Raw genomic sequence first — 144,179 nt, 5'->3', positions numbered from 1 at the left:
CCTATAAATGAATGATAGATACAATGTTTCCTATTGTCATTAACACTTGGAAATGTTAAAATGAATTAAATAGCATTAAAAAGGAAAGTTTAAAATAATTCTAAATGAAAAAGTCTCATTGAACTGCAGTTCAGATACATTGTTAAAGTAATTCTCTCCAATCCCCACCTATCTCAGCAAGGCCTCTTTTTCAAATAGCCACTGCAGAACACTTCAAGTGTCCATATAGTAGCAGGATTTTTATTTATTTAGTTGGAAAAAGTTAATGAGCTCAAGTCCTATAGTGCACCTATAGGATCTGATAGCATCTGACTTTCACAAATCAGTCATGAGTTGACACCATTCTTAAGCTTACAAACCTGCTCATACCAGGGATTATGGAGAAACAATGGAACCAAATTCTTCACTGACAAGACAGGAGGAGTTAACATGGGAAATTTCTCAATGTTAAGCCTTTCTGGATGGCAAGTAGCACATACTGGACGAGGATAATTTTGTAAAGTCTCACTTTTGGTTCACATTCTGTGCCCAGACACCTGAGGCACTGCATGAAATTGACTTTTGTTTGCTCAGCCCTGACATTAGTCGCTCCGTTAGTTCCACGTTTGTGCATTCATTTGATATTCTTGGCTGTTGCAACATAGTTAAGAGCAAGGCTGAAGTGAGATAGCCAGCTTCAATCCACCAGCCTCAATCTGCCTTCTTTTCACAAAAATCAAACATTGGAGCTTTACTGCAACAGAGGAGGGAGATTTTGCCAAATTAGAGATCTGGAGATAGTCCCAGAGAGAAAGACAGTCAAAGGCTTTTCTTCAGTCACAGAGTTCTCGATTAGTGGTGCTGGAAAAGCACAGCAGTTCGGGCAGCATCTGAGGAGCAGTAAAATCGACATTTCGGGCAAAAGCCCTTCATCAGAAATATTCCAGCACCACTAATCCAGAATCTGGTTTCCAGCATCTGCAGTCATTGTTTTTACCTTCAGTCATAGAGTTGTACACCACGGAAACGGACCCTTTGGTCCAATTCCTCCATGCCAACCAGATATCCTAAATTAATCTAGTTCCATTTACCAGCATTTGAGCCACATCCCTCTAAACCCTTCCTATTCATGTACCCATCCAGATGCCTTTTAAATGAATAATTATACCATGTCCCACCATTTCCTCTGGCAGTTCATTCCAAAATCCCACCACCCTCTGCATGAAAAGGTTGCCCCTTAGGTCCCTTTCACATCTTTCCCCTTTTATCTTAAATCCATGCCCACTAGTTTTGGACTGCCCTACCCAGGGGAAAAGACCTTGTCTATTCAGCTTATTCATGTCCCTCATGTCTGACCTCTGATCCATAATCTCCTTGTTTACCTACCCCTGCCATGTCTCTCTCTCTCTCTCTCTCTCTCTCTCTTTCTCTCTCTCTCTCTCTCTCCTCCCACTCGCCCTCTGGAAATCTCCACATATCCACTCACCTCTACTTTTTTCCATAGCCCTCCTCCAAATTTGTCTTCAGCATAAATACCACTTTTTCCTAACTGCTAACAGCTCTGTTGGTGAATCACCAGACGTAAAACATTAACTCTGCTTTCTTCTCACAGATGCTGCCAGACCTGTTGAGCATTTCCAGCAGTTTCTGTTTTCATGGGCTGTACCTAATTGCTATTAGGCAATAAATTATTTCAGGGTCTAGATTAGAGTGGTGCTGGAAAAACACAGCAGGTCAGGCCACATCTGAGGAGCAGGAAAATCGACTTTTCGCGCAAACACCCTTCAAAAGTCCTGATGTAGGGCTTTTGCCCGAAACGTCGACTTTCCTGCTCCTCGAATGCTGCCTGAACTGCTGTGCTTTTCCAGCACCACTCTAATCTAGAATCTGGTTTCCAGCCTCTGCAGTCATTGTTTTTACCTGGTGGCAGCATTTCAACGTCCACAAATAATGCAGACTTGGTGTGAGTTTGGATATCAGCAGCAGATTTTGGAAGAGTTCATCATTCTGGAGGGTGCAGTGTAGAGTGTCTAGCTAGGAAAGCATTCAAACGTATATATTTATGAAATAGTGCAGTACTCCCTGAGGTTTGATTTTCACATAGATGCCATCAGTATTTTGACAAATTGCACAATATTTTGTGTCTGCCCATTATGCTCCCAAGTTTTCATGGGTAGTCTGATGGACGAGATGCTGCAGTCAGTCGAGACTGGCTCAGACTTACGGCCATACTGCAGTTTGACTGTTGTCATGGTCCAAGGTTTGCACCAAAGATTCCAAGACTCCCCACCCCCGTCCTCCTCTCATTTATCTCTCTATTCCTGATGAAGGGCTTTTGCCCAAAACATCAATATTCCTGCTTTTCGGATGCTGCCTGAACTGCTGTGCTTTTCCAGCACCACTCTAATCTAGAATCTGGTTTACAGCCTCTGCAGTCATTGTTTTTACCTGGTAGCAGCATTTCAAGGTCCACAAATAATGCAGACTTGGTGTGCGTTTGGATATCAGCAGCAGATTTTGGAAGAGTTCATCATTCTGGAGGGTGCAGTGTAGAGTGTCTAGCTAGGAAAGCATTCAAACGTATATAGTTATGAAATAGTGCAGTACTCCCTGAGGTTTGATTTTCGCTTAGATGCCATCAGTATTTTGACAAATTGCACGATATTTTGTGTCTGCCCATTATGCTCCCAGGTTTTCATGGGTAGTCTGATGGACGAGATGCTGTAGTCAGTCGAGACTGGCTCAGACTTACGACCATACTGCAGTTTGACTGTTGTCATGGTCCAAGGTTTGCACCAAAGGTTCCAAGAGCACAAACACTCTGGATTGTGGCAACCTTCCCAACCAGTAGCTGATCAATAAGAACCAGAAATGAGAGATATCACAACAAAATCTACACCAAAAGGTCAGAATCTGCAGGAATTTCTAAAGCCATTTTGCTCAGCCTAAAACGGATTTCTGAAAATTGTCAGCTTGTTTCCTTCAGGTAAATCTATTTTCATTGACATCTTTATTAAAGCTTTCGGAAATTTTTCACAGGCCCCTCGAGGGTAGATTAAAACTCCAATTTATTTGCTCTCACATCCTTCATCATGAGGACAATCTCATACACTTAGCAGTAAATTTACCCTCTAAAATCTACTTTGGCTGCAAATTATGACATACTTCATAAGCAAGTAAGCATTTGCTTATAAATTCTTAAGATTTACTTGGCACTTTGAGAAATAGAACATCTGATTCTGAGTTTGTGAGCCCACAATTTAACATCCAGTTTATGGAAAACCGAAGGCTGCTGAGCGAAAGTCCAATATATTCCACCCAAGAGTTCAGCAAAAGCATGCTCCCATGGGGCAGTGCTACATTGGAAATCTGTATTAGAAACCGAGAGCAGTTTTTGTTGTGTGACGGGCTGCTGTGAAATATCAGTGTAATATCGAGAATCCTTATAGCAGTAAATAATTCATACCAAGGATGAATGACTAATTTTCTCCTCTCGACAGTGAGCACTCCGATAATATTCCCATTGATCTCTCATTTGTTGTTTTATTCATCACTTCAAGGACCCATCTTTTCAATAATGTCATGTTGTTGTTGAATTGGTTCTAAGGGTTTTTTTTTGCATGAGGATGATTAATATTAATGCAAAATAAATTGTTAGGCATCTTGAGGACTAAATTAAAAGTTAGGTCATATGATCATGAAGTACATCACAACCTCCATAGAATCCCTACAGTGTAGAAACAGGCCATTTGGCCCAAGTCCACACCAACTGTCTGGAGAGCATCCCACCAAGACCCATCCCCCTACTCTATCCCTGTAGCCCTGCATTTCCCATGGATGATCCACCTGACAATGCACCCCTGGGCACCATGGGCAATTTAGCATGGCCAATCCACATAAATTATACATCTTTGGTCTGTGGAAGGAAACCCACACAGACACACAGGGGAGAATGTGCAAACTCCACAAAGAGGCTGGAATTGAATCCGTGCCCTGTCACTGTGAGGCAGCAGTGCTAACCACTGAGCCACTCTGCTGTCCTTTAGGGGGACAACACAGAAATAAGATTGGCAAAGAACACACAAAAGGATTCACGGATCGAGATCGAGGAATTCTCTAAAACCGAGCACAGGATGCTTTGGTCTGCCATGGAGCATGAAATCAGTGGAAAGGTAACTCAACACTGCTGTGTAAGCGGAGTCATGCCAATCTGACATCTGATTTGCCTTGGCACCATACCTAATGGAAATGGTATCATAACGGCTGGCAAACAAGCCTCTGAGCCATTTTTTCTGGCTTCTCATCCCAACAATCCATTGAAAGTTGCTGCCAGACAATTTGATAGACCATTTGTTTTGACATGCATTACCATTCAAGCTTCAAGTATGAAGTAAGTGTGTACATTTGGCTCTGGGACTGTTAGCATTCAGCAATAAAATCCAAGATGCTTGGGGATGAGGTCTAGCTGCCAGTAATATTATGGGCTGTATTTCCAACATGTATGTCCCTGTTGCCTGTTAGCTTCATGCTCTGTGGAAAGCTTCAACTTTTGCTGAACATTTTTTCTATCAATCGAATTTTATTGACCAGAAGTAAAATAGCACCTCTGAGTTGTTGGTTTCAGTCTCCAATGGCAAAAGGAAAAGTTGCTTTATTTGGTGTCATTGCTGATGTATTCCCAATCCCATTTAGATGCAATTGATCCCATACTGAGATCAGTTCAGAGAGGACAATAGGATAGAAAATGAAGCATGCAGATTCTTGAAGGATCTGATCTTATTAATGCGCTGTTCATCAGAACCCAGTGTGTAATAGCTTTACTTAATAAATTCAGCAACCATTGTCCATCTTCTCAGTAGCTGTAGGCTCCTGGCTAACTAGAGTCAACAAACAGAATTCATTCTAATCTATAGGTGACTTAAGTATTTTATAAGGAGTTGCACACCTGTTTGAAGTGACCAAATAAATATACTCACCATGGCCCCACTCTCTCATTAAAGAGAGACAACTGGTGGTGAGTTTGACTTGAGGGTCACCACACTTCAGGCAAGGGGTGAGGTTGAGAAAGTAGAATCTTCATGATGACATCAGCCAGTACATGATATGGAGATGCAGTTGTTGGATTGGGATGTACAAAGTTACAAATCACACAACACCAGGTTTAATTGGAAGCACTAACTTTTGGAGCACTGCTCCTTCATCAGGTGGTTGTGGAGGATAAAACTGTAAGACACAGAATTTATACCACAAGTTTACAGTGTGATTGCACCCTCTCACAGACTTAGACCACTTTACACACACACACATATACACTCTCTCTCACAAACCCCCACTCCAGACAGACACACACACACACACACACGTTTTGTGGGGTGAATTTGCACTTGCAGAGCTACATTGTATTTTGCTCAAGAACTGCATGAATCCATGTAAGACTCTGTTAATTCACTTTTTAGATTAGAATCAGTCTAAACATTATGGCACAGATAGGGAACACAGGGGGCTAACACCTTTAACATCTCAACATCTTATCTGCGCTGACACCAATTGGTACAGTTAATCCATGAATGTAACTTTTAAAAAAATGTTTTGTGATTTGCATATGAAAGAAGTGAAATGGTATTCTTACAGATGAGAGACTTAACAAACAATCAAAGTATTTTCAATGTATAATTTCAGTGATGTCTCACCGTAAACTTTTGCTATAAATTCTGTGTTGTGCAATCCACAACCACCTAATGAAGGAGCAGAGCTCCGAAAGCTAGTGCGTCCAATTAAACCTGTTGGACTATAACCTGGTGTTGTGTGATTTGTAACTCAGCCAGTACAGGAATTGAACTCACTCTACTGGCTTTGCTTTGCATTACAGATCAGCTGTCCAGCAAGTGAGCTAACTAGCTTCCAGAATAGGCAGCTAACATAATAACCACTGGTATAAAAGTAGCCACAAAATAATCACAAAAGATTAAAAGTTGATAGTCACAGAAAATCACGAATATGCATTTGATTTTGTATCATCTCTTAAACATATAAGGCCAAAATAAAATTCTGAGTACCTCATCCTTATCTATGTCCTTTTTTATGGACACATGTTCCAGAAGAGGCAAGACAAAAGACAGATAAGAGAAAAGCTAGCTTAATGTGTATAATGTAAACACTTCCCCACATACCGAGGTGACTATGTACAAGATGACACTGTTCGTAATGAGTAAGAACAATAGGTTACCCAGCTCTGTTTACATAGTAAAAATTCCCAAGCCACTACACAGAACCATGATCAAACAAAATTTTTCATGTGCTACTTAGAGAGAGAGCATATCAAAGCAGCATGCTTTAGAGCGTATCATAAAGGAGGAGAGAGAATAAAGTAGTTTGATTGGCAGAGAAGTTTCTTATGCACATATGGGGCTTGCAATTATGATGTTCTGCTTCAAGTATTTCATTATGCATTTATAAGGTGTGGGCATCTCGGCCTAAGCCAGAATTTGTTACTCATTCCCTAATACCATTGATCTGTCTCCTTGAACCACTGCAACGTATGTGGTGTAGGTACACCCATAACACTGTTGAGGAAGCACTTCTAGGATTTTGACCCAACAACAGTGAAGCATCAGTGCTTTGGTTGCAAGTCAGGATGATGTGTGGCTTGGAATGGAACTTGCAGCTGGTGGTGTTCCTATGTATCTGCTGCTTTTGTCCTTCTGGGTGGTAGAGGTTTGGAGGTGTTGAATGAGGCTGAGTGAGTAGCTGCAAAGTCCAATTACACACAGAAAGATCAGAAGTAAAGCTATGAAGCCTCAACTTTGTGAAACACACTTACTACTAGTGTAGGGCAAACATGAATGTGAGTTTACTTTTACACCATTTTTCCTGCATTTCTGTGGCACTACTGCTGAAGTTACAGTGGAGGGGAATAGAATTGTTGTAAAAGTTCCCACCAATATGTTTAGTCTCAGATCTAGAATAGCCTCAGGAAAGGGCTCCATTTACCACATATTCTATGTTCCAGATTGCCTTTCTCAGTCATCTCATGGAACTACTGTCAAATGTCTTATATGTAATACTCTGCATATAGATTTTATGTAGGCATTGTGTATTTTCTTTTGGTTATTATTACACATTCTTCGAAATGATAAGGGCATTAGGATTGTTGTAGTGTCTATGGCCTTCCTAAACATGATTGGCAAAATGATAAACCTGGAATTTGAACAGCAATATTATAAGTATAGATTAACAGGGACAGTGGTGCTATGGTCAGAAGATTACAAGAAATAAAAGCAGAATTAGGCTATTCAGCCTTTCAACTTTGCTCCTCACTTTGATCCTGGCTGATATATTTCTAACGCCAATCTCCTGCCTTCTCCACATAACCCGTGATCACCTTACTCATCAAGTTCCAATTTATCTCTGTCTTAAATACACTCATGACTTGGCCTCCACAGCCTTCTGCGTTTATGAGTTCCAAGGATTCACCACCCTCTGGCTGAAGCAGTTCCTCCTTGTCTCAGTTCTAAAGGGTTTGTCCCTTCACTCTGAGGCTGTGCCCTTGGATCCTTGTTTCTCCTAATAATAGAAACATCTTCTCCACGTTCACTCAATCCAGGCCCCTCAATGAGATTTCCACTCCCAATCCCCCATCCTGCCCTATCAAATACAGACCCACAGTCCTTAACTGCTCCCCATATTTCAAGCCCTTCATCCCTGAGGTCATTCTCTTCTGGACCCCATCCAACACATCCTTCCTTAAACGAAGGCCCAAAACTGCTCACAATATTCCAAAAAGCAGAATGACCAGAGCTTTATATGGCCTCAGCTGTACAACAGCCTCTGCTCTTGTATTTTAGCCCTCTTAAAATGAATGCTAACAGTACATTTGCCCTCCTAACGGCCAAATAAACCTGCATGCTAACCCGAGGAGATCCCTGGTCTAGGACTCTGAAGTCCCTTTGTGGTTGATTTCTGAAGCTTTTGCCCATTTGCCCACCCCTATTCTTCCTACCAAAGTGCGTAACTTACACTTTTCCACATCGTATTACATCTGTCACTTGTTTGTCCATTCTTCTAGCCTGTCCAAGTCCTTCTGCAGCCTCCTCACTTCCTCAGCACAATCTGTCCCTCCACCTGCGATGGCAAAGTGGCTCAGTGGTTAGCACTGCTACCTCACAGAGCCAGGAATCTGGGTTTGATTCCAGCCTCGGGTGACTGTTTGTGTGGAGTTTGCACATTCTCCCTTTGTCTGTGTGTTGCATTTTCCTCCCACAATCCAAAGGTATGCAGATTAGGTAAGTTGAGTGTGCTAAATTGCCCCATAGTGTTCAGGAATGTGTTAGTTAGGGGTAAGTGTAGGGATTTGGGTGGGATGCTATTCAGAAGGGTTGGTGTGGACTTGTTGGGCTGAAGGACCTGTTCCCACACTGTAGGGATTCTATAAGACCATAAGACATAGAAGTGGAAGTAAGGCCATTCGGCCCATGAAGTCCACTCCGCCATTCAATCATGGCTGATGGACATTTCAACTCCACTTACCAGCATTCTTCCCGTAGCCCTTAATTCCTTTTGCCATCAAGAATCTATCAATCTCTGCCTTGAAGACATTTAGCGTCCCGGCCTCCACCGCACTCTGTGGCAATGAATTCCACAGGCCCACCACTCTCTGGCTGAAGAAATGTCTCCGCATTTCTGTTCTGAATTGACCCCCTCTAATTCTAGGGCTGTGTCCACGGGTCCTTGTTTCCTTGCCTAACGGAAACAATTTCCTAGTGTCCACCCTTTCCAAGCCATGTATTATCTTGTAAGTTTCTATTAAGTCTCCTTTCATTCTTCTAAACCCCAATGAATACAATCCCAGGATCCTCAGCTGTTCCTCGTAGGTTATGATTCCATCTTGATGTCAGCTGCAAACTAAACAACAATACCCTCAGTTTGTTTGTCCAGATTATTAATGTATAACGTTGATGCCAACACTGATGCCTGCAGAACTCCACTAGTCACTGGTGGCTATCCTAAAAAAGACCTCTTTATTGCCACTCTCTGCCTCTGCCAGTCAGACAATTCTCGAGTCATGACAGTACCTTGTCCCTAACACCATGGGTTCATATCTTATTTAGCAGCCTCCTGTAGCGCACCTTTTCAAAGACCATCTAGAAATTCAAATAGGTTACATCCTCTGGCTCACCGTTGTCTAACTTGTTTATTAGTTCCTGAAAGAAGTCTAACAGATCAGTCAGGCATAACCTCCCCTGGACGAAGCCATGCTGACTCAGCCCTATTATACCATTCACTTTCATTTACTCTGCTATCTCATCTTCAATAATGGACTCTAAAACCTTACCAATGGTCAAAGTTGGTTGAACAACAAGAAGCAGAGGTTATTGGTGAATGGCTTTTTTTTTTCAGATTGGAGGAAGATATACTGTATTGCTCATTAGACATTAGACTTCAGAACATTGTTGTTCTTGTGCACAAATCATTGAAGGCAGTAAGGCAGATTGAGAAAGTTGTTGAAAAAATATATAGGAATCTGAGCTTTATAAATGAAGTTATAAAGTGCAGAAGCAAGGAGATTTTAGAATCACCACAGAGTCCCATTTGACCCAAATAATCCACACCGTCCCTCTGAAGAGTATCCTACCCAGAGCCATTCCCCTATTCTATTACTATATATTTCCTCTGACTAATGCACTTAATCTGCACATCCCTGAACAACATGGGCAATTTAGCATGGCCAATTCACCTAACCTACACATCTTTAGGCTGTGGGAGGAAACCCACACAGACACTGGCAGAACGTGCAAACTCCACACAGACTGTCACCCGAGGCTGGAATCAAACCTGGGTCCCTGGTGCTGGAAGACAGCAGTGCCAACCACTGAGCCACTGTGCTGCCCATAAATTTGATGAACTTTTACACAGGAGTATTTCACCTCAAATGGAGTACTCTGTCCAATTTTGGGCATTGTACTTTACTGCAAGATTGTGAAGCCTTCAGAGATGCTGCAGCAAAAATTTATGAGTATGTTTCCTGAGACAGTCTTCAATTCCATGGATGGATTGGAGCAGCTCTGGTTGTTCTCTTTCGAGAATCCTCAAAAGAGATTTGGTAGAGCTGTTCAAAATTTACATGGACTAGATAAGAAGGAACTGTCCCAACTGACCGAAGAATCAAGGACAAGAGAATACTGATAGCCAAAAGGAAAAACGTTTTTAATTAGGACTTGGAATACATTGTTTCAGAGATTGTGCTGGAGGCACTTAGTTCTGTTTGTTTTTTGAAGGGAATTGAATTGTTATCTGAAGAGAAAAGATGTTCAGAGTTAAAGAAAGAGATGTGAGAGTGGGACGAGCTGAATTCCTTTCAAGGAAGCCAAGGTGTCCAATCAGTCCTGAAGGCAACTACGAGACTAACTGAGATTCAGCCATTGGCTGTTGTGGAAATTTTATCATATTATTATCAGTGCAAAAAATGTCTCAGCATCAAAATGAATCAGTGCACTGAAGGAGTTTATGGGCTCAGATTTAAATCTAGGTAATACCCTGAAAATCCGTGACTTCCCTGCCCGAGCAAATCCTTCTGATAATGGTAATCCGATGTCTGTACTGCTTACACAATCACATTATCTCTCAAAGCAAACACAGCTTGCCGTTACTGACATGATGGGCGTTGAAGGAAAAGGATAATTATGTAATTTGTATGCAAACACCCGAAACAGTTTGTTTTTACTACAAATTAGCGAAACGTCAAGCTGGTTAATATTTCACGACCGATGTAAATACATGTGATGCACGAAGCTGCTTGGTGCAGTTTTATCTTCAGTGTCCCTGGCATGGAACATTGTGCACAAAAGCATATGCTGGGAATTTGCACAGAATCCCCTGTTGGTTAGTTTCATGAATGTCTGATACGTATTGTCCAACAGCAAAGCTCTCTGCTGGGAACATTAAAGCTAAAGTTTGTCTCAGGATTATTTTATGCCACAGATTGTAGCACCAGTATAGTTCTTAAATTCAGTTTTCCAGAAATTAGTTTCCAACAAAACTTATTGTCGTGGCCCATGGGACTCACACTGTTTTAGCCCTAAAGTAGCAATACTGAAAGGGGACCTGAGCCCCAATATCTAACAACCTTTCAGCTTGACCGTCAGGCAATAATTGGAGTGGGAAGGGGGTTATGGTGATTTGATTTGCAAAATGCCCCTTTGCAGACCTATAAACTGTTCCTGCCCAATTTGTCAGGCTGCCAGTCAGCAACACGGAAGTGTGGAAATGTTACCAGGAACGCAAATCGGAAGGACTCGGTTAGAATGTGTTTTCCTTCTTTTCCTATCTGACAGCTGGCCAGCTTGTGCATACAGCAGGATACTGGGAGGGAAAGTCTTCAGTGGGAAGCCACAGTCAAAGAGGATGTCAGGCAATATTGGGAGGCAGCAGAGTGAGTACAGACCAGGGAGGCGGAATGGAGAAGTTGGGAAAGGAATTTGGAAATATCAGAAGATGGTCAATGTAGGAGAAATTGAGGACCAGTCAGAAAGTGATTGCAGAAAGCAATTGTGGGGCCAGTTGAAGATAACATGGAGGAAAGTAGACCACTGCAGTATTGCATATGGGGCCAGGCCCAAACACCCTGCTTCTCCTGGCCCACAAACATTGTGAGAAAAGCACTTGCCTGTTGGATCTGACAGCTGCCCCCTTCTTTTTAGCTTCCATATTTCCTGAGCATAGGAGAGCGTGCAGAAATTACTTACAAGAATGGTTCCAGGAATGAGAAACATCAGTTATGAGGATTGTTTGAAGGAATTGAGACTGTTCTCCTTGGAGAGAAGGCGGCTGAGAGGAGATTTGATAGAGGTTTTCAAAATCATGAGGGGCCTGGACAAAGTTGATGGGGAAAAGTTATTCCCACTCGTGAAAGGCACAAGGGACGGATTTAATGTAATCTGCATTCGAAGCAAGGATGATATGAGAGACTAATTTTCACACAGGAAGTGGTAAAGCGATGGAATGTACAGTCTGGAAATGTGATTAAGGCAGGATCAATTGCCTTCAAGAGGGCATCAGATTATTATTACGATAAATATCGTGTGCAAGGGTGTGGGGAAAGACAGAAGAGTGGCATCAGGTAATGATGTTCGCCTGAAGAGCTTGTGCAAACACAATGGACCAAATGATCTCCTACTGCTCCATTACATTTCTGTAATTCTGTGAAATAGTTGCTGGGTGTTGTCTGGTTCTGAGGTTGAGATTGCGTCCTTTGCTCCCTCCTCAATGAGGGCAGGTTTCTGGAAAGTTCTCTGTTACAGGCTAAATGATGGAACAGCAAAGCACCCTGCACAAGCAAAAGGAACTGCACCAAGTTTTAAAATCAGCAAGGAAAGAAATATCGATGGCAATGAATAGACCGCACTGACTGCTGCAGTTAAGTGCCTAATTGATCTGCCCTCTCATCATTTAAAGCTTACCAAGGAACGGATCATTAACATGTATACACCAGACCATAACACCGGGGTTATAACTTGCTGGGCTTTTATGAAAAAAAAGGCAAACCAGTCCTGAAAGCTCCAATTATCCCAGCACCTGGTTGAGGGGTAGCTTAGGTGAGATTTTCTCTTCCATCTGGTTTCGCTCCAAGTTCTGATTTGAAGATTGTGTGCTATTCTTTTGAAGTCCACAATTTGTTCGTGGGATGTGGGAGTTCCTCACTAAGTCAAGACTTATAGTACATCCATAATTTACTACAGGATAATCAGAATTAATCACAGTGGATCTGGTATCGCATGCAGACCAGACCAGTCTAGATGGTAGATTTTATTTCCTAAAGGACATCAGTGAATCAAAATGGGTTTTATGACAATTGAAACCCATTCGTCTAACATTTGATTCAAGATTTTGTTTTAGATTGAAATCTAGTTTTGGCCACCCACCATGGCATGATTTGAACCAATTTTCCCAGAATATTAGCCTGTGACATTCTGGTTACATCGCCAACTCCCCATTGAATCACATAGAAAGAGGACATTTGCTGAATTGGGTCTGTGCTTTCTCCTATTTTCCAATTTGCCCCTGTCCACTTATCCTTTCACCAAATTGTCATGTGACTGCAGATCTTTGGAGACAATGGGCTTTATTTTATTCTACTCTGCCGATGAGTTTGAAGATAGTGCTGGTGGTTGAGGTGGACAGGCAGATGGCATGCTCAATTAACTCAATAGACAGTCAGCCTGCCAGTGTAGCAACCTGTGAAACCCCAAAACCATACCTACCTGACCCAGAAAGTGTGGCAGAATGCTCTGGGTGTGGTTATTTGGCAGGGCCTCTAAGGCAGGACTTCACATCTCAGAGGAATGGAGCTGCCACCTCTAATCTGCTCATGGTAACTAGCAACCTTCTAGGTCGCCAATGCTCCCACATTCCCCACCCCCAGCTGACTCTGATCCACGACCCCCAATATTCTAGTTGAGGTTAGGGTGCAGGTCCCTACAGGTGTCAACCAGAAGAGCACGAAACACAAATTAATGCCTAGTGGACTTGGTATTAGTGGTTACGCAGAAAACGTCTCATGTGGTGTATTGTTAGAGTCTCTCGCTCTGAACAAGAAAGCTTAGCTTCCATTCCCATCTTCTCCAACATTGTTTAAGAACATCACTGAACTAGTGAAAATATATATGTGCATGCATACATACATATTATACATATATGTAAATTTCCTGACCTTCAGCTCCTTTTCAATTTAGTCCTCTTCCTCTCAATCTACCTTTCCCTCACTTCGAGTTACCCTGACCGGCTGTGATTGTAATTAATCTTCTAATGAGAAATACGTGTGGTTTGGCATTAGACAAAACTAGTCAGGGGTGGGTAGTAGCATCTCTGGCAAGAAAAAGAAAAGTAATAACTTCCTAAGCCTCTTGTGGTAGTGTCCCTACATCTGGACCAGAGACCTGCGTTTGAGTCTCACTTGCTCCACCCACAGGTTATATTATGCCTAACTGGGTTAATTAAAAATGTCAAGAGCTGACTTCCTCAGGAAAGGGAATAAATGGAGCTGCCCCTGGTCCAGGAAAAGTGAAAACTACTGCTGGGCCTAAGATGTAGATTCACAATAAAACCTTTCTAAATCTTTCACAGCCTTTTGTTGCGTAATTCAGTATATGAATATTAGTCTAGAATTATAGAATCCTCCAGTGTGGAAGCAGGCCATTCTGCCCGTCAAGTCCACACCGACCCTCCAAAAAGCATCCCACCCAGACCCAGCCCCCTACCTTTAACATTCCCCATGGTTTATCCACCTAGCCTACACATCCCTGGATACTATGAGCAATTTAGCATAGTGAGTCCACCCTAACCTGCACATCTTTGGACAGTGGGAGGAAACATCCAGAGCAAACCCAGGCAGACACAGAGAGAATGTGCAAACTCCACGCAGATAGTCGCCTAAAGGTGGAATCAAACCCTAATACTGGCACTGTGAGGCAGCAGTGCTAACCACTGATTCACTGTGCTGTTAAACATGGAGTTGGGGTGTGGAGCTAACGAGGGAAGGGAATCTGACATCTTGAATGGTTCACTTGAGTTACCTCATCTCGTGCTTACTGTCCTGCATTTACATTTCCTAGTTGTTTCAGTGAAAGGAGAACATAATTGGATCTGTCAGAATTAAATATTGCAAATCAAAAGCACAGTGGAGATAAGTCATTTCTTTCTCTTGGGGTCTGAGATGTTTTACACAAGCAGTTGAAATTAATTTCAGGTTATCTTTCACCTCAAACCCCCACCCTCACTTCCAAGAAATTAAATATTTAATTCCTCCGACACCCAGTAGAAACCTGAAAAATAACAGGCTTTCTTTCCCTTTTTGCCGCTAATTAGCTCAGCCAGTTAGTGCTACAAGGTAATTGATCTATTTTGCGAAAATAAACTAATTTAGGAGTTACAGGTTGTAGTGGTGAATTTGATGGTGCTATTTGGGGTGCATTATTACTGAGGATTGGCTGTCACTTGCAACTGTCAAATATTTCCTCGTGGGATGTTGTCATATTTTGTAATACTCCTAAGGATTGTTTTATTGCATTAAAGATGCTGCATTAATATAAATTGTTGTTGTTGGACAGGGTCAGGTGATATGGTAGCACGTGATGTGCAGAATAAACACTGGCATAGACCTGAATGGCACGTTCCTCTGAAATAAATTCTACTTAATTCTATGTGATTTTATTTCATCTGCATTTTTCACTGCATTCATGCGGTTATGCTCAACATATGTGTGTATGCGCGTGTGTACACATGTGTGTATACGTGTGTGTGTGTGTGTGTGTGTACACATGTCTGTGGACTCGTGTGTGTGTACTTGTGTGTGTACACACGTGTGTCTACACATGTATGTGTGTGTTCTTGTGTGTGTGTGACTGCATGTCTGTGTGTGTGTGAGAGAGAGACATTGAGATTCCCTTTGCTGCTCTGCACTACCTGCCATAGAATGCTGATAGCTCTGTCCAAGCACATAGAATTCCCAGTCCTTCCTTGTGGGTACCTCTTCTTCCCCAAACTGAAAATTGAAAGGTAATGGGGCATGTTGAGACCCATTAGACTGTTCTTAGCTACTGCACGCTGAGAGATGCTGTTTCTCTGATGACCATCTCCAGGCCTGAGGTCTCTTTTCACAGATGTGACTGATACTGTGAGCTTTTCGCTGATAATCCCGAGTGTAGCCGACCATCATTCCTCAAAGGTAAATAATTGAGAGGCACTTGCCATAAAATAGTGATAGCTGTGTTCAAGTTTAGACCAAACAAAATGGAAATGTAAAGCTAAAGTAGAAAACGTTTTGGACACAGAGCAGGCCAGACACCTCTGTAAAGAGAGAAACAGTTAGTCTGCACCACCAAATCAAGAACAGCTCTGGCCACAGTTCAGTTGCTCTCTAATCTGCTGAGATTTTCTTGCATTTTTCTGCATTTACTATACATTTTTGGTTACTGCATATCTGCATAAAGTTTTATGGTAGAGTGCAGTTCGCAAGATAAGAGATTAAATTTTGGAAGGTGTAGCAAATGGACGAGAAGAGTCAAAAACAAAGAGAAAGAAATTGATATGGAAATATTGAACAGACGAGGACAGGAATGGATAGAGAGCTTGAATCTAAGAGTGGAACAACAGATAAAACTCAAATTTACGAAGAGAGTGAAAGCAAAGAAGGCTCTCGATCTGCATGCACTTAACATTTGAAACAAGCAGATAAACTAAGAGTACACATAAAAATGAATTACCATGGTCTCTGGCCATTGTAGAGACATGACTGCAGAATAACATGGATGGGACATGCATATTTAAAGATACAGGACATTTCAGAATACAGAAAAGTGGAAAGAGGTGAAGGGATGGCCTTGTTGGTTAATGATAGTAATAGCATAATCCCCTCCCTACTGGCACTGTGAGTCTACCTACATCACATGTATTGCAGTGGCTCAAGAGGCAGCTCACTACCACCTTTTTGAGGGCAACTAGGGATAGCGAATAAACTCTGGCTCAGCCAGCCAATCCCACATTGCACAAGTAAATAAATAAAGCGTGCTTGCCTGAGTTCAAGAAACCAAGATATGGAAATAGTTCAGGAGCGATCCACAGGCTCCCTGAGTGTAACCACATGGTAGGGCAGAATATAAAGGAATAAGTAATGAGAGCTTGTCAGAAGGTATGAAGATAATCATGGGACATTTTAACTTACACATGGACTGGAAAAGTCAGCTGGGAAAATATAATCACCATGAAGAGTTCAAGAACGTTTTTAGTGTATGTTCTGAAGGTGAGCCAAGAATCAGACCGGATATTGTGCAATGATATAGAACTAATTAATTAATGATTGCATAGTCAAGGAGCTCCTATATAGCAGTGACCATAAGGGAGCCAAGGAGTTGAGGTAAGTGCAGTGGCCATCCGCAAAGAAAAGTTGCTGAGGAAGCTGAAAGGTCTGAATATGGAAGTATCTAAATCCCCAGGAGCTGATCAGGTGTACTCAAGAAATTTGTGGGAAGCTTTGGAAGTGACTTCTAGGCTTGTTGCTGAGATATTTGTATCATTGATAGCCACAGGTGTGATGCCAGAAGACTGGCGGTTAGTCAACATGGTGCCACTATTTTGGAAAAGTGGTAAGGAAATGCCAGGGAGCGATAGACCAGTGAGCCTGATATCAGTGGTGGGAAAGTTGTTAGATGGAATCCTGAGGGACAGGATATACATGTATTTGGAAAGGCAAGGACTGATTAGGGATAGTCAACATAGCTTTGTGCATGGAAAATCATGTCTCTCCATCTTGATTGAGTTTTTTTGAAGAATTAACAAAGAGGATTGATGAGGGCAGAGTGATGGACATGATCTACATGGACTTCAGTGAGGTGTTCACCAAGGTCCCTCATGATAGACCGGATAGCAAGGTTAGATCATATGGAATACAGGGAGAACTAGCTAATTGGATACAGGACTGGCTCAAAGGTAGAAGACATAGGGTGGAGGTGAAGGTTTGCTTTTCAGGCTAGAAGACTGTGACCAGTGGAGTGCCACAAGGATCATTGCTGGAGCCACTATTTTTCATCATTTATATAAATGATTTTGATATGAACGTAGGAGGTATGGTTAGAGAGTTTGCAGATGAAACCAAAATTGGAGGTGTAGTGGACAGCAAAGAAGGTTACCTCAGTGTACAATGTGATCTTGATCAGATGGACCAATGGGCCAAGGAGTGGCAGCTGGAGTTTAATTTAGATAAACATGAGGAGTTGCATTTTGGAAAAGCAGATCAGGCAGGACTTATTCACTTAATGGTAAGGTCCTGGGGAATGTTGCTGAACAAAGAGATTAGATTAGATTAGATTACTTACTCTTGGAATGTAGGTTCAGAGTTCCTTGAAAGTGGAGTCGCAGCTAGACAGGATAGTGAAGAAGGCTTTTGATATGCTTTCCACTATTTGTTAGGGTATTGAGTATAGGAGTTGGGAGGTCATGTTGTAGCTGTACGGGACATTGGTTAGGTTTTGGAATACTGCGTGCAATTCTCGTCTTCCTCCTGCTGGACAAATGTTGTGAAACTTGAAAGGATTCAGAAAAGAATTACAAGGATATTGATAGGGTTAGAGCGTTAGAACTTTAGGGAGAGGCTGAATAGGCTGGCGCTATTTTTCCTGGATGTCGGAAGTTGAGGGGCAACCTTATAAAGGTTTATAAAATAATGAAGAGTGTGGATAGGGTGAATAGACAAGGTCTTTTCCCCGGGGTGGGAGTCCAAAACTATAGGACATAGGTTTAAGGTGAGAGGGGAAAGTGTAAAAGTGACCTAAGGGGCAACCTTTTCACGCAGACAGTGATGCATGTATGGAATGAGCTCCCAGAGGAAGTGGTGGAGGCTGGTACAATTATAACATTTGAAAAGCATCTAGATGGGTATATGAGTAGGAAGGGTTTAGAGGGATATGGACCAAATGCTGGCAAATGGGAATAGATTAATTTAGGATATTCAGTTGGCTTTGATGAGTTGGGTCTGTTTCCTTGCTGTGCATCTCTACAACTCTATGACTGCACCCCAAAGTTCGGAAGGAGATTGTGGAGGTTTGGGTGATGATCATGAAGGAATTCCTGGAGTCAGAGAGGATTTCAGAGAACTGAACCATTGCTAATATAACACCCTTATTTAAGAAGTGAAAGAGGCAGAAGACAGAAAGCTATAGGCCTGTTAGCCTGATCTTTGTTGGTAAGACTTTAGAGTTCATTATAAGAATGAAATTGTTGATAACTTGGAAGTGCACGATTAAAGAGGGCTGAGTCAGTGTGGCTTCACCAAGGGGAAGACATGCCTGACAAATTGGTTAGAATTCTTTGAGGAATTAATGAGCAAGTCAAACAAAGGAAAGCCAGTAGTTATAATCTATTTGGATTTCCAGAAGGCCTTTGATTAGGTGTAATGCAGTTGGCTACTAAATAACTTAAGAACCTATGGTGTTATGGGGAAGGTACTGGAATGGATGGCAATTGGCTCGCTGGCAGAAGACAGACTGTGAAGATAAAGGGATCTTTTTCAGAATGGCAGTCAGTAACCCATAAAGTTCCGCAGGCGTCAGTATTGGGACTACAACGTTTTGCGTTATACTTTAACAAAGTGGACAAAGGAACTGAGGATCTTGTTGCTAAGTTTACAGGTGACTCAAAGATAGGTGGAGGCACAGGTGGCATTGAGGAAGAGGAGACGCTGCTGAAGGATTTGGACAGGCTAGGAGAGTAGGCAAAGAAGCGACAGATGGAATACTGGGAAAGTGTGAAGTTGCAATAATAGAGGTGTGGGATATTTTCTAAATGGGTAAAGGCTTCAGAAATCTGAAGTGCAAAGGGACTCAGTGTCCTTGTTCAGTACTGTCTTATGATTCACGTGCAGGTTTAATTGGCAGTTAGGAAGGCAAATGCAATATTCACATTCAGTTTGAGAGGGCTAGAGTATAAGAAATGTACTGTTAAGGCTGTATAAGGCTCTGACCAGACTGCATTTGAAATATTATGAGCAGTTTTGGGTCCTGTATCAAAGGAAGGATGTGATGGCATTGGAGGAGGTCCAGAGGAACTACTTTACAAAAATTATCAAGGGGATGAAGAGCTTGTCATATGAGGAGCGATTCAGGACTCTGGATCAGTACTCAATGAAGTTTAGAAGGATGAGGGGAAATCTCATTGAAACTTACAGAATACCAAGGGGGCCTGGATAGAGTGGACATGGAGAAGTTGTTTTCAACTAGTAGGAGAGACAAGGGCCCTAGGGCACAGCTTGAGATTGAAGGGAATGACCATTTAGAACTGAGATGTGGAAGAATTTCTTCAGCCAGAGGGTGGGCAAATCTATGGAATTAATTGCTGCAAAGGGCTGTGGAGATCAAGTCATCCAGTGTCTTGAACGCAGTGATAGATAGATAGATTATTGATTAATTAGAGGAATAATGGTTATGGGGAGGAGGCAGGTGAATGGGGTTGAGAAACATACCAGACATAATCGAAGTGTGGAGCAGACTCAATGGGTCAAATGGCATAATTCTGCTCCTATATCTTATGGTCAAATATGACTGAATTTTACATTCCATTTAATGGAGTAAGCACGAGGTCAGAGGTTATCTTTTTGTTAATTTAGGTAAGGCCAATTATGGGGATATCAAAGCAGAGCTGGCTAAAGTAAATTATCAATATAGATAAAGGATTGGTCAGTAGAGATGTAGTGGCAGACATTTAAAGGTATATTTCCCGATACATGGAATAGACACATTCTAATGTGAAAAATAAGTTCCAAGCATTTTAGTTAACCACCCACGATCTGTGGTCAACTAAAAACACTAAAGATACTATCAAAGAAAAGACAAACAACTATGGAAAAGTTCAAAAGATTAGAGGGATTATAAAACAGCAAGGCTAAACAAAAACAAGAAAAGTTCGTGTAGGAGAGAAAGCTAGCCAGAAATGTAAAAACAAATCATAATAGTTTGTCCAAATATATAAAGAAAAGAGTTAGTGTATATATAGTGAACACATGACAAGGCTACAGTAATCTCCTCAGATCTAGGTACCAGGCAGAATAAAAATCAAGAAAACTGCGGATGCTGTAAATCAGAAACAAAAACAGAAATTGCTGGAAAAGCTCAGCAGGTCTGGTAGCATCTGTGGAGAGAAATCAGAGTTAATGTTTCAGGTCGAACAACCCTTCCTCAGGACTGGACCAGATATAATACCAGTCTTCAACATTGCTCCAATTGAAAGTCTTTCGTTTTCTCCAAATGACAATACTCAAGAAGAGAATTAACAACATACGCATTTTCCTGAGAGATAAGTAAATGGCTGATGATTTAGACAGGTACTTTGCATCAATCTTTGCTATAGATGATGCAAGTAAGATCCCAGGCATAACTGTAAATCAGGGAACAGAAGGGAGAGAAAGCACAGAAAAATCACAATCGCTGCAGAAGTGGAACGGAGTAAATTGTTGGAGCTACAAGCTGATAAGTGCCTGGGTCCTGATGGATTCCATGCTTGAGTCTTTAAAAAAAGCTGGCGGGATTATAAGTGCCTTGGTTTCAATTTTTCAGTGTGAAGATGAGATAAGGAGGCACTAAAAAGATATAGTCAGGTTAAGTGAGTGTGCAAAGGTATAGTAAAAGGCATATTATGTCGAAAAATATCCATTTTGGCAGGAAGAACAAAAAAGAAGCACATTGTCTAAATGGTGAGAAATTGCAGAGCTCTGAAAGGCAGAGATATAGATTTCATTATGCACCAATTGCAAAAGGTTATATGTAGGTATAGCAAGTAATTAGGAAGCTAATAGAGTTATCATTTATAGCATGGGAGACTGAATACTAAAGTGGTAAGGTTCTGCTTCAGTTCTACAGGCACCGTTGAGACTACATCTGGAGCATTTTACACAGTATTTGTCACTTTATGTAAGAAAGAATCTAAATGTGTAAGGAAAAATTTAGAGGAGGCTTACTAGACTAATACCTGGAATGGGGCTGTTGGCTTATGAGGAAAGTTCGAACATGCTCGGCTTGTACCCATTGGAGTTCAAAGATGAGAAGCATTTGGATGAAATGTATATGATCCCAAGAGGTTTTGACAGAGTACGTGTGGAGAGTGTAAAGAAGAATTAGTTACAGAACTGAGGGACACTAAAATGTAAGGGTCATCCTTAAAACAGCTAAGGTGAATTTCTTCTTTCATTCAGTGGGCCATGGGTCTGTGGCACTCCTTTTCTGAAAAAGGTAGTGGAAGCAGAATATTTGCATGCTTTGAAGACAGTGGTAGATTATTGCAAAGCAAGAAGGTCAAAGGTTACCAGAGATAACCTGGAATATAGATTCGGGATTGCTGTTAGACCAGCCATAGAAATCAGAGCAGGCTCAAGGCAGTGGATGGCTCATTGCTAGTCCTGATTCATGTATTTGGATGTAATAACAGTTTGTATTTATTTTCCTGGCATGGCAGGGCTATCCTATAAAGAGTGATTGGGCAAAGTGGACCTGTCTTCGCGAGCATTTTAAAGAATTTTGAAGGTGATCCCATTGAAACTGAAAAAAACCTAAAGTGATAGACAGGGTAGATGCAGCTAAGATGTTTCCCTCATTAGAGAATGTAGAACTAGGGCACAATTTATAACTAAGGGGGATGCCACTTAAGACCGAGATGAAAAGAATCTTTGTTTACTCAGAGGGTTGTGGCCCCCAGGAATTCTCGACCACAGAAGACTGTGGAGGCTCATTCTTTGAGTATCTTTAGGAGAGAAACTGATAGATTTCTGATTACCAGTGGCATACAGGGTTATGGGGTGGGGTGGGTGAAAGGCATTGATGTGTTTGATTAGCCATGATCATATTGAATGATGAGATAGGATTGATGGACTGAGTGGTCCATTCCTGTTCTTATGTTCTATTTAGCACCTTTTAATGTAGTTGAAATGTCCCAAAGTGATTTCAAAAATTCATTAACAGAGAAAATCTGGCACCAAGGCTCATAAGAAAATATTGGCAAAGCAAAGAGAGGAATTATCCATGTGTTGAAGGATAATAAAGATCCTAAGAAGTTTGAGAAGGTAATACTTGAAGAGCAGCTTAAGGGACTGAAATATCTGAAAGCACAGATGTCAATGGGTATACAAAAGACATCTGAATTTGAGCAGTGCATCAAGTTCAGCAGGCTGCAGGGATGGTGGAAGTTACCCGGGTAAAGCATAGATTTTATTATAGAATCCTGACAGCGTGGAAGCAGGTCATCAAGATCACATTGAAGAGCAGCCCACCCAGACGCACTCTCTCCAGCCTATGACCCTATATTTCTCAGGGCTAATCCATTTGGCCTGCACATCCCTGGACACTATGGGCAGTTTAGCACTGTCAATCCACCCAACCTGCACATTTTTTGACTGTGGGAGGAAACCGCAACACCTGGAGGAAACACACACAGACAGGGAGAATGTGCAAACTCCACACAGACAGTCGCCCGCAGGTGAAATCGAGCCCCAGTCCCTGCACCATGTGGCAGCAGTGCTAATCGCTGAGCCACCACACCTCTTTGGACCCTGCTAAAAACAATATTTGTTGTCACAATTAATATACACATAGTTAATGCATGATTCAGAGCTATAGAGATCTCCTCAGATCTAGGCACAACACACAATACCTGTTTTCAGATGATTACTCCAATTGAAAGCCATTTCTTTTTTTCCAAAAAAGAACAATACTCATTGAATAAATATATGTAATGCAGTGCGATTCAGGCTCTCAACCAGAGTTAAGTTTAATTTGATACGCAACATTGTCATTTGCAGTAGATTGAGTGGAATGTATTTGATTTGTGAAAGGATCTGACATTGTTGGTCATTGGCCATTTTTTGTATTCTATCTCATTCTTAAATCTTTAACATGAATAATTATTTAGGGACATAAAATTCAGGAGAATCATAGCTGGAATGTTTTGCAAGGAAGGGCAACTGAATTTCCTCAAAGCTGGCCGTACTACTGAATTCCCAGTCTCATATTATATAAATAATTAATGTCATTTATACAGATGATTTGGATGAGTATATAGGAGGCATAATTAGTCAGTTTGCGGATGACACCAAAATGAATGGTATAGTGGAGTGAAGAAGGTTGTTGAAGAGTACAATGGTATCTTGATCAACTGGGCCAGTGGGCCGAGGAATGGCAGATGAAGTTTAATTTAGATAAATGCAAGGAGTTACATTTTGGTAAGACAAACCATGGCAGAACTTCCACAGGTAATCGTAGAGCCCTGGCGCGTGTTGTCGAACAGAGTAACCTAGGGGTCCTTGAAAATGGCGTCTCAGGTAGACAGGGTGGTGAAGGAGGCATTTGGTATGCTTGCCTCCATCGGTCAGATCACTGAGTACAGGAGTTGGGAAATCATGTTACAGCTGTATGAGACATTAGTAAGGTCACATTTGGAGTACTGTGTACAATTCTAGTATTGGGAGGAAGTTATTAAACTGGAAAGGGTGCAAAAAAGATTTACAAGGATGTTACCAAAACGGGAGTTGTAAGGAGAGGCTGGATAGGCCGAATAGGGACACTTCTTCCAAATGGAACATAGGAGGTTTATAAAGTTATGAAACACATAGTGAAGGTGAAAAGCCAGGTCTTTTTCCCAGCATAGGGGCATTCAAAACTAGAGGGCATAGGCTTAAGGTGAGAGAGGAAGGATTTAAAAGGACTTGAAGGGCAACCTTTTCACACAGGGGTTGGTGCGTGAGTGGAATGAGCTGCCAGAGGAAGCTGGGCGGGCACACTTATAACATTTAAAAGACATTTAGACAGGTACATGAATAGGAAAGACTTCGAAGGGTATGGGCCAAAAGCAGGCAAATGGGATTTATTCAGTTGAGGAAACCTGGTCAGCAAGGACAAGTTGGACTGAAGGGCCCGTTTCTGTGCATATCCCTCTATTACTCTATAACTCCATATTATAAGTGCAGTCTGATGTGTGTTTTAAAATGACTTCCTTTTGTCACTGTCTCCAGCTCCTGACAAGACTGTGCTTCATTGCTAACAAGGTGTAGCATGTTTGATTGAAGCTACAGTGAAAGCATCCAAAAAGAATTATCCCAATATTGTTTTTGGTTCCATACTTTCCAGCCAGATCACTGAATCGTTACACTGATTTATATCCCAGAGTCTGTGCAGATTCTCATATATCCACATGTTCACTCCACTAAGTGCTTGCTCAGAAGGATTTTATATGGTTCATTTACTCTCATTCCATTTGTGTACAGTATCTAAAGCATGAAAGAATTCCTCAGTGAAACACTGCTGATAGCTTTTCTGTCACTTCTCTTACAGGATTACACGATAACAATGTATTTCCAACAATACTGGAGGGACAAGAGGCTTGCTTATTCAGGGATACCTCTCAACCTGACTCTAGACAATCGAGTGGCAGATCAGCTCTGGGTGCCTGACACATACTTCCTGAACGACAAGAAATCATTTGTGCACGGTGTCACGGTGAAGAACAGAATGATCCGGCTTCACCCGGATGGAACAGTGCTCTACGGACTGAGGTTTGTGTTAGACCCTTCTTTATTGACCTGGCAATGTACCAAGGCTTGCGTGTTGGGAAGGCAGTTCGGATCCCGGCAGGCTGTAACGCTGACCTCAGGCAAGCCCGGGAGAATAAAACCTGTAGTAAGCATGCAACCCAGTCGGTGCTCATTTCCTTTCACCACCCCGGTGCCGTCATCAGTCAGCTTTTGTCTGGTCAGGTTTGGTTTCTGCATCCGGAAAGCCCCGCAGTGAGTGCAAATTGAAAACAGGGTAGAAATATGCAAATGCATCTCATGTAACAAGGCAGAGAGAAATTTCCCTTGCAAATTAATTAACCACTCATACTTAGATTCATATATAATTTGTAGCATTTTTGAATTCTGATTTAATTTTCTCCTGCCTTAGAAGCATCAAGATTTTTTTTTTCTCTACAGTCCCAGAATATTGTAGATTCTCCCTCTAGTGTGTACCAGAGATACCAGATGATTTGGGCACAACATATATCAGAACAGGGCATAGCACAGGTCAGCAAAGGAATCTTCTGTTGAAACGGAAGGAAACTTTTCATCTCGCACATTAAATACCTCAGTGCTACTCCCAACATAATAATTTCCATTTTGTAAATAAGAGGGAAAAAAAGTGTCCCAGTCCCAAAATGGGCACTTACAGTAATAATAAAGATGTAGTCAGACTGCCAATGGTGGAAAGCTGAAACATCTGTATAATTAGTTTGAAGAATTATAAAGAGAAAAAAAATCTGAAATTTGCAGCTAACTAGTGGCTTCAGGGAATCGTTTTGATGGCTGTTTGCAGATTCTTCTGAGGGCAAGGGAGTTAAAGCAGTAATTACCACCAGATATGGGCTATAATTGATTTTTTTTAATAACCAAAGACAGCTTTAGCCCTGCATGGATTTTTGCAGTTGTGTTACAGAGAGGCACTTTAAGGATGCTGGATTTGGCAAGAATTCTTCAAAGTCCATAATTGACAAAATTCTAACCAATGTTGTGGTTCTGTTCGCCGAGCTGGGAATTTGTGTTGCAGACGTTTCGTCCCCTGTCTAGGTGACATCCTCAGTATTTGGGAGCCTCCTGTGAAGCACTTCTGTGATGTTTCCTCTGGCATTTGTAGTGATTTGTATCTGCCGCTTCCGGTTGTCAGTTCCAGCTGTCCGCTGCAGTGGCCGGTATATTGGGTCCAGGTGACCCAATAACAAGGAAAAGACAAACACATAACCTCAACACCAAGGAGCGGGAAGCACTAAAAGCACGAAGAAACGATAAGAACATAATCATACTACCAGCAGACAAAGGTAGAATGACGGTCATCCTGGACAAAGCAGAGTACATCCAAAAAGCACAACAACTACTTGCAGATACCAACACCTACCAAAAGAAAGAGTTTGACCCCACCCCACAGCTCACCAATAGGATAAACAACACACTGAGGAACTTACAAAAAAAGGACAAATAACCAGCTTTGACCTACAGAGAATGAAACCTGAAAGCAACAACACCCCCAGATTCTATGGACTACCTAAAGTGCACAAACCAAACATCCCACTCAGATCTATAGTATCACTACCAGGGATACCATCACACAAACTGACTAAAGAACCACAGCAGAAACTGAAACACCTGATCAGCGGATCCAGACACTCTATACAGTCAACACAGGAATTCTTGGACATCATCAGAAATATACACATAGACAAGGAAGAAACTATGGTCTCATTCGATGTAATGGCACTGTTCACCTTATCAACAAAACCCTAGCCAGAGAAACAATAGCCAACCTGCTGGACATACAGAACAGACAACAAGACGGAGAACCTATCAACAAAGACTGCATACTCAAACTACTGGACCTGTGCCTCACAACACACTTCACATTCAACAACCAAATATATGAACAAATCAACGGCACACCCATGGGCTCACCCACCTCTGGACTCATAGCAGAAGTGGTAAAGCAAAGGTTAGAACAAACAGTCTTACTACAAATTCAACCCAAACACTGGGTCAGAAATGTAGATGATACCTTTGTAATCATTAAAAACACAGAAATAGAGAACACACACCGGATCATCAACGCCACACTCACAGGAATCCGATTCACTAGAGAGGAAGAAAAGGACAACCAACTCCCATTCCTAGACGTGATGGTACAGAGAACACCGAATGGAGAATTCACCACAAAGGTATACAGGAAAGCCACACAAACAGACCAAGTCCTGAAGTACGAAAGCAACCACCCCAACACACACAAAAGAAGTTGCATCAAGACACTATTCAAAAGGGCCACAACACACTGCAGTACACCAGAACTGCAAAAAGAGGAAGAAGAACACCTCTACAATGTATTCGCCAAAAACGGATACCCCCACAATTTCATCAACAGATGCCTAAGGGAAAGACAACGGAATGAGGACATGCCACAACCCAAAGGACTAGCCACGCTGCCATACATCAAGAACATTTGTGAACTGACAGCCAGACTACTGCGACCACTAGGACTCATAACAGCACACAAACCAACAGCCACTCTCAGACAACAACTCACCAGGATGAAGGACCCGATACCCAGCATGAGCAAAACCAATGTAGTGTACAAAATCCCATGCAAGGACTGCACAAAACACTACATAGGACAAACAGGAATGCTGCTAATGGTCCTCATCCATGAAAACCAACTAGCCATGAAACGACATGACCAGCTATCCTTAGTAGCCACACACTCAGATGACAAGCAACATGAGTTTGACTGGGGCAACACTATTATTATAGGACAAGCCAAACAGAGAACAGCCAGGGAATTCCTAGAGGCATGGCACTCATCCACAAATTCAATCAATAAGCACATAGACCTGGACCCAATATACCGGCCACTGCAGCGGACAGCTGGAACTGACAACCGGAAGCGGCAGATACAAATCACTACAAATGCCAGAGGAAACATCACAGAAGTGCTTCACAGGAGGCTCCCAAATACTGAGGATGTCACCTAGACAGGGGATGAAACGTCTGCAACACAAATTCCCAGCTCAGCGAACAGAACCACAACAACGAACACCCGAGCTACAAATCTTCTCCCAAACTTTGAATTCTAACCAATCCCCAGAATTGTATGATCACAGATCTGACAGAATCACTGCTACCTGCACAAAAGCTACATTTTAGTAAAATGAGCTCATTCCCTTTTTGTGTCTAGTTGGAAACTATGTGAAATGATGATTACAGATTTGATTCCTAGAGCACACTGATTTTGACAGTCTTAACAAAGATGGTGATTGAAATTATACAATTGACTACAATTTCCATAGGCTAGGGAGAGGGGAAATAATTTGTGCACCTTGTGAATTCATTTTACTTTGATTGAATTAAAATAAGCAAATTAGCATGAATTTACCATACAAGTGAGGAAAATATGAACGTTTAAAATGGATGAGAAAAAAGACATCCTCAATTCCAAATGGTAGTAGGTCCTAAGCATGGAGCACCTGGAAGATACAAGAACCAACCATATAACTAAACAACAAACCAAATGGGAACATAGTGTGCAGTTGAAGCTAGGAACATTCCATCACACCTCATAAAGGGGAGGTGGTGGTCACTGCAGTAGTAATAAAAGACCCTTGATTAAGGTTCTGTGAATCGTAGTCCCATCATAACAAATTTGAATTCAGTGAAAGAACATGTGGAATTACTAAAAAAAAGATTAGCCCAATAGTGACCATGTAAATATTGTTGCCTGCTGTAAAAAGCCATCTGGCTACCTATTATCCTTTAGGGAATGAAAGATACTTACAACACCTGTGAATATCTGAGAACAAATGTCTACAATTTACCCTTTGTAACTTGGGATGCCTTTATCATTTGGGTGGTTTTCAAATTCCTTTTGATTAGACTAGATTCCCTACAGTGTGGAAACAGGCCATTTGGCCCAACAAGTCCACACCAACTTTTAATGGATGAGCAGTCAGTTCATACCCACCTTGTGTTTTTCTAATCTGTTTCTGATTGTGATGGCTGACTGTGAGAATTATTTCAGAGCAGAAGTTGAAAATTCCCCATCCTGTGAATAAATTACCAACATAAATCTCCAAGCAGTCCAAGCAGGTTGCTGCATTTTTGAAAAGTCTCGTACAACATCTGGAGTCAAATCAGTTTTTGTAGTGGAAATTCACAGCCCATGGGAGTTGGCTGAAGACAGGATTCAGGCAGTCTTAAAGATTAGAAAGGTACATCCACCTAATACTGAGCTGACTTTGCTGTCAAATCTATCACTGAAGCAGTAGTGAAGAGAAATTTAATCAAATTTCTTCTTTCCAGTGAGGTCAAAAGTAGCCTATCAGAACAAAGACAACATTAATGCTTGTCAACAGCAACAGTTACTCGTATTTAGAATCCCTACAGTGTGGAAGCAGGCCATTCAGCCCATTGAGTCCACGCCAATCCTCTGAAGAGTATCTCATCCAGACCCACCCGCCCTACCTTATAACTCTGCATTTCTCATGGCTAATCCACCTAGGCTGCACATCGCTGGACCATTTAGTATGGCCAATCCATCTAACTTGCACACGTTCGGACTGTGGGTGGAAATCGGAGCACCCAGAGGGTACCCATGCAGACACAGGGAGAATGTGCAAACTCCACACAGACAATCGTCCAAGGCTGGAATCGAAACTGGGTCCCTGGCGTTGAAGCAGCAATGCTAACCACTGAGCCACTGTGCTGACCCTTTTGCACAGCACCTATACCAAAGTAAAAAAATCCCAAGCACTTTACTGGCGCGTTTTCAAATAAAACATAACACCAAACCACAGGTCCAGGTAAATGACAGAGAATGAGGGCTATAAAGGCCGAGAGACTCAGAGAGGGAGTTTCAGAAGCCAGGGCCTCGGAGGCTAAAGGCACTGCTGCTATTGAGGTATGGATTAAAATCACGGCTGCACCAGAGGCCCGAATTGGAGAGGTGCACAGACTTGCAACATGTGGATCTGGAGGAGCTACGGAAACCAGGACAGAAGTTTTAAAACTAAGACATCACTGAACCGCAGGATGGTACATGTCAGCATGCATGGAACTTTGTAAGAGATTGAATATCAGAAGCATAGTTTCGGATGTCCAAACAAAAGTCATGGAAGGTGTAAGCTGGGAGACAAAAAGATTGCCAGAATTCAATCCAGATACTTGGGGCTTTGAAGAAAAAAGATTCTGAAGAAGAGTCATGAAATTTTACAATGTTTCTGTCTCCACTGATTGAGATGGTTTGTGTATGGAATGAACTACCAGAGGCAGTGATAGATGCAGATAACATTTAACTGACATTTGGATGCAAACATGGAAAGGAAACATTTAGAGGGATATGAGCCAAATGTGGGCAAGTGGGACTAGTTTAGTTTGAGAAACTTACTCAGCATAGTTAAGTTGGAGCACAAGGTCTATTTCCGTGTTATATGACTCTACACTGTCTGAACTGCTGTGTTTCTTCAGCATATTTTCTTTTTGCTTGAGGCTTTACTGCTTGATTTACAAGTTCTATAAATGGTATGCTTATTGAAATGGAGATTTCATAATGAAACGAGTATTAGAGGAGGGACGATCAGTTCTGTCCTGGATTAAACTATTGCTGAAAAAACTTTGTGGATCAGCAAATTTTTCTATCTGTCAGCACGTTAAGCAAGAAGTTGAGACTGATGAGGAACTCACTGGGTATAAGTCAAACAGTCTAAATTAAACTCCAAATATAGTAAAGGAGCGATATGAAGAGAATGGTATCCCCATGGTCACCTGCATAGCACCTTTCAGAGAACCAACATGGATGAAGGTGAGGTGCTGTGGCCTTGATGATGAAAGGGAAACCAGTCAATCATGACAAGGATGCTTTGTTTTTCACACCAATACAAGGTCATCAGGAAGATAGTTAGAAGATATATATCTGAGAACAATATATTCAATAATGAAGCCAAAGGTGTTGCCTCAGGATATATAGAAAAGCTTAGTTCCAAGCCTGCACATTTGTCCAATAGCATGGCCCAGTGTTGATTTTGTTTCAATATTCTCATTAGAAAGTTGTTCTGTGGAACTTGTTACAGGTTGTGCATATGGTAATAATGCAGACAGGTACTTAAATAGCAGATTTATGTGCCAGTATTTGCTATTGCAACATAACCAGGAAATCCAGAATAGGCAGATGAAGATCCAGAAAAGAAAAATGACGTTAAAGGCACTTGGTATCTCCAAGGAATGTTGGAGAACATTAATTCTCAATAATCTTATGTCTAAAGAATGACATGAGTACAATACTGAGAGACTATCTTATTTCTCAAATCCAAGATGTAGAATCAGTTTGGGTAGAGATAAGAAATAATAGGGATAACACTCACTTGTGGGAGTAGTTAATAGAGCGTTTAAAAGTACTACCTGTCCACAGTACATACAGGGCATACAAGTAAGTGAGATTTGAGAATTAATAATAGAAAATAAGGAAATGGCAGATGAATTGAACAGGTGTTTTCCATCAGTCTTCACTATAGAGAGTACAAGTGACATCCCAGAAGCAATAATAAAGTTGGAAATAGAAGGAAGAGAGTAACTCAGGAAAATTACAAACACCAGGGAGGTGATGCTGGGTAAAGTGTTGGGACTGACCAGGTCTCGTGGATTCAGTTTGAGAGGGAGAAGCGGGAATCAGATGTAGTGGTATTACAATTGAGCAAAAGTAATAACAAAGACATGAGGGAAGAGCTGGCCAGAGTTGATTGGAAGGAGAGCCTCGTGGGGGAAACAGTGGAGCAGCAGTGGCAGGAGTTTCTGGGAGCCACAGAAAAAAATCATCCCAAAGAAAGAAGAAACATACTAAGTGGAAGATGAGACAACCGTGGCTGATAAGGAAAGTCAGAGACAGCAAAAAAGTAAAAAAAAAATCCAATGTGATGATGGTTAGTGGAAAGCAAGAAGATTGGGAAGCCTTTAAAAATCAACTGAGGATAACTAAAAAAAGCAATAATGCAGGAGAAGATGAGATATGAGAGTAAGCCAACTAGTAATATAAAAGAAGATTGCAAGAGATGTTACAGATATCTTAAAGGTAGTTGGAGAGAGGCAAGAGTGGACATCTGACTACTTGAAAATGAGACTGGAGAAGTAGTAACGGGGAACAAAGAAATAACCTAGGAATTGAATAAGTCCTTTCCATCACTTTTCACAGTGGAAGATAACAGCAACATAAATTTCAAGAGAGTCAAGTGACAGAAGTGAATATAGTGACCATCATTAAGGAGGAGATGCTGGAAAAGTTAAAAGGACTGAAGGTGGATAAATTACACAAAAACTAGATGGACTGTACCCTGGAGTTCTGAAGGAGCTAGCTGAGGAGATTGCAGAGGCATTGGTGGTAATCTTTCAGGAATCACTGGAGTCAAGGAAGGTGCTAGAGGACTGGAAAAGGGCAAATATAAAGCCTCTGATTAAGAAGTCAGGGATGTAGAAGAGAGGAAGCTGTAGGCTGATTAGCCTGACCTTGGTCATTAATAAGATTTTAGAGTCCATTATGGAGGATGAGATTGTGGAATACTTGGAAATGCATGGTAAACTACGGCTGAGTCAGCACGGCTTCATCAAGGGAAAGTTATGCCTGAGAAATATGTTACAACTCTGTGAGGGATTAATAAGCAAGTTAGTCGAAGCAGAGCCAATGGACACGATCGATTGAGATTTCCAGAAGGCCTTTGACAAAGTGCAGCACAGGAGGCTGCTCAATAAGATAAAGGTCCATGGTGTTAGGGTCAAGATACTGGAGTGGTAAAATAGGGCTGAGCTAGCAAGGCTTCATCAAGGGGAGGTCATGCCTGACAAAACTGTTAGAATTCTTTAAGGAGGTAACGAGCAAGTTAGACAAAGGAAAGCCAATGCAGAAGATCTCTTTGGATTTCCAGAAGGCCTTTGGCAAGGTGCCACACAGGAGGCTGCTCAATAAGATAAGAGCTTCACAGTGTGAGGAGCAAGGTACTGCATGAATAGAGGATTGACTGACTGGCAGAAGGTAGTGATGGGAATGAAAGGTCTTTTCCAAGATGGCAGCTGGAGAGTAGAGAAGTTTTGTAGGGGTCAATTATTCATGTTATGCATTAACGATTTAGATGAAGGAACTGAGGACACTGTTACTAGGTTTGCAGATGACACAAAGATAAGTGGAGAGGCAGATAGTGTTGATGAAGCGGGAAGGCAGAAGGATTTAGACAGGCTGGGAGAGGGCACAAAGAAGTGACAGATGGAATACAATGTGGGAAATTTTGAGGTTATACACTTTGGTAGGAAGAATAAAGGCATAAATTATTTTCTAAATGGGAAAACACTTTGGAAATCTGAAGCACAAAGAAACTCAGGAGTCTTAGTTCAGGATTCTCTTAAGATTAACATGCAAGTTCAGTTGGCATTTAGGAAGTCAAATGCAATATTAGCATTCATTTCAAGAGAGCTTGGATATAAGAGCAAGGATGCATAAGGTGCTGGTCAGACCTCATTTGGAATGTAGTGAGCAGTTTTGGGCCCCCCGTATCTATGGAAAGGTATACTAGCATTAGAGGGGACCGAGAGGAGGTTCACAAGACTGCTCCCAGGGATAAAATGCTTGTAATATGAGGAGCAGTTGAGGACTCTGAGTCTGTACTCGCTTGAGATTAGAAGGATGAGGGGAGATCTCATTGAAGCTTATAAAACACAGATAGGTCAGGATAGTGTGGACATGGAAAAGATGTTTCCACTAGTAGGAGAGAATAGGACCCAAGGGCACAGCCTCAGAATGAAGGAAAAACCCTTTAGAACTGAGATGAGGAGGAATTTCTTCAGCCTGAGAGTGATTAATCTGTGCAATTCATTGCCACAAAAGGTTGTGGAAGCTAAGTTATTGAACGTCTTTAAGACAGAGGTTCTTGATTCCTAAGGGGATCAAGGAAGAAGGCACAAGAACAAGGTTGAGGTACATATCAGCCATGATTGAATAGCAGAGCAGACAGATTGGACTGAACAGGCTAATTCTGCTCCTATATCTTTTGGACTTAACAGTCGTCATCATAGATCCTTAAAAGAAGTGACGAGTGGGGCATAATTGATGTGTTGCTTTTAATTTTCCAAAATTCATCTGATTCAGAGCACATAACATTAGAATGCAGGTGTAGCCAGTAAGAATGCAAGTTGATAGAATGATATATATTTTATCACAAGGAGAACTGAATACAAAGTAATGACCTTATGGTTCAGTTGTACAGAATACTGATGGCGCTGCATCCAAAAGACTGTGCACAACATTGATCACCTCATTGTTATGGTGCCAGCTGATGTTATTACTGGGAGAAAGTGAAGGCTGCAGATGCTGGAGATCAGAGTCGAGAGTGTGGTGCTGGAAAAGCACAGCAGGTCAGGCAGCATCCGAGGTGCAGGAGAATTGACGGCTCATTCCTGATGAAGGGCTTTTGCACGAAATGCCGGTTCTCCTGCTCCTCGGATGCTGCCTGACCTGCTGTGCTTTTCCAACACCATACTCTCGACTCTGATGTTTTTACTGGCCAAATCAGATCCCAGACTGAAACCTAACTTGATAGGTAATGTTTTGATTTGTTTAGTCTTACTGAAGTGGTTTCCCACTGAAATGTAAGCATGCAATGCTGTATGTTTTGTTTAAAAATAAAGCAGTAGTTTGTGAGCAAAATAAATTAAGATAAAATAAAATAAATAAAACCATTTACTTATAGTACAAATTCAAAGATTTTTAATGCAGTAAATGTATAATGTCATTAATCTCATAAAACTTCTTCCACAAATGAAAAGATTAAAAAAAGACTTTTATATAGTCCCCAAAAGATATGCCTAGTACAGTGTACAAAAACACCACTCACACAATGGATTTGATGCTTCTTTAGATTATTGTAATCACCAAGTTGCAAACATCTCTAAAAAGGCTATAACTGTCGTAAATGCAAGTGAACATGATATTCATAAGCAATAAAATCAGCTGAAAAATGTCAGTGTGTCATGAAATTGTTTGCCCCATTGAAGTATTCCTAAAAACGGTGAAACATTGCTATAAAGTAATATAGTTCACTATTGATTCCATCCCATCTCAATACAGCCAGTTTACACTGACAAACTATTTCAAGGAATTCATAAGACATCTCAAAACTCAAAGTAATATTGAAAGTCTCTCTCTGCTTTAGGCATTTCCCTTAAGCTTAAAAAAATCACAGAATGAAAGAAGTGTCACAGCACAGAATGAAGCAATTCAGTAACCTGCACCTATACGTTAAATGAGCATCATACCTCATGCCAATTTCCTGCTATTTCTTCATCCATTTGCATATTATTTTTATCCAAATAATCATCCAATACCCTCTTGTATACTTCAATTGAACTTGTTTTCACCACACTTCCAGGCAATGCATTCCATACCCATCTACTTTCTCACTTCCTTCTTCTGCGTATCCTTGGAATTGAAGTTCCTCACCCCAGAACCATTCTTGTAAACTGCTTCTGCACACTCTGCATTGTGTTTAGATTAGATTAGATTAGATTACTTACAGTGTGGAAACAGGCCCTTCGGCCCAACAAGTCCACACCGACCCGCCGAAGCGCAACCCACCCATACCCCTACATTTACCCCTTACCTAACACTACGGGCAATTTAGCATGGCCAATTCGCCTGACCCACACATCTTTGGACTGTGGGAGGAAACCGGAGCACCTGGAGGAAACCCACGCAGACACGGGGCGAACGTGCAAACTCCACACAGTCTGTCGCCTGAGTCAGGAATTGAACCCGGGTCTCAGGCGCTGTGAGGCAGCAATGCTAACCACTGTGCCACCGTGCCACCCCGTGTTGTTGGAGGGAATCCTGAGGGACAGGATATACATGTATTTGAAAAGGCAAGGACTGATTAGGGATAGTCAACAGGGCTTTGTGCATGGGAAATCACATCTCACAAACTTGATTGAGTTTTTTGAAGAAGTAACAAAGAGGATTGATGAGGGCAGAGCAGTGGACGTGATCTATATGGACTTCATTAAGGTGTTCGGCAAGGTTCCCCATCGCAGTCTGGTCAGCAAGGTTAGATCTCATGGAATACAGGGAGAACTAGCCGTTTGGATACAGAACTGGTTCGAAGGTAGAAGACAGAGTGGTGGTGGAGGGTTATTTTTTAGACTGGAGGCCTGTGACCAGTGGAGTGCCACAAGGATTTGTGTTGGGTCCACTACTTTTTATCATTTATATAAATGATTTGGATGTGAGCATAAGAGGTATAGTTAGTAAGTGTGCAGATTACACCAGAATTCAAAGTGTAGTGGACAGAGAAGAAGAATACCTCAGATTAAAACGGGATCTTGATCAGATGAGCCAATGGGCTGAGGAGTAGCAGCTGGAGTTTAATTTAGATAAATGCAAAGTGCTGCATTTTCGAAAAGCAAATCAGAGCAGGAGTTATACACTTAATGGTAAGGTCTTAGGTAGTGTTGCTGAACAAAGAGATCTTGGGGTACAAATTCAAAGCTCCTTGAAAGTAGAGTCACAGGTAGATAGGATAGTGAAGAAGGTGTTTGGTATGCTTTCCTTTATTGTACTCAATACTCAGAGTATTGAATACAGGAGTTGGGAGGTCATGTTGCGGCTACACAGGACATTGGTTAAGTCACTTTTGGAATACTGTGTGCAATTCTGGTCTCCTTCCTATCAGAAGGATATTGTGAAACTTGAAAGAGTTCAGAAAAGATTTAGAAGGATGTTGCCAGGGTTGGAGGATTTGAGTTGCAGGGAGAGATTGAATAGGCTGGGGCTGTTCTCCCTGGAGCATCAGAGGCTGAGGGGTGATGTTAATAGATGTTTATAAAATCATGAGGGGTATAGATAGCATAAATAGACAAGGTCATTTTCCTGGGGTGGGGGAGTCCAGAACTAGAGTGCATAGGTTTAGGGTGAGAGGGGAGAGATATAAAAGAGACCTAACGGGCAACGTTTTCACGTAGAGGGTGGTACGTGTATGGAATGAGCTGCCAGAGGAAATAGTGGAGGCTAGTGCAATTGCAACATTTACAAGGCATCTGGATGGGTATATGAATAGGAAGGGTTTGGAGGTTTATAGGTCGGGTGCTGGCAAGTGGAATTATATTAGGTTGGGATATCTGGTCAACATGGACAAGTTGGACCGAAGGGTCTGTTTCCGTGCTGTACATCTCTATGACTCTATGTTCAAAACCTTCCTATAATGTGGTGCTCGAACTGCATACATTACTCTTGTTAAAGTCTAATAGTTGTGCCATAATTAATATTCAATGGGTCAAAGCAAAGAAAGTTTACCATCACCTTCTTGCTATGCCGCTATTAAAAAAGCTGAGGATATTAAATGATTTACTTACTTCCCTTCTTAGCTTTCCTGCCACTTCCAATGATCTTTGCACATATCCACCCAAACCCCTCTGCCCCTGCATCCCTCTTAGAATTGTAACCCCTATTGTCTGTCAAAGTTCTTCCTATCTAAGTGTCACAATTCTCTGCATTGAATTTCATCTGCCAAACATCCACCCACTCTACCAACTTGTTGTTGACTGGGGTGCTACACTGGCATCCTCACAGTTTACAATTTTTTTTCAAAGTTTTGTCAAATTTGATGTTTCCCCCTGCAGACCAAGATCTAGGTCAAGTTCCAGAAGTCTCAAACAAACCTTCAGGCCTGATTATTGAGCTGGTTGAGTTGCAAAACAATCTGAGATGTACAAAAAAGTCAATTTGTAGTGCACTAAAACCAATTCACTCTAAAGCCAGTCCTCAAAGACTGTATAAAATAAATTACCATGGCTATAGAAATACTTACTTATTAACTTCAGCCACACAGAAAACCAACAGGTTACTAACTCAAAAACCAGCAACCAAACTTCTAATAAATTATATTAAATATGCATACATGTATTTTGCCCAGTTTGCTTCACATCATATTCAAGAAGCATGAAAGCATGTCAGAGACAGTTCAGCGAAAGTTTACTAGGTTACTACCTACTGGCAGGGTTGTTGTATTTTGGAGAAATGTTGGACAGACTAGACTTTTATTCACTACAGCTTAAAAGAGTAAGATATGATAATGAAACCTCATAAGATCCCAAAAAAGCTTGGTGCTTCCTTTCTGGAGAATCTTAAATTCGGCACTAAGGTCTAAAATTCAGGGATATCCCTTTTAAAACAGAGATGAGCAACATATCTTCCAAGTTGAGTGGCCTGCAGCCAGTCAAAGGTTCTCTGCATGCCAATTGGCATGCCAACATATTAGTTTCTGCTTCAGAAACATCTGCCAAGCTTGGTCTTTGGCGGTCCATTCTGCAGAAAAATGAATTAGGAAAACACACTGAGGATGAGGTGAATTACTTTCTTGTACAAGGCTATGAGTCATTGGAATTCTTTGTCAAGCAAGTGGTTGAATGGTTAATGAGGGGAGGTGAGAATGCAGAGTTGAGGTTCCAATAAAATTAACCATTATCCTATTGAAAGGTAGAACAGTCTCAAGGGGCTGAATGGCCTAATTTGTATGTTTGTACATATGTATGCACAGGAAGGAATAATGGGGAAAATGAGAGAAAAGTACAGTGATTGTCTGAAGTGATTTTAAATTTGCATATAGATTGGATCTATCAGATTGGCAATAGTAACCTGGAAGTTGAGTTCATAGAACGACAGTTTCTCAGGCAGCATGTTCTTGAATAAAAATTTTGCAGATGGCGCATAATTGAACAAATGTGAACTTGTCCACTTTAGCAGCAAGCATAGGAAAAACAATAAATTGTTTAAATGGACAGGGAGCACAGAACCTCTGTGTTATGGAGGGATTTGGGTATCCTGATACATGGACCCAAAAATATTACGATAGAACTTTTGCAAATAATCAAGAAAACAAATGCAATGTTGTTGTTCATTGCAAGGGAAACAAAATGTAAATGCAGGATAGTTTTGCTACAGTTGTAGAATGCATTGGTGCGACCACATGTGGAGTACTGTGTACAGTCTTAGTCGCCTTGTTTAAGAAAAGATTTGAAACAGTGCAGAGAAAAAGGAACAGAAATAGACCATTCCACCTCTTGAGCCTGGTGTACAGCTATTTAATTCATGCCTCATCATTTTATGTTTTGAATTCCACATTCATGTCTACCCTGATGATCCTTGATGCCACTGCCCAGCAAGAATCTGTATATTTCTATCATAAAATATTCAATGACACTGCCTCAAGTATCTTCTGAGCTAGAGAATTCCAAAGTCTCCTAGAGAAAGAAGTTCTTTCATCCCTGTCCAGAAAGGGAAACACCTAATGTTAAAACAGTGTCCCCAAATTCTGGATTGACCCACAGGAGGAAACATCCCTTCCATGGCAACCTTGTCAAGACCTTTCAATATATTCAACACTTCAAGCAAGTCACCTCACACTCTTCTAAACTCCAGTGGAAATGAGCGCAGCCTGTCCGACCGATCCTCATAAGACAACTCACTCATTCCAGGTTTCAATCTATTAAGCTTCCTCTGAAACGACTCCAATATATTTTGATCCTTGTCTAAATAAGAAGACTGAAATCTTCTACAACTGAAGTATAAGATCCTCACTTGTATGTTTGATTCATCTCACAATAAAGGATAGCTCCCAATAACTTGTTGTACCTTCATGATAACACTTTGTGACTCGTACCCCAAATACCTAAATCCCTCTGTACCTCGGAATTCTGCATACTGTGCTTCTGCACTCTTCCTGCGAAAGTGAATAACTTACATTTTTCCAGATGTTTACGAGATGAAGGATTAGATTGCCCAGATGAAGGATATTCTTATGAAGAAAGATTGAACAGTTCGGTCCTGTTTCTAATGAGGTTAGAAGATTGAGAAGCAATCGCAGCAACAAATAACTTAAGAGCAGGAGTCGGTCATTCAGTCAATCAATCTGCCCATGGATGATTCTTCATCTCAGTGCCATATTTCCTCACACTTTCCCCATAGTCTTGATGCTTTTTTATGTTTAGAAATCTGTTTCTTTCATTCTCAAAGATCTTCAGTGGTTTGTCCTCCCCAACATTCCACAGGTACACTACCCTCTGAGTGAAGAAATTTCTCCTCATCTCAGTCCTAAATCACCGATCCTGTATCCTCGGTTTGTGACCCCTTATTTGAGATGCCCTCGACAGGAAACCCATGATCCCTACACGCTGTTAATTTTCTTGAACCACATAAGATCCTGAAGGAACTTGACAGGATGGATATGAAAGCAGGTTACCCTGCATGGAAAAGTCTAGAACTCCTGGACTAGGATGCAGAAATGTTTGGGGTGTTTAACAGACTTTTAGAAAGCACTTGAATATGCAAGGAATGGAGGGTATAGACCAAGGGCAAGAAGAAGGGATTGGTTGAAATTTGTGTCATGTTTGGCACAATATCTTGGGCAGAGGGGCCTTTTCCTGTGTTGTACTGTTCTATGTTCTCTGTTCAATGACACAACTTAAAAATAAGAGGTATTTCATTTAAGATAGTATTGAGGATTTTTCTTTCTCACAGAGGGTTGTTAGTCTCTAGAAATCTCTTCCTCAGAGAGCAGTGGACGCTGGGCAATTGAACATTCTTTAAGGCTGGGTGCAATTCTTAACTGAGAAGAAGCCAAAGGGTATTAGAATAGACAGAAAAGTAGAGACCAATGTCAGATCGATCATCATCATAACCTAATGGAAGAGCAGGCTCAATGGGCCTACTCTGTGCCAAATGTTTATCATTGACTAAGTTGAAAATTCACTCATTACTGAACCAAGAATACAGGCTATTTTGATCAGCAAGAAGTGCCCCAATCTGTGGATTTGCATTTAGTACACTCATTGTTCAAAAGCAATCTGGCATCTGCCAAATGAAATGCAGTTTGTGGCACACTCTGGAGATAGCAATACGTTTTGCAGAAAATCTTTACTCTTCAGCATCTACCATTCCAATTGCTGCAGCTGTGAGCTTGCAAAATGAGTGGAAAATAGTCATTGACAGTGACCTTTGGACTAATCCCTGAATTAGTTAGGTCACCTGTCCATCATGGAAAAGCACAGCAGGTCAAACAGCATTTGAGGAGCAGGAGAATCGCGTTTCGGGCATAAGCCTTCATCAGGCTTATGCCTGAAGTACTGCTTTTTTCTGCTCTTTGGATGCTGCCTGACCTGCTGTGCTTTTCCAGCACCACACTCTTGATTCTGATCTCCAGCATCTGCAGTTCTTACTTTCTCACACCTGCCCATCATGTTTTCCTGAACGCAATTAAGCCTGATATTTAAGGGAGTGTTAAAGAAGGATTGTACTAGTCTCAAAATATTAATTCTGTTTCTTTCTCCAGCTGCCAGACCTGCTGAGTTTACATAGCAGCCTCAGTGTTTGTTGGAAAGGGAGGCCCAGACATTTCCAACATTAACCTTGAATTACTCTTTCTCTGCCTTTCAAACAACACCTGTTGCGATTTTGTTAAACCTCCTCTTTCAAGAGGGAGGGAACTGCCCAACAGAAATTACACCTTAGAGCATTTCCCAAGTTGAGACAGCTCTTATAGATGTACTTTTCCGGAAGACAAGTCACTGGGGAACAAGTGGAAATCGAGATCCACCCAGGGCCCAGCTGTTTTTGAATCTCCAAATCATGGGCTAATTGTGGCAGCCCAGATGTGGAAGCGAAAATTAGATTTTTTTAAAAATTCATTCTTGGAGTGTGAACATTCCAAGCAAGGTCAGAATTAGTTGTGCATTCCAAATTGGAAGAGTTGACTCTCCCACTTTCTGGAACTCCTGAGGTCCATGTGACATTCACAGTGCATTATGTAGCAACTTGGTACAATTCAGCAATTCAGGCATTTCAGGGAGTGGTTAAAAATCAACCATATTGCTGTGGGATTGGTGTCACATGTTGGAAAGACTGGTTAAGGATGGCAGATCTCATCCTCTGAAAAGCATGAGTCAGCCAGTTTCATTAATAATCCATTATTTTCATAATCATAGCTAATAAGTTTGCATTTTGTTCCAACATAATAGCCCTCCCCTTCAGTTGCTGTGTTGGGATTTGAGCTCAGAACAACAAGGCAGTCACCCAAATCTTTGGATTTTTAAAATTTGTCAGAAAATTGGTATTTTTATTCTGCATCATTCACCAGTAATGAAAATGTTACACATACTTTTCCTGAGTACCATTGTTTGAATCATATGTCCATGGAACCCAGACACAATTACTTCACAGCGCTGTCCGATATATTGTCTGTTTGTGGTTTTGTGTGTAAGTAGCAAAGATGGAAGTGGCTTGGATTCTCTCAGATCTTTGAATTACTAGTTCACTAAGATAGCCACCGAGCTATTGCCTCTTATATGCCACCATTCAGTTTCTTTATTAATATCCTGATATTCACAGCTTAATGCTGTGGCAGGTAATCCCTTTATTGTCAGGATTTAATAAAAGAACTGGACAATATTACAATAATGCAGGTCAATAATCCATGGCAACGATCAGATAATCAACTGAATTATATTTAGGTGTTCACTATTTAATTATTTGAATTTTTAAGAAAAGCACAAACTAATACCTCCATTAGGTTTAAGGTGCTTATCGAGTGTAGCAGAATACTGTGTTATTGATGCCGTCTGCACAACCTGCTTTTTAAGTTGACTTCCTCGCTGTGTTCATCTTTTATGCATGATGTAGCTTTAATCCATGTTCATGTATTTTTGACACAAATGTGTTTTTCTTTAATTATTTACCAATCAGAATAATATATGAGCGACTGCTGTTTTGCTCCTGTCACTCAAAGCACGAGTAATACAATTTGTAGACTGCTTCAGCCATCTTTCCCTTGCTCGTTATAGAAATCGAAGTTTCCTATATTGGTGCAATTTTGAAATAAAAAGGAAATAATTCTAATGCCCTCAATTGTAATTAATCTTGAATTTTCTAATACAGAATAAAACTAAAATATTTTTATCTATATAGATTATTTCCTTTATGCAACCTTTATTTACTACCACTTTCTGTCCAATCTGGCTTTATCACATGCTTTTTTATACATACTTTTTAATGCAGCCCAGGAAATATTTCCCAGATGGTATTGCTGATCTTTGGATGGGCAACACTGACGTATCAAAAACTAGAGTCAGTCTTGTGGCTGTATGAAAGGGGAAATTAGCAAAGGTTCCTAATTCTGGCAGGATCCCTGCTGCAAGAATCTTTGATCATTTTAAGCTAACTTGCTGACTCATGGGATTGGGTGGAATGTCTATTGTGCAGCCTGGCTAATATTGCTCATCATTGATTTCAATGGAGAAACAATGTGGGGACGTTGCATAAATCCTCTCCCAGCTATCTTCCTCAGGTGGGATTAGCTTGAAACTTCCTGCTGTTTTGGGGTGTGTGTAATGGGAATCTATTGACAAATTACAGAATCAGACACTACAGTTAAATAGATTAGAGTGATCCTGGAAAAGCACAGCAGGTCAGGGAATATCTGAGGAGCAGGAAAATCGACGGTTTGGGCAAAAGCCCTTCATCTGAAGGTTTTCCTGCTCCTCGGATGCTGCCTGACCTGCTGTGCTTTTCCAGCACCACTCTAATCTTGACTCTAATCTCCAGCATCTGCAGTACCCACTTCTGCCTACTACAGTTGAATAGCCCGTTCCTTGGCATCACCAAAGCTAGTTTGTGAAAAATGTCAGCCTCCATCAGGTTCAGGCCAGGAGACAGTGAATGTAACTACTAAGGATAAGTCGCCCTCTTCAGGGGAGAGGAGGTAAAAGAGATGCAGACGTCTATCAAAGCTTTTAATGGAAAATGGATAGAAGTTCAAGGGGTAAGTACTCTCTATGCAAAGTACTCCCTCTGTGACAATGTAAAAACCATGTAGTTATTAAATATTTATTACCATTTTAAAGCAAACCTTCAATCTAAAAATAGACCTCCTTTGTCATGGTCATTAGTGTTTCCTCATAGGTCTCTCCAGTGACGTCACTACAGGTTTGAACCACCTGATATGCTTTCATCATATTAAGGTAGGGGGACAACTGCAGCGAGGCTTAAGATTCAACCCATAGCATTAGTTCTTGGTTATGTAAGCTTCCTATCCATATACATGTTTTCCCAATTCCACTTGAGGAACACACATGCTGGCTAATTGGGAGGCAAACTCCAGTGTACCATTGCTTTAAGTATAAGATTCAAAATCAAATTAAGTTAGCTAAGTTAGCATTTATTGCCCATCCCTAGTTACCTTGAGGTTAGTTTGGAGACAACTATGGCCAGCAGATTTCCTTCCCTAGTGAGCACCAGTGAATCAGATGAGCTTTTGCAACAATTGACATATGATCACCGTTATTAGATTAGATTACTTACAGTGTGGAAACAGGCCCTTCGGCCCAACAAGTCCACACCGACCCGCCGAAGCGCAACCCATCCATACCCCTACATATACCCCTTACCTAACACTACAGACAATTTAGCATGGCCAATTCACCTGACCTGCACATCTTTGGACTGTGGGAGGAAACTGGAGCACCCGGAGGAAACCCACGCAGACACTGGGAGAAAGTGCAAACTCCACACAGTCAGTCGCCTGAGGCGGGAATTGAACCCAGGTCCCTGGCGCTGTGAGGCAGCAGTGCTAACCACTGTGCCACCCTTTTAGCTGCATATATTTATTGAAGTTACGTTTCACCATCTGCAATGGCGGGATTTGAGTCTGTAACCCCAGAACATGATTCTGGGAACTCTGGATTACTAAACTAGTGACATTACCAGTACACAACCACCTCAGCACACGAGTGACATGTGCTGAATGTCACGATGGGTCTTTATGTCACCGAGCAAGTTGCTTCTTGACCCACAGGTCTTTGGGAATACTGAGCCAGGCAACCTATAAGCCAGCAGGATCTGGAGCAAAGGATTGGCTTTCAGCCCTTCCATTCTTTGCTACCACTCTGCCTCATCATTTACACATTTGAACCCAAGCATTCTGTTTTAGTTCCACAAGGTAGAACTGCAAAATAGCAAAGTTACAGTAAACTTATATCAAACCCTAGTTAGACTGCACTTAGAGTACAGCATGCAGTTATGGTCACCATATTAAAAAAAAATACAGAAAATCTGAAGAGGGTGCCCAGTAGATTTATGAGGCTGACACCAGAAATGATACAAGAAGTGATTGACAGGCTGTGTCTTCCCCTAAAGTAAGCTTGGGATACTATATTCGGGGAGAAAGTGAGGACTGGAGATCAGAGCTGAAAATGTGTTGCTGGAAAAGCGCAGCAGGTCAGGCAGCATCCAAGGAGCAGGAGAATCGACGTTTCGGGCATGAGCCCTTCTACTATATTTGGGGTCTTTTAAATTATGGAAGGTTTCAGTAGAGTAGTCAGGGAGCATGTGGAGGAAAACATAAGCAGTGATCATCAATATAATATAGTCACTAGGGAGTAAATACGGAATTTGGAAGGAATTTCTTTGCCCAATTGTGATAAGAATTTTGAACATAAGTGTAAATGCATTTAAGAGAAAGCTAGACATATATACGAGGGAGAGGGAAACAGATGGTTCAAACAGTACATTTAAATGAGAATAGATGAGCAATAGCTCAAGAGAAGCAGAAACATCATAAGGATTAGTTGAGGTGAATAGCCTGTTTCACTCGCGAAAATCCAATGTAAAACTATCGTCTTTCAGACTTATACGTCAGGTTTGGGTACAGTAAGCAGCTAGAAGGAGTCACAACATGCTGCAATAACTGAGCAAAACAGTCCACTTTATATGGAGAACATTCTTATACACATCTGAAGCACACAACTCTATTGCTGCCTTTGGTTGCCATTGTCTCAACCATTAATTAATCTTGCTAGCATTTGTCAAGGATGTGAAGTTCAGAGCTCCAGTGCATTAGGCCTTCAAAGACTTTTACAAGTTATGATAAATATTTAATGTACTTATTTTTATAAATGCCAAAATTATACATGTTTGCTTCACTGTATACAACTTCAATTGCCAGAAATTGCAGTTCTCCTTCAAAGGAAAGTATATCCCTCCCATTTCAGAAATCAAACTTGTGCTGTACCTGAGCAACCTATTGACAGATTTACCCTGATGCTGTGCTGTCTCCAGTACACCTTTCTTTAACATTTTTCTTTGCCTCCAGTAAAAGTCACAGCAGCTACAGTTTCAGCCCTGAGTGTTTACAAACTCATATTTCATTTGAAATGAATTGATCCATGTACCCGTTTTCTACAGAATAAGGATGTCACTGAGTATGGACTGTAATATTTCATTTGAGCAAATGCTGTCAGTGTGTCATTCGGAGTAAAGTATGTAGGCAAGTGTGAGGTCACACACTCTAATAAGAAAATTCAAAAGGCAGATTATTATGTAAATGAAGAGAGACTCCAAAAAAAGTGAAGTACAGCGTGTTCTTATCTTGAATGCACAAACATTAGCATGCAGATGCAGTGAGTAATTAAGAAGGCAAATTGACTTTTGGCCTTTCTTGCAAGGGGATGGAGTTTAAAAATAGAAATGTCTTCTTACAACTGTACAGGATGATGAAGTTGCATCTGGAGTACTGTGTATAGTTTCGGTCCCTGCATTTAAAAAAAAGAATATACGGGCATTGGAGAAAGTTCAAGAGAGATTTACTAGGCTGATTCCCGAGATGAAGGAGTCAGTATTTCAAGAACAGTGAAACAAGTGAGATCTTTATTCATTAGTATTTAGAAGAATGAGCGATGATCTTATCAAAACATTCAAGCTTCTGAAGGGGCTCGACAGGGTAGAGGTTGAGAAGATCTTTCCACGAGAAGGGGAACTTCAAAGTTGGGGACATAGTTACAGAATATGGGGTACTCATTTAAAACTGAGATGCAGAGAAGTTCTTCTTTCAGAGGATATTGAATGTCAGGAATTCGCTGCTCCAGAGAGTTTAGGAGGCTTAATCACTGAAAATATTTAAAATATTTTGCAATATCAGGGAGGTGATGGCTGTGCTAAATTGGAATCACGACCTTACACAACCATTAGAAAATGGTGTTGTGGAATCCTACAATGTGCAAGCAGACCATTCAGCCCATTGAGTCCATAACAACCAGCTGAAGAACATCACACCCAGACCTACCACTTCCATCCTATCTCTGTAACCCTGCACTTCCCATGGCTAATCCATTTACCCTGCATATCCCTGGACACTGGGAAATTTAGCATGGCTAATCAACCTAGTATGCACATCTTTGGAAATCTGCCATTCTGGATGGGAGTGAGTGAGAAAGAAAACTACAGACCGATATCCTGATAGTTATCAGCACGACTATTAAGAAAGTAGAGTATTGTTAAGAAAATACATACTCATGGAAGTTTTTGTCATAAACTCATTTCTACTAAATTTTGGCTTTCCCCTTATTTATTCTTGCAAATTGTCCTGATGTGTGCAAGACAAAAGCTTTGATAAAATGTGTCTTCTTTTTCAGTAATACTCATGTTTTGTACTATCAATTGGCTATTTATATTAAGAAAGCCATAGAAAATCAAAAGGAGTCAACATGGTTTTACAATCTAAAAATATTGATTGACAAACATATTGGAGTTTTGTTTTGAGTGTGTAACCAGTAGGATAAATAACGGAGTAACTACTGTGAGTCTAGAACCACATGTAGGCCCGACCAGGTAAGAAAGGACATTAGTGAACCAGATGGGTTTTTAAGTGGTCAAATGGTTGCCATTAGACTAGCATTTTGCTCCAGATTTTTAACTGAGATCAAATTTCACCATCTGCCCTAGTGAGATTATAACCCACATCCTCAGCTCATTAGACTGGGACTCTGTGTTACCAGTCCAATGAATTGAATTGAATTAAATTGAATCTATTGTCACATGTACGGAGGCACAGTGAAAAGCCTTGTCCTGAGAATAATGCAGGCAGACCACAGAGTTAAGTAGCGACATTACCATTATGCTATCACCTCCTTACAAAATGGCTATTAGTTTTTCCTCCCTTATTCTTCAGCATGGTGAAACTCACAGTGTACTAGCCAGCAGGAACAGTGAGTAGCCTTTTATCTTAGCCCCTATCCCACCTCCATCGCCCCTCCCCCTAGTCCCTCCTCCCTACCTTTTATCTTAGCCCCTATCCCACCTCCATCGCCCCTCCCCCTAGTCCCTCCTCCCTACCTTTTATCTTAGCCTGCTTGGCTCTCTCTCTCTTATTCCTGATGAAGGGCTTATGCTCGAAACGTCGAATTCTCTATTCCTGAGATGCTGCCTGGCCTGCTGTGCTTTGACCAGCAACACATTTGCAGCTGTGATCTCCAGCATCTGCAGACCTCATTTTTTACTGGGAGGGGAGAGCCATGGTGGGGATTGATGATGATGGAATCTGGAAATGTTAAGGTTTTCAACAGTGCAGGAATAATCATACATTTTGGAGAAAATTGTGATTTAAAGGCAGAAGAAGAATTTTACCAGCCACTAAACTTCCCATTTTTCTTGAAGAAGACAAATACCAAGGATAGCTGATATATCCAGCTTTTGTGTACGAGGTTGACAAGGTTGATAAGGGACTGGAGCCTTTGGCTTAGGGAGGAAAATTCAACTTTGGCTGCTTCACCACAAGATGAAAGGTTAGCTTGAGGCAAATTGTGGCAGTTACAAGTTGTAAAGTCTAGTCAATCTCCATCCCCAGGACTGGAATTTCAAATGGTGAAGACTTGACTGTGTATGAGGATAATCCTGAATCCAAGAATGAGTTAGAACAGAGTAATCCCAATAGCTTGGAAGCAGGCCATTTGGCTCATCAAGCCCACACTGACCATCCAAATACCATCCCATCTAGCCCCATGCTATTCCCATAAGCCTGCATTTCTTAAGTCTTATTCACCGAGCCCACAAATCCCTGGATAGTATATGCAGCCAATCCACCAAACATGCACATCTTTGGACTGTGGGAGGAAGCCAGAGCATCTGGAGGATACCCAAGCCAACACAGGGAGATTGTGCAAATGCAGACATTCACTCAAGGCTGGGATTGAACCTTGGTCCCAGGCATTGTGAAGTAGCAGTGCTAACCACTGAGCCACCATGTCACCCATAATGCCACTGTCTAAAAATGGTTTGTCCTTTATGAAATGGAAAACTGACCTGTTTTTGCTCTAACTGGAGATTTTGAAACAACTCAAATAATTTCAGAAGGATGAATTAGTCATTTTCACTAGATTTTTCACCACCCTGTACATATTGCTGTTAAACATGATTGAATCATATCAGCTTTGTTACTCTTAATAAGTTCTTATACTGGAAACAGTCTATTCATCCATTAGACACGATTGACAACGAGACCGCAAAGTGAGTTCTTAAAAGCAATGAAGGTGAAGCTAAATGTATTTAAGAAATCTCCTACTCCCATCTTTGACGAAACAATATACTTGTAGGTTTAAAGGCCCATCTATCAAAAAGTGCTGAGCACCGTAACTGGACACCTGACAACTATCTAACTTGGTGAATCATTTCTTTCATGATTCAGGGTCACTGTGATCTCTAAATGATTCACCAAATTGGTAGGAATCGCAAATCTCCTGTTTTGTTTGTAAAATGAAAACACAACAGATGTGATGCCTTGTGGATATAAAAAAACTTATCTGAGGTTTTCCTTGCTGCCATCTTGAGGGAGTTGGTAACTTGAAAAATATAAACTGCTGCACGAGGATAGCAATGGGAGACATTGAGCCAAAAATCAAAACACCTTCACCTACCTTGACTTGAAACAGGATCCCTGTCAGGGGAAATCTCAAACGCAAGAGCACAGTGTCAGTCTGCGGGGCCAGCAAGAGAAGAAATGTCTTCATTAAAAGTACTGTGAATCTTTGTAGATATTCCATTGTTTGGTATATTTAAGGCTGGGATGGATGCACTTTGTTGAGTCTCCAGGAATCATAGGATATCAGGAACGGGCTGGAAAGTTGTGACCGAGGATCAGCTGAGGCAGTATTGATTGGCAGAGCAGGGTCAAGGGACTGGATTGTCTTCTTCTGTTCCTATTCCTTATAGCCCCAAATATCTACATTCCTCCAATTCTGAACAATTGCAATTGTCCAATTTTAATCAAGCAACAATTGATGGCTGAGTCTTTAGCTGCCTAGACCTCAAGCTCTGGAATTTCCTTCCTAAATCTCTCTCCCGTTATTTAAGATTGTCTTTGAATACTACTTCTTTGATCAAATTTTAATCAGCTGCCTGTCTCAGTTTCACACTTTGTTTGCTACAGCTCCTGTGAAGCACTCAGATTTTTTTAAACCAGGCAAAAGGCACTATTTAAATGCAAGTTGTTGTTAAGCTGATTTCAACAGAGAGTACCAGGAGGTGGAAGAGCATGTTAAAGCTTCTTGGGAGCTCAGTGGGGAACAAGGCTCAGAGGTGCAATGACCAGGATTCAGTCGAATTATTACCGTGCCTTGTTAACAGAGACATGGGCGCAGTGATTGGGGAATTAAAAAGCTGCTACCATGGTGACCCTTTCCTTTCTTTGCTTTGATACAGAATCACAACAACAGCTGCATGTATGATGGATCTGCGGAGATACCCACTGGATGAACAAAACTGCACGCTGGAAATAGAAAGCTGTGAGTATTCTCAAGAGAAACTGGCCCCGCAGCAAAATAAAATTCCTCAACCACTAGCATTAGTCTTACCAAGCATCCAGCTGTATCCCTGTCATTGTCTCTAGCTCCCAGAAAATACATCCATCATAATGTCATCTAATGTTTTATCTTTCAACAGGTAGGTGCTAGGTTTCCTTTTATTCAAATTTTTAAAAATATTTGTGCTTACGTAGATTTCCACATAGGGAAATTACAGCTGAGAGTCAGAAAGCATTAAATGCACCATCATTTCGGTTTGATTAGGCAGCAGTTTGATGCTCATCTACAACGCAGGATGAATAACGCTTAAATTTTAATCAGATTCAGCCTGAATGAAGCAAACACTGGGATGCTCTCCCTTTGCTTTATCACACATGACTTTGTATGCTCCTGGGAGACCCCAACCCCCGGACTGTGCAGAGATCAACTTCATGAACAGGGGCTTTCAGCCCAATACAAGTAGTTAGTCAAAATGCTTGGGCCATTTAGTACATTGTTTCAACCCAGAATGCTGCATATGTTTCACTCAAGAAGAGTGGGTGGCAGAGGATTGAGAAAGAGAGAGGTGGAATGGTACTTCAGTAAATTTGAAATTTTCATTAAAAAAAATGGCCTGGATTCTTCTGGGAGAGTAATAGTGAGTTGAATGTACGCGCTATTATTGGGTTGTAAATAATCCAGGAATTCGTGCTGAACTAGAGACATTGTGTGAGTTGCAAGTTAGGCTTGTAATCGCTGGATTTTAAGGGAGGAAAACGAATCTTGATTGAACCATAAAACGTCTTGATGGATGTTGACAGGGTGGAAATGATGGCTTCTCTTCTGGGAGATTCCAGAATTAAAGGTCACCAATTAAAAATAAGAAGTCACCCATTTGAAAAGGAGATAAGTAATTTTTTTTTTTGCCCAGAGGATGATGAACTATTTTCCTCAAAAGAAGAGTCTTCGCTGATCATCTAAAAATACTCAAAAGTTTGAAAGTTAATGTGGGATAGATGAGAATGTTAAATAATTAGGTTGACCATGATCTTATTGAATGGCAGCACAGGCTTGTGGGGTGAAATGGCTTATGCCGTCTGCTAAAATGTATATGCTCGTATATTCTCTCTCTCTCTCTCTCTCTCGGTCTCTCTGTCTTGTACGGTGAGACCTTTATTCGACAGCATCTTGCTCGAAGAGCTCAGAGTTGAAAGTCTAGGGACAAATATGGGGAAGAGAAAGGAGGGTCCTAATGTATAACGTCGACACTTAAAATCAGCCAGATGCCAATTACTCTTAAACTGAGGGGAGCTGACAACAAGATCTGATTCCCAGCTATTTCTTAAAGCACAGAGGGGAAACTTCAAAAGACATTGCCTCAGGTTTGTATTTAGCCCAGAATATTGTACATTTCTATTGCTGCTTTATTTGCCTGCGAGGGAGAGCTGGTGGAAAGAGCCTTTTGCAGATGACGTGGATAACACGATGAGAATTGGGTACAGCAGATTGCAAGAAGACTCTGAGGAACATTTTTTCACTGCAAGAACATCCTTCTTCAAGAAGCCTTGGGTTAAACCCAAACCTGACCAACAGGGCTGAGCCCAGGACTCACCCATCCTATCTGCTTTCTTTCTCTTTTTATTTTCGCTCTTTTTTTTTTCCTTTTTCTTTTCTGTAAAGCCTGGAGTGCGGCAGATGAAAGAGGAGGTCTCCGGCGACAGCTGCAACAATGCCAGGGTGGGCCAGACACATCTCCAACCCAGCCCAGAGTCTCCCAGCGAGGGAACAGATCCCAGGCTGACTCCCTCTGCCCTGGACGTACAGGCTGAGCCGAGGCTCCAGACCCGGATGCCCGAAGGAGGGGGAAACCTCGGTGAAAGGGACTGGAAGCAGCCTCTGGTGGACGGTCAGGTGGGAAACAGGAGGGACGGAACCCACGCATCCCCAGGCCCTGGCTCAAATGTAGCAGTCACTATTGTGGCAGTAACAGAGGCCTGTAACTGAGACCCCAGGCCCCATTACAGATACACGGAGCCTGTTTCAGAGACTCCAGCTGATGTCAAGCAGTGACTGGAGGAGCAGCAGAGGAGGAACAAGAAGAAGAGAAAAGAGTGAAATCTACTGCAATAAAATCTGGCATGATATATTTTGTTTTACACACTGACTGTAGCACCAGCCAGCACAGAGTCAGTACCCTAAACTGAGGAGACTCTAAATCTCCTGGTTATCTGTTTAAATCTTGCATTATATTCAATGTTTCAAGATGGCGCCGGAGCATGGTGATGTTTTGCATTCAACACACAAAGAAACACTTTTTACTGTTTTTTATATCCATGTGATAATAAATCTAAATCCTAATAGTCTATTGACAGTCAGCAACACAGTGGCAATGCCAATTGGATAGCAACCCCAAGTCCTTGACTAACATTTTGGGGATATGGATTCAAAACCCACCAAAGCAGATGGTAAAATTTGAATTAATTTTTTAAAAAAAGTTGGATTAAAAGGTGAGTCTAAAGGCAACTGTTGTAAATATGCATCCGGTTCACTAATGACCCTCAGAGAAGGAAATCTTTTGTCCTTACCTGGACTAATTTCAATATGACACGCAAATGTGTCTCTTTCCTGCCTTTTGAAATGGCCAATCAAGCAACTCTGTTCAAGAGGAATTCGGGATGGGCTACAACTGTAAATGATTTAAGAAAACCTTGCACTGTTCTGCTGCTAGGTTTGACTGAGTGGAAAGAAGCATTAACGTCCCATGAATGTTGTTAAAGGGGATGAAACACACTGCAGAAAACAAGGCACAGTATTTGAAATTGCTGCAGTGAGGCCAGTAATCTGTCACCAAGTCACCCGTTAGTTACAGGTGCACTGTGACCAGCCCACACAAAGCCAGTCCCTGGACTGAGGAGACCTTCTGAATCTCCCGTTTATATTTTTTTTTATTTTATTCATAGTTATACAAAATACCATATAATCATAACAATACGTAAGAGGAATCAGGTCACAATCATAAGGTGCCCAAAATCTCACAAAACAAGCAACACTCTATAAAATATATAAAATTGTCACACAAGTCACTGTCCTTTCAAAGGTACCACAATGACAGAAATCCAGAGAAGAGTCCATTTCAGCCCCTAACCTCAAAGTTTACAGCAGGCAAAAGCCCACAATATATAATTGCAAACACTTTACACATGGCCTGCACCCAGGCAGGAAAGAAACAGTTTACAAACGTAACATAACCAAAAACAACATGCAACACTCAAAACCGATGATTACATGACTCAGCTCTCCCACCACCCTGCTGTCCTCAGGTACCCTACACTGGTCCACACTATGTCCTAACCAGATCGTCCTTGGCTAGCCTTCCTACAGGTCAGTCTTCAGCCACCTTGTGTGCTGACCGACTCTCCCCAGAACCATCTTCCTCCAGGTTGGTCATTGACCACCCTGCTCCCAGCCATTCTGCATACTGACCAGACCTCCCCCGGGCTGGTCTCCTGCGAGCCAGTTGTCAGCCTTCCACTCTCCGGCCACACTGCAAATCACCTTTTTTTTTATTATTACACAGTACAGTTCAGAAACAATTAACATTGACAGCTATTTTCAAAGAAAAAGCAATTTTACAAGGGAGAGGAGCAGCAACGCCTAGCCCCAAACCCTACTATTCAACCAGTTTTCAGGGAAATGAGGAACCTCAAATCCCAATTTCAATCATTACAAAACAATAACAATACTATTTTTACACTCTCCTGTTTACATTGGTCAACCTGGACTCCCTGACTGGCCCAGGGTAACAGCCCCAGTCAAGGATCTCATAGTCAATGCGATGCACCTGACCATGGTTCCAATCACTACAATAATTACCAATGTAAGGTTCCATTGCTTGATAGATTTAGGTTCCATCAATGCCACACAACCTTTCAAACCTCGCAAGGGACTATTTAAAATGGAATTATCTCATTCCAATGATTATTAAATTGCTTCTTGAGATTTCTAAATTTTAACATTTTATTTATTTCCTGCCTTCTTCCTGATACTTCCCCCTCCTCTCTCTTTATTTCTCCTTTTCATTCTAATTTAATGACCATTGTTATTCCTTGTGCACTATTTGTATCTTCCTCAACATGAAATCTCAGTGTCAGAGGAAATTGATTGCTGACCGTGAAATTTCCAGATACCCCTTTTGCCTTCAGTGCCAGGACCTGAGACAGAAATCATCGGCCCTGGTGTTGCTCTTGGCCTGGAGTCACAGCTCCTGAGACGAGCGTGGTGACTGCACCCCTGAGCTGAGCACTGTAGCCCTGCACCTTTCTGCCCTGACTCCTGTCTAACCCTAGCTGTAGCCTGAAAACACCCATCCCATCCCGAGCCTCCAAATTAGATTAGACTCCCTCTAGTGTGGAAACAGTCCATTTGGCCCTACAAGTCCACACTGACCCTCCGAAGAGTCTATTTCCCTCTGACTAATGTACCTAACACTATGGGCAATTTATCATGGCTAAATCACCTGACCTGCACATCTTTGGATTGTGGGAGGAAACCAGAGCACCCGAAGGAAACCCATGCAGACACGGGGACAATGTGCAAACTCCACACAGTCACCCGAGGCTGGAATTGAACCCAGGCCCCGCCACTGTAAGACAGCAGTGCTAACCACTGAGCCACCATACCACCTCTAACCCAAACACTGTGGGCCCTGTAATGCCTTGAGCTCCTTGACTTACTGGGCCTTGATATACTCCTTGTCCCAGGCCCCAGCTCACCCTGCCCACACTTCAACAGTTTATAGAGTAAATATTTTCTAAACTCTCCGGTGACAGGTGAACACAATCTCACAAGTGCAGCATTTTGCAAGATTCCCCATTCCAGCAAACTCCAGCCCACTGGTCAAAGATTAACCCTCAGTTACCAACAGCGTCAAAAAAAACTCCTGTGTCTTCAGGTTGGCTTTATTATCTGTTTACTTTCAGCTGACTCAAGATAATCCTGAAGTTACCATCAGGATTAATGTGATTGAAGTACTCAGACATCAGGATGTGCATTTAACATTCCCTTGCCAGGCGTATTGAAGGTGGGTGGGTGGGTAACCTGCCTGATGCCTACCTACCTGCTTCTGCATCCTACTACATTGATATCAGTGCTGGGGCGAAGAGGAGTACAATTAGTATTAGATTTATTGTCACATGTACTCACAGTGTAAAGGTTACGTTACCATTTGTGGCCCATCTTAGGAGAGAAATAATAGTTCAGAGCTCCATCCAACACAGACTGCGCTGAGTTTCACTTCGAGGCTGGGAGTGCTGGGCGTTCGAGTCCATGCTGAGGCCAGGAATCCATGTCCATGCTGAGGCCAGGGATCCATGTCCATGCTGAGGCCAGGGATCCATGCCCACACTGAAGCCGGGAATCCATGTGCATGGTCAGGCCGGGAATCCATGTCCACCCTGAGGTCTGGAGTCAATGTCCATATTGAGGCCAGAAATCTATGTCCACACTGAGGCTGGAAATCTATGTCCATGCTGAGGCCAGGAGTCCATGTCCACCCTCAGGCCGGGAGACCATGTCCATGGTGAGGCCAGCAGTTCAAGGCCACGCTGAAGCCAGGAATCCATGTCCACCCTGAAGCCGGGAGACCATCACCGTGGTGAGGCCAGGAGTCCATGTCCACCCCGAGGCCAGGAGTCAATGTCCACGCTGAGGCCAGGAAACCATGTCCGTGTTGAGGCTGGGTGTGCATGACCACGCTGAGGCCTGGAGTCGATGTCCATGCTGAGGCCAGGAATCCATATCCACGCTGACGCTGAGAATCCATGTCCATGGTGAGGCTAGGAGTTTGAGGTCATGCTGAGGACTGGAATCCATGTCCACACTGAGGCCAGGAGTTCACGGCCACGCTGAGGCCAGGTCTCCATGCTAGCTTTCACCTTAGACATTGCCAATGTCACCCAAGAAGAGGAGGTAAAAGGAAAAAGTAGTGGTGGTACCTGGTTTCCCACTACCAGCGGATCAATTGAGACTCTTTGTGAACAAAACATTCACACTTAAGTGCCTCATTCCACTGCCACTGGGATGGAACTGACTGCAGGAAGGCCTCATGCCAAGTACCCAACATGACAGCTGTCTGGCTTCCAGCCCACTTCCACCTTCACAATGTGCAACATCACCAAGGCTCCTCTCCATTCCCTGATCTTCCATTCCTCCAGTACAGTTTGTTCTGCTATAACGTACATTTTGACAACACAAATTGGCTCTAACCCGACTGACAAATTGTGGACATTGTTTGGATAATGCAAATTTTCTACTGAATGGGTATAGCGATTTTCTAAAAGCTACAGTGTGATTTTCCATAACAGCTTTCCATAGCACAAGGTTGTAGAGGGAAATAACTGTTGTGTATAGGAGAATGACCTGTATTCACATTAAAAGAATTCAGCATAGTGCACCTTCTGCATAGTTCACCTGGCTGCAGTACTGGCAGTGTCCACCGCTCTCAGTGGCACTATCAGTACCAGCAAGCTGCTGGCCTCTTGTCATTAATTGTCATTCAGCTCTTAAGTGGTTGCCAGGCAGTGGTGTGCTCACTCACTGGCATTTTAGATGCAAGAGCAGAGACTCCACCACCCCATTACATCCAGTCCGAAGAACAAGCTCCTTACTACAACTTCTTCAATAGTTCCACAAGTTTAGCCAGTGAGTTGCTGAAGCATTCAGTCCAGTAATGTTTCTGCAGAGTGTATGGGGCTGGGCCATTAACAATTCATCACCCTCGGAATATGAAGATGGATATTGGTTATGGGACCTGCGCCTAATTGCTAGCTGGTGACTCGAACTATACTCTCAGGGCCAGCAGGCTAACTTTGTTCAGTTTTCATTACTAATTGGCACATAAGAGAGCCCTCTGCATCGTTCAAAGTCCACTCGAAAGAAACCAATTCTCGCAAGGAATCAACACCAAAGGCAAAAAAGGGAGATGGAGGAGGGAAGTTACTAGGAAGAAATACCAGGGGCGGCATGGTGGCACAGTGGGTTCAATTCCCGCCTCAGGGGACTCTGTGTGGAATTTGCACATTCTCCCTGTGAGTGTGTGGGTTTCCTCCAGGTGCTCCGGTTTCCTCCCACAATCCAAAAATGTGGAGGTTAGGTGAGTTGGCCATGCTAAATTGCCCATAGTGTTAGGTGTAGGGGAATGGGTTTGGGTGGATTGCGCTTCAGCGGGTCAGTGTGGACTTGTTGGGCCGAAGGGCCTGTTTCCACACTGTAAGCAATCTAATCTAATCTAATCAAATAAACCATAACCTGCTAAACCAAGCAGCAAAATGTAACTTTACATGGAAAAGAAACAAACATTTTATAATAGGTGGATTTTTCCCCAGCAGCTGGTAGTTTAATTGCTGAGATTGAAATCAGATGCTAAACCTGTGCTGGTACAGCATTCTGCCACTTCAGGCCAATGAAGTAGGTGCTGCTGGGTCACCATCCAGCTGAGAAGGGTGCAGAGAGCTACTTGAGGATCAATAAGACGCTTAGATTGGAATGATTGACACGTTAAATTTGAGATTGAAATTGTTTCCTTGTTGATAACATCTTAAAAGAATCCGACAAAACAATTACATCTAAGGACTTGGGAAAGATGCAGTCTTATTTGTAATTTTCACAAACCAGAAAAATAGCTGTCAGATTACGAGAAAGTTGTGTCATGGTTGGTTTGTTCTAGCTTGGATGGGTAAGGGAAAGCCTAAAATACTAACACTAACAGAATCACTGAACTGCTGACATGCAGATGGAGGCAATTTAGCCCATCGTGTCTGTTCTGGTATCTACACAATTTTTATTGCAATGGCCTCTCAACAATAAGAGAAGGAAATTTCTTTAAAGTTGAGCAAACATGTGCAGTCCCAATAGCGTATGTGTTGCCTTGTTCCCTCAGGTGAGAGTAGCTCATGTTGACTAAACCCTCAAAGAATGTAACAAGACAAGAGAGGAAGGTTTTCACTGGGATTAAAATGAAATAAAGGATGGATTAACCTGGACTGTTTTAAGGGATCACAAATTACCAGTTTCAGAGGGCATTGCAATAGATGCCAGAGACCATCAGATAACACAGGGATTGGCTGGACGGAATAAAGTAATGAAGACTATGCTAGATAAACAAATTGTTGCTATCTGTTATTTACAGCCCCTAGTTTGGACTTTTCTACAAGTGAATACAATTTTAACTCTGTACAGGATTTTGAATGAGCTCAAACTCAGCCCATTATGTCCACATTTACTTGATCCAAACTCATTCATATTTCTTAAGGATTATATCAGATTACCATTATATCTTTCCTGTTCTAACGAGAAAATCACCAACCTGGTCCATCTTTTCTGATAGCTGTCATCTTTCAGCATGAGTACCCACGTTTTTGTACATTCTTCAGTGCTTCCCATACTGTTCAGACTTCTGCTAAACTATTAAAGCATCGGATAATTGCAGTTCCTGTTCCATTGCCACAAAAGTTTCAGATCCTTAGCAATCGTTTATTTTATAGTGCTGTTGTCCAATAGGCACTCCATTAAAATCCATTCCATACAGTTAAGTGAAAGCTGTTTCTCATTTATTTAAGGATGGCATGCTTGTCACTTTGGACAATGTGAATCTAACTAATTTGAGGCAGAGGTCCATATTACACAACTTATCTTTGATAATCCTTATTTGAGGGTGTTTCAAAGTGGCTGTTGACTTATTGGAAGGTTTCACCTTTCTGCGGTGATAAAGTGAAGAAGAGGGTGTTTTGGTAGGTGCCACAACTAATCTGCAAATATGTGACACATTGCCAGATTATGCAAACAAGCAAAGCCATCCAATCACCAGCGTGCATATCTTCCAGCTGGACACCTCACCTTCCCCAAAAAACACACAAGGCGTAATTAAGAGATGAGTCTGTGTAGAGGCTGTGGAAAATGTGACTGAAGTGACTAATGCTGGCTTTGCTTTGGCTTCCAGATGGTTACACAACAGATGACATTCAGTTTTACTGGAGAGGTGGGGATGACGCTGTGACTGGCGTACATAAGATTGAACTGCCACAGTTTTCAATTGTGGAGTACAGGCTGGTGTCCCGCAATGTTGTGTTTGCTACAGGTAAGCCTGGCTTTATTACAATAATATACATTGACTTTCAGAATTCTTGTGTTTTGCCTGGAAAATTAATATGAGGAATAAGAAGGTGACAATTATCATCTTTAACAATAGGTCAAGATAAGGCATTTAATTGGTGTGGGTTTCTCTGACCAGTTTTCCTCTCTCTATCCTATCTGGATGTTTCTTGACACACGAGCTTTTTGACAAGAAAATTAATATGCTCAATATAGATTACCACTTCATCAAAGTTTACAGATAGTTCAGTTCCTTACTTATTGTTCTGAATTAATCTGCATATTCAAAAACATAGAAATTAGAATCAGGCAAAGACCATTTGGCCCCTCACTCCTGCTTTGTCATTCAAAGAGATCAGAGCTGATCCTTTACCTTAACACCATATTCACTCACTTTCCCTAGATCCCATAACTTCTTGAATATTTAGATATCTACCAAAGTCTGCATTGAAGGTACACAATGCCTGATCCTCCATTACTCCCTATGAAAGAAGTTAGCAAAGATTCACCATCCTTCCCACCTCAGTCTTGAACTTTCTACCCCTTATTCTGCAATGGCTTCCTTGAGTTGTTGATCCCCTCCCCCACCCACTGGAAACATCATTTTTCCTGCATCTAAGTGGTAAAACCCATAGGAAGTTTGCAATGTTTTAATACTATTACCTCTCCTTCTTGCAAACATGAGCGAATATAGGGCCATTCTCCACAGTCTCTTTTCATAGGACAATTCGGCCATCTGAGGGATTGAGGAATAATATTCCTTTTTATCATGTAGGTGTCACTGTCTATGCCAGCCATTCATTGCCCATCTTGTGATGGCCTTGCAAAAGTGATGTTGCGCCTTCCTTCAAATGACTCACGATAGTGACAAAGCACATTTGCAAGTGTCAGTGGTAATTTCATAGAGATTTATTTTCAATCAGTGTATGAATCTAATTTATGATGCTTTCCCAATTCCAAAAACAAATAGTTTGACAATATTGTCACTGTAAGAGCCATGTTTTACATTTCTGGCCAATATAGAGTTCTGAACTTCATGGAAACATAGAAAATGGAAACTGGAGCAGGCCAGTCAACACTTCAAGTTCTGCTCTGTCTTTGAGTTTAGGTTTAAATTTTATTGTCACTCGTGTACAAGGTACAAAAGTACAGTGAAAAATGTACATTGTTGCCACACAGAGTGCCATCTTTGGTACAACATACCTGACTACAAAATCTTTACAGAAATAGATAACTGAAGAAATAAGTTCAAAACTTCAGCATTTCAGTTTTCTTTGCATAAAAATGGAAAGATAAAGGAATTGAGGTAGGGTCCTGCAGATGCTCTAAGCAGGGCTTTCCTAAGAGGGCTCGCTGGCACCCACCCACCTCCCCGGGCTGGACTAAAGACCCATCCAGGCACGTTAGGCTTTGCTCCCATTTTCAATGGACATGACCGCTGCATCGTGGCTGACTGCCACTGCTGCTGCTAGCCTTCACTGCGGCTTGCCGCTGCCACCATCTGGGCTCACACTGGGCCCCAGCCACTGCCAGGCTCTGTTGCCACTGCTGCCTCCGCAGCTCCTACTCTTCTCCCTCCTACCATCCGGCAGAATATACCGGAGCATGCAGTCTCTCACGGCCAGACTATGCAACAGTTTCTTTCCCCAAGCCATCAGGCTCCTTAACACATTACGATCAGACTCTTTCCCATCTGAAATTCATTGCACGACTTTGAATTGCTACTAGAACAACGTATATTATTCATCATTCTTCTATTACTCTGTAACTTGTGTGGTTTGCACTTCTTATGCACTTTAGGCCATGTATGAGTGTATGGTTTGTGCTGTCCATGTAGCACCTAGATCCTGGAGGAATCTTGTTTTTACTGTATCAGTTGTATATGGTAGAAATGACAAATAAAAGCTACTCTCTCTCTCTACTATACTCCATGCCTCGGGCCTACTCTTCTGTTGTTCTGGTCTGCTTGGCCTTGAAGACAACACTCCCAGCTGGTTCACTCCCAATTCGCTTTCTGTGACTGTCAGCTTTGAGAATGGCTGATCACTGAGCTCAATGCTCTCTCTCCATATCCCTTGATCCCTTAGCCATAAGAGCAAAATCTACCTCATTCCTGAAAACACAGAACTTTTTGGCCTCACCAACTTTCTGCGGCAGTGAATTCCACAGGCTCACACTCTCTGGATGAGACAATCTCTCCTCCTCTCAGTGCTAAAATTATGAACTCCTGGTTCTGGGCTTCCCAGTGGTCAAAAGCTCAACGAATGAATGTGATTATTTAATAGCCATGTGATCTAATTGTGATCTCAATCATGTGATTTTAACTAGTATCAGGTTTCAGTAAGACTCATGCTCTGTGGTGGCAATATCTGATCAGCTTGCTTTAATTCTGCCAGTCATTAAAATGACACTTGCCTCCGATATTTTTAATACGTACATTAAAAGGGTTTTTTATTCTTGACTTAATCTGAAGGAAATGTCACAGTGGTTTCCCCAATCAGGTGGGAAACAAAACAGCATGTCACTGCAGGATCCCCATTCTACACATGGAAAGAAAGATCCTGTCAGTTTCAGGTGGGTGTATTTGGCACCTGTCTGAAACATTGACAGCAGTTCGATTCTGGAAGGACATTGATAAATAAATTGTCTGGTCAAATTTAAATGCCTACTTGGCCAGACAGCTGCTTAGAAAACAAGTAGAACTCCTTTCTGCCAGGTTTGCACCGACTGGCACCCTGTCCAATTCTCTGAATGAGTCTTGGATTGGCTTTAAAAAAGAAAGTTCACTCTTGTTTGTGGTTAATTGCTTTTGGTTCTTAGTAGTATTATATAGTTTCTTCCAGTTTTGGATGATTGTACCTGTACCCTCCTGTATAAAGTGGTTCCCTCACTTAAAATCTGCATTTATGATTGAGCTGGGGCACGTGCTGTTAAGTTGACCTGCAAATTATACCAAATTGCACCAAAGACAGAGTGGCCCCTTTATCTAATAATGGTCTAGTGGAACAGGTTGCACTGATTCCAGATTAAAATACAGCCAGATACAGAAGGGTGTTATTTACTATAAGCCAACATTCACCACTGGGTTGACACCGCAAGGGACAGTAACTGTTGGCTATGTCTTCAAGACTTCTTTTCATGCATCTTTCAATCATTTTCCAATGCTGTACAGGTCATTCTGCTATAACACGCGTTTCTTTAACACAAATTAGCTATAACACGATTGACGAATTGGGGACACTGTTTCTAAAGTGCGAAGTTTGGTTATACCACAATTCCAGTCCCATTAGTTTAAATGGTGTTGCCATTACACGATTTTCTGATAGCACGGGATTGCGCAAGAATGGAACTATCGCGTTATAGCAGAACTGACTATATTGTAGAGATGCACTTTGGTATTACAGAGGACACTTTTATTCCTTCTCTGTCTTATGTTTATCCAGTTTCCCCCTTAAAAGCATGTATTCTATTTGTCTCGATGACTCCATCTAAAGCGAGTTGCGCGTTCGTGTCACTTTCTAAGCCAAGAAGTTCCACCTGAATTCTCTATTTATGATAATCTTACATTTAAATCCCAGGTTTTGGTCTTCTCATCAGACAAAACACCTTCTCTATGTCTACCCAGTCACAATCTATTTTTTTTAGTTTAAAAACTCATTATTAAGTCACTCCTCAGTTATCTTTTATCTAGGGATAAGAGCCCTAGCCTATTCAACCTTTCTTCATGATTCCAACTGATAGTAAGACTGGACAAGGCAGATCCATGAATGGAACTTGGCTTGACAGACCATCAGTTGTATGTTTCTCTCTTTTTATATTTTGTGGAGGCAATCACTGAACATATTCACAAAATGTTGCCAATATACTTTTACCAAAAGTGCATTAACATTTATTACACTCAAGAAAAATCGTGATTTACACCGCATTGGACAAAAACAATAGAATCTATGTGATCTCGAATATCAGAAAGTTTTTTTGCCCCCCAACATTGACCTTAGACACACAAACTTGAACTTAACTACGTGCTAAATCTTCTCTCATTCACCTGGCACAGCTGAATTGCTTTCCTTTCAGAAAATGTCTTTGCATTTGCTCGAAGCTCCTTTGTTAATGTTTCTCTTTGAGATTCTTAAAAACCTGATAACCCAGCTCACTTATTATTTAACAGATTCAAATAGCTGGTTGATAGTACAGAACTTTAGTATTGCTGAGAAAAGCTTTGTCATCTTACATTCACTAGGACAATCTGTAAGAATACCAATTTAAGCAGACTGTTTGCAAGTAGACCCTGGTTGGTGGATATGTTTCAATGGAGAATGTACCAGCTAACCATGGCTGGTTAATTAACTGGTAGGGTTTGTTAAAATTTTAAACCAGGCAGGTTGATTGTGATTGGTCAAGACATTGCCCTGAGAAATGAGCCAGCAAATGGTTGTCACCTATTTTGTTGAGATGAAACAGGTGTAGTGTCCACCGCCCTGTGGCAGATCACTTTAACACCCTTTCCCACTCTGCCAACGACATGCAAGTCCTGGGCCTCATCCACCACCAAATCTTAGCCACATGACGACTGGAGGAAGAACATCTCATCTTTTGCCTTGTGACCCTCCAACCACATGGAATCAATGTCAATTTCACCAGTTTTCCCATCTCCACTCCCCCCACCTTATCCCAGATCCAACCCTCCGACTCAGCACCACACTCTCGAATTGTCCTACCTGTCCATCTTCCTTCCCACCTATCCGCTCCACCCTACACTCTGACCTATCACTATCACCCCCCACCTTTATCTACCAATCGCATTCCAACAACCTCACCCCCCCTCCCATTTATATATCAGTCCCCTTACACACACACACACACACACACACACGCACACACACATATTCCTGATGACGGGCTTATGCTCGAAACGTTTTGGCAGTGCATGTTCAGTTTAGTTCTATTTTAGTTTGGGATAATGTTCAGCATGGACTGGTTAGACCAAAGTGTCTGTTTTCATACTCTATAACTCTCGGACGGTTTGACTATATATCATTGGACTTTACCTATTTTACATTGTCTGAGTGAGTTGGATCCTTCATATTGTATCTGGATTTGGGAACCTGGAAAGAGGATGATCTGCAATTTCATCAAGTGATCCTTGGCACTCAAGAAGTTTCATCATAAATGACTTGCTACAGACATGCAGTTAGTCTATCACAATGCTGCTAATTATAGAGGCAGTCAGGCAGAGCGAAGAGTTGAAAAGTGTGGTCCTGGAAAAGCGCAGCAGGCCAAGCAGCATCCGAGGAGCAGGAGAATCGATGTTTCGGGCATAAGCCCTTCTTCAGGAATTCTGATGAAGGGCTTATGCCCGAAACGTCGAATTTCCTATTCCTTGGATACTGCCTGACCTGCTGTGCTTTAACCAGCAACACATTTTCAACTGTGATCTCCAGCATCTGCAGACCTCATTTTTTACCTGACCATACTAAATTGTCCATTGTTTGCAGGAATGTGTAGGCCGGGTGGATTAACCATGGGAAAAGTAGGGTTGCAGGGAAAGGATTGGCGATTGGGTCTGGGTGAGATGCTCCTCAGAGGGTTGATGTAGAATCAATGGGCTGAATGGCCCACTTCTACACTATTGGTATTCTATAATATTTGCGTGATCTGCATTCAAACACTTGTGATGTAACGTATGCATCAACAGAAATATATTACTATGGAAGTCAGGTATTTGGCAGAATTATCCAGAGCTCAGGTGCAGATGTGGATATCAACAATGGAGATGTATTAATGTCATTTAAGAAATTGGGAAAATTAAGGGGCTGCTTAACAATAGATTGACAAAAACTCCAAAAGTCACTGGAGAGTTTACGCAAATCTATGGGGCAGGCCATTAAGAACAATGAGCAAGGTGAAGGGAACCAATTGTGTGAAGTGGACCAATCGACATCCTGGGTGGAATATAACCATGGTGACGAAGTACCTCAACTGCCAATTAGAGAATTGCTAGGGTCCTGCAACATGTTGTTAGGGGAATGGAAATACATCCCCATGAGGCAATGACCATCTCCAATAAGAGTTAATCTAATCACCAACCCTTGACATTCAATGATGTTACCATCACTGAATCCCCACTGACCACCTCCTGGTGGTTACCATTGACCAGAAACTCAACTGGCTTCACCCCATAAACATTGTGGCTCAAAGAGCAGATCAGAAGCTAAGAATACTGCGGTGGGTAACTCACCTCCTCATTCCCCAAAGCCTACCCACCATCTACAAGGCACGGACCAGAGTGTCATGGAATTCCCCCCCCCCCCACTTGCCTAGAAGCGTGCAACTCCAAGAACATTTGAGAAGCTTGACATGATCCACGACAAAGCAGCCCTTTGATTGAAGTCACATCTGCAAGAATCCACTCCCTCCAGCACTAATGCTCAGAAGCAGCAGTGTGTTCCATCTCCAAGATATGTTGGAGAAATTCATCAAAAATTCTCAGACGACACTTAATTCGGATAAATGCGAGGTGCTGCATTTTGGGAAAGCAAATCTTAGCAGGACTTATACGCTTAATGGTAAGGTCCTAGGGAGTGTTGCTGAACAAAGAGACCTTGGAGTGCAGGTTCATAGCTCCCTGAAAGTGGAGTCGCAGGTAGATAGGATAGTGAAGAAGGCGATTGGTATGCTTTCCTTTATTGGTCAGAGTATTGAGTACAGGAGTTGGGAGGTCATGTTGCGGCTGTACAGGACATTGGTTAGGCCACTGTTGGAATATTGCGCGCAATTCTGGCCTCCTTCCTATTGGAAAGATGTTGTGAAACTTGAAAGTGTTCAGAAAAGATTTACAACGATGTTGGAGGACCTGAGCTACAGGGAGAGGCTGAACAGGCTGGGACTGTTTTCCCTGGAGGGTCGGAGGCTGAGGGATGACCTTATGGAGGTTTACAAAATTATGAGGGGCATGGATAGAGTAAACAGACAAAGTCTTTTCCCTGGGTTGGGGAGTCCAGAACTAGAGGGCATAGGTTTAGGGTGAGAGGGGAAAGATATAAAAGAGACCTATGGGGCAACTTTTTCATGCAGAGGGTGGTATGTGTATGGAATGAGCTGCCAAAGGATGTGGTGGAGGCTGGTACAATTGCAACGTTTAACAGGCATTTGGATGGTATATGAATAGGAAGGGTTTGGAGGAATATAGGCCGGGCACTAGCAGGTGGGACTAGATTGGGTTGGGATGCCTGGTCGGCATGGTCGGGTTAGACCGAAGGGTCTGTTTCCATGCTGTACATCTCTATGACTCTATAACCACTTCCACCTAGAAGGACAAGGGCAGCAGATAAATAGAAAGTCACCCTCCTGCAAATTCTGCTCCAACCCACTTGCCATCCTGACTTGGAAGTTTGTTGTCATTCCTTCACTGTTGATGAGTCAAAATCTTGGAATTCCCTCCCTCACAGCATTGTGGGTCTATCTGCAGCAGTGGTTTGAGAAGGCAGCTCAGCACCATCGTTGTCAAGGGCAACTAGGAACAGGTAATAAATGCTGGCCTGGTCAACGATGTCCATATCCCACAAGTGAATAAAAGAAACATCCTAAAGAGCATTTTAAATAAACTTTGATACCAAACTATGTGAGGAGATTTTAGGAGAGGTGACCAAATGCTTCCAAAAACAAGGAGATTATATTTATTTTGGAGGCAGAATGGAGGATGTTCAATGGATTGAAAGATTCTGGATTAGTGGTGCTGGAAGAGCACGGGAGTTCACCTTTATTGGATTGAAAGAGTTGACCCTTGACAAGTGGCTGAGGAAATTGGGCCTCTAATCACTGGAGTTTAGGGACTGAGAGGTAATTTTATTGAAACATTCAAGATTAGGAAAGTGCTCGACAGGGTGGGACACTAAGAGACTGTTTCCCCTGGCTGAAAAATCTACAACACTGCAGCACAGTTTCAGGTTCAGGACTGAGAGGAAAGAAGTTTCTTCATTCAAAGGGTTTGAATCTTTGGAATTCTTAAACTTTGAAGGATTTTAGTGTGCCGTCATTAAATAAACATGAGTTTGACAAACTTGTGGTCTCTCAGGGAATCAAGGGATGAGGGTTGTGGGCAAGGTGGAACTTAAAGATCAACCATTGCATTCAATGGAGAAGCAGGCTCATGGGGCCTACTTGTGCTCATATTTCTTGTACTCGTATCTTCTCAAACAGGGTTTCAAGGAATAGGGAGAGTGGAGAGATTCAGGGAAGGAATTCTAGAGTTTCGGGCCTTGACAGTTAAATATATGCCATTAATGGTGTACCAAAGAAAGTTGAAGATGTGTAAGAGTTCAGAAAAGGTTGTGGTTTAGAGATGGTTGCAATGATACAGAGGCCGCTCAATGATTTGTAAACAAGAATGAGAACTTTAAAATTGAGGCATTACCAGACTGGAAGGTAATTTTAGGTCAGTAGATGCAGGACTGAAGGACTTTGTGTGAGCAAAAATACAGAAAGCAGTGTTTTGGATGAGCTCGCAGGGCTGAGGGATGAGTGTTGAGGAGCCAGCCTGGTTGGGGGGGACTGGGGGAGCTCAGTGGAATACTCGAGATGATGCTTCATCAGTGTTTGCAAGAACATCCTCCCACTGCAATATTGCAGCCTACCTGTAAAAGAAAGTCATGTTATCAGTCACACATATTGCAGTTGCATTTGCTGGTTTTATGCTGCATGATGGCTACGGTTATCTTAAGAGCAGATTGTGCAACTCTGCTTGAGGTTGTCTGTTGATGTTGATACTGTAAAGGCAATTTCTCTTGACCAGTGCCAAGTTGGCATTTCTGGGCCTGTTGATATGTTTGAAGGGGTGCTGGCAGTGTAGTCAGAGTATTGATCACTGTGACATGCTTGATTCAGGCTATACCATCAAAAACCTGATATATAATTTGAATCATTGAGATTGGGTTTTGTCGCTCATTTTTCTCTGTATGTTATGATCTTTTGATTGGCTGCTGTCCATCCTACAATTCCTGTATTTCATTTGAAAAGACCATTTTAAGACCATGCCAATATTTGCGATTCATTCTTTCAAAACATGAGCTTACAAGCCTGTGCTGAAGCAGATGAGGTTATTTAGTATAAATTCTAGAACATGTAATACTCTAGAAGTGTATTCACAAAGATTCCATTCTCTCATTACATACTGTAAATGGGAAAATTACCAGTGAAAAGAATAAATGGGGACAATTCTCCAGGTTTCAAGTTTCAGATACATATTTTCTGTAAAAGCATGAAAGCTGTAAATTTTGTGAGGTAAATTCTGACAATGGTTCCCAACTTCTGATCAGACTGAAGCCAGTTCCCTTTATTTTAATCAGCTGACCAGATATTACTCAAGGTGTCTTGTCTGCCAAGAAGTAATATTTCTCATAAGTCAGAAGGTGGAATTTCACCTTCCATAGCTCAGAGGCAGGTGTGTATGTTTCAGAGTCATTGAGTCATAGTGATGTACAGCATGGGGAACAGACCCTTTGGTCCCGTTATCCAATGCCGATCAGATATCCTAACCTAATCTGGTCACATTTGCCAGCATTTGGCCCATATCCTTCTCAACCTTTCCTATTTATATACCCATCCAGATGCCTTTTAAATGTAATTGTATCAGACTCCACTACTTCCTCTGGTAGCTCGTTCCATGCATGCACCACCCACTGCATGACAAAGTTTCCTATTATGTCCCTTTTAAATCTTTCCCATCTCACCTTCAATCTATACCCTTTAGTTTTGGAGTTGAGAGTGTGGTGCTGGAGAAACACAGCCAGTCAGGCAGCATCCAATGAGCAGAGAAATCGACATTTCGGGCATTAGCCCTTTAGTTTTGGCCTCCTTTACCCTGGAAACGACCTTGGCTATTCACCCTATCCATGCCCCTCATGATTTTATCCACCTCTCAGTCTTTGGCACTCCAGGGAAAACAGTTCCCACCTATTTCAGCCTCTCCCTATAGCTCCAACTCTCCAACCCTGGAAACATCCTTGTAAACCTTTGTAGAATTCTTTGAAGTTTCGCGACATCTTTCCTAGAGCAGGGTTTGATCATCTTTGTTCGGGTAGATTCAAGATGCATGTCAATGCAAAGGCTGAAGCTTTCACAACCATGTTCAGCCAGAAGTGATAGGTGGATGATCATCTCAACCACTTCCTGAGGGTGCCTAGATTATAGATATCAGCTTTCAACCAGTTTGATTCAACCCTCACTGTAAAGATTTTATTGCTAAACATATTGGATACTGCAAAGGCCAAGGTCCCAGATAAAATGCCAGCTCTAATACCGAGGACGTGTGCACTGTTATTACCTACATCCCTCACCAAGCCATTTTAGTACAGGCACAACACTGGCATCTACATGATAATCTGGATATTTGCACAGGTACATTCTAACCACTGAACAAATATTCTGGAAATCCCTCCTTAACATCACAAAGCACACAATGTAGACTGCTTCAGCTCAAAAAGCTGTCCACGCCTTCTCAAGGGTAGTTACAGTATGGGCAGCAAATGTTAACTGTGCCAATGAAACCCACAGTCCAACGGTTTTTGACAAAAGGAAGATTGGAATAGAGCAGCAGCTCTCTGTTCATGAATAGCACTAGCAAGAGTGGAAAATGTTGAAGTCCTTGGGCCTTTGACTGACTGTAAGTCATTCCTTTGCGATAGCTTGAAATTATGAATTCTATTGGTTCTTCATGTTTTCCATCCTTTTACAGTCGGCAAACCTTTAGGACTCAAACTTTTATTTTTATGACTATGATTGTGAATTAACACTGTGATTGTGGAAGGTAGCGTCATTGACACATACAGCATGGAAACAGACCCTTCGGTTCAAGCAGTCCATGATGACCATAATGCCAAACTAAACTAACCCCACCTGCTTGTGCTTGGCCCATATCCCTCCAAATCTTTCTTTAACATGTATATTTTCCAAATGCCTTTTAAACGTAGTAACTGAAGCTGCATCCACCACTCTCTGCGCCCTTCTAAATCTCTCTCCTCTCGCCTTAAAAATATGCTCCCTTGCCTTGAAATCCCCCACTGTAGAGAAAAGACTGTCATTCACCTTGCCTATGCTCCTCAGATTTTGTAAATTTCTATAAGATCACCCCTCAAGCTCTTGTGCTCCAATGAAAAATACTCCAACCTACCAGCCTTTCCCCGTAACTCAAACCTTCCATTTCCGGCAATATCCTGGTAAATCTTTTCTAAACCCTCTCCTGTTTAATAATATCATTCCTACAATAGGCCGTCTGTAACTGGACACAGTACTCCAGAAGCGACCTCACCAACATCCTGCACAACATGACATCATAACCCCAACTCAAAGGTCTGAGTAATGAAGGTAAGCTTGCTAAATATCCTCTTAACCACCCAGTGTACATGTGATACAAACTTTAAAAAATTATATATCTGAACCCCTAGATCTCTCTGTCCCATAACACTACCCAAGACCCTACTTTCAATTGTATTAGCCTGGCCCTTATTTGTTTTACCAAAATACAATACTTCACATTATCCAAATTAAATTCCATCTGCCACTCCTCCATCCATTGACCCAATCAATCAAGATCTCTTTGATATCTTAGATGACCTTCTTCACTGTTTACTGTACCACCAAATTTGGTGTCATCCATAAAATTACTGGTGTCATCCACAAACTTACTAACCTTACCTTTCATAAATTCTGCACTTCCGCGTGCTTTGTGAAAGTCCTGCCAGTACAAAAAATGGCGCCACCCAAATAAGCACAATAAATATGAGTAAATGGGATGGAATGACATCCATCCGGGATAAGAGAGGAAAGAATAAATGGGAACCTGAAGGGCAACGTTTTTACACAGAGAGTGGTACACACTTGGAATGAACTGCCAGAAGAAGTGGTTGAGGCTGGTACATTAACAAAGATTAAAAGTCATTTGGACAAATATTGGATAGAAAATGATTAGCAGGATACAGGCCAAGTGCAGGGAAATGGGGTTAGCGTGGACAGATATCTTGGTCGGCATGGACCAGTTTGGGTCAAAGAGCCTCTCTCCATGCTGTAGGACTCAATAGCTCGATGACACTGCCGTGGATACTGAGCACACATTTCTTGAGAGAGCTTTTTGGGGTATAATTAGATAATCTCTTTTTTTATTTGCTCATGGGATGTAGATATCCATCACTTATTACCCATAGCTAATTGCCTAGAGAACAGATAAGAATCAAGCACATTATTGTGGGTCTGGAATCACTTGTAAGCCAGAGCAGGTAATGATGACAAGTTTTCTTCATTAAAGGATGCCAGGGAATCAGTTGGGTGTTTATGACAATCAAAAGTGGTCACCATAAAGCTAACTTGTTAATTTCAGATTTTTTTCTATTGCATATGATTTTCAGCATCTGACATGGCAGGATTCCGACACATGTTCCCAGAGCATTATCCATAGCATGGGTTTCTAGTCCAAGGACATTACCACTATCTCCCCCATTATTACTTACCCATTGTTTGCCATTCTATTGGCTTGTGCCCTTGCTTTGCTCTTCCACAGCGCTGGTTCTCAAAATTATTGATAGATTTGTCAATCATGAAATCAGAATGCATAATCCAAGGCTGAAATCAATATAGCACCAAAATTGGCCAAGGAAATATTTGTTTTCACATATATAATTTCAAAATATAATTGTATTAGACGTCTTCCAATCCCTCATTTTCATGATGCACATGCACAGAAAATAAAATTTGAATAAAATATGGAAATTCGTGCATTTTTCCAGAGTGCCCTTGATGTTTCCAATGATTTCATCTGCAGGGAGAGTTCAAGAGTGTAATCGTAAATGGAAATCAAGACATTTTCACACATATCTTCCTCAGATTGCTACTCATAGTTGTGTAATCTCTGGAGATGGGAGAAAGCACTTTGAGAGGCCAACAAGCTGAGAAGGAACCACTCTTATTCTGGTCTTTGACAGTGAGCCAGTTAGGAGAAAGTGAGGACTGAAGATGCTGGAGATCAGAGCTGAAAATGTGTTGCTGGAAAAGCGCAGCAGGTCAGGCAGCATCCAAGAAGAAGGAGAATCGACATTTCAGGCATGAGCCCTTCTTCAGGAATGAGCCAGTCAGCAGAGTCAGTATCCAAGCAGGATGCAGGGAGATGGAAGCAAGCATCATTCCTGAAGCAACCTTTAAGGGGGGGCAAGCATGAAAGCATGACAAATGAAAAGAAGTTATACCTTTCACTTGACAGAGGTTACACCAAGAATGTACATTCCTTCCCACAATTAACGGGTAGCAGCTGAAAAATGATCATAAATCAATTCAGCTCTCAACCCAATCCCAGTAACAACACGCCATGCAACTAAAACAGGAAGGAAAGCTAAAATTTCATGAGGGATAGTTTTGAGGTTCCATGTTGAAAAGAAACAGGCAGCAGCACTGCAAACCATCCCACTACCTTATAACCTTGAAAAGAGCCAACCTGCACAATATTGCGCTGGCTTGAAGCCAGTGCATGCTCACAGCCTCTGACCCTATGGTAACAAAATCTAGCCTTAACAGCATACAGGACGAAAATGTCTTCAAGTGAACAGAACTACAACATTTCATGAGTTAGAGTGGCAGATTGAACAACCAATACATGCTCCACATATTTTTCTTGTGAGCTGTATGTTCTTTTAAGGATAATAGAAAGTACTGCCTTCAGCTTTCAAAAGAGCAACATAGCATGGATTGCTTAAGAGCAAAATAATGCAGATGCTGGGAAACTGAAATAAAGTTAGTACATGCTGGAGAAACCTATGTTTGACAGCATCTTGGAGAGACAAGCAGCTAATACCTTTGAGTCTAGTATGACTCTTCTTCAGATCTCTGTTTCTCTCTCCTCAAATACTGCCAGACTTACTGAGATTCTCCAACATTTTCTGCTTTTATTTTGGTATGAGTTGTTTTTAGAATTTTTGTTTTGTGCAATGTTACACCTGAGACAACTCTCGCTGAGGTATATATGTTGAAAGTGGCCGGACAGCTTAAGAACATGGTAAATAAAGCACACCGTGTCTTAGGATTCATTAATGGGGAGATGAAGTAGTAAAGCTAAGCAATCGTGCAAGAATGTATTTTGTTCTCAGTTCTAGACTCCCCTCTTAATGAAGGATGTGAAGGCAGGAGAGAGAATTCAGAAAAGATTCACAAGAATGTCTCCAAGGATGAAGAATTTCAGTTACTTAGGTAGATCAGAGTTGAGTTTGTTTTCCTTAGAGAAGAAGGACTTTGAGAGGAGATTTTATAGAGGTGTTCAAAATCATAAGGCATCTGTTCGGAGCAGATAGGGAGAAACTGTTTCGTTTGGTGACAGGATTAAGAACCAAGGCATCAGTTTAAGGTAATTGGCAAAAGAAACAATAGTGATATTAGGAAAAATGTTTTCACACGATGAATAATTAAGATCTGGAATGCACTTCCTATCGGTACGATGGAAGCAGATTCAACTGAAGAATTCAGGTGGAAATTGAATCATAACTTGGAAGAGAAAACCTTGCATGGTCACAGGGAAAAGAGAGGGTATGGCGCAAAGTGAATTGCTCCTTCAGAGAACAATCTCTTTGTGCCCCATTGCCAGCCTTTGCCTGTGGTTGGAAACTCACCATAAAACTGCCTGAGACCTCTTTGCCACGCATTTCATTAGTACAGCAACACACTGTGACCTGTCTGTCTGTTTTTGTTTCTCTATCCGAGTGAAAGTGATTCTCTTATAACCTGAGCTTTCAGTGTTGTGGAATCTATTAATTTTTGTTGCAGAGAGCATTCCAGAGCAACAGCCAAATAACTGCGCACAGATGTGTGCTTGCAAATAAACAACGTTAGCCTGCCTGGCAGCTGGATTAGCTCTGGAGGCTGTCCATAAATCTTGAGAAAATGGAGACCACAAACAAGACACACATTGTTGTCTTGAGATGTGTCAGGGTTGCCACCCGTTCAGGTGAAATGAAAGCTGCCTTCGAGCTCTTCAGTTAAACTCAGGTCTGCCGTTGACAATAGGGTTGTCCTATTAAAGCCCCCAATTTAGTGTTTCAGGAGCAGTTTGTTCACTGTCTTGATGACAGTGATGCAACTTCTCACCATAGCAACCACAGGATCCATAGCAACCCTCTCCCACCCACGGAAATCACAGCAGAAATCAAGAATGTTTGATCTCGCTGTACTTGTTGGTTTGCTTTGCTTTTCTTTCAGTAGTTTCATTTTTTTTTCTTTTCCCAGTCCGAGTGGCTAATGGACAAGTAGCACAGGCTAATTAAAAAGAAGTCTTCCAAAACCTTTCACCAATCACTGTGCAATCCCAGAAAAGACGTAGCCAACACTGCAGTACTCCTCAGGGTTTAATTCCTTCTGCAATCTATTTTTAGCTCACTGGTTTACATTAACTTCTTGCCTCGAGTATTTTAATACAGTCTTGAACCCTTTTAAAATAAATGGGCTGACTGTATAGAATATCATCGGCAGGAAGCTAATATCAAGCACTCTAACGACTGAACAAAGCGAATTAAACCCAAAGGAATCTGCACACTCAATAGGTCACAACGTTAGGCACCTCACACCGCAACACTTGGTTTCAGTCTTCCTGCACAGTATAAGCACCACTTCAATTAATTTCAGGGAAGAAGAAAATCAATTCTGTACCTCAACATACATTGATGTTATAATTATATTAACAGCAGCTATTTATTTGACATTGGTTTATTGATTGTCATGAAAATACCTGTGTGGGAATATGAAAATAACTGCCCCTTCATTGGGAGTTCAATCACATCTGCATTAATGTGAAAGCCAAAGGCAGAAAAATGCATCCCAAATTCTTCGAGCCAATGGGCAACCTGATGCTGAATTTTTCTTGTCAATAATGTATGCCCTTAGCTTTCTAGTTCTGTGCTTGCTCTTGCATCAGTTGCACAGTAGTTCACTTTGATGGGTAAAATCGAAGTGCAGAATTGGAAAACATCATGTCAGCCCAGAAGTCATTCATGACAGAAAGTCACTTTGTTGTAAATCAAGCAGCCAAAGCAATTTTTATGAATGCTTAATAATACTTTTTAATGATGCTTCCATTAATGAGTTACAATGGTTAGCATTGTCCTGTTCCACATTACTAATGCTTACTCATTATAAGGTCTCTTTCTCTCATGTGATGCCTCCATGATCTTACCCCTCTATCTTTTAGCTAACTCTAAATCAAAGTTTTCACCACCAGCAGATCTGGCACAGATCTGACAAACAATCCACCTTTCTCACCAACTTCTGTTCACTGCATTTGGGTTTTTTTTCCCAAAACTCTTATCCTGCCCATATCCTTTCCCAACTTTAAATGACTCCTCAAATTAATTGGATGTTTGGCCACTTCCCCAGTTCTGCTCCAAGCTCCTGATAATAACACAGGAACATAGAAAGCCATCCAGTCCCTTGAGCCTGTTCTACCATTCAGGTACAAAAATAGAAATTGCTGGAAAAGCACAGCAGGTCAGGCAGCATCAGTGAAAGAAATCAGAGTTAACATTTTTGGTCGAGTGACCCATCCTCAGAATCATTCATGCACGTCACTGTTGATGTATATCAGCACCACACCATCAATCCAACTTGATTCCATTATAGTCAGCTCCAGCAAAAAAATCTGTTAGTCACAGTTGTTGTAATGTTTAATTGGTCACTTTCCTCTCAACATCCTGACCCTACAACCTCAGTTGAAAAAGTGTGTCATTTTTCATCATGAAAATTCATTCATTCTGGCAAGTTTTGGGTGAGGAATTATGATCGTAATAAGGAATTAAAGCTTATTGCCAGTTAGGACTTGTTAGTCAAGCTCACAGTATGGTGGACTTGTATATGTTGGAAGCTACATTTTTAATACACCGGGCTCTGTATATTGGCAGACAAGACATGTTCAAGCAACAAAATAGGTGACAAACATTTTCTGATTAATTTCTCAGGACAACTCCTTGCCCAATCACAACCAACCTCTCTTGTTTAAAGTATTAAAAGAAAGTGGCAGTTAACTGTCAGTCCTTATTCCCTCATACATTCTCCATGGCAACACCTATACTAATTAGGCTTCAGTTGCCAACCAATCAGCACTCTTTCCTTGCAAATGTATGCATTTTGTTTTCTTTTCACTTTGGTATTTCTTGCATATCGTCCTGATGAGTACAAAATGTTAAAAAAATTGACACAGTGTGCATTTTCAGCAATGCTTAAGTCCTATAATTCCAAATGAATAAATATTTGTTATGTATGTTCAGATCAGAGGAGACTCCATACACTTTTCCTATAGTGTATCTTTTGAAGCTACCCCAGAGGATGCAGACTAACACTGGTCATATTTTTCATAATAAATGACATTTTCCTCATTTATTTTCCCAGGTGCATACCCAAGGCTGTCACTGAGTTTCAGATTAAAGAGAAATATTGGCTACTTCATTCTTCAAACATACATGCCATCCATACTGATTACAATTCTTTCCTGGGTGTCATTTTGGATTAATTATGATGCTTCAGCTGCAAGAGTTGCTTTGGGTAAGTGCTATCTGAAGAAGGAAAAATAAAGACACTTTATTTCAATAACTGCCATAGGCAGGCAGAATGAAATATTTTTGATGACACTTTAGCACGTGATTCACAGCATAATAAATAATGGGAGGCTGTGAATAGCTATATCATGATCCTTTCACACTGATAATATTGAAATGTGGAATGATTGCTAAGTAGGAGATTACACCAACTCCTTTTTGTATTGATATGGTTTGTCTTGTAATTAAGTTCTGTCACATTTTAATTGGTGCTCTGAAGGTTCACAAAAGAGTGAGGCTTAACATTTTTATTTACTCATGGACTCTGGCTAGGCATTTATTGCCCATTGACCTGCAGAAGCCTGGCCACCATCTACAGAAGCTGATGATGAGCTGCCTTCTCAAACCACTGGGGCCCTTGGGATGTAGAGACACTCACAGTGCTGTTAGGAAGGGAGATCCAGGATTTCAGACCAACAACAATGAAGGAATGGCAATATAGTTCCAAGTCAGGGTGTCCTTTGGCTTGGAAGAGAGCTTGCTGGTGGTGGTACTCCCATGCATCTGCTGCCCTAGGTCAGAGAGATAGAGATTGTAGGTTTGGAAGGTGTTGTCAAAAGAGGTAGGAATTACTGAAGCGCGTCTTGAAGGTTGTGCAGCCACTGCCAATGTGCATCAGTGATAAAAGAAGTGAATGTTGAAAGTGGTGAATGCAGTGTCAAACAAGAGGGCTTCTTTGGTTTGGACAGTGTTAGGTTTCTTGGAGCAGCACTCATACAAGAAAGTAGGGTGCGTTCCATCAAACACCTGCCCTCTGCATTGTAGATGGTGGCCAGGATTTTGAGAGTCAAGAGATGAGTTACTTGTTGAAGGATTTCCAGCCTTGTATCAGTTTTATAACTAAATTATATATATGGTGGTCTAGTTCAATTTCTGGTCAATGGTAACCCCTGTTAGTAAGGAACTCAGCGATGGTAATTGCATTGAACATCAAGGGGTAGTAGTTAGGTTCTTTCTTGTTGGAGATGGTCATTGCTTGGCACATGTGTGATTTGAATGTTACTTACCATTTCTCAGCTCAAGCTTGGATGCTGGCCAGATCTTGCTGCATTTGGACATGAACTGTTTCAGTATCTGAAAAATCCTGAATTGTTCTGAACATTGTGTAACTATCAGCAACCATGCTCTGTTCTGACCTTATGATGGAGAGAAAATCATTGATGAAGCAGCTGAAAAGGATTGGGGCAAGGGCACTATCCTGGGAAATTCCTGCAGAGATGGCATGGAGCTGGGGTGATTAACCCCAGCAACGATGAATCTGTCTCTTTGTGCTGGAGTGATGAGAAATCATGCAAATTCCCATTGACTTCAGTTGATGCTAACTCAGTCAAATGCTTCCTTGATGTCAATGTCAGTCATTCTCACCTTCTTGCTGAAATTCAGGGTTTTAATTGGCAGCAATCAGCAGGAGATTCCGTTGCTTGTCTGTGATCGGTTACCAGATGTCAAGGGGTCTGAGGTCAATGTTGAGGACTTCCAGGGCAGCTTCTTCCTGACTGTATGACACTTTGCCACTACCTCTGGTAATTCAATTCTACTGGTGGGACAGGACATACCAGAGATAGTGGTGGTAGTGTTTGGGACATTGTCTGTCAGTTATAATTCTGTGAGTATGCTGATTTCAACCTGTTGCTTGACTAGAGCGTGAAACAACTCTCCCAAATTGACAGAAGCCCCTGGATGTTGGAATGGCAGACTTTGCAGTTTTGACAGGGCTATGTCAGTCTTCTGTGCAGAAAGCCCATTGGGGAAGGTAATAAAGAGTGTTTATTAACCAAAACCAAATCAATAATCATAAACTCTGGTTTCAGGTCAATATTTTGAAAATAGAAGTCAGAATAGACAGCCAACAAAGCTACATTTCTGTGATTGTATTGAACAATTGTTTGAGAAAGGTGAATGGACATTTAAATTTGCTATTTCATAGGGAACGGCGATGATCAGTCGGGGGTGGTATTAGTACATAATATTAACAAATTCAAGATATATTGCATTTTTTGTTAGAAGAATAAAATTAATAATTGGATCTTATTATTGTGTTTTTCCATTTCCTATATTATGTTAAAGAGAATTGTTGCCTTTCAACAGGAGGGATGTTTTTAATTTTAAAAGTTTGCAGAAAAGAATTACAAGGATGGTGCCAGGGCTAGAGGGTTTGAGCTACAGGGAAAGATTGAACAGTTTTGGGCTTTTTTCCCTGGAGTGTTGCAGATTGAGGGGTGACCTTATAAAGGTTTCTAAAATCATGAGGGACACTGATAGGGTGACTAGCCAAGGTCTTTTTCCTAAAGTGGGTGAATCCAAAATTAGAGGATATATGTTTAAGGTGAGCGGGCAAAGATTGAAAAAGTACTGGAGGGATAACTTTTTCACATAGAGGGAGGTGTGTGCATGGAAAGAGCTGCTAGAGCAAGTGGTGAAGGTGGATACAATTACAACATTTAAAAGATATCTGGATGGGTATATTAATAGAAATTGTTTAGAGGGATACGGGCAAAATGCTGGTAAATTGGAGTTGGTCAGATTGGGCTGTTGGTCAGATCTGACAAGTTGGACTGAAGGGTCTGCTTTTGTACTGTACCTCTCTCTGACTCTAATTGAATGTCTCATACATTAAATTGTAATATTGCTCAAAAAGGCAACATTAGTCAAGATCTGTACTACTTAAGGACTGCTAAAACCTGCTGAAACCCTGGTCTGTCTACTTCACCAGATCCAACATTGAGTCAGGAGATGTACTGCTGTTCTTTCCTGTTGCACATTGAGGGTATTATATTTTTAAGAACCAGTGTTTGGTGGCAGCCTACCATGGCTGAAAATGTGTTGCTGGTTAAAGCACAGCAGGTTAGGCAGCATCCAAGGAACAGGAAATTCGACGTTTCGGGCATAAGCCTTATGCCCGAAACGTCGAATTTCCTGTTCCTTGGATGCTGCCTAACCTGCTGTGCTTTAACCAGCAACACATTTTCAGCTGTGATCTCCACATCTGCAGACCTCATTTTTTACCGGCAGCCTACCATGGACCTGTTAAGGGCAATGTTCAGTACCATTCATGACTTTCCAGAAAATGAAGATCTCCAACAAGAATGAATCTATACACTCCTCACCCTCGATGGTAGTACCAGTCGCTGACTCCCCACCACTAATATCCTGATGGTTGCTATTGACCAGAAACTGAACTGGACTAGCAAATAAATACAGTGGTTACGAGAGCAGGCCAATGGTTTGGAATTCTGTAGCAAGTAATCCACCTCCTACCTCCCAATATCTTTTCATCATTTACAAGGCACGTTTCAGAAACATGATAGAGTGCTTTCCCTTTACCTGGATGAGTACAACTGCAACAGTAATGAAGAAGCTCCACACCAGCTCGGACAAAGCATCATCCATTACTTTAGATATTCACTCCCTCTACCTCCAACATACAATGGCAGTAGTGTGTACCACCAGCAGAGTGCATGCAAGAATAAGTTTTGGGATTATGATCACCCACTCCTGTTTTCTCGAAAGTAGTTCTCTGAATAATGGAATAATGAAATTGCCATGTGGACCTGGATGGTTTCTTTATCAAATAGGATGCCAGATATGAGCCTGGATCTTGACACTTTAGAAGTAGACCCTAATGATTGAAGTATGGCTCAAGATTTGGACAACTTGTTATTCTCACTGGTAAAGTGTATTAAAAAAGTGATCTGTGGCCCACGTGTGAGGCATAGTCAGATTTTGAAAAATTTATAAAGACTGAGGTTAGTAGCATGGAAGAGTGCATAATGGAATATAATGGGTTGTTTGTAAAACTGGGAAATTACCAAATGGAGCTTCTGTAATTTCTGTTGGCATGCAAAGTTATTTGACTGTGTCAAGTATCAGGTGTGAACAGATGGGACTAGACTAGGATGAAGGGCTTTTGCCAAAAACGTCGATTTTCCTGCACCTCAGATGCTGCCTGACCTGCTGTGCTTTTTCAGCACCACTCTGATCTAAACTCTGGTTTCCAGCATCTGCAGTCCTCGCTTTTGCCTAGGTTAGGATATCTGATCAGCACGGACAAATTGGACCGTAGGATCTATTTCTGTGCTGTACATCTCTATGACTCTATGGCTTCTAGTTTTTCATGGGCATTACATTTATGGATAAACGTAGGCTGCTAGATCAAATGTCAGAAGCATGAAAGCAAATCCCTAAAAAAACATTACTTTCCAACAGTATTCATTGCTCAAAGGAGGCAATGAATGATACAACAGAAAATGGAGGGCGCAATGCTAATGAATTGGTCAGACTGGTACAGAACATAGGCAGCAGAACAAAAGAATAGTAACTAATAGAAATGAGGACAGGAATGCTATTGACAATTAGGAGAGGAGAATCTAGCATTTGCAAGAAGTGAATGAATCCCGGAAATGCTCAGTGAAGACAATTGATGTTTCAGGCACAAGTCAAAATACTATGACGCCATGAACTGTGTCAAATGACACAGTAAAGTATCCGAAACTAAACATCAAAAGGAAATTTCAGAATAAAAACATGATGTTAAAGATGTTCAGCCTGGCAATGAATTGTTGGCAGCAGAGGCGTTCAAATGTGCAGTATTGGACAGTGTGCATTGTTTGTCTATTGTGTGTAGAATAGGCTGGCTGAACTATGACCTGGACTCTAAGTACCAAGAATCAGGACAAAATGAAGGAATTTGCAAGTTCCACCAGTTTCAGATTGGGGGATGACAACACATTAATCTTTGAAAACAGTGGTTATTCCTTGTAAAATGGCTGAAATCAACCATTTCATGAGCGCTTGTTTAGTGTTCAGTGAAATACCCTTGTGTTATTAAGTAGTTCATCAATGAAAAGAGATGAAAATGGATATGGAAAATGACAAAGCTATTGCATTTGGAAAATGTGAATGTCGCATGTTCATAGAATTGGACTGGTACTGTATTCTTTATTAGATCATAACCTCTCCACTAAAAAAAATTAAAGCAGTGTTATTGACATTAGGGAGTGAAAATTTAGAAGACATAAAGCCTATTATGTTAAAATCATATTTGTCTGTGTAGCTCTAAAAAGTCAAAACAAAATGAGTAAATGATGCAGTGATAAGGGATGAGGAGTACACAGAAGACATAAGTGATAGATGTGAGATTTGTAAAATAATATCAAAGGAGACTGTCACAGCCTTCAGTAATTCTGCCCTCAGCAAGAGATCGATTTAAATGGATGGGATAAATGAAAAACCCTTTTAATTTTATATTTTGTACATTTGGTCCCCAGATTTTGTCAGTCAACAATAATCCATAGTGGAAATAAGAAAAATAATTAGGTGATGGAAAAATGGACGGGGACTGAACTACTAACAATTTTTCACTGTTAATGAATGGTGGGTGGCAGCTCACGAATGATGAATTCAGAGATACGTTTGCAAAAATGAACATAATTGTTATAAAAACATCAGCAAAAAGACCTTTTAGCAATGGGGTAAGTGAAAGGAACCATGCAGTAAATGGCCAGATTGTTCATAAAACTTTGGCAGGTCAGTCAAATTGTAAATTATTGGCTGCAGTAGTGTGGTAAGATGGTGGGAGAATATTGTCTACATCAGTTAGTTTTTAGCAAGAATCCTAAAGGTCCATCTACCTCCCAGCTTGGAAAGGCATAATAATTAGTTTTATTTAGGCAGAACATTTGAATGCACTGCCTACAGGATTTATTTAAAGCCAAAGTGTCATAAAGAATTCGGTGAGATACAAGGTAAGGCTGTCAAGAAACAAGTTTGAATCAGGGATGTATGGCATATTATAAAGGAACGGGGCTTAAAGTATGGAGGGGCCGAGAAAGGCTATTGTTCAAGATGGAAAAAGAATAATTGCGCAGCATGGGAAATAAACTGTTTGGATACACTCTTTCAAATTACTTGGTACTGATTATGACTTTGCAGCTTCTGAAGTTATAGTTATAGAAAATAACAAGGACCTTTCAGATCCAAATGTTGCCACAGCTAAGAGGATCAAACCAACCATAATTGACAATTTGTCTGATGGCAGAAAGATCAATTCTGATGGTCAATATGAAGTCATTGGTCCCAAAGGAAAACACCAAAGTTAAATATTACAAGAAGGGATTATACAGTGGCATGACTATTATCTGAAGAGCAGGAAAGGTCAGTGGAAAATATAAAAGATGGATGCATATACAAGATAAGGAGTAGGAGGCTTGGGGACACAAATTACAAAAATGGAAGATTGAAAAATGCCATGCAAGTTCAAACAGTGGGTCTAAGAGTGAACATGCCCTGAGAAAATGATCACAAACCATTGGAAGAAATCCAATTAAAGGAAAGGGAGAGATCAAACAGGAACAGTCCAGAACAAGAAAGAAGACAGGATCAAGAGTGTACTTTAGCGAGGACCAGGAATGTAGTGCAAAACAGGATGATTAGAAGATCAAGAAGTCTTAGTAGCCATTAACAAGCTGGAAGACAAATTTCATAAAGGAATCTAAAAAACAAGAACTTAGAATGAGGCGAGGCAGTATAGATCAAACGTCATTTTAGATTAGATTAGATTACTTACAGTGTGGCAACAGGCCCTTCGGCCCAACAAGTCCACACCGACCCGCCGAAGCACAACCCACCCATATCCCTACATTAACCCCTTACCCAACACTACGGGCAATTTTGCATGACCAATTCACCTGACCCGCACATTTTTGGACTGTGGGAGGAAACTGGAGCACCCGGAGGAAACCCACACAGACACGGGGAGAACGTGCAAATTCCACACAGTCAGTTGTCTGAGTCGGGAATTGAACCCAGGTCTCAGGCGCTGTAAGGCAGCAGTGCTAACCACTGTGCCACCATGCCGCCCACTAACAAGCTGGAAGACAAGCATGCAACAGCCATCTTATTTGAAAGTTGTTAGTCCCAATGCAATTGGTTGAAGTAATTTTCGCAAGAACAATAATGCAGTGGATTCCAGAACTGAATGGGAAAAATTGAGAAGTCTCGTTGGACAGCTGAAATAACTGGGTTTCCAAACAAGGTTAGGTGCCACTTTTAAAATATGAAAGTTGAGTACAACGATGGAAAAATTCCAAATTAAAAGATATTACCTGAACAAAGAAAACATTGGAAACAATTAAAGATGGAATATTATGTTTTGCAATTTCCATCACTGAGAGATATCAGGAACAGAAAACTTGCTTTTAGTGATGTTTCTTATGCAAATCTTAGTTGTTGGCTCTTGGTTGCTGGAGAGTCTGTAGGAAGGACACATTTTTCCATGGGAAAATGAGGTAAATGTTGCCCTTTAACTTGGGAAGCTAGAAAGATCAAGAGTAATAAAAACTATCTTCACAATGAAGATGCTTGCTTTTGGTGCAATGGTAGATCTGGCATTTTTCTTCAAAATTATTGGAAGAAATTCTAAAAAAGGGATTCAGCAGAGTACCCATTGAGTGCTACATTGATAATAAGTCAGTATGGGATCATCCACTCTCAATGGAATGTGTGAATGATAAAAGGATTGAGGATCGATATTGCAGTTTTAAAAGAGATACTGGAGAAAGGCAATGTTCCCAAATTGAAACATGTGGGTAGGAGCAGTCAGTTATTTGTTTTAAAAAGAATGCAGCATGTTCTGAGAAATGACTGTTCATTATGGGAAAAAAAGATACCTGGAAATTCAATCTTCCAAAAATATGGGAATTTTATTTTATGTTTCCTTTTTTTAAGTGAATCTGTTATCAACTAGTGTGGTCTGAAGTATAACTAAGACCTACTGGTATTTGGGAACATATGATGTATATATTAGTTAAGGATTAATTGCATTTTAATTTGTTGTATAAGTATGGTGAGCTAGCAATCAGTGGAATTTAAATTTAATGGATTATGGTGAACTGATATAATGTTCTCAGCAACAGTATGTGAAATAGCTCCAGAGTCCGGTATCCCTTCACCAATTTACCCTTTATTTACATGTACATAGTTCTTAACACTGATCTGGCTTCTTCAGAGCCAGCTCTCAGAATGAACCTCAGACATTCTGGCACTCCTGTTTGTAACTGGGAGCCAAAACTCCCTGACTGAACCAAGTTAACAGCCCCAATCAGGGAACTCATTTTCTACAAGGTCCACTAGGCTGACCTCGTTACAATCACGGCAGTGTGGACTTGGACTCTGTTTAAATTTAGTTGTCTTCTCGTGTATGTCAATTCTGATTTGGAACAGTATCACAGTTCCTTCACTGTCGCTGAACTGAAATCTTAGAACTCCTTTCCTAACAGCACTGTGGATGTCCTTACACCAGGTGGACTTCAACGTTTTAAGAGAATGGCTCACCACCATCCTGTCAAGGTCAACTAGAGATGGACAATAATTTCAGACTAGCATCCTGTAGCAGAATTTTGAAAGAAAAATGATTTCTCTGAACATAGCCTGGCATATATACCAAATGGGTCCTTGTACAAATATCGTTTCCACGTGCACCATGTCTAAGATGCTTAATTTGCAGCCACCAGTTTGGACTTTTGACATCTGTTTTGGCATCTGCAAGAGTATCATTAAATTTCTAGAAAGTAAACACTTAATTTAAAATGAAACACCATTTGCAATGCTACGTAAGTGTTGGAGTTGTTTTTACATGTGGAGTTAATCATGTCCATATACCACCTCACATGGAGACAAAAGATCCCACTGTATTATAATGAAAAAGACTGGATAAATTCCTCCGGTCAAACCAACATCTATCCCTTAACCAACATCATCCTGTGAAAGGAACAACTCTTTTTCCTCTATTTCACTTATAAGCAAATTACCCATCATCCTCCAGGTTGAATGATTGAACTAAATCGTAGCTTGCATCACAGCTCTGAAGATCTCTCCTGACTGTGAATCATTCCTATCCCCAGGCATTTGCCAATATCACTTGATAACTGGCATTAAAGAGGGTGTTGAGAGCAACCTGGAGTGATACTCCATTGCATTCTCATTACAAACTGTAATACTCCAAACAATTTCTCTCTGGATCAGATCAGCCAAAGCAGCAGCTGTGCAATCTCAGATTCATATTCTCCCACTCTTAAGCAGGGACATCATGCACTCTGCCAGTGTAAAATAATAAAAAGAAACAGTCCAACATGGAAAGGGGCTTTTCAACCTGTCACATCTGTGACCATGTTTTCAAAGAGCATCAATTTAGTCCCACTTCCTCTCTCTTTTCCACATCCCTTGAATTGAAGATTAAACATTACTATTGAACCCTCTTCCTCAATCCTCAATCAGTCAGTGCAGTCTGCATCCCAACCACTCTTGAAAGAGAGAAAAAAACCGTCACATCATCTCTGATTATTTTGCTAATCTCCTTAAATCTGTGCCCTCTTGCTACCAATTCGTCAGTCTTCGGAAACAGTTTCTCTGTGTTTAATCGATCAAAGCTATCCAAAATTTTTAAACATCTCGAATAAATCTCCTCAGACTGCTCTGCTCCAAGGAGAGAAACTCCCACTTCTCCATCCTATAATAGAACCCGTCATCGAGAAAGCATTCTTATAAATCTCTGTATTCCAAAGCTTTTATTCCAGCTAGAGCCATACTACTGTGGTGCATATATCTAATATAGCAACTTGTTTTTGGACTCTTTATGAAGCTCGGAATTATATGTATATTTCATTGCCAACATTTTTATCCTGTCCAACAGCCTCAAAGAGTTGTGCCCACACACAACAGATGTCTCTGTTCTTCCATTCCCTTTAAAATTATACCATATACTTTGTATTCTTACTTCTTACTCTTCCAGCCAAAAGCATATCATCTCACATCTTGCTGCCTTGAACTTCATCTGTCATTCACTTCACCAGCCTCCGTATGTTCTCTTGAGGTCAAGTACTCTCTTCCTCAGTGAAAGCTACCCATTTAAAGACTAAGCTTTGAGGCGTGGACTCCCTACAGTGCAAAAGCAGGCCATTAAGTCTATACCAACCGTCTGAACAGCATCCTACCCAGACCTTTTCCCCTCCCCTATCATTTAGCATGGCCAATTCACTTAACCTGCACATTTTTGGACTGCGGGAGGAAACCAGAGCAGACCCACACAGACATGAAGAGAATGTGCAAACTCCACACAGCCAGTCACCCAAGGGTGGAATCGAACCCAAGTCCCTGGCACTGTGAGGTAGTAGTGCTAATGATTGGGCCAATGTGCTGCCCCTTAGGTCCAACACATAAATAATCACTGTGTCAACGTGCCACCAACTTCAATGTTTCAAATGTAAAGGAGCAAGTTCTGCACAGAACAAGAAAAGGGTTTAATTTAAAAATAAGTTGACTATATGTTCAACTGCAACATGATACTGAATTTCTGGCACTTGAAGAAGTGACCAGCATCGTTAAATCCAAGAGAATTTCTAAATTTATAACACTTTGCCATCTTTCCATTGAGTTGGATTTTCACTTGAGCTTTTCAACTTTCTAACAAGTTTAAGGACATTGCGAAATGCAGGCTTTTTATCTAAAAAGATCCGGTGCTTAAGGTCGTCAAGAATACTGAAGAGATATTAACAGAAGCTGAGAACTTATTGAGATACTGTCTGGCTAATTGTGACAGGGCTGAACATTGTAGTGATCAGAATCTATCAAGAAAGTGTTTTTTAAAAAAAACATGAAAAAGAGCAATGAGGTACCCATTATCAATCATTTAGTTCAGCTTTAAGTGATGCATTTTCACTTATTTTAAAATTGTTTAAAATTGCCCTTCCAAGCAAGTTTGTGTTACTGCATCATATAAATAACAATTGCCACTTCTTTGAAACACTGAAATATGTTTTTAGTGTGTAAAAATGGAAAGAACTGCGGATACTGTAAATCAGAGACAAGAATAGATATTGCTGGAGAATCTCAGCAGGTTTGGCAGCAGGAAGGGTGACTAAATCTGAACCGTTAAATCTGATTTATCTCCATGAATGCTGCCAGACCTGCTGAGCTTATAGAGTCATAGAGATGTACAGCATGGAAACAGACCCTTCGGTCCAACTCGTCCATGCCAACCTGATATCCTAAATTAATCTAGTCCCATTTGCCAGCACTTGGCCCAAATCCCTGTTAACCTTTCCTGTTCATATACCCATCTAGATGCCTTTTAAATGTTACAATTGTACTAACTTCCACCACTTCCTGTGGCAGCTCATTCCTCACACACACCACCCTCTGTGTGAAAGAGTTGCCCCTTAGGTCTCTTTTATATCTCCCCTCTCAGCCTAAACCTGTGCTCTCTAGTTCTGGACTCCCCCACCCCAGGGAAAAGACTTTGTCTATTTATCTTCTCAATGCCCTTCATGATTATATTAACCTCGATAAGGTCACCCCTCAGCCTCCAATGCTCCAGGGAAAACAGCCCCAGTCTGTTCAACTTCTCCCTACAGCCCAAATCCTCCAACCCTGGCAGCATCCTTGTAAGTCTTTTCTGAACCCTTTCAAATTTCACAACATCCTTCTGATAGGAAGGAGATCAAAATTGCACGCAATATTCCAGAAGTGACCTAGCCAATGTCCTGTACAGCCGCAACACGACCTCCCAACTCCTGTATTCAACACTCTGACCAATAAAGGCAAGCATACCAAACGCTTTCTTCACTATCCTATCTACTTGTGACTCTACTTTCAAGCCTGCACTCCAAGGTCTCTTTATTCAGCAACATTCCCTAGGACCTTACCATTAAGTGAATAAGTCCTGCTAAGATTTGCTTTCTCAAAATACAGCCCCTTGCATTTAACTGAATTAAACTCCATCTGCCACTCTTCAGCCCATTGGCCCATCCGATCAAGATCCCATTGTAACCTTCTTTGCTGTCCAGTGCACCTCCAATTTTGGTGTCAGCTGCAAACTTACTAAGTATACCTCTTCTTCAGCAATTTCTATTTTTGTCTGTGTTTTTAGCATGATTGTTAAATATATGAGGCCGTGCATTTCTCTAAAGCCTAACTGTTTTAGTTTGAAGTGCAATGAAATTTTATTACAAACCTAATGATTAAATTCTAGAGTCAACATAATTCCTGTAGTTTACTATTTTATGGACGCCACTGGCTAGGCCAGCATTTATCACCCATCCCTAACTGACCAAAAAGCAGCCACATTTCTGTGGCTCTGGAGTTACATATACGCAACACCAGGTAAGGATGTCAGATTTCCTTTCCTAAAGGACAGTTGTGAATCAAATAGGTTTTCGCTAATAATTGACAGTGGTATTCTGGTCATCATTAGACTCATAATTCCAGATTTTTAATTGAATCCAATTTCCACCATTGGCTGTAGCAGGATTTGAATCCAAGCCCCCAGATCATTACTGGAGTGTTCTGGATTAATAGTTTTACAAACAATACCTCGAGGACAATGCTTTCCCTGTGGGTCGCTCTTGAGCCATCAGCTGTATGTCACTGAAAAACCATAGCCAACTCGATCCACTTCATAATTTTATGTCGATAATGAAGATGGGAACACACAATATGCAATAGGGTGGATTTTCTCCATTTTAGCCTCCCACTCCTTTACAGCTGGTAGGATGGGACACTGTTTTCTAATATTGGGTTAAATTACTACAAGCATTATGAGTTTGTAAATGTTTCAGGCACTCGTAAATTTGTTTTGATTGAGGTATTGACCTGTTTAAAGTCAATGGATTGATAACACCTTCTTGAAATAAGGCATAGAGGAAGCTAGTATATAACAAATAAATAAAACTTGTAAATAAAAAATGAAAATCTCGACATCAAAATGGCAGACCGGAAGGTGCACCCATTACGAAATGGTAATATGCCCACCTTTCTGCATCAAAATTAGCTGCAAACAGTATCCATGCCTGAAATATACACTGGGGGGAAGGGATGGCTGAGTGCTAGTGTTGCTGGACTGTTAACACGAAGACCAAGATAATGTTCTGAGGACCTGGGTCTGAATCTTACCATCGTAGGTACTGGAATCTGAATTCGATAAATATTTGGAATTAAGAGTCCAATGGTGACCATGAATCCATTGTTGATTGTCGGAAAAACCCATATGGTTCTCCAACGTCCTTTTACGGAAGGAAATCTGCCATCCTTACCTGGTCTGGCCTACATTAGGCCCTCAGCAATGTGGTTGACTCTTAACTGATCTCTAGGCAATTAGGGTTGGGCAATAAATATTGTCTGGCCAGCAATGGTCACATCTTATGAATGAATAGGTGCTATCCTTATCCAAGAATTTGCGTTTCTGGGCCTAAGTGTTCATATGGTGGAACATCTGTCACCATTTATTTATATTATAAATTATCTACAAAAAATGTCTGTATCGAACCGTAGAGGAACACAAGGATCTTGGGATTGCCACCCAAGTTGATAGGGTGGCTATGAAGGCGTATGGTGTGTTGAGTTTCATTAGCAGGGGGATTGAGTTTAAGAGCTGTGAGGTTAACCTGCAGCTCTATAAAGCCCTGGTTAGACCACATTTGGAATATTGTGTTCAGTTCTGGTTGCCTCATTATAGGAAGGTTGTGGAAGCTTTAGAGAGGGTGCAGAGGAGATTTACCAGGATGCTGCCTGAACTGGAGGGCATGTCTTATGAAGAAAGGTTGAGGGAACTAGTGCTTTTTTCAATAGAGTGAAGAAGGATGTGAGGTGACTTGACAGAGGTGTACAAGATATTGAGAGACATAGATCGAGTGGATAGCCAGAGACTTTTTCCCAGAGTGGAAATGACTATCACAAAGGGGCATAATTTTAAGTTGATTGGAGGAAAGTTTAGGGGAGATGTCAGAGGTAGGTTCTTTACACAAAGTGGTAGGTGTGTGGAATGCACTGCCAGTAGCAGTAGTAGAATCAGATACCTTAGGAGCATTTAAGCAACTATTGGAGATGCACATGGAGATAGCATAACGAAAGGTATATAGGCAAGTTTGAGCTAACGATTAAAGGTTTTCACAACATAAAGGGCTGAAAGGCCTGTACTATGTGCTGTACTGTTCTATGTTCTATGCTCTATGAACAATGCAGGATGAATTGAAGCACTGTTTGTCAAATATTTGCAATGTTTGTCACCTCTGGACTTCAGCAGAAGCCTCTCTTACTGCTATGTTGAATCATAAAAGTCTCCACTTTTGCTTGAGGGTTAATCAATATTTAAGGAACAAACTGAAAGTTATGGTTTTACTGATTAGGTTGCTTCTCTTTCCAGCCATCGCTCAATCCCAGCAGAGAGACACTCCAAGGAGAAATGTCCTGGGAAAAAAAAGCACTTGCCTCCATTATACCTCACAGTGTAAATGCCTCACCTTTTTGATTGTTTGATATCCTCAGTCAACAAAGAATTTGCTGACCAGATAAAGCAATGAAAAAGGCATTATCACTGACTTCAGACTGAGAGGCCTGTAGAGTTGTCAAAAATGAAGTCAGAGTTTCTACCTCTGGTTGCTTTCTGATAACTGTGACTAAGTGCAAGTATGAACAGAAATCAAATTTGTCAATGACATGCTCTTCAAAATCTGTGGGCAGTCACTACTCACGTTTAAGCTGGAGTAGTGTATGGAGTAATTGGTGGACCAGTGCCCAACCACATCCTTCTCCTATGTCAAAGGGGAGAAAACATGGAAGACTTTTTTTTTGTATAATTGTTGAATTACATCTTGTATCTAAACCTTTACCTAGTTTTGTTAGATCTGTTCGAAAGAGGTTTATTGTATGTAAGTTCTCATCACAACACCAATATCGAGGTTATTTCATCCTCTTTGTAATTCTTTCTAGGAATCACCACTGTGCTGACCATGACAACTATCAACACCCATTTGAGAGAGACCCTTCCAAAGATCCCCTACGTCAAAGCCATCGATTTGTACTTGATGGGCTGTTTTGTGTTTGTCTTCTTGGCCTTACTCGAATATGCTTTTGTCAACTACATCTTCTTTGGGAGAGGTCCACAGATGCAGAAGAAATTGGCAGAGAAGGCAACTAAAGGCAACAATGGTCGACACAAGTACGAGGGCAATAGGGTAAGAGAAAATATCTTTCTGTCACATGGAAATCGCTGCATTTATTCTTTCATTTGCCTTTCTCATTGAGTCGCACCTTGTGCATCTGAAGCCAAAAGGACCAACCTCCCTTTCATTGGCCATTGTAAACAGGCCTGCAATGAGGTGGACGGTTGGACACAGTGAGTATATGGGTGACTGATCAGCTGCCATTACAGCAAGTTGAGATCAATTCTCTATAAAATGTGGTATGTTCCTGGGGCAAAGGGATATCTCAGAGAAATGAAAGTGGTCCAGACTTCCAGAAGTACAAGTTGTTGCTGAAATAATCAAAATCTTTACAAAGGAACTGTATAAATATCAAGTTCAGATTTTTGTCTGTAGATAAAATATGCACAGATAATTTACAAAATCAGTTGGTGTGATGAATGTCTTTTAGCCTGTTTGATCCTTGCAGCCTGTACTGCTCTCTTTCCTGAGTGCCCAGTCTTTGTGTACCAAACTCCATGTAAAGGGATATTTCTTGACATTTGATCTAAATTTAGCTGTCACAGCCCTACATCCTTGTCCTTGTTATTTACTGTCTGAAAGCAGTATTCCAGGCCAGCAACATCTGCACTATTGGATATCAGATATACCACAATAGCATTTCTGAATGTCTCTGTCTCTGTTCAAAGCTGAAGAGCCCTAACTTATCAATACATTTCTTAAACTCTTCCATACAACATTGGGAATCAGCCCAGTTGCTCTATTTGTGTACCTAAAGGCTCTAGATGCTTCTTTTATGTGAGAGTGAGCAGAACTCTGCACAGCACTCGCTGCAGGGATGTGTAAACCTTGTAATGTGACATTTGCAGATTTGAAACCTTTTAAATTTATGTAATATTGCATGTATTGTGTGTAATGTATTGTTCAGACTCAAAATAAGGTTAGAAACAAAATACTGCAGATGCTAGAATCCAGGGTAGACAGGGAGGAGGCTGGAAGAATACAGCAAGGCAGGGAGCAAAACCCGAATCGTTGACTTCTCCACCTTCTGATGCTGCCTGGCTTGCTGTGTTCTTCCAGCCTCCTGTCAGACTCAAACTAAGGGCAAGCAGATTTCAGACTGAACTGAGGAGGAACTTCTTCACCCAAAGAGTTGTGAGTCCCTGCCCAATGAGGCAGTTGAGGCAACCTCATTGAATGTTTTTAAGGCAAAGATAGTAGATTTCTGAACAGTAAAGGAATTAGGGGTTATGGTGAGTGGTGGGAAAGTGGAGCTGAGTCCATTAAAAGATCAGCCATGATCTTGTTGAATGGTGGAGCAGGCTCGATGGGCCAGATTGCTCTTATTTCTTACGTTCTTCGTAGAAGCTGCCTGTGAGATTAAGTGCAAGAATCCATCCTTCAGTAGGTTGAGCATACTCTGGGGAAAAAGCAATGCCTTCTGGGTCAAATACTATTTCCCCTCCCTGTAGTTCTTTTGTTTTCATTAAAAATTGCACACTGTTCCAAATGGTAGATTGGCAAGGTAACCAGGTGGGAACCTAATGCAAATACAGATGATGCGTAGTGGAATTAGGCTGAGAAAGCAATAGGGAGCACAACTTTCTAATCTTCAAGCTGCTTTAGACAGGATTAAACTCTGGCAGTGCTGTGAAACGCATGAACAATTGATTAATGCCCCTCGATTCTCAACCATCGGAAAAGTCCTTCCGGGTGGACCTGAGTCCAATCACCTTCCTCTGTTTCATCAATGATCTCCCCTCCATCGCAACACCATTGTGGGGATGTTTGCTAATAACTGCACAACATTCAGCACCATTCATGACTCCTCAGACACTGAAGCAGTCAATTCAGGCAAATAAGTAAATGATATTCACACAAACAAATAGCAGGCAATGACCATTTCCAATAAGGGAGAATCTAACCATCTTTCCTGATATTCAGTGGCGTTACTATCACTGAATCAGTGCTATCAACATTCTGGTGGTCGCCTTTTACTAGAAACCAAGTTTAGCCTGCCATGTAAAAGCTGTGGCTATGAGACCAGGTCAGCAGTTGGAATTTTCATGGTGAGTAACTTACCACCTGTCTTCCCAGCACTTCTCCGCACTTGTCAAGGCACAAGTCAGAACTGTGATTAAATGTTCTCAACTTGCTTGGATAAATGTAACTCTAGCAACAGTCAAAGCTTGACACCATACTGCACAAAGCAAGCCACCTGACTGGCACTTCATCAATCACCTTCAACATGCACTCCATACACTACTGATGCACAATGGCAGCAGTGTCTACGATCAACGTGATAAACTGCAACCATTCACCAAAACCCTTCCAGAAATATGTTCCAAGCATGTAACCTCTACCACCTAGAAGGATAAGGGCAGCAGATGCTTGGTAACATCTGGCATAGCACAGTTGTTTCAATAAGCCAATGAAGAAGGGTTTGAATGATTGACACTCATATTTTTACTTAACAAGACTTTAAAGCTGTGAACAAGTCACTTTTTCCTTGGCATGTTTCTTATTTCTACGTAGCAATGGTGTACAATCACACAACTGTCCAGTACTTACCATGTGTGAACAAATGGATCACATGCACGAGACAGCTTCTTTTAAGATGTGTAGATGTGGAGCCAATATGGCAACCTTGAAAGGATGAGGGGTCACTGGTAACAATGTAAAATGTGATAGTGTTTTGTCTGTCATTTGTTTTAACTTGGAATATTGTTGTGACATTGATTCCAGAGACCAGACAGGCCAGTATCTTTAAGACAGACATATGACACCAGGACTTGTGATGTTCCAGTCTAATGATACCTGCTTTACTCAATAACTCAATCAAGTTCTTGAAATCATGTCTCATGAACTTAACTGAGTTTTTTGAAGAAGTAACAAAGAGGATTGATGACAGCAGAGCGATTGATGTGACCTATATGGACTTCATTAAGGCATGTTACAAGATTCCTCATGGTCGACTGATTAGCAAGGTTACATCTCATGGAATACCTGGAGATCTAGCCATTTGAATACAGAACTGACTTAAAGGTAGAAGACAAAGTGTGGTGATGGAGGGTTGTTTTTCAGACTGGAAGCCTGTGACCAGTGGTGTGTCGCACGGGTCAGTGTTGGTTCCACTGCTTTCCATCATTTATGTAAATGATTTGGATGTAAGCATCAGAGGGATGGCTAGCAAGTTTGCGGATGACTCCAAAATTGGAGCTGTAGTGGACAGCGAAGAAGGTTACCTCAGAGTGCAATGGAATCTTGATCAGATGGGCCAATGGGCTGAGGAGTGGCAGATGGAGTTTAATTTAGATAAATGTGAGGTGCTGCATTTCAGAAAGGAACCTTAAAAACTTAATGGTAAAGTACTGGGGAGTGTTGCTGAACAAAGAGACCCTGGAGTGCAGGTTCATAGTTCCTTGAAAATGGAGTCGCAGATAGATAGGATAGTGAAGAAGGCATTTGGTATGCTTTCCTTTATTGGTCAGAGTATTGAGTATAGGAATTGGGAGGTCATGTTGTGGCTGTACAAGACATCGATTACACCACTTTTGGAATTTTGTATGCCATTCTGGTCTCCCTCCTATTGGAAGGATGTTGTGAAATTTGAAAGGGTTCAGAAAAGATTTACAAGGATGTTGCCAGGGTTGGAGGATTTGAGCTACAGGGAAATGTTGAATAGGCTGGGGCTGTTTTCCCTGGAGCATCGGAGGCTGTGGGGTGACCTTACAGAGGTTTATAAAATCATGAGGGACATGAATTGGGTAAATAGACAAGTTCTTTTCCCTGGGCTGGGGGAGATCAGAACTAGAGGACATAGGTTTAGAGTGAGAGGGGAAAAATTTATAAGGGATGTAAGGAGCAACTTTTTCACGCAGAGGGTGGTGTGTGTATGGAATAAGTTGCCAGAGGAAGTGGTGGGGGCTGGTACAATTAAACATTTAAAAGGCATCTGAATGGGTACATGAATAAGAAGGGATTAGAGGGCTATGGGCCAAGTGCTGACAAATGGGATGAGATTAACTTAGGATATCTGGTCAGTATGGATGAGTTGGACCTGAAGGCTCTTTTTCCATGCTGTAAATCTCTATGAATCCATGACTTCACTTTCATTCTCTCTCCCTATGTCATGAAGTCAGTGTAGTATCTACAGTCAGTCAGCTATGTGCAACACAGAGTAATATCTGTAAACACTGAACCATGCTATGTGTCAGTCTGTGATATTGGAGGCAAGTAAAGTGTGTTGTTAATAAACCTAATGCCATTGGCTCTTTGTGTTATGTTCCACAAACTAACATATATACAACCACAAAGCTCATCATGGTGGCAGTAAGTGGACGCTGAAAACTAGTCTTTGCAAATAATTAGTGACAGTAAGTGGCCTCTCAAGGCTGAAAAGTTGCTCGTAATGTGGCAGTTGTGAAAAGTCTTTTTCTTAACTGTCATGATTTCTCATCACCTTCCCAAACTCACAGCTGAATTTGCAACTAAATCCAAAACTAAAGGCTACAAATCTGTGCTGAAGCACAATGAATACTGTCCCCCACACTAATAAAAACAAACAAGAAGCTGCTGCTAAAAAGGGCAGTGAAAAAGTGCTAATACAGATTCAACCTAAGAACATGCTCTTTGAACAAAAATCGGAATAAAAATATGGAAAAATGTATTCTGCACCTAAAAGGACTTGCCAGTCTCCTGAGATTGATTGAGTTCACCAACATTTAAATGTTGAGTTCACCTTGTACAAAGTTGTATGAAAATATCAGCAAAGGCCTGAGTAATGTCATCACTGCTGGTTTCTTCCAGGCAATGCCACACACAGGTGGAAACTTGAAGCTGCAATAATAAAACAGGGAACAGAGAAGCCAGCAAAAAGACACAAAAAACACTATATTACAATTCACATTCTTACACTGGCATGGTAGTGCATCAAGTGACAAAAGAAAGATGGAAACTAAACATCTAACCATGGACTGGCAATCCATTGATATTATATCAGAATGTCAGTTATATAAATAAATAAATAATCTTCACTTTTTTTCTTAGCCATATACTTATCTCAAATGACAGACTGTCAAACGTTTTTCTCACTTTGGACACTGAATGGTTAAGTAGAATAAAATCCTGCAGTTTTTCTTACCTGCAAGGATGCTGACATTCTTTTTCAGATCTCAGAATATCAACATAAGGCCAGAGTCAGTTTCCGGATGCCCAGGCTTGAATTCATGTCAAAAGAAAAAAAAACAGATGAAAGAGTCAACAGTTTGGAGGCAGATGTTGATGCAATGACCGAGTGTGGTTTCACTAAAACTAATTTCACCAAAAGGCCTGTGGAACTGGCCATTTGCCTCCACACCCATCAGATCCTTCTGAAGGGCATTTATAGAGAAGGTTAAAGAATATTCCATTGTCGCACTGCAGGGAAAAGGACATTGCTTTGAAGAAATCCATTTGTCAACAAACACCCAAAATGCAATGCAATGCTCTGTCACAGCTTGTGAAAAAGAGACAAGCACAGTGCTAAAGCATCTTTTCAAGTTATATCTATAACACACAAGCATGTCAATGAAGTCCAAGAGGTAACTACAGTTTAGATTAGATTCCCTACAGTGTGGAAATAGATCATTTGACCCAAGTCCACACGGATCCTTCCTTTGTAATCCATCCAGATCCATTCCCCTCTTACGAATGCACCTAACGCTATGAGCAATTTAACGTGGCCAATTCACCTGGCCTGCACATCTTTGGATTGTGGGACGAAACCAGAGCACCCAGAGGAAACCCACACAGACACAGGGAGAATGTGCAAACTTCACACAGACAGTCGCTCAAGGCTAGAATTGAACACAGGTCCCTGGCACTGTGAGGCAACAGTGCTAACCACTGAGCCACCATGCCACCCCAGTTGCAACCACCAGCCAGACAGTATGTGCAATCAGCTAAATAGGTTATATGGATGCTATCAGAAAAAAATGAAGAATAAACTTCCATCCAAGGGATATACCCCTAAAGAAATGGAGGACACATGCTATGAGCCAAAATGGACAGCCATGCCAGAATAATTATCGTTGCTTTGATAAGCAAACTGCTGACAATGGAACTAGCATCACATGCATTGGCATTATCTCTCTCAAATGCCAAGACTTCTCCTCAGGGTGGACACCTGAAATCTTGCATGTTGTTAAGACATATAAACCTTCTGATATCCTTTTACCAGCATGCATGAATCTACGCTTTATGATCTGGAATGTGACAAATCTGTTAGTTGCAACAACAATTCCAGTTTGGTCACAGTCAAGCAAAACAGTAAACCAATTTAGATGATGACCATCTGTAACAACTTAAAATGATCACATCAAAGGGTGGTGAGAGGGGTGGCCCAAATGTATCCAAAAGGTCACTGAGCCAGTATGTTCATTCAGGTCATTCAGAGATGAACTAGGCGTCTTCAAGAATATAATTTTAAAGGGCAAACATCTCCTAATTCTGTCAATTCGGTGCCAAGCTGTGCTAAACCATATGTGGATGCAGGAAATAAAACGCGATTGCTTGATAATTTGTATATAGAGGAACCTCGATTATCCAAAGGACACGGGTGGGGAATATTCCGTTCGGTTAATTGAATTCCGGATAATCGAATGCCAGATAACATAGTTTAGCCAAGCATCAGGACCTTGCGATCTTGCTGGATAATCTGATATTCGGATAATCAAATGTTGGATAGTCAAGGTTCCTCTGTATAGGCACTAGATTAATCGGGCTGTTAATCAACTCATCAAGTCATGTGAAACTTGTCAATTTTATTAAACTTGATAATTAAGAGAAAGTCACACAAGAATCCTTCTGAGCTGGACAGATATTATCTATTTCCAAAGGCACAATTGTATTCGGGTGACGGGCTATTTCACAAAATTCCCTTTTGTATGACAAATCAGACACTGGTATTGACCAGAACCTCAACTGGACTCACCATATAAATACAGTGGCTACAAGAGCAGGTCAGACGCTGGGAATACTGTGGCAAATGGGTCACAACCTGACTCCCCAAAGTCTGTCTGCATGTATGAGGCACAGGTCAGGAGTGTGATGGACTGCTCCCCATTTGTCTGAATGATGCAGCTCCAATAACACTCAAGAAGCTTGACACCATCCAGACCAAAGCAGCCCACATAATTGGACCACATCCACAAGCATCCATTCCTTCCACCAGCAATGCTTAGTTGCGGCAGTGCTTCCAGACCAATGACCAGTTCCATCTGAAAGAACAACAGCAGCTATACATTGGAACACAACCACCTTCAAGTTCCTCTTTAAGTCACCCAACTTTGTTCCTTCATTTGAATTCCCCTCTCCAAGAGCAATGTGTGTCTACTTACATCACATGGACTGACGCAGTTCAAGAAGGGCAGCTCACCACCATTTTCTCAAGGGCAACTTGGACTAGGCAGTAAATGCTTGCCAGTTTCCGATGCCCACATCTCAAAAGTGAGTAAATTAAAAAGCTAGCATAATAGTTGTTGTTACATCAACCATCATATTCAGTATGTTTGGTGTACCTCAATAATTTGTCCAAAAATAGTCGAAAGTACTCTCCCATTCCGAGCATTTGCAGGAAATGGGGAAATTGATATGTCACCTCTTTTAATGTATATCCTTGTTGAATGATCTGGCAGAAGACACTGTAAAATCCATGATCATTAAATGTAAAGCAGCTGGTCAATTTTTTTCAGATTGCTATGTGAAACTAATGTCAGCTCCTCTAGATCATGGTTTACCTTCATCCAGAAACTCTTGTGTTGTGACACAGATCTGCACAGTTCTCCCCTTCCACTCTCTCACCACTGGACTACCTGTTCATGATGCACTGCTGGCAAGAAATGAGAAAGTGAAACAAGTGTATGATCAACAAGAATGCAGATAGCTATGCCAATCTGAACTAAGTGTAAGGAGTTGATATTTTCATACAAACACATGGGTTAATGGAAACATACATAATTATATCTGGTCTACATCACAACCTTATAATGAACAGTGTTCAAGACCTGTGAAGAAATAGACAGCACATTCATACTCTGTTGTATATGTTACATACAGAAGATCACAATGCACATCAGTTAGCTGTTGTGGCTAATCAAAAGAAATTTGCTGACTTCTGAACAACAGTTTTCTTTACTTTCCTAGATGTAAATTTACTCATCTTGATTCTCCCGAATGACCCATGGCTACTTCAAGTCATTTTTCAAGTTTTCTGTGCAGTCGTACTTTTGTGGTAGCACTCAGGCTGAGCGAAAACTTGGAGGAGTTGCTAGATAACACTGCCAGCATTAATCATTAGCCCAGACTGCGTCAGATGTATTGGAGCTTGTTAATGGTGCTCCTTCATTACTCAACAATGCCTCCAAGCTGGTTTCCTTAATGGAAACTTTCATGATTTAGATGAAAACATTCCCAAAAAATGTCAACAAAAATGACAGGAATAAATGGTTTCAAATGGATTCCAATCTCCAGGAACGGTTTAGTTTTTGTTTGAAAAGGTTGAGGGATGGTTGCACAAACATCACTAAATGTGAGCTGAAAATGTGTTGCTGGAAAGGCGCGGCAGGTCAGGCAGCATCCAAGGAGCAGGGGCTCATGCCCAGGGCATCGATTCTCCTGCTCCTTGGATGCTGCCTGACCTGCTGCACTTTTCCAGCAACACTTTTTCAGCTCTGATCTCCAGCATCTGCAGTCCTCACTTTCTCCTAGAAGATCACTAAATGTGACCACTGCACAGTTCTTGTGGAGGGTGGTCTCTTCCCATTGAGAATAACCTCCATTATGTTGTGTGGCACGATCACAATGCTAAATGGGGCAGACTTTGAACAGATCTATCAACTCAAATCAGGCCATTCATTAGGCACTGTGGGCCAGCGACAACAGCAGAACCATACTCCAGCACAATCCAGAGCTTCATGGCATGGCACATCCCCCATTCAACCATTGCCATAAATCCGGGGATCAACCCTGGTTCAATGGAGGGTGGAGGAGGTCATGCCAGGAACAGCACCAGGTATACATGAAGGTGAGGTGTCAACCTAGTGAAGCCGCCAAAAAGGATTGCTTAAATGTCAAACAGCATAAACAACAAATGATAGACAGAGCTAAGCGTTCCCATAAACAATGAATCAAATCTAAGGTCCTGCCACACCCACTCATGAATGGTATGGGATGATTAAACAACTCACTTCACAACTGGGGGCGGCACGGTGGCACAGTGGTTAGTGCTGCTGCCTCACAGCACCAGAGACCCGGGTTCAATTCCCGCCTCAGGCGACTGTGTGGAGTTTGTACGTTCTCTCCATGTCTGTTTGGGTTTCCTCCGGGTGCTCCGGTTTTCTCCCACAATCACAAAGATGTGCGGGCCAGGTGAATTAGCCATGCTAAATTGCCCGTAGTGTTAGGTGAATGGGTGGGTTGCGCTTCGGCGGGTCGGTGTGGACTTGTTGGGCCAAAGGGCCTGTTTCCACACTGTATGTAATCAAATCTAAAAAAAACTCACTGGAGATGGAGGTTCCACAAATATTCCCATCCTCAATGATTGAAGGGTTTAGCTCATCAGTGCAAAAAAATAAGGCTGAAGCATTTGCAGCAGTGTTCAGCCAACAGTGCTGAGTGGATGATCTATCTTGACCTCCTCCAGCTGTGCCCAGCGGTACAGGTTCCTGTCTTTAGTCAATTCGATTCACTCCATGTGATATCAAGAAAAGGTTGGAGACACTGGATACTGTCAAGGCCCTGACAACATTCGGTCAATAGTTCTGAAGGCTTGTGCTCCAGAACTTGCTGCTCCCCTAGCCAAGCTGTTCCAGTATAATTAAAACACTGGCATCTACCTGACAGTGTGGAACATTGCCCAGATATGTCCTGTATGTAAAAAGCAGGACAAATCCAACCCAGCTGACTGCTGTCCTATCCGTCTACAGATCATCAGATCAGTGACACCCAGTTTGGGTTCTGCCAGAACCACTCAGCTCCTGATCTCATGACAGCCTGAATTTAAACTTGGACAAAAGATCTGAATTACAGAGGTGAAGTGAGAGTGACAACCCTTCACATCAAGGCTATATTTGACTGGGCATGGCACAAAGGAGCCATTGCAAAACTGGAATCAATGAGTATTAGGGGGCAAACTCTCTGCTGTTTGGAGTCATACCAGACAATGAGGAAGGGAGTTGTGATTTTTGGAGGTCAGTCATCTCAGCTCCACGACATTTCTGCAGAAGTTTCTCAGGGTAGTGTCCTCAGTCCAATAAACTGCATCTGCTACAATAATGACCTTTCCTCCATCACAACATCAGAAGTGGGATGTTCGCCGATGATTGCATAATGATGAGAACCATTCCCGACTGCTCAGATACTGAAGCCCTCCATGTTCACGGAACATGGAACATAGAACAGTACAAGCCCTTTGGCCCTCGATGTTGTGCAGACCTTTTATCCTCCTCTAAGATCCGACTATCTTACATACCCTTCATTGTAGTATCTTCCATGTCCCTATCCAAGAGTCGCTTAAATGTCCATAATGTATCTGACTCTATTACCACTGCTGGCAGTGCATTCGACACACCCACCACTCTCTGTGTAAAGAACCTAACTCTGACATCTCCCCTCAATCTTACTCCAATCACCTTAGAATTATGCCCTGCATGATAGACATTTCCATCCAGGGAAAAGGTCTTTGGCTATCAATTATCTATGCCTCTCATCATCTTGTGCACCTCTATCAAGTCACCTTTCATCCTTCTTCACTCCAATGAGAATAAACCCCAGTTCCCTCAACCTTTCTTCATAAGACATGCCCTCCAGTCCAGGCAGCATCCTGGTTAATCTTCTCTACATCCTCTCTAAAGCTTATGCATCCTTCCTATAATGAGACGACCAGAACTGAACACAGTATTCCAAGTGTCATCTAACCAGGGCTCTATAGAGCTGCAGCATAACCTTGTGGCTCTGAAACTTAATCCCACTGCTAATGAAAGCCAACACATCATACACCTTCTTGACGTCAACTTGGGTGGGCAACCTTGAGGGATCTATGGACATGGACCCCAAGATCCTCTGTTCCTCCACACTGCCAAGAATCCTACCTTTAACCTGTATTCAAATTCAACCTTCCAAAGTGAATCACTTTACACTTTTCCAGGTTGAATTCGATCTACCACTCCAGTTCTGCATCCTGTCAATATCTTGTTGCAACTTATAACAGCCCTTCACACTATCCATATCTCCACCAACCTTTGTGTCATCGGCAAACTTACTAACCCACCCTTCCACTTCCTCATCCACATCATTTATAAAAATCACCAAGAGCAGAGGTCCCAAAATTGATCCCTACGGAACACCACTGGTCATTGAGTTCCAAGTTGAATACTTTCCATCTACCATCACCCTCTGTCTTCTATGAACCAGCAAATTCTGTATCCAGACAACCAGATTTCCCTGTATTCCATGCCTCCTTACTTTCTGAATGAGTCTACCTTGGGGAACCATATTAAACATCGAAGAGTGTGGTGCTGAAAAAGCACAGCTGGTCAGGCAGCATCCAAGGAGCAGGAGAATCAATATTTCAGACGTAAGCCCTTCATCATATCAAACCATATCAAACACCTTGGTAAAGTCCATATATATCACATCCACTGCCCTACCTTCATTAGTGTGATTTGTCACATTCTCAAAGAATTCAGTAAGGCTTGTGAGGCATGACCTATCATCACAAAGCCAAGCTGACTATTTCTGATCAAACTATGGTTTTCTAAGTAATCATGAATAAGTAACCATGAATCCTGTCTCTCAGAATCCACTCCAATACTTTGCCCACCACAGCCGTAAGACTGACCGGTCTGTAATTCCTGATTATCCCTATTCCCTTTCTTGAACAAAGGAATAACATTTGCTACACTCCAATCATTTGGCAGTACTCCAGTGGAGGAAGCAAAGATCATCACCAAAGTTGCAGTAATCTCTTCCCTCACTTCCTGTAGTAACCAAGCGTATATCCCATCTGGCCCAGGGGATTTATCTATCCTTAGGTTTTTCAAAACTTCTAACACAAACTCCTTCCGAGCATCAACTTGTTCGAGAATATCAGTATGTTTCACGCTGTCCTCAGAAATATCAAAGTCCCTCTCAGTTGTGAATACTGAAGCAAAGTAGTCATTAAGGACCTCCCCGACATCCTCTGACTCCAGGCGCAGGTTCTCTCCACCATCCCTGATTTGTCCTATCTTCACTCTGGCCATCCTCTTGTTCCTCACATAAGTGTAGAATGCCTTAGGGTTTTTCTTAATCCCAGCTGCTAAAGCTTTTTCATGTCCCCTTCTAGCTCTCCTAAGTCTAATCTTCAGTTCTTTCCTGGCTACCTTGTAACCCTCTAAAGTTCTGTCTGATCCTTGCCTCTTCAACCTGAAGTAAACTTCCTTCTTCCTCTTGACAAGATGTTCCACATCTCTTGTCACCCATGGTTCTTTCAACCTACCATCCTTTAGTTGCCTCAGTGGGACAAACCTGTCCAGCACTATCAGCAAGGGCTTCCTAAACCACCTCCACATTTCTGTCGTGCATTTCTCTGAGAATATCTGTTCCCAATTTAGGCTCCCCAGCTCCTGCCTAAAGCATTGTACTTCCCCCTCACTCAAATACAACAAAATCTGGGCAATATCCAGACTTGTGCTGACAAGTGGCAAGTAACATCTATGCCACAGAAATGCCAGGCTATGACCCTTTCCAATATGAAACAACCTATCCATAGCTTCTCAACATTCAATGGTATTATCTCTGTTGAATCCCCCACTATCAACATCCTGAGGGTTACCGTTGACCAGAAACTCAACTGGGCTTGTCACTTAAACACAGTGGCTACCAGAACAGGTCAGAGACTTGGAATACTGCAGTGAGTAACTCACCTCCTGACACCCAAACGTCTGTCCATCATCTACATGGTACAAGTTAGGAGTGTGATGGAATACTCCCCACTTGTCTGGATAGGTGCAGCTCCAACAAGGCTCAAGAAGCTTGATAGCATCCAGGACAAAACAGCCTGTGAGATTGCCATTACACCACAAGCATCCACTCCTTCCACCACTGATGCTCAGTAGCAGCAATGTATACTGTTTACACGATACATTGAAGAAATTCACCAAAGATCTTCAGACAGCACCTTCTAAAACACTCACCATCTTGACTTGGAAATATATCATTATTCCTTCACTGTCATTTGGTCAAAATCATAATGGCATTGTGGGTCAGCCTACAGCAAATGGACTGCAGTGGTTCAAGAAAGCAGTGCCTCACCACCTTCTCAAGGGCAACTAGGGATGGATCAATAAATGCTGCCCATCAGCGATGCTCAGGTCCCACAATGAATAAAAAAAATTAAAGATGCATTTCTATTTTCTTTTATATCCAGATGTGCTCCAACACACAATTGAACTTTTTCCCCCTTCGCTAAATCACCTGTGGTATTTTTACCTCTATTAACCAACACTAGCATAGGTAGAGTCATAGAGATGTACAGCATGGAAACAGACCCTTCGGCCCAACCTGTCCATGCCGACAAGCTATCCCAACCCAATCTAGTCCCACCTCCCAGCACCTCGCCCATATCCCTCCAAACTCTTCCTGTTTATATACAAATCCAAATGCCTCTTAAATGTTGTTCTTTTTAACTGAAGAAGCAAGGGATAAATCCATCAACAACTTTGATAAGAAGGTGAGGTGAATCTCAAATGAATGTTTTGTAGGATTTTTCGACTTCAGCAGAATTTTACTCTAATATCTAGATATTTTAAGTTCAAAGGCGAGAGTGTGGTGCTGTAAAAGCACAGCAGGTCAGGCAGCATTAAGGGAACCGGAGAATCGACGTTTCGGGCAGAGGCCTTTCATCAGGAATGAGGTTGTGGGCTGGGGGTTGAGAGATAAATGCAACGGGGTGGGGTTAGAGGGAAGGTAGCTGAGAACACGATAGGTAGATGAAGGTGGGGGAGAAGGTGATAGATTCGAGAGGAGGGTGGAGTGGATAGATGGGAAAGGTGATGGACAGGTCAGGAGGGCAGTGGAGGCTTAGGATTGGAATAATGTCGGAGGCGGGGAATCGAGAGAACTGTTGAAAATCCACATTGATGCTATGTGGTTGCAGGGTCCCAAGGCGGAATATGAGGCATTTTCCTCTCGTGTTTGGTGATTTCAGTTTGGCGATGGAGGAGGCCCTGTGCCCCCACCACTCCCCTCACCTCCGTCCAAGGCTCCAAAGGATCCTTCCACATCCGACAAAAATTTACCTGTACCTTCACCAATGTCATCTACTGTATCCATTGCGCCCGATGTGGTCTCCTCTACATCGGGGAGACAGGGCGCCAACTTGCGGATCGTTTCAGAGAACATCTCTGGGACACCCATCCCAACTAACTCCTATGCCCCATGACTGAACACTTCAACTCCTCCTCCCAGTGTGTCAAAGACATGCCATCCTCCATCGCCAAATCCTTATCACCAATGCCTGGAGTAAAAACACCTCATATTCCACCTTGGGAGCCCTGCAACCACAGGGGATCAAGGTGGATTTCAACGACTCCCTCATTTTCCCTCCCCCCCAACATTATTCCAGCCCTAAATCTCCAACTCGGCACCTGACCTGACCATCACCTTTCCCATCTACCTGCTCCACTCCTCTCCAACCTATCACCTTCTCCCTCACCTTCATCTACCTTTTCATATTCACCTACCTTGGCCCCCAACCCCACCCCCTCGCATTTAGCTCTCAACACCCCCTCCCCCCACCCTGCCCCACAAGCCTTATTCCAAATGAAGGGCTGATGGTCAAAATGTTGATTTTCCTGTTCCTCGGATGCTGCCTGACCTGCTGTGCTTTTCCAGCACCACACTCTCGACTCTGATCTCCAGTATCTGCAGTCCTCACTTTCTCCTAGTTAATTTTAAGTTAAAAGCCAAAGGGAAGAACAATCAACATAAGTCAACACATGCATTGTTAATATTTCTCATTGTACTTATTCCATCAGTTAATCAATGCACAGTTAACATTAATAAAACCTCTTCTGATTGTATTGTTCTTAAGAAGAGAAACTATATTTAGAGAATGAAATAGTTGCCATCAATCTTTAAACTGAAAAGAATTGCACTCAGGGATAAATTAAACAGAGAATAATTGATAAGAATGATTGTGGCGCAATAATCCTTAAATTATACCAACTCCCTCAATTTAAGTTCTTTTTTATCTGAACTAAGAATGCATGGGAACATCTCTATATACATCCATTGACAGATATGTATACTGGGAATTATTAGCACAGAAAAATTAATGATGTATTCAGTTTTCAAGTAATAAGGCATAATCTTACATTTCTTTGATCAAGTCTGAGTTGCACTGAGTTTTTTGGAGAGCATCTCACTGCGAGGCCTTGCAAGTTTTCTCTCACTATCTTGCCTCATTCATTACCCACCACTTGTTCCCACAACAACTCACCAATCAGCAACTAGCCACCTGAAGACCAGCGCCCCTGGCACCCACACCATTTCTGCCATGCATTGGTGAGTGCTGGCATTCTAATGTCACCCTGCCTGGTCAATGATGTTTGAACAAGGTGTCGGAGAAAGGGAAAGTGGTAACACTTTATTCCAACATGGCCCGGAGGTCCTGATGGATGGGTAGTGCAATAAAGAGTTATTCTCTCCCCAAAAGTTCAGCAGAGGAGGCTGGACCAGCCTTACCTGAGGCACTTTCACCCAGGTCAGCACCATCCGCAGGGTGTGGAGGAATGAAGAAAAATCAATGTCAGTCTACCAGGGTAAATGCCCTTCTCCCTGCCAACTCATACTAGGTTCTGTGTGCTATAACTCCAAACAAATTCACAAACACAATGCTTGACCAGCAAGGGAAGCTGAGTGCTACATGTGTGGTGAGCTAGAACCTGCGCCTGGAGTCAGCAGCACTTTCATTGCATTAGAAACAGGTGAAAAGTTTTGTTAAAGGAAATTTCCAGAAAAGTGAAAACCATACAGCGAGCAAAAAGCTCAAGAAATTAAACATACAGAACAAACGGTGAAGACAACATTCCTAGTTGAGGTCAAAGAGAGTCAACCATCACCCTGAGGGGACAAGGATTTGAAAATTTAATTTTGACACAGGAGCAACTGTACTAGTGATGGTAAACAGCTCACTATGGTTGAATCTGAGAGAGTGAGGACAGCTAACATAAAACCCCAAGTTCCAGGATCTTCAAGTATAAGTTCAAATCACAGATAACCAAATGTGAAACAACCTATATACTGGAAAAATCAGGATACCTCTTTGTTAAGCACAAATGCACATAGTCCTCTCGGTCTATTAGTGAGATACAGTACTTCAGAGCGAAGATGAGAGATAATTTTATTCAGAATTTCCAAAACTTTTCAAAGGCTCCAGCAAACCTAAGTAGGGGTATTGTATGCCTCTGCAAGAAGTTGCTAACATCTACTTCAACACTTCTAAGCAAATACGTCATTCTAATCTTAGTTAAGCAGCATGATTGAAAGAGGATATTGTCACCAGTGACAACTGATTTAATGCTGCTTGGAGCTAATAACTGTTCCTCAGACCAGTGGAAAACTAGGACTGTGTATGGATCTCACTCATATTGAAAAAGGAGTTTGAAAAAATTGATCTTATTTGGTCAATCAATGGTGGTGTGGCAAAATTGATAACAAGCAGGTTTTACACAAAACTAGATGCAAACATTGGGTTCTGACAAATACCCTTTAACCATGAGTGAAAACTTCAGACTTTATTTATTACACCATTTGAGTGGAATTGCTTCAACTGCCAATCAGGGAAAGACATATACACTTAATGATAAGATCCTGAGGAGTATTGCTGAATAAAGAGACCTTGGACTGCAGATTCACAGTTCCTTGAAAGTGGTGTCCCAGGTAGATAGGATAGTGAAGAAGATGTTTGATAAACTTATATTTATTGGTCAGTGCATTGAGTATAGGAAGTGGGATGTCTGTTGCGGCTGTATAAGACATTGGTTAAGCCACTTTTGGCATACTGCATTCAATTCTCATCTCCCTCCTATAAGAAGGGTGTTGTGAAACTTGAAAGGGTTCAAATAAGATTTACAAGGATGTTGCCAGGGTTAGAGGGTTTGAGCTAAAGGGAGAGGCTGAATCGGTTGGGGCCAGTTTCCCTGGAGTGTCAGAAACTGAGGGGTGGCCTTCTAGGCATTTTAATTTCATGAGGGGCATGGACAGGATGAATAGCCAAGCTCTCTTCTCCAGAGTAGGGGAGTCCAAAACCAAAGGGCATAGGTTTAAGATGAGAAGGGAAAGATTTAAAAGGGACCGAAGGGGCAACGTTTTCACACAGAGAGTGGTGCGTGTGAGGAATGAGCTAGCAGAAAAAAGTGGTGGAGGCTGGTACACTTAACAACATTTAAAAGGCTTCTGGATGGGTATATGAAGTATGATATGAAGAGAGATATGGGCCAAATGCTGGCAAATGGTACTAAGTTAGTTTAGATTATCTGGTCAGCATGGATGAGTTGGATTGAAGTGTCTGTTTCCCTGCTGCACATCCAATGACTCTATGTCTATCATTTAGAATCTATTCTCATCAGAGATTTAACAAATAGCAATGTATGGAATCTGGAAAGGGCAAAAGGGAGCTATTTGCCATATGTGTGGCAAGAAAGGCAATGGCCTATGGTGTTATCATCAGACTATTAATCCAGATGTTCTGGGAACCTGAACAATACAGCAGTTGATAGGATTTGAGTTCAATAAAAAGCATCTGCTCCAGTTTCCTCCCACAGTCCAAAGATGTGCGGGTCAGGTGAATTGGCCATGCTAAATTGCCCATAGTGTTAGGTAAGGGGTAAATGTAGGGGTATGGGTGGCTTGCGCTTCGGCGGGTCGGTGTGGACTTGTTGGGCTGAAGGGCCTGTTTCCACACTGTAAGTAAGTAATCTAATCATCTGGAATTAAGAATTGACTGATGATCATGAAATCATTGTTGATTTTTGGAAACAACCCATCTGGTTCACTGGAACGGCATGGTGGCTCAGTGGTTAGCACTGCTGGCTTGCAGCACTAGGGACCCAGGTTCGATTCCAGCCTCAGGCAGCTGTCTGTGTAAAGTTTGCACATGCTCCTCAAGTCTGTGTGGATTCTGTCAAGGTGCTCTGTTTTCCTCCCACAATTCAAAGATGTGCAGGTTAGGTGAAATAACCATGGTAACTTGTCCATAGTGTTCAGGGATGTTTTGGTTAGGTGTATTAGTCAGGTGTAAATGTTGTGTAATAGAGTTGGGGAATGGATCTGGGAGGGCTACTGATCGGAGGGTCGGTGTGGACTTGTTGGGCCAAAAGGTCTATTTCCGCACTGTTGGGATTCTACGATTCAATGATGATAATATCCTTCAGGCATAATCTTACATTCCGTTGACTAAGTCTGAGTTGCATTGAGTTTTTTGGCGAGCTGCACACTTGTGAGGCCTTGCGAGTTCTCTCTCCCTATCTTGCCTCATTCATTACCCACCACATGTCGTTCCCACAACAACTTACCAATCAGCAGCTAGCCAAATCTGCCATCTTCACCTGATTTGGCCTACATGTGACAATATGATGACACTCAACTGCCCTCTGATATGGCCTCAGTTGTACCAATCATTACAAAGTCTCAACACAGAAATGAAACCTCATGGACCAGGTGGCATTGACCTGGGCACCAGAAAAGACTATGGCAAAAACAGCAAAGGTCTTTTTGTTTGGGTGGGGAAGTTCAAAACTGTAGGGTGTAATTTTAAGATGAGAGGAGAAGGACTTAAAAAGGAACTGAGAGGCAACTTTTTCACCAATAGCGTGGTTCACATGTGCAATGAACTGCCAGAGAAAATGGTAGATGCAGGCACAGTTTCAGTATATAAAAGACATTTGGACAGATATATGAATAGGAAAGGTTCAGAGTGATGTGGGCCAACCACAGGCTTGTGGGATAAGTTTAGTTTGGGATTATGTTCAGCATGGACAAGTTGCACTGCAGGGTTTGGGCTCTGTTTCCATGACGTGTTACTCCATGACTCTACGTGATGCATAGTACCTCTTAGGTTATCCCCAACTTAGTCGATCCTACTAAGCATATCAGACAGCTCTTGATGAAAGGCCAGAAATGGTATTTGAGTCAAGATCAGACTGCAGTTTTGTTAACAAAAAATAATTCAGGAATGTGGGCATCACTGACTAAGTCAGCAATTACTCCCCATCTTTAGTAGCCCTTGAGAAAGTGGGGGTGAGCAACTTTCTTGAACCATTGCAACTCATTTGTTGTAAGTCACGGCGCAGTAAAGATAATAGGGGTAATTGTGATAATGATGGTTCTGACTTTAAATATTATGTAAAATGGCTGTATCTATGATGAACAAATTGATGAAGAGGGAAGTAATATATTTCAAGAAAAAGCTAACCAAAAATATAAAAATCGATGAGAGTTTCTAAATCTAAAAAATCACAAAGCGAGTATTGGTCCTATCGAAAGTGGGACTGAAAAACTAATAATGGAAGATAAGCAAATAGCAGATGAATTGACCATATGTTTTGCATCAGGCTTCACTAGAGAGGGTAAAAATGACATACCAGAAAGAGCGATGAATCAGGAAATGGGAGGAAGGAACTCAAGAAAATAACAATCATCATAGAAATGACACTGAGACAATTGTTGGAACTGCAGGCTGACAAGTGTTTGGGTCCTGATGAAATCCATCCTAGAGTATTTATGAGATAGTTAAAACAGTGATTTTAATTTTCCAAAACTCCATTGAGTTGGAGTGGACCCATTAGATTGCATGTTAACAATATGAGTCCTTTATTCAAAAGGGGCGGTAGATAGAATGTAGGAAACCACAGACCAGTTAGCTTAACATCCGTCACAGTGAAAATCTTAGGAGCCTTAATTGAAGAAGTTATAACAGCGAAGATTGGAAAGTTTCAAGTTGAAAATTTGAAATTTTCCAAAGTATCAGGCAAAGTCCAAAGTTTTGTGAAATGGAAATATTCTTTGACAAATCTGTTGCAATTACTTGAGCAAATAATGTGCTGTGGATAAAGGGGATTCAGTGAATGTACGGTACTTGTATTTCCAGAAGGCATTTGATAGGATGCTACATTTGAGGTAATTATGAAAAATAAAAGCTCATCGTGTAAGGGTAGCATATTGGAACAGTTGGAAAGTTAGCTGGCTAACAGAAAACAAAATATAAGTCTAAGTGGGACATTTTTAGACTATGAAGATGTAACAAGTGGTATGCTACAGTGGTTGGTGCTGTTTGCAATTATATAAGTGAGGGAGTAGAAGGTATGGTTTGCTAAATTTGCTAATAACACAATGATAGGTAGGGAGGTAAGTTGTGAAGGAGGGCATAAGAAAGCTATAAAAAATTATGAAGTGAGTGAGCAAAGATGTGGCAAATAGAATACAACTTGGGAAGATGTAGAATTGTCCATTTTGGTAGGAAGAATGAAAAGAAACATCTATTTAAATAGTGAGGAATTGTGGAGCTCTGAGATGCAAAGTGTCCTGGGTGTCCATGCACGAGTCACAAGATGGTCTTTTATGCAGGTACAAAAAGTCCTAGGAAAGCAAATAGAACATTAGCATTTATTGCAAGGTGAATTGAATGTAAAAGTAGAGAGGTTGTGCTTCCACTATACACAGCACTGGGGAGCCTGCATCTGGAGTGCTGCACACAATATTTTATATAATATAATAACTTACTTCTTACACCGTGAACTTTTATCTTCCACAGTCATCTTCTGTAAGGAATTATGTAAATGTGTTGGAAGTAGGTCAAACAAGGTTTGCTAAACTCCCAGCTGAAATGGGGAGGGATTGTTCTCTGAGGGAAGGTTGCACAGACTGGGTTTGGAGCTGCTGGAGTTCAGAAGATTAAGAAATGCTTTGAATGAAACACATAAAACTCAAAGGGGTCTGAAAAGGTCGATGTGGAGAGGACATTTCTGCCAAAGGGAAAATCTAGACTTGGAGCCTCTGTTTCAAAATCATTTAAACAGGAAAGAGGTGGGTTAATTTCCCTCTCTTTCTGAGGTTCAGGAGTCTTTAGAATTCCCTTCTTGAATATATTTATATCAGGGCGAAAATGAGTACTGCAAGTGCTGAAGATCAGAGTCAAGATTAGAATGGTGCTGGAAAAGCACAGTAGGTCAGGCAGCATCCGAGGAGCAGGAAAATCGACATTTCGGGCAATGAAGGGCTTTTGCCCGAAATATCGATTTTCTTGCTCCTCGGATGCTGCCTGACCTGCTGTGCTTTTCCAGCACCACTCTAACCTTGACTCTATGTTTATAGCCGGTCAATGTTAACACCCAGAATGCTCCCTACAAAACAGAGTCCTTCAATATTTTAAAGGCAGAGGTTAATAGACACTTGTAAAGTAGAGAGGTTAAAGGTGATTGGGAATGTAGATTTTTAGTTGTATTCAGATCAGCCATGATTTTATTGAATGGAGGGGGAGGCTCCTAATTCATATGTTTGTAAGAAAATAAAAGAATACTGGAATAAGATAGACCAAATATAGAGAAGCACGTATGGAGATGTAGCTTAAGGAGATATAGCTCAAGGTGATTATATGTAAATAATGATTTAATTGATGATATGACTCTGACAGCAATAGAAGGAAATACATCAGATTAGAATGAGTATGCGGAGAGAGAGGTCTTAGCCACTACACAAGAGAGCTTCATCAAGTAGCCTGTAATATCCTAAAGTTGATAAAAGAGTGTTAGTACACCGAGAGTTAAAGAGCCTTACTTTGAAAAAGGAGCAAACAGCAGCAGAGACAATGTATTCTAAGCCCAAGATAATCCAGACCTGTGCAGGATTGTTTTAAAACTCAAGATAATATATCTGTGTAAAACAGTGTTTTCTGACATTTTTCTGAATAGTCAGCATTGATTTCCCAATCCTTGAGGAGATGGTGGTAAGCTGCTCTGTTGAACAATTGCCACAATCAAACTGATGTATCATGTCTCAGAGAAAGTGAGGACTGCAGATGTTGGATTCAAAGTTTGTGAGAAGATTTGTAGCTCAGGTGGTCGTTGTTGTGGTTCTGTTTGCCAAGCTGGGAATTTGTGTTGCAGACATTTCGTCCCCTGTCTAGGTGACATCCTCAGTGCCTGGGAGCCTCCTGTGAAGCGCTTCTGTGATCTTTCCTCCGGCATTTATAGTGGTTTGAATCTGCCGCTTCCGGTTTTCAGTTCCAGCTGTCCGCTGCAGTGGTCGGTATATTGGGTCCAGGTCGATGTGCTTATTGTTTGAGAAAACAGAGAACAGCCAGGGAATTCCTAGAGGCATGGCACTCATCCACAGATTCATTCAATAATCCCATCGACCTGGACCCAATATACCGACCACTGCAGCAGACAGCTGGAACTGACAACCGGAAGCGGCAGATTCAAACCACTACAAATGCTGGAGGAAAGATCACAGAAGCGCTTCACGGGAGGCTCCCAAGCACTGAGGATATCACTTAGACAGGGGGCGAAACGTCTGCAACACAAATTCCCAGGTCAGTGAACAGAACCACAACAATGCAGATGTTGGAGATCAGAATGTGGTGCTGGAAAAGCACATCAGGTCAGACAGCATCCGAGGAGCAGGAGAATCCATGGTTCAGACATAAGACCTTCATTAGGAATGAAGGACTTATGCCCGAAACGTCGATTCTTCTGCTTCTCAAATGCTACCTGACCTGCTGTGCTTTTCCAGCACCACACTCTCAACTCTGATGTATTAGGTCTACAGTGCTGTTTCGGAAGACATCCAGGATTTTGAACAAGTAACACCGAAGGATATATTCCAGATCAGGATGGTAAGTGACATGGAATGTGCAGGTTGTGGTGCTCCAATGCATCTGTTGAGCTTTTCCTTCCAGGTGGTTGAAGTTGTGTGTCTGGAATGTGATGTCACTGGAGCCATGGTGTGTTCTTGTGGGTGGTAGATATGCTGTTACTGCAGTTATGAAGGTGAATGTTTAAGGTAGTGAATGGGAATCGACCACATTGGCTGCTTAATTGACCGGAATGATTTTGAGCTTCTTGAGTGTTGTTGGAGCTGCATTCCAGCCAGATAAGAGTATTTAATCAAACTCAAAACTTATGCCATGTGGATGATGGATCGGATTTAGGAAGTCAAATTGCAGAATTTCCAGCCTTTGAACATAATATATTTATATCTTGCCAATTAGATTACTTACAGTGTGGAAACAAGTCCACACCGACCCGATGAAGCGCAACCCACCCATACCCCTACATTTACCCCTTACCTCACACTACGGGCAATTTAGCATGGCCAATTCACCTGACTCACACATCTTTGGACTGTGGGAGGAAACCGGAGCACCCGGAGGAAACCCACGCAGACACAGGGAGAACGTGCAAACTCCACACAGTCAGTCGCCTGAGTCGGAAATTGAACCCGGGTCTCAGGCGCTGTGAGGCAGCAGTGCTAACCACTGTGCCACCGTGCCGCCCACTAATGGTAACACCCAGAATGTTACCAAAAGCCATTGTAAAGGCTGTATTGCAATCTTGAGAGAATTGCAATATAAGATTGATGTGATGTCAGAAATTCAGAACAGAGACAGTAGAGAAGACAATATAATTAGACTTTTAGTGTATCGAGGGAAGTTGAGATGAGTCACAATTAAAATATTACTGTAAAAAGGAGAATGATGAGAGAAGGATACGGAAATATATTGTTTATTCGACAAAACAATTATCTTGTCTTTTGTAGAGCAAGACAGCAGCCAAGAGAACGTGTCCAGTAATGAGAACAGGATTTGGACAGACTTAAAACTAACTTCAGACAGGATTAGCCAAGCAGCAAAAAAAAATTAAGAAAAGTGACCTTAAGACTTAAACAAAAGCAGAAAATGTGAATGAAACTTAGCAGGTCTGACAGCATCTGTAGAGAGAAAAAACAGTGTTAACATTTTGAGTCTGGTATGACTCTACTTCAGAACTGAATGGAAAATGCAACTGGGTTTTATGCTGTTGTTAGAGGGGGAGGAGGATTAAGTCAAACTGACGGTGAGCTTATCCAGAGCAAACAATAAAGACAATCTAATGGGAGTAAAGGAGAACTAGAAATGTAAAAAGAGTATAAATAAGGGCGTGAAAAGGAATAAAATGAGTCCACTCTGCTGAAAGTAGAGTCAAAAAGACTCAAGTAAGACATGATTTATTAGGGAAAACAAAAAATGCCGGAAATCGCAGCAAGTCAAACAGCATCCATGGAGAGAGAGCAAGCTAACGTTTCGAGTCTAGATGACTCAGAGGTTGGTCGGGAGAAAGATGGTTTTTTGAAATTATAAAAAAGCACTTGGAAGTTCAAGGTCATTCCTGTGGACAGAGTGGAGGTGTTTCACAAAATAGTCATTTGTGTTCCCAGTGTTAAGACCAAAAGATCAAACTTGAGTCAACTTGAAAATCCAGATAAGTGAAAACGGGGTGAGCATCTGGGCCATTTAGGTCACACATAGGGTAAATAGGCAAGGTCTTTTCCCTGGGGAAGGGGAGTCCAGAACTAGAGGGCATAGGTTTAGGGTGAGAGAGGAAAGATAAAAAAGAGACCTAGGGGGCAACTTTTTCATGCAGAGGGTGGTGCGTCCGTGGAATGAGCTGCCAGAGGAAGTGGTGGAGGCTGGTACAATTACATTTAAAAGCCATCTGGATGAGTATATGATTACAAGGGTTTAGAGGGATAGACTCATAGAGATGTACAGCACGGACACAGACCCTTCGGTCCAATTCGTCCAAGCCAACCAGATAATCTAAATTAATCTAGTCCCAAAGTTTGTGCGAAGATTTGTAGCTCGGGTGCTTGTTGTTGTGGTTCTGTTCGCCGAGCTGGAAGTTTTTGTTGCAAACGTTTAGTCCCCTGGCAAGGAGACATCATCAGTGCTCTGGAGCCTCCTGTGAAGCGCTTCTTTGATGTTTCTTCCGGCATTTATAGTGGTCTGTCCTTGCCGCTTCCGGGTGTCAGTTTCAGCTGTCCGCTGTAGTGATTGGTATATTGGGTCCAGGTCGATGTGTCTGTTGATGGAGATGTGGATGAATGTTTTGTCAATCGAAGAAAACCCTAGCCAGAGAAACAATAGCCAACCTACTGGACATACATAACAGAAAACAGGAGGCGGAACCTATCAACAAAGACGGCATACTTAAACTACTGGACTTGTGCCTCACTACACACTTTACATTCACCAATCAGATATACGAACAAATCAACGGAACACCCATGGGATCACCAATCTCGGGACTCATAGCAGAGGCAGTTAGGCAAAGGTTAGAACATACAGCCCTACCACAAATCCAACCCAAACTCTGGATCAGATACGTCGATGACACCTTTGTAATCATCAAAACACAGAAATAGAAAAAACACACCGAATCATCAACGCCACACTCACAGGAATACGATTCACGAGAGAAGAGGAAAAGGATAGCCAACTCCCATTCCTAGACGTGTTAGTAGAGAGAACACCGAACGGAGAATTCACCACAAGGGTACACAGGAAAACAACACACACAGACCAAGTCCTAAACTATGAAAGTAACCACCCCAACACACACAAACGAAGCTGCATCAGGACACTATTCAAAAGAGCTACAACACACTGCAGTACACCAGAACTGCGAAAAGAGGAAGAGGAACACCTATACAAGGTATTCGCCAAAAACGGATACCCGCGCAACTTTATCAACAGATGCCTAAGAGATAGACCACGGAACGAGGACATGCCACAACCAAAAGGGCTAGCCACACTACCATACATCAGGAGCGTTTCAGAACTGACAGCCAGACTACTGCGACCCCTAGGACTCATAACGGCACACAAACCAACAGCCACGCTCAGACAACAACTTACTAGAACAAAGGAGCCAATACCCAACATGAGCAAAACTAATGTAGTTTATAAAATACCATGCAAGGACTGCACAAAACACTATATAGGACAAACAGGAAGACAGCTAACAATCCGCATACATGAACACCAACTAGCCACGAAACGACACGACCAGCTATCCCTAGTAGCCACACACTCAGACAACAAGCAACATGAATTCGACTGGGAAAACACTACTATCAAAGGGCAAGCCAGACAGAGAACAGCCAGGGAATTCCTAGAGACATGGCATTCATCCACAAACTCCATCAACAGACACATCGACCTGGACCCAATATACCAATCACTGCAGCGGACAGCTGAAACTGACACCCGGAAGCGGCAAGGACAGACCACTATAAATGCCGGAAGAAACTTTGATCACCTGGCCAGGTGATCAAAGAAGCGCTTCGCAGGAGGCTCCAGAGCACTGATGATGTCTCCTAGCCAGGGGACGAAACGTTTGCAACAAAAACTTCCAGCTCGGCGAACTTAATCTAGTCCCATTTGCCAGCATTTGGCCCATATCTCTCTAAACCTTTTGTAATCATATACCCATCCAGATGCCTTTTAAATGTAATTGTCCCAGCCTGCACCACTTCCTCTGGCAGCTCATTCCATACATGCACCACCCTCTGCATGAAAGTTACCCCTTAGGTCCCTTTTAAATCTTTCCCCTCTCCCCTAATCCTATGCCCTCTAGTTGTGGACTTGCCCACCCCACGGTAAAGACCTTGTCTATTTAATCTATCCATGCAGCTCAAGGTTTTATACACTTCTTTAAGGTCACCGCTCAGCCTCCAACGCTCCAGGGAGAACAGACCCAGCCTATTCAGCCTCTCCCTATAGCTCAAACCCACCAACCATACAACTGCCTCTTGAATAATTTAATATTCTCCCTCCACTAAGCACTCAAAAGGCCATCTTTACAATTGCACATCATCTGAAAATTGCCTTTTTTCACTATTTGCAAAGGCTCTCCTTTGTTCTGCATTTGTATCTAACTTGAAATTGTACTCCTGATTAAGGAGAGATAAAGTGAAATAAAGATTACAAATCTACAGGGAGCAAAGGTGTTGAGTTACCTGCGGAAATTTGTGAGCAAGGTGTCAAGGCAGGTTGTGAAAATTCTTAATAAGACAAATGGGACCTTGGGTGTTATGAATAGAAGAATGGAGTATTTCAGAAAGCTTATAAATGCATTGGAACCAGTTTAAAGTAGATTTACCAGTCTAATAGTCGGAATAGTAGGGCTGTCTTCTGAGGAAAGGTTGAGAGGCTACAGTTGTAATTGTATTTTAACCCTGCCCATTGATTCTATTGAAAGAAATCATCAAATCCCTCATGAATGCTTCAATTTAATCAAACACTTCCAAGCAGTGCACTCGAGATCTTAACCATTCACAGTGATTTTTTTTTGCATTGGATTCTATTTTAAAAAAACCCTTTGAAGTTCTGCACTCTAGATTACTTACAGTGTGGAAACAGGCCCTTCGGCCCAACAAGTCCACACCGACCCACCGAAGCGCAACCCACCCATACCCCTACATTTACCCCTTACCTAACACTACGGGCAATTTAGCATGGCCAATTCACCTGACCCGCACATCTTTGTGACTGTGGGAGGAAACCGGAGCACCCGGAGGAAACCCACGCAGACACGGGGAGAACGTGCAAACTCCACACAGTCAGTCGCCTGAGTCGGGAATTGAACCCGGGTCTCTGGTGCTGTGAGGCAGCAGTGCTAACCACTGTGCCACCGTGCCGCCCCTAGTTTTAAGTCCATTTATGATTGGGAACAGTTTCTCCAAATCCAGGCAGTCCAGATCCCACATGATTTTGTAAACTTCTGCCAAGTCATAGCTTTCTCATTTCCAGGGAAACCAGTTCAAACTTCTCCATAACTGAAGTGTCTCCTCACTACAGCCATTCTGATAAGCATCTCTCTCCAATGCATTCACATCCTTTCTATAGTGTGGTGCCCAAATCATAGACAACACACCTGGTAAGGTTTAACCATTGCGCAATATAAATTGATAATTCTGGAATGATGTGATAATAACAGGGTTGTTGGGATGGGTGATTTTTAACTCATGGCTGCAAGGGTGGAGCGGAGGATCCGGAGGGAGGTCTGCTCACCCCATATTGACTGGGACTGCCTTAGTGCCAGGGGTTTGGATGGGAACAACTTGTTAGGCATGTCCAGGATGGTTTTTTGAAACAGTATGTGGATATTCCAGTGAGGGAGGGGGCCACACTAGACCTGATCTTGAGAAATAAGCCTGGCCAGGTGATCAAAGTTTCAAATGGGGCAGCATTTTGGGAATTGTGACTATAATTCCATATGTTTTCGGATCCTTATGGATAAGGAGAAGAGTGAATCCCAGATGAAGGTGCTAAATTGGAGGAATGCCAACTATAACCGAATTGGGCAAAAATCAGAAAATCTGGATTGGCAGTGACTGTTTGAGGCCAGTTCTATATCTGATATGTGAGACTTTTATGTGGCCAGTTAATCAGAGTGCAAGATAGCATGTGCCTATGAAAATGAAAGACAGAGCTAGCAGGATTCAGGAATGGTGGATGACAGGGAAAATTATCAGCTTAGTCAAAAAAAAGGAAGCATACCAAAGGTCAAGGCAACTAAAAGCAGACAAAGGTCTTGAAGAATATAGAGAAAGTAGGAAGGAGCTCAAATGTGGAGTTAGGAGGGCTAAAAGGGGTCATGTGGAGAAGATCATGTCTCACCAAATTGATTGAGTTTCTTGAGGAGGTGGCAAGAGTGACTGATAAGGGAAGGGTAGTGGGATGTTGTCTATATGAACTTTAATTAGGCATTTGATGAGGTACCTCATGGCAGGCTGGTGCAATAGATTGGGTGTCACGGGATCTGGGATAAGCTGGCTTGATAGATACAATATTAATTTGGTCATAGAAGACAGAGAGCTGTGGTGAAAGGGTACTTTTTTTGAATGGGCATCAGTGGTGTTCTGTAAGGAGCAATGCTGGGACCTTTGCTGTTTGGAATATAGATCTGGAGGAAAATGTAGGCAGCCTGATTAGTAAGTTTGCAGGTGATACCAAAATTGGCAAAATTGTAGTTTGTGAAGAGGATTGTCAAAGGATACAACAGGATACATTTAGATTGCAGATTTGGGTAGAGATACAGCAAATGGAGTTTAATCTGGATAAATACGAGGTGATGCATTTTGGAAGGTCAATTTCAGGTGTGAATTATTCAAGAAATGGCAGCACCCTTAGGCAAATTGACATACAGAGGGATCTGGGCGTACAGATCCACAAATCCCTGAAAGTGGCAACAGAGGTGGACAAGGTAGTCAAGAAGGCATATAGCATGCTTGCCTTCATTAACTGGAGCATCATATATTAAAGTTGCTGTATAAAACTTCAGTTAGACCAATTTTGACTATTACATACCATTCTGGTCACCAAACTATCAGAAGGACATGGATTCTTTGCAGAGGGTACTGTTATGACACAGGGTAAAACCTTCTCCTAATTTAAACCAAGCACACAGAAAAGATTATCTCGCCTCATAATCTGTTAAAGTATGAGTGACAGACAACTACCCAAATTCCACTATTTAAAGAAAAAAAAGCAAATTATTCTTTAACTCTAAAACGGACCATCTAGCCTGTAAGCCTTCTTTGTCCTAACAATTCATCTACTTCCCACTCTATAACAATATACTGATTCGACAAAGCCTCTGTAAAATTTACAGAAAATCAATTTTCAAAACCAGCCAGTCATGTTGATTCTCCTCTGTATTTTCCTGGGTCATCCTCAGTCTTCTGCTGCACAGATTTTTCATATGAGAAAAGTACCTTTTAGAGAGGTGGCCAGCAGGCAGTCTGTATGGCAGTAGGTGCTCTTGGTCTCTCTGGCTAACTGTTCAAAATGTCTGTTTTTTTTAAAACCCCAAAATATTGGATTGCCTCATTGGTTTGATGTTGCCAAAGCAGTAAAATTCAAAGTCAATTGGGTTTTAGTATCTTGGGGCATAATTTAAACTGATTGGTTGAATTCAAGTTGTTGCGTAAATAACTCAGTACCTGAGCTATATCTCAAATGTTACAACTTCAAATTGTCCAACAAATCCTGTGTGTGCAGTCAGTCACATGACAGAGACTTGCCAGCTTTTCAACTTTCACTCTCTCTTAAAGGTACAGTACATGCCTTCAACTCCACACAAGGGCAGAGAAGGTTTACCAGGATATTGCCTGGTCTGAAAGGTTTTAGTTATGAAGAGAGGTTGGATAAGCTCAGATTATGTTCACTAGAAAGACGGAGGTTGAGGGGCGATCTGATAGAGGTCTACAAAATTATGAGAGGCATTGATAGGGTGAACAGTCACAGGCTTTTTCCCACAATGGAAAAGTCAACTACAAGAGGGCACAGATTCAAGGTAAGAAGAGGAAAGATTAGAAAAGACGTTGGAAGAAAGTTTTTCACACAGAGGGTGAAAAAACGGGAACGCACTGCCAGTGCAGGTGATGGAAGCAGGTGCATTAATAATATTTAAGGTGTATCTTAATACACAGATGAATGTGAAGCAAACAGAGGGATAGAAACCACACAAGGCCAAACCACACGTGGGTCTAAGTAAGAATTAGGAATTGGTGCAGGCTGGGTACGCCAAAGGGCCCATTCCTTTACTGTATTTTATTGTATTGAGTTATTACATTATAAGCTCTTTTAGTCTTTGCCATTGTTTATGAACCTAGCATACATGCACTGTATTAACTCTGTCTATCCATTCAACGATATTTAAAGACCAATTTACGTATACACTAAGGTTGTGTATTCCTGCACACACTTGCAAATTGTACCCTTTAATTTAAACTTTCTCAATCTTTTTTGTCCCAAATAGCACCACATTGAAATTTTGCTGACTGACTGCCCATTCCACCAACCTGTCTACACCCCTTGAGGTTCTACAATGTTCTTGAAGTTTAGTCCTCCCAGGTTTTGTGTTGCCTGCATACTAAGATTGAGATCATTAATATGAAGTCAGGAGAAACAGGGATCTCAAATTCAAACCTTACAGAACACACTACAAACCTTCCTGCAACCCATAAAAAAACTTCTTGATTATTACTCTCCCAACCATCAGCCACTCTTGTATTCACTTTGCTTCTATCATTTTATTCTATGACCCATAACTTTCTTCAGAATTCTGCTGAGTCCATGTGCAATCAACAAGGTTACCTTCGTCAACCCTCTCTATTACTTCTTTAAAAAAATTCCAGCAAGTTAGTCAGACACGATTTTCTCTTCACAAATCTAGGCCACCTCTTCTGACTGCATTTTTCCATGTCATTGCCCATGACCCAACTGCCCTAACCTAACTTCTTGTAACATCAACGAGGTAAAAACAATGACTGCAGATGCTGGAAACCAGATTCTGGATCAGTGGTGCTGGAAGAGCACAGCAGTTCAGGCAGCATCCAACGAGCAGCTTTTATTCCTGATGAAGGGCTTTTGCCCAAAACGTTGATTTTGCTGCTCGTTGGATGCTGCCTGAACTGCTGTACTCTTCCAGCACCACTGATCCAGATTCTTATAACATCAAGCTGACCACTCATTCATTCAATTCTCCAAAGCACCTTGAAACTTTTAAAATCTTAGCTGTGCTGAAGCCAGGAGCAAATGTCCAAGATGAAAGCAAAATATGGGGTTATCTTCACAGCACTGAGGTCCTCAGCATCAGTCTCACTGCTGACTGGATTATCTGGACCATTGTTGAATCAATGGATATTAATAAATTACATTTAGGCAGCAAAAGTTCTGCAGCTTGAAAATGGAAAATGCAAAATAAATTATCCCACCATATGAACAATGCAATAATGTCTAGCAGATAGGGCTCAGTAAGTAATTGAACTGTCACCTGCCCATCAGTGTTCATCTAATATTGCAGATTTAACTGGCAATCAGTGGACTTTGTTTGATTGCACAGCAGTTCAAGCAGGATTTACAACCCAGTGCATTGGCTTCCAACTCAATTAGGATGCTATCGATGTGATTTGGTACCTGCAGTGTAAGAGCTCTCCGAGAACCATTAGTGTTATTGAAGATTGCATGCTTTCTTTTGTGGTCATTGCTATCCCAACACTTGATATGAAACCTGACTCTGACCCTCGACTGTAATTGAGATTAATGAGCTCCAAAAAAAACTTGAAGATAATTTTCTGTTTCTGGGTCATTAATCTCATAAGTGTGATACCCTTAAGGACTTCAATAAATAATTTCCTGTGAAATATGAAATATAATGTATTACAGATTATTTAAAAGATATCATTTGGATAGAATTACTTTCATTTTTAATATAGTATTCATAAAGAAACAGAACAGAATTAATGAACTGATAGTGACTAATTTTTGTTCACTGAACCAGCATCTATTGCCCATCCTTAATTATTCAGAGAGCAGTTGAGAAGTAACCTCATTGCTGAGGGTCTAGAGTCAAATTTAGGCCAGATCATGTAAGGATGATAGATTTCCTTCCCTAAAGGCCATTGATGAATCAGATGGGTTTTTAATGACAGTTGCCACTGGTTATATGGTCGTTATTGGATAAGCTTTCTATTTTTTTTATTTCAAACCTCAGGACACTAGGTCGGGGTTGCTAACCCAGTGACATTACTACTGCATAATTGCCTTCCCTTATGGGTGTGGGTGACAGCAGGAATGGTCTTTGTTCAGCATTTCCTCTTCCCCTCAGAAGATGGCGGGATCATTTTCTTGAACTAATGGTGATCCTATGATGGTGTCAGGCAGGAATTTGTCAGAGCACTTCATCCAACACCTTAAACATTTACTTCCATGCATGATTGGCAGCAGTTTGAGCAATCCATACAATACATGGCAAAAGGATCTTCGAAACCCACAACCCCTACCATTTTGAAGACAAGTCAGAGGGGAAACCCCATGATCTGCAAGTGCCCCTTCAAAGCACAATCTATGCTGAATTGAAAATTATATCACCGTTCTGAAGTGAAAGGATGGGTAAAAGTGTTTTGACTAACTTTGACCAGTTTGCAGTAACCTTTGTTAACTCAGGCATGTTAAGCAGTGAGATAGACAAAGGGAACAAGAGTTAGGGGAAAGATCCAACTCAAGGGGAGGCAATGGCCTAGTGATTACTATCAGAAATTCAGCTCTTGTTCTGGAGACATGGATTCAAATCACACCCATGCCTTATGGTAGAATTTGAATTCATTATCAAAATCTGAAATTAAGAACCTACTAGTGGCCATGAAACTGTTGTCAATTATCAGAAAGATCCATCTGGCTCACTGATATCCTTCAGGGAAGGAAATCTGCCATCTGTGCCTGGTCTGACCTACATGTGACTCCAGAGCCGCAACAATGTGGTCGACTCTCAATTGCCCTCTGGGTAATTAGTGACGGTCAATGAATGCTGGATTAGTCGGCAATGCTCTCATCCTGTGAATGATTAAAAAAAAGTCTGTAAATAAAACTTATGGAGCACTTTATCAAGGAAAAGCAATGTTTATTAGATTCTACTATGGAATCTTCAGTAAATAGTCTTAAATCTCAATCACAAATCTACATTATAGTGATAAAAGCAAATGCAACACACAATCCTGCTCCCATGCCCACATGTCTGAACTTGGCCTGCTGCAATGTTCCAGTGAAGGTAAAAACAATGACTGCAGATGCTGGAAACCAGATTCTGGATTAGAGTAGTACTGGAAAAGCACAGCAGGTCAGACAACATCAGATGCTGCCTGAACTGCTGTGCTTTTCCAGCAGCATTCTAATCCAGAATGTTCCAGTGAAGCTCAACGCAAACTGGAGGAACAGCATCTCATCTTCCGACTAGGCACGTTACAGCCTGCCGGTGTCAACATTGAATTCAAGTACTTCAGATAATTTTATTTCATTTATTTTATTTATCTTTTTTAACTTTTTTTTCACTGTTCTGTACCTCTTATTTCTTGATTGTCTCTCTTTCTCTCGTTCCCCACTCTCTCATCACCTTTTTCCTCTCCTCTTCCCCCTTTGCTACCCTTCTCCCCTGTTTCCCATTTTGCCTCTGCTTCATCCCTCCTCCCCCATCCCCCACATATTTTGTCACATAGCACTGGCTGCAGCCTTGGTCATTCACAGCTCCTAATCTCCCTATAGTCTCTCTATGCATTGTCATTATCACCTCTTTGATTCTGGAGCCATGACTCACCTTCTCTCAGACTACTATAAATACCTCCCTATTTCTCCCCTTTTTTTTAGCTTTGACAAAGGGTCAGTTAGACTCGAAATGTCAGCTGTTTTCTCTCCTTACAGATGCTGCCAGACTTGCTGAGATTTTCCAGCATTTTCTCTTTTGGCTACATTAGTGATATACTTCTGACATATGCTTCCAAAGATTTGCTGCACTTTATCCACAGGTCCCTCCCCCTGCATTTTGACTGAAAGGACTGGTAACACCTGGTGAATAAGGCTGCTCCAAAGAGCTGGGAGTCCAGGTCTGCCCCTTTTTAACCCTCTTCACGCTTTTCTCAAAGATTGTACAGCCTATGTCCAATACTAGCATCAAGCAGGGGCAGGAAGATCCAATGAAATGAATATTTTCCACATTGGGAGGTCACAGAACATGGGTTTGAACCTTGAACTGTCACATGCTATACTTGTCACGCTGTGTTTCTGGCCTTCTACTGTGCTGGGTGCCTCCAAGTCTGGTTAACGTTCTTTTAACCAGGCAGCTTCACTGGAGATGTAAACATTTGTTTGTTCTGAAATAATGTGGCCAGGCAGTTCCAGGCCTGTCTGGTTTCAATGGGAAATTGATTACTCAAGGCCTGACTGCATGAATACTGTCTGTACTAGCTCTACAGTTTGCAAATTACAGTCAGGCTAAGTGTACAGTTTGATTTTTGATCTATGCTCATGAAAAACAATCAATATTTCTGAAACAATCCTGGAGGTCATGGGTCTCCTAACCACAGTTCCTTCACTGTCTCCAGGTCAAATGCTTGAACTTTCTAACATCACAGTGGGTGTACCCACACCAGGTGATCTACAGCAGTTCAAGAAGTCAGATCACTACAAACCCATTCAGAGGAAAGAAGGATGGAACTTAAAATATCATTTATTTTTTAAATAGGGTATGGCAAAACACTTGGGATGTGGGAGTCCTCATGTAAAATCACAGAAAGCTAGCATACAAAAATAATATGGTGTTACAATACATATTCAAGTTGGAGTGTATTTCTTATTACCTTCGGAACTAGTATGCTAGTGTTTTGCCACTTTGCATGAGATCTTCCAAATCTGTCTGTGCTGCAACATCCTGCTGTCCTCCTCTACTTAAATAATATTCAACTCTTCTATTCTTGCTGCTGTTCTTGAAAATTATCAGATAATTGTCTCTATCTCTGAGCCATTAATGCACTAAAGGTGGTGAGGTAGCTTGAAGTGGTTGGGCTTAGGAGCCTGTCCTTGTAACATTAAATAAGAGTCACCAAAGCCAAGGAAACCATTGTGTCTTATCACTGGAGGTGACTTGCTTTGCCATCCATTGATTTCAGTTTTACCCCTTCATTGGTATTCTCCCTAGAAGCCAAGAGAGACTTTCCTCAGCTTCCCATTTCCACTCAACTCATAAACGCACATTTGGATTCAGCCAGGGACAGCACAGATTGTTGAATGCATCAAGAAGCCGATTATTGATGAGAAGCTGGTGCACTGATGATCCCTCCCTACACCTTGGGAAGAGACTGATTCTGCAGTATTGGCCTGGGTTAGATTTGTACCTCTCTTTTGGCAGTGGAGGGACTTCCCTTTCAATCATTCCCTTTCTGCTTGTCTCAGCAGAATAAAAACCCAGTGCACTGACAAAATGGAGGACCCCCATGACCTCCTTGTTCCCTCAGCAGTAATTACTTTTCTTCATCTGTTAGATGGCCTCCTCAGTCATCCAAGGTTTATTTATTGGATCACCCTGACATATCAGATACTGCCAGCAAATTCTAAGAGCATAAGAACATAAGAACGAGGAGTAGGAGTAGGCCATCCGGCCCTTCGAGCCTACTCTGCCATTCAATCAGATCATGGCTGATCTTCTTGTGGATTCAGCTCCACTCAAGCTCCCTCTCACCGTAACCCTTAATTCCTTTGCTATTCAAAAAATTATCTATCTTAGATTTAAAAACATTTACCAAGGAAGCCTCAACCACTTCACTGGGCAGGGAATTCCACAGATTCACAACCCTCTGGGTGAAGAAATTCCTTTTTAATTCAGTCCTAAATCTGCTCCCTCTAATCTTGAGGCTATGCCCTCTTGACCTATTTTCACCTGCCAGTGGAAACATCCTCTTTACTTCTATCTTGCCTATTCCCTTAATAATTTTATATGTTTCTGTAAGATTCCCCCCTCATTCTTCTAAATTCCAATGAATATTAGATTAGATTACTTACAGTGTGGAAACAGGCCCTTCGGCCCAACAAGTCCACACCGACCCACCGAAGCGCAACCCACCGATACCCTTACATATACCCCTTACCTAACACTACGGGCAATTTAGCATGGCCAATTCACCTGACCTGCACATCTTTGGACTGTGGGAGGAAACCGGAGCACCCGGAGGAAACCCACGCAGACACAGGGAGAATGTGCAAACTCCACACAGTCAGTCGCCTGAGGCGGGAATTGAACCCAGGTCCCTGGCGCTGTGAGGCAGCAGTGCTAACCACTGTGCCACCGTGCCAATCCCAGTCTGCTCCGTCTCTCCTCATAAACCACCCTCTCAACTCTGGAATCAACCTGGTGAACCTCCTCTGCACCCCCTCCAGTGCCAATACATCCTTTCTCAAGGAGGGAGACCAAAACTGCACACAGTTCTCCAGGTATGGCCTCACCAGCACGCTATACAGCTGCAACATAACCTCTCTGCTTTTGAACTCAATCCTTTTAGCAATGAAGGGCAAAATTCCATTTGCCTTCTTAACTACCTGTTACTCCTGCAGACCAACCTTCAGTGATTCATGCACAAGGACACCCAGGTCCCTCTGCACAGCAGCATGCTGCAATTTCTTAACATTCAAGTAATAGTCCTTTTTGCTGTTATTCCACCGAAATGGATGACTTCAAATTTATTAACTTTGTATTCCATCTGCCAGACCTTTGCTTACTCACTTAAGCTACCTATGTCCCTTATTACTCAGTTCTGCCCACCTGCCTGACACCCTGCCATTGGGACTTTGTCCCTGACTGTCAAATTCCACAGGGCGAAAATGAGGACTGCACCTGCTGGAGATCAGAGTCAGGAGTGTGGTGCTGGAAAGGCACAGTGGGTCAGTCAGCATCCGAGGAGCAGGCCTCATTCCTGATGAAGGGCTTCTGCCTGAAACGTCGATTTTCCTGCTCCTCGGATGCTGCCTGACCTGCTGTGCTTTTCCAGCACCATACCCTCGACAAGTAAAATTCCACACATTATTTCCACAAATTTAAGATCATTCTTCAGAGCAAGGTTTCTAAGGTGATGGTGGAAGCAATTAATATTGATTCAATTAAGTACAAATTATCTGGCTTTTCTTCATTGTATAGTATTTAACAATTCAGTATATAAATGATTTGAGACATTGCACATGCTATGCGTAGTGTTATTGGGAGGAAAAACATCTTTTCACATCTTTTTTCCAAGCTTTCGATCATTGCAGTTTTACTCACTTGCTGCTTGGATCTATCATGGATTAATGGATAGAATTAACAGGTAGACTCTTATACCTCGAGAGGTGGTGAGGCTGAAGTCAAGAAAAAGTGTTTACACAGATGTGGTAGTGGTTCACAGCATCTTCACTCCCTTAAAGTACGAATTGCCTGGATAGCAAACATAACAATACTTTTCACTGTATTTTGGTACCTGTGAAAATAACAAATCAAATCAAATCCCACCCACATTGGAATTAGATTTGATGTAAGTGGGATTAGCCTTCCTATCCCACCGCCAATTAAGGCCCTTCACTGCTCAAGTAAGGACCATTTCAGGACCTCAACTTGCTTCTGTTCCTGCTGAGATTTTTCCAGCATCTTTTGAACTTACCACCGTGCTGGAAGCATGTTGTCTGAGTGGGGTCCTTGATCAAAGGTGCTCGGTGCCTATTTGGCGAGAAGGCTATTGAGAGCAATCATCCCCTCACCCTACCCTATCCCTGTCACTCACACAGCATAAATGCACCCGTCACCCTCGCAAATCATTTACTTTGCTCCTGGGTCCTCGTGCTGCTCTCCCAGCAGCTACCATGGCAACTGGTCACCCTAACAACTTGTGGAGGGTGGGATTTCCACCCTCAGGAGACTAATTCCAAAGAATGGCCTGCCTGTCTCTTCAGAACTTTGGCAGATGCCCTTAGAAAATATAGTGTGGGTTTCTCATTGGCAGACGAGAGCTATACCACGAAGAAAAGATTATTGTATCAAAATGGAAAAGGATGAAAGACATGAACTTTGTTTTTGTCTGATTTTCTTGCAGTCCTATATTTGTGGTAGGATTGCTAAGTGGGTGGTGGGTCAAAATTTATCAATACTGGTATTGTTTGTTTGATCACACCCTGGTCATTGCCAGTGCCATTGTGCATTGTGTTTAGGGATGTGCAGGGAAGATGGATCAGCCATGATAAATGTGGGTTCAGGGAATAGGGAAGGGGACTGGGATCTTTGGAAGGTCAGTGCAGACCCAGTGGCGAAATGGCCGATATCCACACCGTAGGGATTCTATGAAGCCTGTGCAAGGAACCCCTGTTAAGTATTGACATTTTCATCTGTTCAATACATCTCTAGTATAAATCCATACATTGTTTTTTCAGTTCATTAGACCCACCAGAGAAGCTATTATTTAAAGAATTGATACTTTTTGTTGACCATTCCACTATCAAGTTGAAAGGGAACTGTCGAAATTATGTTGTGTGATCATACGGTATTAATGACTAACCTGTTTGGAATTCATTAACCTATTTATTTTAAGATCATGTTTTTTAAAATCTTTCTCTTGCTATCTGCATATAATAATCAGATGCATTCCAGTGTTTTCAGCTGACACTGAAGATTCCAAAATGTTGGATTGTCAGACAACTTACACCAAAGGGTGACACCATCTTTTAGATGATCTGAAAAGGGTTTGATGGTTTATAGAACATAGAACATAGAAAAGTACGGCACAGAACAAGCCCTTCTGCCCATGATGTTGTGCCGAGGATTATTCCTAATCTAAAATAAAATAACCTAACCCACACTCCTCTCAATTCACTGCTGTCCATGTGCATGTCTAGCAGTCTCTTAAATGTCCCTAATGATTCTGCTTCCACAACCACCACTGGCAACGCATTCCATGCATTCACAACTCTCTGCATAAATAACCTACCTCTGACGTCTCCTCTATACCTTCCTCCTAATATCTTAAAACTATGACCCCTCGTACCACTCAATCCTGCCCTGGGGAAAATTCTCTGGCTATTGACTCTATCCATGCCTCTCATTACTTTGTACACCTCAATCAAGTCATCTCTCTTCCGCCTTCCCTCCAGAGAGAACAGTCCAAGCTTAGTCAACCTCTCTTCATAAGACAAGCCCTCCAGTCCAGGCAGCATCCTGGTAAACCTCCTTTGCACCGTCTCCAAAGCCTCCGTATCTTTCCTATCGTAGGGCGATCAGAACTGGATGCAATATTCCAAGTGTGGTCTCACCAGAGACTTGTAGAGCTGCAGCAAAACCTCGCAGCTCTTAAACTCGATCCCCTTGTTAATGAAAGCCAAAACACCATATGCTTTTTTTAACAACCCTATCCATTTGGGTGGAAACTTTGACGGATCTATGCACTTGAACACCAAGATCCTTCTGTTCTTCCACACTGCCAAGAATCCTATGTTCACCATTCAAGTTCAACCTTCCAAAATGCATCACTTCACATTTATCCATGTTGAATTCCAGCTGCCATTTCTCAGTCCAGCTCTGCATCCTGTCTATGTCGCGCTGCTGCCTGCAATAGCTTATGATACGATTAAAGGCACCTCCAATCTTTGTGTCATCTGCAAATTTATTAACCCACCCCTAACCTCCTCATCCAAGTCATTTATAAAAACTACAAAGAGCAGAGGCCCAAGAACAGAACCCTGCAGGACATCTCTCACCACTGACCTCCAGACAAAATACTTTCCATCTACAACCACTCTCTGCCTTCTGTCAGCCAACCAATTCTGAATCCAGATAGCCAAATCTCCCTGTATCCCATGCCTCCTGACTTTATGAATGAGCCTACCATGGGGAACCCTATCAAATGCCATGCTGAAGTCCATATACACCACATCCACTGCTCGACCTTCATTGACCTGTCTCCTCACCTCCTTAAAGAACTCAACAAGATTTATAATGCATGACCTGCCCCTCATAAAGCCATGCTGACTGCCTTTAATCACGTTATGCATTTCCAAATAGTCATAAACCCTATCCCTCAGAATTCTTTCCAAAACCTTGCTGACAATAGATGTTAGACTGACTGGTCTGTAATTGCCAGGGATTTCCCTATTCCCCTTCTTGAAAAGAGGAGCAACATTTGCCTCCCTCCAATCCTCCAGTGCGACTCCCATGGAGAGTGAGGAAGCAAAGATCTTCACCAGTGACTTAGCAACCTCCTTTCTCGCTTCCCAGAGGAACCTAGGACAAATCTGGTCTGGCCCTGAAGACTTATCAATCTTAATGTTTTCCAAAATTTCCAGCACGTCAACTTCATCAATCTTGATCTGTTCAAGCCTGTATCCCAGCTCCTCAAAGTTTTCATTCACAACAAGGTCCCTTTCCTTCGTGAAAACTGAAGCAAAAACTCACTTAGGGCTTCTCCTATCTGCTCAGACTCCATGTAAAAGTTCCCTATGCTATCCCTGACCGGCCCTACCTTCTCCCTGATCATTCTCTTATTCCTCATGTATGAATAAATTGCCTTTGGGTTCTCCCAAATCCTTCCTGCCAAGCCTTTCTCTTGCCCCCTCCTGGCTCTCTTCAGTCCATTTCTGAGCTCCTTTCTAGCAAGCCTGTAATCCTCTAAAGCTGTGATAGATCCTTGCTTCCTCCACCTTATATAAGCTGCCTTCTTCTTTTCGACAAGAAGCTCCTCTATTCTCGTCATCCAAGGCTCCTTAATCTTACCCCTTCTTACCTGTCTCAGAGGAACAACTTTGTGCATCACTCATAACAACTGCTCCTTAAAAAGTCTCCACATTGTTGTGCCTTTTCTGTGGACCAATGTTTCCCAATATGTACTTCCCAACTCCTGTCTGATAATGTCATAGTTTCCTTTTCCCCAATTAAATATCTTCCCTTTGTACCTGCTTCCTTCCCTCTCCAAAGCTATGATAAATGTGAGGCAGTTGTGGTCACTGTCACCAAAGTGTTCTCCTACAGTGAGATCTGACACCTGTCATGGCTCATTGCCAAGCACCAAGTACAAAATGGCCTCTCCCCTCGTCGACCTGTCTACATACTGAGTAAGGAAACCTCCTGAACACACCTGACAAAAACGGCTCCATCCAAACCATCTGCACTGAGGAAGTTCCAGTCATTATTGGGAAAGCTGAAGTCACCCATAACAACAACCCTGCTACATATGCATTTTTTCCAAAATCTGCTATGAGATTGTCAATCTCCCTACTGCTATTGGGGGTCTGTAGAAAACCCCTAATGAGGTGGCTGCTCCCTTGCTGTTCCTAACTTCCACCTGTACTGACTCAGTAGACTAACCTTCCTCAACAACTTTTGTTTCTGTAGCTGTGATGCACTCTCTGAGTAGTAATGCTACACCCCGTCCTCTTTTCCTACCCTCCCTGTTCTTTTTAAATGTTCTAAACCCTGGAACATCTAGCAACCATTCCTGCCCCTGTGAAATCAACATCTTCGTTATGGCCACAACGTCATAGAACCAAGCACTGATCCAAGCTGTAGGTTCAGTACTCTTATTTCGGACACTCCTTGCATTAAAGCAGACATACTTTAACCGATCTCTTTGTTTCATCTCATGAAAATCCTTCACGATAGATTCACGACATCCTGTCACTGCCCCATCTACAGCTATGCCCCTCTCACATATGTAGCTCTGGTTCCCACCCTCTTGCCAAACTAGCTTGGGCCAACCTGGACAACAAGTGTCACAAATCGCCATGGTGGCACATTTGGGTACAAGTAAAATTGTGAAGAATGATTTTCTGTTGCAATTTACAATGTGCTGCCATGCTAACATCGAGGTAAAAGTAAGAGATAAAGCATAATAAACTGAGCTGGGACTTTTCCTCTCGAACATGGGAAACTAAGGGGTGACCTTGTGGAGGTTCTATAAAATCATGAGCGGTGTAGATGAGATAGATAGCCAACAGCATTTTTCATGGTAGGGGAGTCTAAAACTAGAGGACATAGGTTTAAGTGAGAGAGGAGAGATACAAAAGGGGCAACTTTTTCACACAGAAGGTGGTGAGTGTCTGCTATAGGTAGTGGTGGAAAAAATGGGACTAGATTAATTGTGAAAACTGGGCGGCATGGACAAGTTGGGGCGAAGGGCCGAACATACTATAAACCTCTATGACTCGGACAGGATCCTACTCAAGTTCTTCTCTCTGCAGAAAATATCCATTATTTCCTAAACTCAGTTACACAGCTCTCTTTAATGGCCTTCTCTTGTAATTTATTTCATATGTCTTTTCCTTTTCAGATGTAAAGGCTCAACCCTAATTAAAGATTTCTCCGAATTTGTACCTTGTGCCTCCTTGTATTTGAGCCCTTTACCACAGTGAGCAATTTGTTTGCTTGACATTATCAATCCCTCCTCTATTATTTTCTGCGATGCCCATTATAGGGTTTGAATGTCCCCACTGCTGTGCTGCATACTGTCCAACCAAGCATTGTGATGGCGTTGTGAGTCTGGCTTTGGGAAATATGACTGACGTGCATTCTGTTTTTTATGTGTACTTAGGTGGATGCCCATGGAAATATCCTGCTGTCAGCCCTGGAGATTCACAATGAAGTTACGTCAACAGAGGTTACCACAAGTGTGACCGAATCCAGGAATTCAGTGATGTCCTTTGACAACTCAGGAATTCAGTACAGGAAACAAAGCACAGCCCGAGAAGGACTAGGCCGCAGCACATTGGACAGAAATGCTGCCCAGGCTAAGAAGAACCGTTTGCGAAGAAGGTCCTCCCAGCTAAAAATAAAAATCCCCAATCTGACTGACGTTAACGCCATAGACAGGTGGTCAAGGATAGTGTTTCCAGTCATTTTTTCTCTGTTCAACTTGATCTACTGGCTGTACTACGTAAACTGATACTAAGGTACCATGTGCAAAGTACTGCGGACTCCCTTTTATTGTACAGGGTGAAACAACTGCCCAGTCATTATAGGAATGCAGAATGCAGCCCCGCAGCTATGGGAATATTTTTGCTGTAGAACAAAAGCTGTGATAAAATGTGAGGGAAAATTTAATAAAAAAAAATCTCAGAGAAAATGATAAATGAAGATACCCTCAAAGAGAGAGAGAATGACATTTATAAGCCTTGAAAAAGCTTGTCATACTTTGCATGAGACCATGTCATATAAACAATGAGTTATCTGCCATATACACTAGGAATTGTAAAAAATTTAGTAATTGTTTGGACCTTGCAAGAGTTGCTTTTTCTTGAAGCTTTTTTTTTAGCTATTTCTAAATACAATGATCACGGCTGGTTAATATACAGTATTTAGTTAATTCTCACAGTGTTCTGCAGCATTATAGTTCAGTGTGGAACCTTGCAGTATTCTTACCAGTACATAGCACAGGATGAATGCAGAATTAATTTGGCAGTGAATGATGTTGAGTGGTTTAATCATCTTACATTATGTATAATAATCATTGATAATTTATTCATGGGCAGAACTTTGGGGATTGGTTGCTCTTCATGGTTAGACATTGTGTAAATATTCTAGTTTTAGTACTTACTTTTCATTTAAGCCCATTTTCCAAACAGATATGGTAAATGCTGTAGTTTGCTCAGTGGTAACTTCATGAACATTCCTGCATACTGTTTGAATTCTTTGATGTTCCATTTAAAAAAAAATAAAATGTAAAAAAAAACAAAATTGGTGATAATTGGTTGATAGAGCAGCAGTGTGGGACAAAGGGTTAAGCAAGTGGCTGCAGTTCAAAACATTCAGCCTTCTAATGGGTTTCACGTGCTCACTCTTAATCACAATCCAGGCTTGGTACACCATTCTATAGGTTCAGATCACAAGAGGATAGATTAGGGTCTCTTCTGGTGCAGCGATACCTTTGAACAAGAAGGTCTGAGTTCATATCCCACCCACCTCAAATGTATGCTATGATTTGTCTGAACTGTGTTAATTAAAAATAACAGTAAGAGGATAGTCAAGGTGGATCCATAAATGAACAGCACTGATTATATTTAGTCAAAGTTTGCAGGTAATCTTGGGTATACAAATTCCATTGGCTGTGGTGTGTAATGGCATTGTAAAGTACACTGATGAGGACTTCCCCAATAGATGGAGAAGAATCATAATGAATCTACAGAAACAGACTATTCCACCAAACTGGTCTTCATGAGTGGTCATCCTCCTCTCAGCCTATTCTTCTATGTCTACTATCCCTGTCATCTGCATATACTTATTCAGATTTACCTTAAGTGCTCATTAGTACTATATTTGTACTTTGCCATTTTGGAAAACACCAACATCTTGGACACAAGCCCTTTGTGTGCATCCTGAGAGATGTCTACATGAAGACAGGAGCCGGAGTGCCCATTGCCTTCCCATTGTCATTCCCTTTTATCTGGGATGGAGAATAACAGTTGATCACTCTCCTACTCATAGTTCAATTGAATTATGTGAAGGGGACAATTAAGGGCGTTTATCCACTACAGTTAGAACTTTTCCATTGGTGGATGGGCCCTCTGCCTCATGGGGAGATCGCCTAGTAACCTCCCTGCAGACTTGGGCTGGGGGCCCCTTATATGCAGGCACACCTTGACCCACAATCCCACTAGCTGTAATGGTCAGCTCCATGGCACCCCCTGCCCCTGTTTTCATCCACTCCCTTCTCTCCCCAACCCATTCTACTGCTAGGGCCTGCCTGACCATTAATGTTGCCCCCAAACCCCACTTTCCAAAATAGGACTGAAGCATGTTTCATGGCATTGTCTTCCTATGGGTGCAGTACCAACAGTGGAGAAAGATCAACAAAACGTATAAGATATTTTAGATTAATACTGCACAGTAAACCTATACTGCACCAAGCAATTAAAATCTTTAGCAGTTTTTATAAATGTCACCATTTCTGTGTCTTTTCGGATATGTTGGCACCATCAGAATTAATTGTGTTTTCTTACAATTTCTCCATTTGCATTGTCCAACCTGGTGCTTTCATGCCAGTGACTGATTTCCCCCAATGCGTTTTATCAAGTTGATAATTCAACCCCTTAAGGCTGCTCTACCATTTGATGTGACAATAGCTGATCTCACCTGGGCCTCAACTCCACTGTTCTAACTGCTCGACAAAATCCTTCAACCCATGGCGAATTAAAAGTATTTCTATCTCCTCTTTAAATTTAAAGGAGCAGATCTGTGAGGGCCCCTCCATTTTGAGAACTAGAACGAATTAAGCCGTGATCTCAGCTGCATGCCAAGCCCCCGCAGGATAGACCTCCGGAACACACATGGCCAGTTGATGTATGCTGCTCCACTGCTGGCTGAGGCCTAGTGTGAGGAGCAAACAGAATGATGATAGAACAGGAGACCTCAAAGGATCACCAGGCCAGATGATGGTGAGCTGATTCTATGAACTTACGAGACTTAATTTTCAGGAAGATCACGGTGGAATCACCAATTAGCCAACAAATGGGCAATTAATTAAGCGAATTAGCCACCCTTCAGTGCTAGGTTGGTAACTTCTTAAGATGATGTCCTACCTCCAGGATGGTAATCTGGTTACAATTTGGTTAAGGTGACCTCTTTCTCTAAGATAAGCAATCCCAATAGCAGTACATGATTACACCCCATGTCAACCTGAGACCAATTCCTGATGCTCAGAATTGTGGCCAATGTGGTATTTGCCCATAAAATCACTCAAACCAAATCAAATATATTGACAATACAAGAAGCCAGCAGAAAATAATTTGTCTTCTCCTTATTTAAATATTCTGTGTATTGACATTACCTGTTTAGTGGTCTCGTGTCTAGCTATGATTCATGGTTATGTGAACAAAGTCAACTTCATTTAGTTCAAAGTCTCTTGCCCTGAATTATTTGACATTTCTAATCTTTTAAGCACTGAATATTTTCCTATATTACCTAAATTATTTAAATGATTAATTAACTCAACTTCTAGTGCAAATAAACTTTCAATCATCAGTATTATTATTTGATCCATTCAGATGCCAGTATATGCAACACTAATGTTTGAAAGATACACTGGGTGGAAGGCTTTTTTATTGATGATCATTCAGTTGAACAAAACTTGAATGTTGCAAAGAAAAGATACATGTCTTTGAAGGGTTTTTTTGTTTTGAAATCATCAGGCAGGACAAGTGCAAGAATGCCAAATATCAAAGGGGACAACAATTTTAATGTAGGAGAGACAAAGTGCTGATTGGTTGACAGGTCAACTCAGATTTGCTGAGATATTGCCATGGAGCAAGCAACAGAATATTATTGCATCCCATGCTTTTACTGAATTTTTAAAAATACACAGCACATGAACATGGTAGTTTCATACAGAATATTGGTCCCTGTTTATAAATGTATATCACTTCTAGCAAAGGTAGTTTTCTTTAATTTCCTCTTCCTACATTTGGAGTTACTGAACTGCTTTGGCACAGTAAGAACAGGAAAACAGCTGGAAAAGAGCGCATATAAATTTAACAGACCCAAACAAAGTTTTGGTGCATGGATTCAATGGATGGAAAGTGGATTGGGATGTATTGTGGGAATGCAATGCCCCTGCCTTATATTCCTGAATTTGTTTCAGACACAGAAAGAAAAAACAAAATCAGTCATTGTTTTCTTCTCTTACATTTTGCTTGATAATTTATTATAGTCTTTTTAATTTAAAAAAGTACCTTGCATTTATATAGCATATTTCACAACTAACTACAAGACATTAGAAAGCACTGTCCAGACCTTAAGGTTCTTTTGATATGTAATTACTGAGGTAATGAAAGAAATTTGGCAATTTGTGCACTGTCTAGTACCATGAACAATAATGTTGTAGGGGCCATTTAATCAGTTTTTGATATATTTATTCAGTGATATGAACAATGGGAATAGCTCCTTTGCTCCTTTATGAAAATAAATGTGAGTTTTCTTTTTCTATCCACTTGACAGGGGTTCAATTCAATGTCTCATCCACATTTATTACAGTGCTGCACTTCCTCTCTACCATACTGGAATGTCAGCCTAGGTTTCTGTGCTAATGCAGGACTTAAATTCACAATCCTCTGGCTCAGAGGCAAGCATTCTATTAACTCAACCAGAGCAAATATATCAATCTGTATGCAATGGTCCACATTAATGAAAGGGTCTGTGATTGAAGGAAGTACTACAACACCACACAGCCAATCACTGAATTTACAATTCCAGTACAGATCTCTTTAGGAGTTGAATCAATGCATTTTCTCTTACATCTAATCCCATTTATCGAATACATATCTAACATTAAACCTTAACATCTTTAGAAATGGAAACCTTGGATAGACTTGTATTGTGCCTTTGCAGCACAATTGCCAACTTGTGGCTAAAAGTTACAAGTAGGTTATTGATCCCAACTTCTTTGTATAATGATTCCAACTTTGAATGGTCTATATCAAGCTCAGACATGAATGAAGCTTTTATTTTAAACTGCAACAAGTTAGAAGAGAAATTATTCATTGGGTAGAGCTAAGAAATCAAAAGGAGATGGTGACGTTTTTGAGGTTGTACTATAGGTCCCCAAATAGTCAATGGGAATTAGGGGAACAAATATTCAGGGTGACTGGGGAGACTTGCAGAAGCAATAGGGTTGTCATAGTAAGGGATTTTAATTTTTCTAATATAGACTGGGATTGCCAGAACCTTAAGGGTTTAGAGGAGGTGGAATTTGTTAAGTGCGTTCAGCAAAGTTTCCTCAAGCAATAGAGGGCCCTACACAGGAAGGGGCAAAACCCAACCTACTCTTGGGAAATGAAGCAGGACAGGTGATGGAGATGACAATGGGGGAGCACTTTGGGACCAGTGACCATAGTTCTATTAATTTTAAAGTTGTCATGGAGAGGGACAAAACTGGTCCTCAGGTTCAAGTTGGAACCTGAGGTGGATTTTGATGGAATTAGACAGGAGCTTGCAGGAGTTGATTGGAGTAGTTTGCTCACAGGCAAAGGGACTTCTGGCAAGTGGGAAGCCTTTAAAAGTGAGATAGATAGAGTTCAAGATCCTGTGAGGGTGGAGGGCAAGGCTGGTAGGAATAGGGAAGCTTGGATGACAAGAGATATTGAGGCTTTGACCAGAAAAAAGTAGGCGTGGCTCAGGTACAAGCAGCTGGTATCAAGGGAATTGCTGGAGGTATACAGGGAATACAGGAGCTTACTGAAGAAGGAAATCAGCAGGACAAAAAGGGGGTATGATGTCATCTTGGATGACGAGATTAGGATGAATACAAAGAGGTTCTTTAAATATTTTCACTACCTTCAAAATGGTGCAAAACTTTGGCTGATGTTGGTTCTAATCAAATTCCATCTAATTTCTGATTCCATAGATACTCTACATGATTAATTTCACTGCCTTGGAAATTTACAGCAATCTTCAGACCGGTTCACTCCTTTTGGAGAGGAAAACAACCCAAAATATTTATAGATCATTGAAGTATAATATACAGATGAGGCCCTGCAGCCTGTCAAGTCTGCTACTCTGAACCTACACTTGTCTCATTCTGCCCATTGCCTTGAATGTTATGACACTTCAAGTGTTCATCCGAATACTTTTTAAAGGTTGTGAGGTTTCCTACCTCAACAACCCTCCTAGGCAGCGCAATCCAGACACCCCACCACCCCCGAGTGGAAAATATTTCCTTATATCCCTTCTAGACCTCGTGGCTCTTACCTTAAAATTATACTCTCTTGTTATTGGCCTTTCAGCTAAAGGGAACAGCTACTTTCTCTCCACCTTTTCCATGCCCCTCATAATCTTATACACCTCCATCAAATCCCCTCTTCTCCTTTTCTGCTCCAAAGAAAACAACCTGAGCTTATTGCAGCCTCTCTTCATAGCTGAACTACTCTGTCCCAGGCAACATGTGAAGGATCTCCTCTGCACCGTCTCCAGTACAATCACATCCTTCCTATATTGCGTTGACCACAACTGCACACAGTACTCCAACTGTGACCTAAATAAAATTCTGTACAGGTCCAACGTAACATACAGGTCCTGTTCTTATAAACTATGCCTTAACTGATAAAGTGCAACATCCCATATGCCTTCTTAATTACCCTATTAACCTATCCTGTTGCCTTCAGGGACCTGTGGATATTTGAATTGTTTATTTTATTGTTGTATCATTGCACTATTCCCAGAAAGCAAGTATACCATTAAGATAATTAGATGTCATAATCATATATTTTGTTCTGGTGTAAAGACCTTTCCTATCTTCATTAGCCAGCTAGTGCAATGGAGTCAGTACAATAGAATCAGTAGAGTGGGTAGTTTTTACTGTCAGTTAAGTGTAGTGTTAGCACTATGTAATGTAGATGTAACATCAGTCAGCATATGTTTGAAACGATGTGCAAGCCAGAAATGTTATAACAATGTAAATAGTTAGTGTTATTAATAAACACCAAGACATCTGTGTCAACAAGAATTCAGTCTTTGTCATATATGTTACATTGGCAAACATGTGGGGAAGCACTGAGATCATATTATATTGCCAGCGTTATTTTACCTTTGAAACCACATCAGATAATATGAATCATCAACTTTCTTTGGGGATCAAAGAAACCTTTGCAAATATTATATTTTATTATATTATATTATATTGTATTATATTATATTATATGCTATTTATATATTAATGAATTGATGATGGAAAGCCACTGCCAAACTTGCAGATAGCACACAAATAGGTGGGAAGGCAAGTAGCAGGGATAACAGTGGGAGTCCACAAGAGGATACAGACAGGTTACATGAATGTTCAAATAACTTGACAGATGTAATATAATGTGGGATAATGTAAGATTATGCATGTTGGCAGGAAGAATAGAAGAGCTGAATATTATTTAAAATGATAAAGTCTGCAGAAAGCTGTAGCACAGAGGGATTTAGGAATCACAATAAACTAGCGTACAAATTCAGCAGGTAATAAGGAAGGCAAATGAAGTGTTTGTCTTCAAGGGAATGGAGTATTGAAGTAGAATGGTCTTGCTAAAGCTATGCAAGGCACTCGATAGACGACAGCTGGAATACTGTGAACAATTTTAGTTCCCTTATCTAAGGAAAGACTTCTTCATAGGCAGTAGAGATGAGATTCGTTCAGTCGATTTTTTTATGAGAAGAGGTTGAATAGGTTGGGATTGAACTTATTGCAGTTCAGAAAATTGTTTGGACACTTTATTGAAATGTAATATTTTTAAGGTGCTTGATATTATAAATGCAGAGTTGTTTCTCCTTGTTTGAGAGTCTAGGACCAGAGGGCATTATTGCAGAGTCAGAAGTTGTCCATTTAAGACAGAGATGAGGAATTTTCTTTTCTCTCTCAGATGGTATTGAATCTGTGGAATGCTTTACCACAGAAGTCTGCTGAAATTAAGTTGTTAAGTATATTCCAGACTGAGATTTTTAATCAGTAAGGGAATCAGATATTATGGAAAAAAGGCAGAAATGTGGTGTGGAAGATTATCAGATCAGCCTCATCTGATTGAATGGCAGAGTAGATTCGATGAGCAAAATGACCTACATATGCTCCAATGTCTAATGGTCCAATGTTCTTAATATTCAAAGAGGTGTGAAGTTAGGAAATCTTTACATCAAAGAGCTATTGATGCTCATGCTAAGGATTTTCATGATAGATGTTGATAGCTTTTGCATTTTTAAGGAAGTTCAAGTATTTGGGAACAGAATGAGAATGCAGAGCTGAGGTAGAAGATCAGCCATGATCTTGTTGAAAGATGGTGAAGATACAAAGGACGAAATAGCCTATTAACTATTTATGCTATGTTCCTTCGAAAATCAAGTGACGACAGTCAATAGCCTATGAACATACTTCATACCTCATGAACATTCAATAAATGAAATGAATATTTACATATATTTCATATTTTCTTCTCCAATTAAAACATCTGTGAACATCAGCATCTGTAATGAAATGTAATCCTTAATTCTTCAGTTTTTATCAAGGAACTCAGAACAGTGTGCCTGTAGTTTGGTGTGAAGCTTCACACTGAACACCAAAACTGCAAAAAGTTAATATATAGAGTCTCACTGTCTTTAGCTGTACATGGACATGAAAGGTTAACCTCCAGTTACCCTCAGGTTGCGCCTACTGTAATTATCTGACATGCATCCTGACATATTCCACTGCAAATCCTTGGTCATGTGTGTGTGAATGTTGCTGATCATGCATTCAGAGCACCAATCAAAGAATTTATGCATAGACCTTGGAGGTTTGGTGAGCTCCTGGCTTGTGATATCTAAAGACCAAGTTTGTATGTGGTAATGAAGAAAATGAGGTTGT

General features: G+C 41.6%; 1 protein-coding gene across 4 annotated transcripts; it reads left to right on the top strand.

Moving 5' to 3' along the window:
- Positions 1-24,836: 24,836 nt before the first annotated feature.
- Positions 24,837-135,761, top strand: gabrb3 (gamma-aminobutyric acid type A receptor subunit beta3). Of its 4 annotated transcripts, XM_060826832.1 has the most exons (9): positions 24,837-25,057; positions 50,613-50,695; positions 59,688-59,825; positions 77,246-77,398; positions 92,212-92,476; positions 93,527-93,575; positions 107,541-107,564; positions 111,735-111,743; positions 135,411-135,761. In XM_060826832.1, exons 1-9 carry the CDS (start codon positions 24,852-24,854, stop codon positions 135,759-135,761), a joined length of 1,278 nt encoding a protein of 425 aa, XP_060682815.1. In that variant the 5' UTR covers positions 24,837-24,851. The 4 variants fall into 4 exon arrangements, with proteins under 4 accessions (XP_060682815.1, XP_060682818.1, XP_060682816.1 ...); XM_060826835.1 differs by lacking the exons at positions 93,527-93,575; positions 107,541-107,564; positions 111,735-111,743 and adding an exon at positions 122,718-122,749 and having other exon boundaries at positions 92,212-92,430; XM_060826833.1 differs by lacking the exons at positions 93,527-93,575; positions 107,541-107,564; positions 111,735-111,743 and having other exon boundaries at positions 92,212-92,456.
- The last annotated feature ends 8,418 nt before the right edge of the window (positions 135,762-144,179 follow it).

The sequence above is a fragment of the Hemiscyllium ocellatum genome, chromosome 6 (assembly GCF_020745735.1).
Source record: "Hemiscyllium ocellatum isolate sHemOce1 chromosome 6, sHemOce1.pat.X.cur, whole genome shotgun sequence".
In the NCBI taxonomy this organism is placed as follows: Eukaryota; Metazoa; Chordata; class Chondrichthyes; order Orectolobiformes; family Hemiscylliidae; genus Hemiscyllium; species Hemiscyllium ocellatum.
The sequence above is the reverse complement of the archived record's forward strand: the minus strand, read 5'-3'. Positions and strand labels throughout refer to the sequence as shown.

Coding starts and splice junctions, on each gene's coding strand:
- gabrb3 (XM_060826832.1), top strand. CDS start 24,852: ATGTATTTCCAACAATACTGGAGGGACAAGAGGCTTGCTTATTCAGGG. Junction 50,696..59,687: donor CACGCTGGAAATAGAAAGCT/GTGAGTATTCTC, acceptor TTTGGCTTCCAG/ATGGTTACACAACAGATGAC. Junction 93,576..107,540: donor GGAACTTCTTCACCCAAAGA/GTTGTGAGTCCC, acceptor TCTTAAGAAGAG/AAACTATATTTAGAGAATGA.